The sequence below is a fragment of the Archocentrus centrarchus genome, chromosome 17, assembly GCF_007364275.1.
Source record: "Archocentrus centrarchus isolate MPI-CPG fArcCen1 chromosome 17, fArcCen1, whole genome shotgun sequence".
Lineage (NCBI taxonomy): Eukaryota > Metazoa > Chordata > Actinopteri > Cichliformes > Cichlidae > Archocentrus > Archocentrus centrarchus.
In genome coordinates, this window is record NC_044362.1 from 28,806,238 (window position 1) to 28,928,133 (window position 121,896).

General features: G+C 39.1%; 2 protein-coding genes across 5 annotated transcripts; both read left to right on the top strand.

Annotated features, from left to right (window-relative positions):
- Positions 1–4,404: 4,404 nt before the first annotated feature.
- Positions 4,405–27,305, top strand: LOC115795388 (kinesin-1 heavy chain). The gene is made up of 26 exons (XM_030751273.1): positions 4,405–4,800; positions 9,974–10,061; positions 10,201–10,274; positions 10,372–10,476; positions 10,972–11,020; positions 13,169–13,224; positions 13,315–13,402; positions 13,517–13,641; positions 14,904–15,008; positions 18,258–18,403; positions 18,683–18,831; positions 18,963–19,150; positions 19,545–19,613; positions 19,829–20,035; positions 22,178–22,321; positions 22,434–22,625; positions 22,716–22,833; positions 23,129–23,184; positions 23,520–23,629; positions 23,852–23,953; positions 24,098–24,158; positions 24,876–24,947; positions 25,125–25,229; positions 25,388–25,604; positions 26,230–26,365; positions 26,596–27,305. Exons 1-26 carry the CDS (start codon positions 4,675–4,677, stop codon positions 26,597–26,599), a joined length of 2,892 nt encoding a protein of 963 aa, XP_030607133.1. The 5' UTR covers positions 4,405–4,674; the 3' UTR covers positions 26,600–27,305.
- Positions 27,306–51,475: 24,170 nt separating this feature from the next.
- On the top strand, positions 51,476–114,567 carry LOC115795499 (rho GTPase-activating protein 12-like). 4 transcript variants are annotated; one of them, XM_030751448.1, is made up of 20 exons: positions 51,476–51,687; positions 61,346–62,114; positions 96,816–97,085; positions 99,179–99,385; positions 99,760–99,840; positions 100,756–100,884; positions 101,042–101,104; positions 101,589–101,663; positions 103,150–103,211; positions 105,362–105,443; positions 106,119–106,241; positions 107,322–107,423; positions 109,363–109,461; positions 110,009–110,111; positions 110,494–110,613; positions 110,977–111,075; positions 111,275–111,352; positions 112,533–112,667; positions 113,036–113,141; positions 113,292–114,567. In XM_030751448.1, the coding sequence occupies exons 2-20, from the start codon at positions 61,419–61,421 to the stop codon at positions 113,464–113,466; spliced, it is 2,805 nt and encodes a 934-aa protein (XP_030607308.1). In that variant the 5' UTR covers positions 51,476–51,687; positions 61,346–61,418; the 3' UTR covers positions 113,467–114,567. The 4 variants fall into 4 exon arrangements, with proteins under 4 accessions (XP_030607308.1, XP_030607309.1, XP_030607310.1 ...); XM_030751449.1 differs by lacking the exon at positions 106,119–106,241 and having other exon boundaries at positions 51,476–51,677; XM_030751450.1 differs by lacking the exons at positions 101,042–101,104; positions 106,119–106,241 and having other exon boundaries at positions 51,476–51,677.
- The last annotated feature ends 7,329 nt before the right edge of the window (positions 114,568–121,896 follow it).

Sequence of the window (121,896 nt, forward strand, 5' to 3'; positions counted from 1 at the left end):
TATTCTAAAGTCTTTCTCAAATCTATTTAAATTAGTCACTAAACCAGCCAACTATGTGGGTCTTCTGATTTCAGATTCTCTTCCAAATTTTACTGCAAATCAAACCACCATTACCAACACCACCTCTGCTGCTACTGCGCTGTGAGAATAAGCCCAAACTTCTTGAACTTAACTGCAAATTTCTCCTCAGAAAACATGTACTGGCCATGCACTGAGGAGCTGTGATGTGTGACTCTGTTACTTCAATATCTAGAAAGGTGTAAAGTCCTCTGGAAAGCTTATGTGGATGCATAACAAAATTACAGTTATAATACATAGCAGTGATTTCAACTAAAGAATATGTCACTAAAATATTGTCTAAATGTTTTTCTGTGAAGGTAACATATTTCCCTGTGTGATGCTCCTGATATTATTCATTGGGGGGCTTGGCTCTACCTGGAGTTTGGCAAGGGATTTACTTGTACCTGTATCCAGATTTGAACCACCTGGCTAAGCTTCAGGTAGTTCAAACCTGCAACAAGAGTTTTTATCTCCCTCCTCTGGCGGTGGGAGTAATTTACATGAACACTGTTGACAGGAAAAAAAATCACTGTAATGGTAATCTGTGCCTGTAGTCTAACTTATTATGTATCATCTGGTTTTATAGATAGGCATAACTGTATCAACGGAATGGTATTGGAAATGTATGCAGTGCTTTCTAATTATATTGCCTGAGTGAAGCAGTTACAGTATTAGAAGTATTTGTAATATGAAATGAATAATAACTTTAGATAAATTAACACAGCACACATGCAATTTGGTTTATTTTTCAACTAATGCAAACTTTCAAACCTTTTTCATCCTGTACCCAGTCAGTTACCAACACCTCAACATAAAACAACCCCTGTACACGCTAGGGTGGACCATGACCCTGTCCTCTGTTCTTATGGTGTCACCGTTGGCAGCTGGACAGGCAGGTTAGTGTTACAATAAAATAATTAATCATTTACTGAGAAAACTGTGTGTTCTTAACCAGTTGCAGATCTTTTGAAGTGTTTAGATAGTCTTACTCGCTTATTACTTTTTCTGATTTAGCAGTGATCCACCCTTTGTCATTCTGCTGATGACCCCAGGTGGGAGGAGCAGGGAAGCTGGAGGAGGGGGAACCAGTGTTGAAATGACAGAAAATGCTTCATGATTTTATTTTGACAGCTACCTGATGACAGAGTATCTAGGCATGACAGCATGAAATATGTAAACTGTAAATCAATGCATTTTTTCTTATTTTTGGTTTATCATTTCATGTGTCCGTAAGTTCACAGTGGCTTTAGGGTTTAGTTCTCCCTGTGTTTTCCTTTAGTGTTCCTCCCTGTGTGGTGTCAAGTTTGAATTTCTGTTTCCCCGTCTTCTCACTTCCTGTCTTATTTTGCCAGTCTTGTGTTCTGTGCGTCTTGTGTCCTGCTTTGCTTCCCCTTGTCTCGTTTGCATGATCCTGATCACCTGTTCTTCCCAGCTATTTCCTCTTGTCTCATTTTGCTACTCTAAGTACAGTTTGATGATAACTCTTATATAATTAAGTAAAATGTTTAATGTGTTTACCTGCAAATGTAATTTCTACACTGCCATATGTCTTATTTCAGCTGAATAAAGAGCTGAGAAATTCTTCCACCACAACTTTATATTTCCCATTTTGAATTAACGTGTTTCCCCTAAAATGAATGAATGTAAAAGTGGAGATTAAATGACAGTGTCATTGTTTTCTACTTTGTAAACACTCATAAACACATTTATGCCTGCAGCCTAATGCATTTACAGTGAAACTAAACCTACAACGCTACATGACTATAATAATTCAAACACAGATGTCAACTAATAGGCTTAGCTGGATGCTGAGCCCTTCAGTACACATGCGATGTGAGAGGAGGGGGGCTCAAATAAATATGTAGTACAGTCCCACCCTGAAAAGCATTTGGCAGCACGGTGGTTCAGTGTTACCTCAGAGCTTCTGTGTGGAGTTTGCATGTTTCCTCCATGCTTCTGTGGGATGTGTGCAGGAGCTCTGGTTTCTCCCACTTTTGAGGGAAAAAAATGCCTGTGGGTCTTTGTGAGCCCAGGACACTCACAAAAGAGATTGCTGATTTCAAGAGCATCACTTCCTGGTTAGCTAATGTGATATGTGAAAGAGTATCAGGTCATTGAAAAGATGTCTAGAAAATTATCCTAAATTTAATTTGAAACGTGAAAGGACATCTCTTCCTCATGAACACTTCAGGAAACGTCTCTAATAGCAGGTAAAAACTCAGTGCTAACCTATGCACCACCTTAATATATGGGAACAATACATTTTACTGTAGAAAAGCTAATAAATTAGCCTCCCCATGCAGCTCTCATGATGGTATGCATGTACGTCGATGCTTATAAATGGAATAAACATGGTTTCCATATGTTAAAAAATGCCATCTGGTAATATTAGTCTGTGTACCTGGAGTCAGAGTAGGGAGGCTGTTGGATAACTTGGATACCATTACAATGAGATTAAATGCCAACCAAATTTCACATAGTTTCTGAAACAATGGCTAGCTGTGATTTTCAATATCTACTAAACTTGCAGTTTTAAGTCAAATTTATCCTGATTTTAGCATTAATGGCTATGGACTATTTATACCTCGTCAACAGAAGGATAGTCAACAGTGGGTAAACATGAATTCATTTTGACATTCCACGGAATTTAAGTCTTTTTAATAGCATCAAAAGATGACTGTTGACCTTTCACTTTTCAATCAAATCTAGATGTAAAGGGATGTCTTTATAAAGGCCATAAAAGGCCAGACTTTGCTGAGATTTAGCTGAATAAAGAGGAACATAATAAGAGCTCATATGACTGAATAACCCTTCCTGTTATTATTACCAGTCCAGTAGACAGTAGACAATGTGGTCTTTGGGGACTTGTTGCTCAGTTATACCCAGACTACCCTGTTAGCTCACACAGCAGCACCACACCCTTTCACTTTGTGAACACACAAGTGGGCCAGTAGAACTGGTATTTGGATTAGCTAAGCACTCTAACAGGAAAAAGGATCTCACTCAGTGTTTCAGGGAGGGGCCTGAAAATGTGTCCAGCCACTAGCAGTCTACCATGGCTTTTGCTCCATTATATGGCATCTGCTGAATGAAGTCAGGCGTGATGAATTTTTAGTTTCAAGGAGGTCTCACAGCTGCAGCCTCCACAGCATGCCATAGTTCTGTCCTCTTTCAGGAGTAACAATAGCACTACTGTTCCTAATATTTCCCTGGCAGATTAGACAAACAAGTCTCCCACACTGTGGAATATAAAATAAATTTAGTCTGTTTTATTCAAGTGGATATATATTCAGTGAAACATTCAGATCTAAGAATGGAGAATGTTATGGTGCTTAATTTCTCACATTTTCAAATAAGTCGGCACAACATATTTGGTATTCCAAAAGGCCTGCAAGCTTTAGGAGCTTTAAAGTTTTTAGTCTTTAGTCCGCATGCATTTGTATTTATAGCTTATGTAAATAGGTTACAGAGGTTTAAATGCATGACAGATAATTACATAGGCACATTTTCAGCATCCTTTTTTAATCCTTCAGAGGCGTAAGGTAAATTTTAGGCAGTGTTATTAGTGCATAAGAGAATCTGCTTTATGGAAGCAGAAGACTAAATGCTTTTTTGGATCATTATGATACAAGTAACCTACTTTGAATTATCAAGTATTTAATTTGCTTAAACTCAAAACACAAATATAACTGGTCTTTTAGATAATTTACTATATATATTTATAGTGATGCCTCAACATAAACAAAAAACTCAGGAGGTACAGTGGGTTGCCTACCAATCAGAAGGTCAATGGCTCGCTCCCTGGCTCCTCCAGTTCACATGCTGAAGCATTCTTGGGCAAGATACTGAACACCGAGTTGCCCTATATGCATCCACTGGAGTGTGAATGTTAGATTAAAACCAATTAAGCATAGAAAAAGGTGCTTGTATGAATGGGTGAATAAGGCCTGTTATAAGAAAGTGTTTTGAATGTGCAAATAGAGTAGAAAAGCACTATACAAGTACCAATCCATTTACCTTGAACTGGTGCTAATAATTACTGTTTATTTTACACATTGGTTGTTTGTGTTTGTGCATCAGGTAATGCTAAGTCACCAAATAACATGCAAGTGTTTGGACTGCACGAGGAAGCCAGAGCACCTGGAGAGAACCGCATTTTGACAATAAAAAATATTTGTCTAATAACTACAAGTAGTTATTTGAAATGATGAAGTACAAGTAAAAAGTAACAGCACAGTACAAAAATACTTTAAATGCTTTCGGGTGCTGCTGAGTGAGTTTTCGTGTGTTTGCTGAGGATTTCATTACATTGACACAGTGAGGAGGGGAGCGCCTGTTGAGGTGACGTCATTGTGATCCACATCCACGGCAGCAGGAGGGGTGAGGTGGCCAGCCGCTGATCCACCGGTATCATGGCTTCCTAACAGGACGGGGGGAAGTGACTGAGAGGAAAAACAAGGATTTTTGTTGAATGCCCGACTGACCATCGCCCTTTCTAGAACCTGAGATTGGGACAGAGGGGCTCGGCCTCCCTTTTCGCCTCCCACGGCCGCCCCTGAGATCCAGGATATACTTTAATTCTTGTCGTGAATTTCCATTCGTGAACCGTGGAAGATGGCCGACCCGGCGGAGTGCACCATCAAAGTGATGTGCCGTTTTAGGCCCCTGAACAGCTCCGAGGTGGTCAGGGGCGACAAGTACATTCCCAAGTTTCAAGGGGAAGATACTGTTGTTATCGCGGTGAGTTGATTTGTGTTGACCGTTGGTAGCTACCTGTTTGACAGAGCCCTCCGGCTGGTATCCGTACGCCATTTTTGATTGTCTTTTAGTTACAGTAGCTAGCACCTTAGCTTGTTAGCTAGCAGAGCTAACCTGCTCACGGGTGCGTTGTTCCACTGGCCCTTGGCTGGCGCCACCATTCAGTGGCATACATTTAACGTGTAACTTATTCGGCTTTCAGTTCGTAAACAAACTCCGGCAGCATTTAATTCTACATTTCTGAAACACAGCGCAGTTGCTGTTGTCATAAAAATGTCACCATTCGCGGTTGTCCTGTCATTGCTAGAGAGCTGTCATTCAACAAAGCCACAAACACATCGGCAGGTTAAAATGTCGCCGGCGCCCGCCGGCCTGCCTGCCGGTCCCATTCCTAACACACTGCAATATTATCACGATGTTAATTATTCAGTGGCTATGCATCTGTAACTATAAATCTATTAATTATGAACAGTTTGCGTCAGCATAAAGCGTAAGCCAGCTTTTATATGGTAGTGGCTAGCAGGCTAGGCCAACTGGTAGTTGACAGATTAGCTGGCCTTGGCTAGCTGGCTAGTTTTAATGCTGTAGCTTAATTAAAGCTAGCATCAGCTAGTCGACCAGCTGGCTGTTGAACCAACCATTCTGCAGACCATTCTGAAGTTAATCAGAGGATTGGATATGAGGTGGAGGGTGGGAATGGGGAGAGGAAACGTGGACTACATAATAACTGGGAGTGGAAATGTCAGACTTCATGCAGGCCAGTTGTAATCTGTTGGCCTTCAGTGACTGGACACTTTGCAGAGCTACCTTATAAATAATTTAGAGGAAATTCATGTGTTTTCTTTTCAGGATGTTTAAACCAGCATTGTCTTTAGTTTAATTAGCCCTCCTGCCTCAGATAAGGATAAAAGCTTTGTAACAGTTTCCATCACGACAAAAGAAGGAAATGCTTTGTAGTACCATGTTACCTCCATTTTACTGAGCCAACAGAGAAATTGGCTTGAGGATCATTTCCAAATGGTTTGCAGTTGATGCTTTGTCATCATAGGCCTATAAAAGCATGTCTAGAGCAAGCACTGTTCATACAACTTGGGGTTGTGCCATTGCATGCCTCTGCACCTTTCACTATGGCAGGACAGACAAAAGGAAAGTGCCTGGTCTTTATATATTGCTGTTACATTTAATTAAGAAGCAAACAGCCTAAAACCTAAGCTGATATCTAAATTTTACAGTGCATGCTCATCATGTGAAAGGGAGTGGTATATTACTTGGAAGAAAACATGGTTAAATATTAGTTTTTCTTGACAACAAACTACCTTGGTCTTTGTGGACTTTGATATCTTCATAATATGCTCACCAATGGAAATACAGCTTTAAGAGCGTTTACAAGGCAATACGAACTTATCATGAATTTGAATCATGTCTTCTCGAATAAGACTGTTAGTTTAGGTGGCGATTTTAGAGTACAACAGGGCTATTCATTTTCTGTCATGCAAAGCAGAGATGGTCGTTAGAACTGTGCTGAGTTCTTGAATGGTTTTGCTGACAATGACTTCAGGCCTCTGGCTAATAGCAGGCACAGTCTGTGCAGCTAAGGCGTGATGTGGCCCTGCCCAGTTCAGAGTGCCAGTCATAGTGGTAAAATACCAGTGCAGACTGTGAGGCATGCGAGTGCATCTGTTCCGAGAAGTACAGCAGCAGCAGCAGCAGCTCAGGGATCCTGTGTTAATCCCCTTGTGTTTTCTCTCCTGGTTACCAGCTGTTGAACCAATCAGAGTAAGTGGGTGCTAGGCAATCGCTCCGGGTGGGGATAGTAATTATTATGGTGATGTATTTTGTTTTGCAGATGCTCTTAGCTCATACTATATATCCGTTTTGAAACAATTTAGGGCGTGGACCCTGAGCTGGGACTGATGCCTCAGCATCAGTGCCCACACTTCGGTAAAGACAAGCAGTTAGACCAGTGCAGACCATGTTGATAGTGCTTCATGCTCTTTTCTATTTTTGCTATTTGCTGATTCTCCACACACACTTTGTCTTCTGGACAAAATTCATGCAGTACATCCTAAATCTGCTATAGCTCACTTTTAGGTCCTCCCAGTCGCGTTTTGCCAGAAAGCGAGAGGCACAAATGAAGTTTCCAGATGAGGTGGTATGGGTAACTAGGATGGCCATCCTAGTTACCCATACCACCTCATCTGGAAACTAGTGTGAGCTTGCAGCAGGTGAATTATTCATGCTTTCTTTCCTCTGTCAGTGGTACACAAAAAGATGGAGTCATCCCTCCTTTCTTTGCTGTCACATTTGCTATTTTCATACATTAGCCTGGGATGTCCCACAAGAACAGCTTTGAGCTACTTTTACATAATGTTAGTGTTGCAAGTACATGACGGATAAATGGAAAGAAAAGGATATAAAAGAGTAATAACAGCATTGTATGCACTTAGATATTCGTGCATACACGCTCTCCTTCAAATCTTTTATTTTCCAATTACTTTGTGACAAACGAATCATTATAATAAACCGATACTCAAATGAGTCTCCACATTCAGTTTCTTGGACTTTAACTTGCGGGTAGTTCTGCTTTGCGGATGTAGTGAGCTCGCCATGTCCACACCTGGTCCTTCATCTGCTGCAGGTTCTGGTTAGAGTGACTTTCTAGCTCACAGAGAATTTCCAAGGACCAACGCCAACTATAGGCCAAGATGGTAGGGCTGAAATAGGTCCTATATCCTACCACATGGCAAGATCGTCTCTGAGGAAGGAGCTGAATGATATTCAGAACTGCCACAAAAGCAACCTGGCCAGCAAGCGAGCCAGTAGGGAAAACACAATCTCTAAAGGATGTGGACTAGCTGGTTAGTAGCAATTAAACTTTCTAAATCAGAACCTCTGCAGTCTGCCCAAATAACAATGATGTCTGGGGAAGCATTTGTATTTATCCCAAACATTAGGAAGTTATTGTTACAGCAGCCAAAACATTAACCATGGCCCATAACAAAAAAGCCTTAAATAACATAAATAGCTCAGTCAAATAAAATATGGTATATGTAAAGACAATAAAAAAATCAGTGGGTGTTGGCAGAATAAACTTACAGTAACTGTGTTACTGTCTGCAATATATAACTTACCATGTGTCATAACAAAGCCATCAGGAAGCAAGGGGTGTGACAGAGCACTTTAATAATACATTTCACGGCATTTACAGTTTCACCCAGTAATCCCATTAGGCAGAAGTGTAGGTAACAAGACCAGTAACAATGAGGACTTTAAAGTCAAGCTCTATTGTTTGCAGATGGTGTCTGGCAGTCCTGATAGTGGCTTGGCACTCTTGTTCTGGGCATGGTCAGTTGCTGGGATGTGGCTAGCTGGAGTGAATTACAAATGTCTTAAGGTGCTGTCGTTGGGTATATTGCACAGAGCTGTGCTTTAGATGTGACTGTCTGTCAGGAGGGATTATGAGCTGGTGTGCAAATTGAGGACATCACAGCATAGTTGCAGTTGTCTGAATAATTCTTGCACTGGTAAATGGGCTTCTGCTGCCAGGCTGTGATGTATTTGTGGTTTCACCTTGAGTGGTGAATGTTTTTCCTTTTATTTCTGGCCTCAAACTAGTAAGCCCTAATCAGTGGAGCCTTCAAGGTGACACCAGCTGCTTGTCAACAATTTCTTCTGCCTAAACAGGTGTTAACACTGAACCTGACAGTAATTTACCTACTGCCTTGTCTGTTTTGTAACCTGTGCTGTCACCAATGGGGCTTTCTTGTACTCAAACTCGACTCTTACCACATCACAGCTAGTACCTTTACTGTAAGGCTGAAGATAGGATGAGTCAACTAGGACTGCGAAGCTTCAGAGAGAGCATGCTATCTCAGCTGAACTTTAGATTTGCTTGTAGCATTAGATTTATTGCCCTGTAGTTGCCATCTTCCTCATCTTGTGATTGGTCATCTTGCCAGCTATTGATTGCTATCTCACTGGAACTCTGCTTTGAAGTTTTCACTAGCCTTTGGGTAATCAGAGTGAGATATGTTGGTGTTTTTGAAGCAGGATCTTAAATCTGGAGCTTAAATTAATGCTAAAAGCTCAGGGCATGATGGGGAGAGATTTAGGATGAGAAAAGCCATATTAGGTGGGAGATGCAAGCTTTTCAAGGTGAGCTAAAGTGCAGCTGGTAGAGGAAGTAGGTGGAAAATATCAAATTGACAGACAATGGTGAGACAGACAATGCAAGGCAATGCCTTCAGGCTTCTTTTTTTTTTATGTCAGGTGTCATCTCTTCTATATACACAAATTCTCTGCCATCTTTCTATTTTCTCTCTGTGCAAAAAAGGAAAATGTGTTTGAAAAGATGCTTTTGCCAACTGGTGAAACTCAAGTGCAATGAATGGTGTTTACCCACACACAGACTTTACAACCATGATTGATTTGCTGGTGAATAATACTCTCACTCTTAGCTTACCAGCTACCCCTAGCCCTTTCAGTCTTGTTTCCATATTGACAGGCTGACCTGGTCAGTGTTCTGGCAAGTCTTGTGTATCACAGTTAGATGGACCTCCAACTCTACCATACTGGACTGCACCTGGTGATGGTAGCCCTTATGGTGTGAGCTGGAATGCCACACAAACCGAAACTTGCAGTAGGTAGAGAGCTCGTTAGTGGGCAAAGGCTCAATAAACTAAGGCTGCAGAACAAGATGATTTAGTTGGAGTGTATCTGTAGCACAAGAAACTGACTGGAGAAGCAGGTAATTAACTGCTCAGTTATTTGTGACAAAACATTATTTAGTAATTCCAGTAAGTAAATATTGTGTGGTGGGTCCACGTGTCTGTCTTTAAGTTACTATTGGTAAATCTCTTCAGCTATAGTGGCTGTTCCTGCTTCCTGTATAGAGATTTTGCATAGCACATCAAACTGCACTTGCTGCTGGACATGGTTGTGTAACTTAGTCTGCTGGACAGTTTCCATCAGGAAACACCTATCGAATTCTGGGTGTGAACATGGACCGAATATCTACTGTGCCTGTTTAGTGAAAGAAAGTATTATACATACATCTGTTTGAAAAATAAACTGCGATGTGTTTTGTAGAGGTTTCAGGTTACTAGGTTTCATTTTGTCTATTATGTCGCTAATACTCCTATTCTTTCTTTCCCAGGGTAAACCTTACATGTTTGACAGAGTTTTTCAGTCAAGTACAACACAAGAACAAGTGTACAATGCCTGCGCCCAAAAGATTGTAAAAGGTGAGGGCTCACTTTTATTTTTGTAATAATTTTATATTTGTTTGTTTACAGGTATTTGCACAGTAGATGGGTTTTCTATCTTGAAACATACAGCTCATTTGAATCTTAGCTTTACTAAGTTCTAAATTTTGTCTTATAGATGTTCTCGAGGGTTATAATGGAACAATTTTTGCATACGGGCAGACATCATCTGGCAAAACACATACCATGGAGGTAATGATGGCCTTTAGAGTAATATTTATTTGTAATTAAATTTCAAGAAATTCTTAATTTGACTTTGTGACATTATATGAAATTACTCTATTTGCAGGGGAATCTCCATGACACAGATTCAATGGGAATCATCCCCAGGATAGTGCAAGACATCTTCAACTACATCTATTCCATGGATGAAAACCTGGAGTTTCATATCAAAGTAAGCAGAGGGGATACACTGTACAGTGGTTATAGAGGCATCATCCTACAGATAAAAAGTTCAGTTTTTAATCTTTAAAACTTAAGTTATATGCTCAAATAGAAGTGCAAGAAACAAGCTGCTTAGTTCCTTTTTTGTAGTCTGCTGCTATTCTGCATTTTTTGCTTGAGACAACATAAGAGATGGAGGAGGATGATATGCTTTGAACTGCACCTTCTTTGGGCTCTGCTCTTATGTCAAAGCCCTTGGCGTTAAATTATTGAAATTTTGCCCACTATTATATTTGCATGAAACTGTACAAAATACCAGATTTCAACTGTCTGCTGCTGCTGTATATGAAACCCATGTGAAGAAATAAACTCAATCAAAATTCCCAAAAGAATTACAAACTACAACCTAAAGATTTTTATACAAACCCCTGAGTGTGTATCTTGAGCGACTAGATTGTTCCTTCTGCTTGATCGTGACATAATGAGGTCATTTGTCTGTTTACAGGTTTCATATTTTGAAATCTACTTAGACAAGATCCGGGACCTTTTGGACGGTAAGTGTCACACACTGAGGCCCTGTTTACACGAGAACAGAGTGAAAACGATACTTTTTGAAAACAGGCTCTAGAGTGGAGCATTTCGAAACGCTCTGGTCTTTATTTTTGTGTAAACACACGAAAACACTGCTTTTTGAAAACGGGGACACTTGCACATGCACACTATGGTTGCAGCTCCTATATCCACACTGCTAACTTGTGGCCTGGCAATGGGAACTACAGCATCAGTCAGTCAGCGTCCTAGTCAGATACCCGAACCACCGCACCTGGCTACTTCTGATGTAGAGGAGTAGCGACTACTTTGAGCCCCTCTTGAATGACTGCACTCTTCACCCTCTCTCTAAGGGACTTAGGCTTCTGCTAGGCACCCCCAGCATACTCTTACTATATTTATATGTTTAGGTACGCCAGGTCTGTCCAGCATCCTCTCCTGCCACCTGATCCAACTCACCACCAGGTGGTAATCAGTTGACGGCTCAGCTCCTGTCTTCACCCAAGTTTTCAGAACTTACGGCTGCAAATCTGATGATACGATTACAAATTCAGTCATCAACTTGTGACCTAGGGTGTCTTGGTGCTACCTGCACTTATGGACATCCTTATGTTCAAACATAGTGTTCGTTATGGACAAACTGTGGTTTGCACAGAAGTCCAATAACAGAACACCACTTGGGTTCAGGTCAGGCAGGCCATTCCTTCCAGTCATGGCATGTCGTTGCCCATGGCAGTGTTGAAGCCTCCCAGTAGGACAACAGAGTCACCAGATGAAGCACTGTGGAGCACCCCACCCAGCGACTTTGACAAGGCTGGGTACTCTGAACTGTAATTTGATGCGTAAGATCAAACAACAGTCAGGACCTGTTCCCCAACCCAAAGGTGCTGGGAAGCGACCCTCTCGTCCACTGGTGAATACCCCAATACAGGCAGCAAGCAGAGGGGAAACAAGGAATACCCATCACAGAACGTCACCTATCACAGAGGGCAACTCTGGACTGGAACTCTGGAGTCCAGCTCCTCTCCAGGAGACAGGAGACTGGTTCCAGAGCCCAGGCCATGCATTGAGGTGAGCTTGACTATGTCTCACTGGTATTTCTCAATTGCAAGCACTAGCTCAGGCTCCTTCCCCACCATGTGATGTTCCATGTCCAAGTAGCCAGCCTTGATCGCTGGGGATCCATTTGCCAAGGCCTCTGCCCTTGGCCGCCACCCAACATGCATTGCATCAGACCCCTGCGGCGCCTCCTGCGGGTGGTGGGCCTACAGGAGACCAGCCATGTTTCCTGTTCAGGCTGCAGGCGGCTAGTTCCCACTGGCTGAGGCCCAGCCACCAGGCGCTCTTCTTCAAGCGCCTATTCCAGGCAGGGTAAACTATACCCTTGAGCTTTCTTTCATAGGGGTCACTTTGTTTTTGTCTGGCCCCTAACCCAGGACCAGTTTGCCTTAGGAGACCCTACAGTCCCTGGCATCATTGGGACACATAAGCGCCTCCACTATGATAAAGTGGTGATTCACAAAGGGGATCTCACTGTACCCAGTTCTTATATTTGCTCTGTTACATACATTTTTTTTTTAATATGAACTAGATGTTTTACTATTAATCATGTAAAAGTTAGAGCTCATTATTTTGCCTTCCTTTTTTATTTGCTGCAAAATCATCTAAAAGGAAATGGTTTAGATGTCCAAGACAATGACGAGAGATGTAGAAATGGAAGAAGACTAAACACCCAGAAGGATATAAATAATATAACTTTCTGGTCACATAAAGGGCCTTTGTGTGGCCAGGGCGAGAACGGCAAGAACGACCCATAAATCAGAATACTTCTACAGCATTGTGAAATGCCACTGGGCACTTATTTGAACAGTAATTTTAAAACATTATCTAACTTTAAATCACAATGGTTACTGGACCGTACATGTACAGAATCACCAGCCAAATATTAGCATATGACACTTAAAGTGTTTGCTGACAAGATAAGGTTTTTAAAACTTTCTCCTTCATTGCTTCTGTAGATTTCAGTTCAGGATTCTTTGAACTCCATGTCTTTCTGTCTCTTTTATAATAATTTTGAATTAAATGTTTACATGTTAAAGTGTTTGTAGTGCAAAGTTTGTTTCTCTGACTTATGTATTCCAATTTTATTCCAGTGTCAAAGACCAATTTGTCAGTGCATGAAGACAAAAACAGAGTACCCTATGTCAAGGTGAGACCTACCCCTTTGTCACATTTCAAAACTAGTAAAACCTGCTGGAGAAGACCAAGAACGTAACCTCATGTTTTTTGTTTTTAAAAGGGCTGCACTGAGAGATTTGTCTGCAGCCCAGACGAGGTCATGGATACAATTGATGAGGGCAAAGCTAACAGACATGTAGCAGTTACAAGTAAGATGCCATCCTTCTGCCTATGAGACTCTTGTCATAAATTCATTCACTGTAGGTTTTTAAAAATATTTTATAGGCTGATGATGTCTAACCCAAGTGTCACTTATCCCTCAGACATGAACGAGCACAGCTCCAGGAGTCACAGTATCTTCCTGATCAACGTTAAACAGGAGAATACGCAGACAGAGCAGAAACTCAGTGGAAAACTCTACTTGGTAGATCTGGCTGGTAGTGAAAAGGTAAGCTAGAATGTCTCTTACATATTGGTATCAGTGCTATTCATTGTCCTTCATCAGTAATTTAGTGATAAATTATTGTAATCTGCATTTTCCCCCTTTTATTATCCTCCTGCCTGATATAAAGCGGGTGGGTATTGTTGGAATTCTGTCTGTGTGGGTTTATTTTTCTGGTCTATAGACTCCAAAACCACAAGGAGTTTAGCCGTGAAATTCAGCATGTCTGTTCTTTAAACTTAAAAGATGTGCAACACAGTATTCATATTCCTGGATGTTTAGTATCCTTTGTACACTTTGGCAGTATTTCTCTGAAGTGGAGAGTAAACATGGATGAGTTCAGGCTGCTAATGTTATGAGAATTTATGCTAATAATATGCAGCCTCTTTCTCATGCCTGATTGGCTTAGCCTAATCATGTGATCACATTGTGCTGTGTGATTGGCTAAAGAGGCAGTCTGTTTATAGTAAAATCAGTTCTAGGATGCAACTTGATTGATTAGCCTGTGATGCCAACTTCTGATTGTCTCTCATGTTGGTCAGGGATGATTCATGGCCATAAATAGTACAGACTTTCACTCATTATTGGGCAGTATTAAAGCTATACCTACTGTTCAGCAATATTGCTCATACATAATGAGCAATATGAGCAAACAATGCAACATGGTTGCATTATGTTTTGTACATGGCTGCCTTATGATTATAGTGATGTTGTACATAATGCATTGTTATCAGATTATGAAGTATGGGTGCATTATTTAGTCATTCCTGTACACATATGAGTATAATATGATGTGAATACCTTGTAAGTATGCATTAAATCTGACTTACTGTTATAGATTATATAATTAGAAAGACATTATATATAATACACTCTTGTACAAGAGTGCAGTATGTACTTTCTCTAATTTGTTTACCATGAAACTTTTATAATATGAATCACAATATCATTCTCTTACAGCCTGCTTAAAATTGATTTGATTTAATGAGTATTGGTAATATTGAAAATATTTTTGCTGGATTGTGTGTTATATCATTAACTAACCCAGGGATGACTAAAAATATTTGGATAAAAGTTTAGGGCAAGGCCTCCAAATGAGGACAATAATTTTGCAGAAGGTAATAAGATGTCTGCTGAAGGGTTTTCTGCTATGAAATGGGGCTGTAATGTTATCCAGACTTCTAAATTTATTTTATATTTTCATAAATGGTGGGAGGCTAGCCCCATCGGTGATGGGTCTAACTTAAGTTATTCTCTGTGATTCTCAGGTCAGTAAAACAGGTGCTGAGGGAGCTGTGCTGGATGAAGCCAAGAACATCAACAAGTCCTTGTCATCCCTGGGAAATGTCATCTCTGCACTGGCTGAAGGAACGGTCAGTAACTCTTTGTTATAGAGTTCAGACTGTTATGACAAAGTGTGGTCAGTGGTAGGCCTTGGTGCAACTATATGCATGTCAAAATTCAGGGGCTGCATCTTTCGAAGGATGCAGTCTATGTAAGCTGAGTCATTCGGAGACCACAAAGACTTCATATTTGCTTTACCCGCGATTCCCGCCCTTTCCTCACCGTAGCTCCTGTCACCTAGCAACCGTGACAGTGCAAAGCGCAGCAGCCTATTAAAATGGAGCCTGAACTTTTGCTCTTGTTTGTTTAATACTTTAGGAACTGTATCCTCGCTGCCTGTAGATCAAGGAATAAAGATGCACAAATTGTTTATTTCCAAATATACTGACAGCTCTCCAGTTAGATATTCAAGTTAAATAAAACTATCCAGTTATGAAGCTTAACTTTAATTTCAGCCAAACTGATTTGCACAGGAACAAATGAAACACTAAAATACACCAGACATCAACAGTTAGATATTAACTAAGTGAATTACATCTGTGTTATCCACATAGTGGCGAAAACCAGCAGGAGTTTTGAAAACAATGCACCGAGAGTCAGGCGTTCTCTCTGGGAATAGTGAGCCTAAACCATGTGGTCAGACGACAGCTGGCGAGGCGAGCTGGCTGTTAGACCACCGGGAACGGACATCTCCAAAAACATTGGCGCACGTTTGCAATTAAGCAGTATCTTGATAAATCACGCCGATATTTGAGGTTTACACATCTACATTCCCCGCGACAGATTCGGCCCGCAAGGAATCTTGGAATAGGGTAGCCCATGAAGGATACACCCAACGTGTCCTTTAAATCCAGGCAGAAGGACACATTTGGAGGAGCCTTTGAATTTGTACAGCCTTTGACGTCTTGCTGTGACATAATCAACCTTCAAATGCAATCTTTGAAGGATGCAGCCCCTGAATTTGGACACACCTAGCTCAGGAGGTAGAGCAGGTGACCAACTGCTTGGAAGGTCAGCGGTTCGATTCCTGGCTACTCCAGGCTGCATTCCAATGTGTCCTTGGGCAAGAAACTTAACCCCAAGTTGCTCTCCGACGCAAGCTTTGGAGTGTGAATGTGTGTGAATGTTAGATAATAAAAAAGCACTTAGCTTAGTTAATCATGGAAGTGCTTGTATGAATGGGTGTGAATGGGGTAAACGTAAATGTGCTGTATAAGCGCTTTGAGTGCACTATATAAAGCGCTATATAAGAACTAGTCATTTACTGTTGTGCAGTTTGTTCATGTCTTACTGTGATACAGTGCAGAACAAAACAAGGGAGCATTTTTCTTCAATTTAAACTTGGAACTAAATCGTCCTAACACTTACAGACACAGTTGATATCAAACAATGTAATAGCTACCTCACTAATGGCTGGAAAACTATAAACCTGCACAAAACTCACTAATGCAAACCATTTTAGACAGTAAAAGTTCCTAATGGACCCTCAATCATATATTGGCTCCCTAAATACTTTGAGAATCCAGTATTTTTTGGTGCTGGTCTTTGGATTTTTGGCATTTAATTTGCAGTGCAAGTTGTGCATTTGATGAGTTAAAGGTGTTTCATTTCTGAAGTCTTTGGTGCAAAAACATAATCTTTTCAGATCACAATGTGGCATATTCAGCATAATAAGCATTAAATCTGTTATAACTTCAGGCTATGATCTTTTGCCTCATACTTTTGTTGCATCTTGAAACAGACAGGCATTACTGTTATTGTAGCAGACAGAAGCATAGTTGGAACTGTTGACCAGCTGCACAGCCCAAAGCTTGGTGTGCACGTGGAAAAAAACGATCATCCTTTTCTGTGATTTTAATGTGAAAGTAGCATTTTCAGCCATCTACGGGTCCTTTGTGTGGCAGAAATAACTTAGGCAGATAAAAAAAAATTTTTTTTCTTCCAGCAGTGTTTTGCTTCAGCCGTTTCATCCTGATTTCACCCTTTTCACTTTGATCAACGATTGGTTTGATGTTGAGACTGTTCGCTCTGTAAACAACCTGAGGCGAACAGCTGCTGATATATTTGTGGTGGTGTAAAACAAATGAGCTATTGTCCAGAGATGTCTTGCTTACCACTACTGTGTGTAGCGGTGTGAAGTATAAGAGGCTGCTTCAGCCAAGGCCGTTTGGTTGAATGCTAATCATAAATCAAGTTATCATTTAAATGCAGTCTGATTTTACTAAACTTGTGAGACCTGTGATATAAACAGAAGAGGTCATTCGGTTCATCGGTGCAGGTGAAACCAAAGATCCCTCCTCTTTGGCATTTCAGACTCTCACAGCTTAGTAAATACCAAACCTCGTTTTGTTTTCTGTTCTCCTTTCCATCCTATGTGTTTTAAACAATTGCATAAGACTGTATAACAGTAATACACAACTTACTGCCCACAGAGGAGATTTATTGGAAGAGGTTCGAGTTGCCCTAGTGTTGTAATTTTTCAGATGTAATCTATAGATGTATACAGATGGACTTGTGCACCTTGATGTCAAACGCTGGCCTCTGCAGTCCAGTTTTGAAGGCTTTCAATGAGTGTTTTCATTATTTCTATCTTTGTGTGTGATGAGCTGGGGCAGATCTGACTGAAGCTTGCTCACTGGCTAATGATTTGTGATTGACAAGTTGTTAGCTGTTGAGTATATTTCTGATCCTCCTCTCTAACTCCTAGAATGACCAAAATTTACCAACAGGACTTAATGCTGTATTCAGTATGACTTGAAATGAGTGAGCCCAGCTCATAGGACTGGAAGCCTTTCTGCTGTCAGGTGGCTATTAAAAAGAATGCAGGGATAAGGCGCCTATCTGAAAGCTACTGTGTCCATTTTTTATACTCTGTAATGTAACCAAAGCATTTAAAGCTAAAATGCAGGTTTGGAATGCAGTAAAATATGAAGTTTATCTGTGAAATAGGCCAAGCTTTGGCTAGTAGTAGTTTGGAGACGGTGGCACTGGTTTAAAAAAAAAAAAAAAAAGACGGGGTGGAGCTAGAGGTAGTTTTTTTGGGAGATTTTTTTTTGGGGGGGAGTGATCAGGATGGACAAGATTAGAAATGAGTATATCAGAGGGACTGCTCAGGTCAAGTCTTTTGGAGACAAAGTTAAAGAGGCAAGGCTGATGGTTTGGGCATGTACAGGAGAGGGATTGTAGCTATAATAGGGATAATCACAGAGCCGGTTACTTTTATTTTAATATGTGTGTTTTCTGTCATTTAACTTTATTTTTGTGTTATATATTTCAAGGCCTACATCCCTTACCGAGACAGCAAGATGACCCGTATCCTGCAGGACTCGCTGGGTGGTAACTGTCGAACCACCATTGTCATCTGCTGCTCACCTTCCTCCTTTAATGAGGCCGAAACCAAATCCACCCTAATGTTCGGGCAGAGGTTAGTAGACTGCTGGAAATTCTTCAGCTGTGTTGGTTTTGTAGCATTTCTTTAGTTTACAGACAGCTTTTTTTCATGCGTGTCACTGACTACATTAGAAAACTAAATTATAAAAATCAGGAAGAGACAAGAGAAAGCAGAACGTGATTATATTAAAAAAAAATACATCCCAGATGGTATATTTATGTGCCTTTTTCTTTTTAAGGAATAATGATTCATAAAATGTAATTAATAGTTTTTTTCTGTTGGGAAAAACATTTTTATTTCTTCATAATTCAGAGCAAAGACCATCAAGAACACAGTGACAGTGAATATTGAACTGACAGCAGAACAGTGGAAACAGAAGTATGAGAGGGAGAAGGAGAAGAACAAGACCCTGAGGAACACCGTCACGTGGTTGGAGAATGAGCTGAACCGCTGGAGAAATGGTAAGGCTGTCCTTCCCAGTGCTGTTTAAGTGCAAGCTGAAGATTTTTTTCTTGCAGTGCAGTGTATTAGAATAACAACTCTTCATCCCTCCGCACCTACTGAACATGCGTGTTTTCCTGCCCCTTCTCAGGTGAGAGCGTGCCAGTGGAGGAGCAGTTTGATAAGGAGAAGGCTAATGCTGAGGTGCTGGCCCTGGACAACATAATAAATGACAAGGCGGCCTCCACGCCGAACGTGCCTGGCGTTCGCCTCACTGATGTCGAGAAGGACAAGTGTGAAGCTGAGCTGGCCAAGCTCTACAAACAGCTGGATGATAAGGTGTGTTTGTTGACATGGCAGATTGTGTATTACAGGTTTTAAACAGTACTTAGTAAATGAAACAATAGTAAAGTTACCCAAAAGTATTTGATAAGTATACAGTCTAACACTGTGTAATAATGAAGACTAAAAAAATTTACATTGTAAGGGTTTAGTGAAATAATCCTGTCTTCTTTTGGAAACTTTCAGTTTTTATTTACAGTATAAAGCCCCTTAAGGGAACTGTTGTTGTGATTTGGTGCAATATAAAAAAATTTGAAATTGAATAAGGAAAGTGTTTCTTTATTCATCCAGGCCATTCGTTGTTTAATCAGTGGTCTTCCACCTTGTAACTGTCTGCCTGTGGTGCCTGGCGTGAATGCTGATGCTGCCGTCTGTCTTTGCCCTTTTACAGGACGAGGAAATCAACCAGCAGAGCCAGCTGGCAGAGAAGCTGAAGCAGCAGATGCTGGACCAGGAGGAGGTGAGTACTGGAGGTTTAACAGGTGGAGCGGAGGCACAGGTGCAGAGTGAACTTTTGATCTTTTTAGTTTCAGAGGGGTGAGGAAACACATGACGCTGTCACATTACTCTGAAAAATGTTTTTAGTGGACTTAAAATGCAGATAGTTGTCCTAATTGTTACACTGACACATATGAGAAAAAGAAAATAAAGTTAAGTCTTTCTCCCTTAATGCAGCTTTTAGCCTCTTCTCGCCGTGATCACGAGAACCTCCAGGCAGAGCTGAACCGCCTGCAGGCTGAAAATGAAGCCTCAAAGGAGGAGGTGAAGGAGGTGCTACAGGCTCTGGAGGAGCTGGCTGTCAATTATGACCAGAAGAGCCAAGAGGTGGAGGATAAAACCAAGGAGTTTGAGACCATCAGTGAGGAGCTCAGCCAGAAATCGGTGAGCCTGGGACAGATATCATCATGCTCATGGACTCTTGTGATGCTTTAATTTCAGTCGGGTGCCTTTTATTTGTCCTTTATTTTGACCACGTTAATATGCAACACACAGTGACACAGCACTATAATTAGAACCGTAAAAACCTGCAGGGATAAAAAGTGGAACTGACACATCCACCCAGGCAAATATGCACACATTAATTGGTGCTGCAGACCATTTATTTCTGTAACTAACTGAACCGTGTTCCATAAAGTGAAAAAGGAACCTGGCAGATTGACTAAATGCCTTCATTCTTAATATGTGCCTCAAGGAAATTTATGATTTTTAAAAATGTAATTACACCCTCAAATTCAACTCAGCGCCTCGCTACAAGAGCATAAGCAGCAGAGGAGTGAGGGAGCGGTGCCTGCAGTAGTTGCCTTTTGGCCACACAAGTTGTGATGTGCAGAGTCAGAAGACACAGAGGAAACTTTTTAATAGAGATGCACTGATCCAGCTTTTTCCAGTTCCAACACAGATAAAGATACCTTTACTTCAGGTATCTGCGGATCCTAATTACCAATCCCATACCTACAGAGCTGTAAGAAGGTGAGATTGGGAATCATTATTTTATCTGTTTAGCAACATCAGTCTTGGCTTAAATATTGTTTTCATAGCTTTTTATAAAAAAATAAAATCTCACAAACAAATGCATATAGAAAAACAATAGAAATGTATGACATTGTTTTATCAGTATCACAATCAAAATGCACAGAATTAAAAAAATATATATATATAAAGATGCATTTGCATTATTCACACAGTCTTTTGTACTTCTCTCATTAAAAGCGTGAGAGACAGAAGGCTACTATATACTGTTGTCATTTACAGGTATACTAGTTTATGCTTTTCTCGCTGTCAGTGCACCTGCACACACACTGAAATATTGAGTTGACAGTGGTGTGTAATTTTACGTATTTTACTTGTGCAATAAAATCTTCCCAGCGTGTGCTACACTCAACGGGATGAGAGCGAACCTGACAGGGAAACATGGTCAAACTTTTGCAAACATACAAAGCAAAGCTGAAACGCGCCCAAACTGCTGACCCTGCTGCTGTTAGCCTCCTCCATACTATGTTAGCTCTCCTCCCAGTGCGCTGGTGCGTTGCTGCAGACACATGGCCTAGTAAACAACACTGAATTGAATCCAAATATTGGATCAGATGTAAGTGCCTCCTAAAGCTTAGGGACAACCACGAGGAGCTGCTTTCAGTCTTTTTGCCTGCTGGAAATACAAAAAGTCTGGTGAAGCTTGGACAGTTTGTTCCTTCTGAGGTTAGCCATGTGGGTGTTTGCATTGTAGCTGAGCTGGCAAAAAGTGGGGCAGTGTCTCCTCACATATGTAGCTGTACTCTTACATTGGTTTACTGGCATTGGTGGGCTTATGTTTTACTGTTAAATATTTTGGTATTTTGGCACACCTGAGAAGATGCAAGGAGGAGAGGTAGTGAAGGTGGACATATTTATATACCTGGGGTCAACCATTCAAAGCAATAAATAGTGCACAAAAGAGGTGAAGAAGAGTGAACAAAATGGTGGAGTGGGTGGAGATGAGTGTCAAGGGTGATTTGTGGCAGAAGGATTACAAGAGTGAAAGGGATGGTTTACATGATGGTAGTGAGACCATGTATCGTTTAGAAATGGTGGAACTGAAAAAAAGAGCAGAGGCAGCATTGGAGGTCGCAGAGTTAAAGATGCTGAAATTTTCATTAGGATGGATCCAATTACAAATAGGTGTATCAGAGGGGGACCTCAGGTTGAGCCATTTGGGGACAAAGAGAGGCAAGGCTGAGATGGTTTGGACACGTGCAGAAGAGGAATATTTTATGTTGAATATGGAGCTGCCAGGCAGGAGGAAAAGAGGAAAACCAGAGAAAATTCATGGATGTTGTGAAAGCGGACATGCAGAGGGTTGGTGTGAGAGGAGAGGATGCGAGGAATAGGGTGAGATGGAGGCAGCTGATCCGCTGTGGTGACCCCTAAAGGGATCATCTGAAAGAAGTAGAGGACCAGAGAGATCATCTTATATACACCAATGACAGCTTTATTGCTGGATAATTCTAAAGCGGTTACTTGATATTAAAACTTTCTCTTTTCTTGCAGTCCATCCTGTCGTCTCTGGACTCTGAGCTCCAGAAGCTGAAGGAGATGTCCAACCACCAGAAGAAGAGGGTGACTGAGATGATGTCGTCACTGCTCAAAGACTTGGCTGAGATTGGCATCGCTGTAGGCAGCAATGATATCAAGGTACTGAGATGGTTTCTCTGGTTCAGCTTCTGTGCATCTTTTTTTCTGTTTTTGTAGCTGTTTTTCCTTTTCCTCTTTCCTCTACATGGTCTTACCTCGTTTATCGTTTCAGCAACATGAGGGTGGCAGCGGTTTGATTGATGAGGAGTTTACAGTGGCCCGTCTCTACATCAGCAAGATGAAGTCAGAAGTGAAGACAATGGTGAAACGCTGCAAGCAGTTAGAGAGCACCCAGGCAGAAAGCAACAAGAAGATGGATGAGAACGAGAAGGAGCTGGCCGCCTGCCAGCTGCGCATCTCCCAGGTATGTGGGAACAAACCACAAACGACACAGTGAATCGTGCTTTTCATTGACATTTGTGTATTTACAAGTGGCTCTTTCCTCTGTCCACAGCACGAGGCTAAAATCAAGTCCCTGACTGAGTATCTGCAAAATGTGGAGCAGAAGAAGAGGCAGCTGGAGGAGAATGTGGACGCTCTTAATGAGGAACTTGTCAAGCTCAGTGCTCAGGGTACGTCACTCTGCAAGGGAAGGGCAGGAATTAAAGCACTGGCACTCACTCAAAGTGCACTTAAAGACTACGTGCAGTCTAGCAGAAATAAACAAGCTTTCACGGTTGGTTAATCTTGAGGTGGTTACCTACAGAAAATGAGTTTGCTTTGAATATCTTTTATCTTCTCAAATAATGTGCTAATAAACCTAATCCTAACCACTTTTTAGAATCTCGTACTAATATCATGGTGCATTCAGTAATTTATCCCTTTGATCTCAGTGAATAATGGGGAATTACTTGTTTGTTTTTACAGAGAAAGTCCATGCTATGGAGAAAGAGAACGAGATCCAGACTGCCAATGAAGTCAAGGTATGTTTCTCATTCCCATTAAACAGAATACAAATGCACACTACTCTTCTGCACAATCTATTAAGTGAAAATTGCTTTTTTTGAGCAGAATTTTCAAAGTTTTAATGACTAAGTTTCAATTTAGGGGGCTTGTTTATTGTTGAGGGCTGCACAGGAAAATCGCACACTTTTACATGTGGTATTTTATACATTTCTTAGATTTACTCCCATGCTAATACAAAATATTATCCTGGGATCTTTTGTATTACGTTATAAGTTGCTTGGTGTTGGTCAGTGAAACTGTCCATTATATTTTAATCTGATTTTTATAACTATCTGTTTATGTGTGTGTTCAGGAAGCAGTGGAGAAGCAGATTCACTCCCATCGCGAAGCTCATCAGAAACAGATCAGCAGCCTGAGAGATGAGCTGGACAACAAGGAGAAGCTCATCACTGAACTGCAGGAGTAAGGCTTTAAAATGCGCTTCTGCTGCTGTCTTTGTCAGCCATTGTGTTTACATAGAGGGACTAATGGGACATGTGAAATCTCAATGGAACAAATATTTTTTGATAGTTTCATTTAAACTGCAGGTGGGGTCAGAGCAGCTGTGACAAACAAGGTGCACTCAGGACTTGGATATGTTGACTGAGACATAACCTGATTAGGATTGTATTTTGTTTCTTCTAGTCTGAACCAGAAGATCATGCTGGAGCAGGAGAGGCTCAGAGTGGAGCACGAGAAACTCAAATCCACCGACCAGGACAAGAGCCGCAAGCTGCACGAGCTCACGTATGTTTCATGCTCACCTTCTTGTTATTCTTTTTACTTGCACAATATAACAAAAATAAAACTTTGTCAACATGCAGTATGTTTTAACTTCTTTTCATTTTATTTCATGTACCATCTATTCATTGTTCTTTTGTTGTTGTTCAGGGTGATGCAGGATAGAAGGGAACAGGCCAGACAGGACCTGAAGGGTCTGGAAGAAACAGTGGTGAGTTCATTGATAAATAAAACACTGATATGTATGTGTGTTTCCCACAAACTTGGACAGTCTGCCCAGGTGAAGTCTTATCAGTGCCTGCCCAGGTATATTTGGGAACTCATTTTACCAATTCCGCATCCAAGAGACAGATCCATCTGCTTTATACTCAGTTCCCTTGCTCTTATTCTGAAAGTTTAGTCACGAGTAACAACCTGGTCCCGGTCCTTCCTGTCTTCCTGTTCCTGTTCTGCTGGTTTAATGTAGTGTCATCGGTGTCATTCGGCTTTTCCAGCATTTTACCCCATAGCTGGACTGAGTCCAGCTCACAGTCTTGGACTGCAGCTGGCACAGGTAGTTCTTGGTCTGCTCTAGAAGTCCTCTGAATGCTACAGAGCCACTCTAACCAGAACCTAAAGCAGATGGAGAACTGTGCAGAGCTCTCTAAGACTGAGGAGCAGAGCTCTGCAGTCCAGCACTGTGGAGTCGAAGATCATTTGTGGGGCGAAAGACTCACTGGACAGCTTAATTATTCAGGGATTAATTTGTCACACAATGCTTGACAGTTAAAATATTTTCAGAGAAGCATGTTATAAACTGCATAATGTGGCATGCAAGTACCTCACTTTGCATACAAACACACTACTGTTAAAAATGTGTGGGAAACACCGCAGTTGTTTCATGCTTTTCTACATGAGTTTAAAATATGCCTGTCTGTTTTTATTTCAGGCTAAGGAGCTGCAGACTCTGCACAACCTGAGGAAACTCTTTGTCCAGGATCTGGCCACCAGAGTCAAAAAGGTAAACTTTCAGAAGTTGATAGTCGGATGGCAAAGAGACTTTTTTTTTTTTTTTCTGTAAAGAGGAATTGTATTTTTTTTTTAAGACACAGCACATCAGCAGTAAATGAGAATGTGGTAACAGATAGGAGGTGTGTTTAACAAATGTCGGAGATGAATAATGTTTTATTTTGTGCAGAGCGCTGAGATGGACTCAGATGATACAGGTGGGAGTGCAGCACAGAAACAGAAAATTTCCTTTCTTGAGAACAATCTTGAACAGCTCACCAAGGTTCACAAACAGGTAGGAGACAGATGTGCACATCAGCTGGTGTACTTTATTTTCATGTCATATTTTTGTTGGCCTGCTGATGCTTAGTCTATTTTCCTTTATTGGTAGACTTATGTATGAAGCCTAAATTACTAAATGATTTGAACATTATCATGCAAATTGTCCCATAGCTGGTGCGTGATAATGCAGACCTGCGCTGTGAGCTTCCTAAACTGGAAAAGCGTCTTCGAGCTACGGCTGAGCGGGTCAAGGCCTTGGAGTCTGCTTTGAAGGAAGCCAAGGAGAACGCTGCCCGCGACCGCAAGCGCTACCAGCAGGAGGTGGACCGCATCAAGGAGGCCGTCAGGGCCAAGAACATGGCCAGGAGGGGACACTCAGCCCAGATTGGTTAGTAGGGATGAACAGGATTAGAACCCCTCAATACCACCTTTTATGTAAGGCAGAAAGTTAACATTATGTTATGGTGGCTGACAGGCTTATATAATACTGTCCTGTTATTTTGCTAATATATGAATATTATTTAAACAGACCTTTTTAGGTACATTCAGAACTGATTACAACACTTGTAATCTACCAACCAAAAGTTTTGGAAGAGCTCAAGTTAATTTCAACCTGCAAATAGCTGAGTTTGTGTAATTTATGCAATTTTTTTATCTAATGTTAAATATGAGTTTTTGTGGGGGTTTTTTTTTTTATTTGTTTGTTTTTTCGTCTTTAGATTTTATGGGTTTAAAAGCATTTTAATGGGGACCTGTTATGCTCATGTCTCTCCTTTTTTCCCTCATTCTTGGACTTCCTAAGATTAACTTTGTATGATCGACAGTTCAAAATAATCAAAATTGATCTTATACTGGGCCTCGGTGCAGCCCCTTAGTTTATCTTCTGTCTAGAAACAGCAGTTTTAGTTCCACTTCACTCCGACTTTCTGCTGATTGGTTGCTTGTCATAATGCAGGTCATGCTGGCAAAGCTAATAGTCTTCTAAAGGTAACTTGTCTTCCTTTTGTCCCCAGCCAAACCCATCAGGCCTGGGCAGCAGCCAGTGGCATCACCCACCCACCCCAACATCAACCGCAGTGGAGGCGGCTTCTACCAGAACAGCCAGACGGTGTCTATCAGGGGAGGGGGCAGCAGCAAACCTGACAAGAAGTGAGTGGAGAAAGGGGGGCACGAGAGAGAAAAACGAGTCCGTTTTTTAAGGGAGGCAACAGTCCTAAAAACGATACACGATAATGCTTCTAAAAGCAGACATGTTAGACTTTAATCAGTATCCAGGAAAACTGAATCAGTCTGTTAAAGAAACAACTGACAACTTCTTCCCAATTTGAATGGAAGTAGTCGTCACTAATGCACTTGGCAATTTTTTTTTCTCCCTATAGTTGAAGAGCAGCAGAACAGAAGGACGACACCACAGAAGAAGCCAATATCACCCCCCCGCCCACCCCGACAACCTGTCATTCCATTACAGTGAACGGGCTCCTCGTCACAGCTTTGGAACCACGAAGGAGTTCCTGAATTATAAATATATATATATAAATATTCCCAGCCTGTACAGCTCCAGCCCCCACCACACCTCCACCTACCCACCCTCCCCCCAAGTTCTAATCTTGACTTATCTCTTTTTCTCTTACTGGACATAATAAAAGAAAGAAGACAACAGTTTTCATTTACGACAGGCGAGATAATATTCTTATTCACTCAACCAAACGCAGTCTTGAGCACAGCCTTGGCGAGCAAGACCGCACGCGACTTGAATGTGTAGCTTTGGGGGTTTTTTGTTTTTGTTTTGGTTTTTTTTGTTTGTTTGTTTTGCTCAGTCTGTCGTCATCTGTCGTCGTCGTGCGAGTAGTTCTGCACTGTGCCAAGCTGAATGTAACGGTCGCAAGATCCAAAAAAAAAAAAGAGAGAGAAAAATAAACACCTAAAATTAAAAAAAGACCAAAAAAATGAAGAGGAGACCTACAGTGAGAAACAGCTTGACCCTATAGGCTAACCTCTGTACATTTCATTGTGATTATGATTATTATTATTATTGGCTGTTAACCACATTTTTCTCTGGGTCGATTTTACATGCTTCTTTAAGGGAAATACAAAAAAAAAACCTACAAAAAAAGTTTTGAATTGACTTGATGGCGTTGAGCACTACTGTTTGTCCAGTCTTGTTGTACAGATGTAAAATTGGCACTACTGCACATGCTTCCCTGGAGAGACGAGGCTAAACGGAAGGATTCAAATAAAAGCCCAGAAGATGTGCGATGGTGTACTGTAGATGTATTTACCTAAATACCTGTGGAGGCCAACTGTTTTTAATATTAAGTTAAAATAAAACCTATACTCGTCAATGGTGGCTTCATGAGAAGGATGCAAAGAATGTAGAATGAAGGGAAAAGAGAGGAGGATGATCCGGTTAACACAGCAGACTTCCACCTTTTAGCATAGCCTGTGCTACGTAGCTAAATGTACTGTTTATACTTCCCTCAGTGGTTAATAATGACGTGTTAATGGACGCTGTTTATATCTCTCTGCACATTGGAGCACATAGATTGATTGCAGGTGTATAGATGGAAATAGCACATGATGCATGTCCTGTCCTTGCTGGGTCCCTATCAGTAACTTGTCTCCTTTCACTCGGATATTCAGGACCTCTTCTTTTTTTCTTGTTTGTAGTTTAAACTCTTGAATCCCTGCAGTGTCATGTTTTCTTTTCAAGCGTGCCTCGCTGCTTCTTCCGTATTCCCTCCCACACCTTTGTTTTTTTTTTTCTTCTTCTTCTTTTTGTTCTTTCTTATAGATTAAAGACCCGTAACTGTACGCGCCCCTTTCAGTTGTAAATTTTCAGAATGTCATGCTGGGTTTTATGTACTGTATCTCTTTCTTTGTTCCATAGATGGTGTAGATTTCTATTTGAAAGTGGGGGTTAACCATGGGCGGTTGGGGTGGGAGTGTTCGGTCAGTGGGTTAGACCCTTGCTGCTGATCAGCCAGTCAGGGAGGGCGGGGTCTAAAATTGCACAATGATCTTCTGTCATCATCTGGAGGAAGGGTTTATTTAACTAAATTTATCCCAGGGGTGTAGAATTTATTTTGTTTTTTCTTCTCCTTGATGTATTTTTAATTTAATTTTTTTTTTAAATTTCCCATCACTTTTTTTTTTTTTTTTTTTAACCCTGTGAAGCCCCGGGGCATTTGGCAAAGAGCTTGTTGCGATTGTAACCCCAGCATGAGAACACTAACATCTTGTGTAAGTGCAATATACTGTAAAATACACTGTATACGGTCGACCGGCAGGTGTGGTCATGGTGTGTTTGCAGAGGTAGGACCTGCCACTCCTCCTCTGTGTTGCATTTTGTTTCACTGGTGTCAAGTAATTCATGTGTTTTATTCTTTCATCACTCTTTCTGAAAAGCTGAGACATGATGCCGAGTTTTCTTCTTTTTTTAATTGTCATATTAAATACTAAAATCTTCTGCAGCTGCTATAAACAGACAGCTGACAAGGTGCGCAAACTGTATAAAAATTCAAATATGACCCAAAGTTTTGAGCATGAAGCTTTTTGGGAAGACTGATTAAAGAAACTTCTACTGAAAAATGATACATTTTTGAGACTAGTGGAACAAATGTAGCTGGAAAAAGGAGGGATAGGATTTCAGCTTTCTCTAAGAGTTGTCATACTAAAACCTGTCATCATGGAACAGGGAAGTTGGGTTAAAATAGCACTTCTTTACAATAGCTGCACTCAGATAAAAACACTCCACGTAAGGCTATTTTTTGAATGGAGCTTAAAAAAAAAAAAAAAGGTTTCGACAGCTGCTTGTTGTCGTTGAAGTGTATTCAGTTGTAACAGTTACGCTCTGCAAGCTGCAGGGAGGAGTAGCTCCCTCGCATCTATGACAGGACAGTGTTTGGTGTCTTATCGAGATGGTTTATACCCTCTGTGTAACCTTCTAGATTTAGTTAAGACTTTGCAGCATGGACCTCAAAATGTTTATCCTTTGACCTCCCACCAAAACTGGATATAAAATGGGGAATAAATACAGGAAAAATGACTTGTGTTTACCTAAATTAAATTTTGCATTAATTCTAAATTAAAAGTGTAGCCACTTTTTTTTATTACTGTGTAATAGTTGGTCAATTTTTAAAGGACAGTTTTGGGGCTCCATCAGTGGACAAGGTACTGGATCATTCCTGGAGAACTGGGGCACAAATAGCTGGGCTCTGATATGGACGGAGACGGGACATTAATGAGATCACAGTTTTGGATTGACTGCATGATGTAAATGTATGTGTGATTAAATAATTATGAGGAAAAAATCACGTCCTCTCTGTTTGGTTATTGGACTCCTGTGGATGTGGAGATGGGTTCCACGTGACTGTTCATCTGTTAAATACAGACACTGCTTGGCCATTTTTATACATTTAATTTGGGATTTTATTCTGAGAACTTTAATATGAATATGAAGCCTCTTTCATGGTTTAAGACAGTGGCCCCTGTAGTGTGTTTTCCCAGTCTTAAGTGGAAGAACTGGGCTGCCTATACCAGTGTTGTCAAACATGCAGACTGGGAGCCAAAATTAGCCCACCAGATGGTTTTTTTAAAGTGTGAAAGTTACCAAAAATGCAGAAGCAGTGTGAGGAAAAACTAAGAACACCCTTCCTTCTTCCATACAACTTAAGAGGGAAAGTAGCTTTATTATTTGATCATCTGGAAGTGTGACCATCTCTATAAAAGTTTTGGTAAATATTCTGGTTTGGAGCATTCAGGTGTGTGTAACCAAAATGCCGAAAGAAGGAGGACAAGCAATGATCTTAAAGAAGCAACTGTTGCACCTGTCAGTCTGGGAATGGTTAAAAGGCTATTTCCAATCAATTTGAAGTCCATCATTCTACAGCGAGAAAGACCGTTCACAAGTCGAAAACATTCAAGACAGTCGCCAGTCTTCCCAGAAGGGAACATCCCAGTAAATTCTCCCTAAACTCAGACCATGCAGTAGTCAGTCAAACTGCAAAAATCCAAGAGCTACGTCTCAGACTCATGTTAAATGTTAAAATCCGCGACACTACAGTTAGAAAAAGACAAATGTGACTTGTTTGGAAGTGTTACCAGGAGAAAAAGATCATGGCAGCACAGTTTGTTTACAAAACTGCATCTGAGCAAGCCACAAGAGTGGAGATGCTTGGCCATAATGCACAGCACCATGCTTTGTGAAAACCAAACACAGAATCATATCACCTCATACCAGCTGTCAAGCACAGTGCTGGAGGGATGACAATTTGGGCTTGTTCTGCAGTCACTGAGTTGGCCATGTGCCCCGGTCCTTCCATCTGTAGAGTTAAATGTGAGGAGATCCATCTGACAACTAAAGCTTGGCTCAAGTTTATTCATGTGACAGGACACTGATCCCAATCACACCAGCAGATCTATAACACAATGGCCCAGCCAGAGTCCAGACCTCAACCTGACTGAAATGCTGAGAGCTGCGCATGAATGACGGCCTGCAAACCTCAATGAACTGAAGCAACGTTGTACAGAAGAGTCGACCAAAATTCCTCCACAATGATTTAAGAGACTGATGAATTCATACAGAAAATGATTATTTCAACTTATTTCTGTTAAGTGTTTTTATGATCTACTGAATCATGGGATATACTTAACAATGCAGCACTATGCCACCCACTGTCACAGCTAAAACCAACTGTGTACTCAAAACAACTGAGTTAGAACTTCAACAATTCATTTTTAATTGCATTTAATTTATGGGAATGAGTGGTTCCAACTTTTTCAGCAGGTTAAGTTAAATGAACTTACTTCTTTTATTAAGATACACTGTTTGGTTTTACAGAGTACAACTTCAGTCTGCTTTTGGTAGAGTAGAAATTCTGTTAGCCAAACACACAACAGCCAGACATTTTGATGCTGATATCACTTTTAAATCACGTTTTATGGCTGCACAGTTTCATTGTCCTTATTGATTTGAATGGAGTGCGAGCCAGAGTGTGTGCGCAACCTGGCATCCATCCCACTTTGGATGGAGCAGCTCTCATTTCTAGAAATCTGGCCAAATTTATTAACCCTCCTAAAAACTGACTACCCAGGGTTGATACCAGGAAGCAGAGTTGCAGTCTTATACGCCTCTCTGCAGCTTCTCTCCTCCTGCCATCCCCCCAAAACCCCATCCCCATAGAGTCGGTGCCTGCTCCCAGACCACCAAAAACCAAAGCTAAAATCAGCAAAAAGCTATTTAAGCATAAAAATTCAAAAACAATAAATAATACAGCTTCATCAACTGCACCAAAAAATAAAACAATTAAATGTGGATTGTTAAACATTAGGTCTCTCTCTTCCAAGTCCCTATTAGTAAATGATTTAATAATTGATCAACGTATTGATTTATTCTGCCTTACAGAAACCTGGTTACAGCAGGATGAATATGTTAGTTTAAATGAATCAACACCCCCGAGTCACAGTAACTGTCAGAATGCTCGAAGCACAGGTCGAGGAGGAGGATTAGCTGCAATCTTCAATTCCAGCTTATTAATTAATCAAAGACCCAGACAAAGTTTTCATTCTTTTGAAAGCCTGACTCTTAGTCTTGTCCATCCTAATTGGGAAAATCAAAAACCTGTTTTATTTGTTATTATCTATCGTCCACCTGGTCCTTACTCAGAGTTTCTGTCTGATTTCTCAGACTTTTTATCTGATTTAGTGCTCAGTTCAGATAAAATAATTATAGTGGGTGATTTTAACATCCATGTAGATGCTGAGAATGACAGCCTCAACACTGCATTCAAGCTATTATTAGATTCAATTGGCTTCTCTCAAAATGTAAAGGAGCCCACCCACCACTTTAATCATGTCCTGACATATGGCATAGAAACTGAAGACTTAACAGTATTCCCTGAAAGCCCCCTCCTGTCTGATCATTTCTTAGTAGAAGTCTTTCTGAAAGTGCTGTAACTAAGTTTAAGGAACTAATTCCTTCATTGTTATGCTCTTCAGTGCCAACACAGTACAGAGCAGCTACCTAAACTCTGCTCCCAGTGCGTACGACTTTGGATACTGTGGCTCCTCTGAAAAGGAAAGCTTCAAATCAGAAGTGCCTGACTCCGTGGTATAATTCGCAAATGCACAACTTAAAGAAGATAACCTGTAACCTGGAGAGGGAATGGCGTCTCACTAAATCAGACGATGCTCATTTAGCCTGGAAAAAGAGTTTGTTGCTCTATAAAAAAGCCCTCCGTAAAGCTAGGACATCTTACTATTCATCATTAATTGAAAAAAATAAGAACCCCAGGTTTGTTTTCAGCACCGTAGCCAGGCTGACAAAGAGTCAGAGCTCTGTAGAGCCGAGTATTCCTTTCACTTAACTAGTAGTGACTTCATGGATTTCTTTACAAATAAAATTTTAGTTAACTTCAATAGTTACTTCCTCCAAACCAGCAACATGTTTATTAGATCCCATTCCTACTAGACTGTTCAAAGAAGTCTTTCCAATTATTGATGCTTCAATCTTAAAAATGATCAATCAGTCTTTATTAGTTGGCTATGTACCACAGACCTTCAAGGTGGCTGTAATTAAACCTCTACTTAAAAAGCCATCACTTGACCCAGCTGTCTTAGCTAATTATAGGCCAATCTCCAACCTTCCTTTTCTCTCAAAGATTCTTGAAAGAGTAGTTGTAAAACAGCTAACTGATCATCTGCAGAGGAACGGTTTATTTGAAGAGTTTCAGTCAGGTTTCAGAATTCATCACAGTACAGAAACAGCATTAGTGAAGGTTACCAATGATCTTCTTACAGCCTCTGACAGTGGACTCATCTCTGTGCTTGTCCTGTTGGACCTCAGTGCAGCTTTTGATACTGTTGACCATAACATTTTATTACAGAGATTAGAGCTTGCTATAGGTATTAAAGGTACTGCACTGCAGTGGTTTGAATCATATTTATCTCATAGACTCCAATTTGTTCATGTAAATGGGGAGTCTTCTTCACACACTAAGGTTAATTATGGAGTTCCACAGGGTTCTGTGCTAGGACCAATTTTATTTACATTATACATGCTTCCCTTAGGCAGTATTATTAGAAAGCACTGCATCAGTTTTCATTGATATGCAGATGATACTCAGCTTTACCTATCAATGAAGCCAGATGACACACATCAATTAGTTAAACTGCAGGAATGTCTTAAAGACATTAAGGCCTGGATGACCTCTAATTTCCTGCTTCTAAATTCAGATAAAACTGAAATTCTTGTTCTCGGCCCCACAAATCTTAGAAACATGGTGTCTAACCAGATACTTACTCTGGATGGCATTACTTTGGCCTCCAGTAACACTGAGAAATCTTGGAGTCATTTTTGACCAGGATATGTCCTTCAATGCACATATTAAACAAATATGTAGGACCGCTTTTTTGCATTTGCGCAATATTTCTAAAATTAGAAACATCCTTTCTCAGAGTGATGCTGAAAAGCTAATTCATGCATTTATTACTTCTAAGGTGGACTATTGTAATTCATTATTATCAGGCTGTCCTAAAAGCTTCCTGAAAAGCCTTCAGCTGATCCAAAATGCTGCAGCTAGAGTACTGACAGGGACTAGAAAGAGAGAGCAGATTTCTCTCATATTGGCTTCTCTTCATTGGCTCCCTGTTAAATCTAGAATAGAATTTAAAATTCTTCTCCTCACATACAAGGTCTTGAATAATCAGGCCCCATCTTATCTCAAAGACCTCATAGTACCATATCACCCCAACAGAGCACTTCATTCTCAGACTGCTGGCTTACTTGTGGTTCCTAGGATACTTAAGAGTAGAATGGGAGGCAGAGCCTTCAGCTTTCAGGCCCCTCTTCTGTGGAACCAACTCCCAGCTTGGATTCGGGAGACAGACACCCTCTCTATTTTTAAGATTAGGCTTAAAACTTTCCTTTTTGATCAAGCTTGTAGTTAGGGCTGGATCAGGTGACCCTGAACCATCCCTTAGTTATGCTGCTATAGGCCTAGGCTGCTGGGGGGGTTCCCATAATGGACTGTTTCATTTCATTCATCTTATTTACTTTGTTTATACTCCACTCTGCATTTAATCATTAATTGTTATTAATTTCTGGCTCTCTTCCACAGCATGTCTTTCTCTCCCCTCAGCCCAACCATCACAGCAGATGACCCCCCCTCCCTGAGCCTGGTTCTGCTGGAGGTTTGTTCCTACTAAAAGGGAGTTTTTCCTTCCCACTGTCGCCAAGTGCTGCTCATAGGGGGTCGTTTTGACTGTTGGGTTTTCTCTGTATTATTGTAGGGTCTTTACCCACAATACAAAGCAGCTTGAGGCGACAGTTTGTTGTGATTTGCCGCTATATAAATAAAATAGAATTGAATTGAATTGAATATGCAAACAAAGTGGTATCAAACACTCTCATTTTAAAGCTCTTTAAGCACACATTTAATCAATGACTGTATTAGAACTCTGATCAATTATTCTTTTTCCTTTTTTGGAGTTTTTGATGAAGTTATTAACTGTTATTATCCTTTATGATTTTGAATTTCAGAGAAGGGAGGAGACAGGATGCACTGTAACTCTCATTTTACAAAAGGAAGTTGTGTTTACTTTTGTTACTGTAACAATTTCTCCTCAAATAAACAGTTCTTCTAGCTGCTGATATCATTTATTATAAATTTTCTTCTTGTTTTTGTGTTATTTTTAATTTTCACAGAAAACAGAAGAGAGAAAATGAGAAACAGGTAAAATGTGCAAACAGCGTGGTATCAAACACTGTCATTTTGAAACTCTTTAAGCACACATTTAATCACTGTGTTTATGCATATGTACATATATTTACATATACAACAGTTGCAAAGCAAACATCAATAAATAAAATGACCAGCAATGTATTTTATAAATAAATCTCAAGGTGTTCAAAAGGGAGCAGGAAGAAGCAAGAGGTTATCTAGTCCTGTCCCCATGTCATTTTGCAAGTTCATAATTAAACTAGTTATAATATTACCCAACCATGCCTATGCACATGCATCCACAGACACATACATGCATGGCTACACACACCTACCCACACCAAAGTACCCGAAGATACAATCTACCCAAACCTCTTTGGTGACGTCTACTTCACTGCAGACTGGCTTTTGAAAGAATCAGTCAGCCTTTTTTTCTCTGTATCTCTTCTGTTTACATTTTAATAGCACGGCTACGAGTCTTTTGTTATGGAGGAAAATAGCATTAATATATTTGAGGAGCATTATTATTTAAATATGCCAGTGGTTTATTTTTGAGCAATTTCTCACGTACATTTACAGCTGAATGTTAATAAAAGTTTCTGTGTGACATTTGGGACATGTAACTTTGACTCAGAAGTGCTTTTTGGTTTATACCTTTTGGGAAGAAAAAAATATCAAGATATATTTTGTATTTCACCATTAAGGTAAAACAAATATTGAGATATTATTTTGGTCCATATTCCCCAGCCCTAGTATTTCTAAACATATTTAGGGTGGGGTTTTTTTTGTCTCTTCAAAAATGTTATTCCTCTCTCCTACAGCCTCGATTGCAACAACATGCAAATAACCAAGTATGCAAATTCGGTGATGACGTCACACAGCGACTTTTAGGACAGCCAATAGCTACTTTCCTTACCGAGGAGTCGGCAACAGTGGACACGGGAGCAGAGATTTCTAAAAAAGAGGTGAAATTTGAAAAAAACAACTGCTCAAGTATCGAAAAACGACCTCGGTATTTTTCGGTGAGCTATCAGCCCTCAATTACCTTCACCCTTGAGTGACCGCGATGGTAAATTGTAGCAATAAAATATATTTCAAGTCACAAAGAGTCAAGTGCACATTAGAATGACCTTTAATCGCTTACAGTGATTAGGATTGGGATTAGGACTTCATGAGTGTGAAAATGTCATGTGAAATATTTATGCCAGACCTGAGAAACAATTTTAGGAGCCGCAAAAGGCTGTTTACTGTCTCAGGCAATCAGATGTTTACTTTAAAGACCGGCATCATGGTGTGTTATTCTTTGATTCTTGATTGTGTTACATTCCATTCTAGTCTGTTTATGTGTCACTAAGAGCGAATGATAATGGAAACATAAGCAATGAAACACAAGAATTCAGTTTATCCGCCATCTTCTGTCTAAACAGCTGTTTAATGTTCATCTTTTTTCATCTGCTGTTTGCCTTATAGAGAGCAGAGATCGGTAATTCTTTTAATTTAGACAGTTTGTGATGAAGTTACCCAGATAGCAAAAAACAGCGGCCACCGTAAACGCCTTTTCCCCCCACTTTTTTTTGTCCCTGCTGGAGGGCACCGCTTCTCAAAGGTAATCGCTGTATTTGTTTCTGTTAAATATGCTTCATTCATGCCGTTACCAGTTAAGTAACATTATTCTGGTATAATATAATGAAGGTAATTCTTTATTTGTAGTTTTTATTCAGAAATGTGAGATTGTGGCGGTGGAGTTAGCTTATAGAACATTAGCTACCTGCATATTAGCTAACATAGAGGCAAGTCTTGAGGTTAAAAGTTGAAAAAGCCCCTCGGATTTATTTCGGTGGGGCAGATGAGGTGATCTGGTTACCTGTCCTCGTAGTTAATGTTACTCCGGGCTGATTTTATGGACCCTGTCAAGAACTGACTGCAGATAAAGTGAAACAGGTGGCTCTCAGCTGTTCAGTTGTTGTGTTTTCCATGTCTGAGTCCAAGTTTTGGCATACAGTTGATTGTATTTTGGCCATGAAATCATCCTGAATGAGTTATTAACAGCTTATTTTGAAAGACATCCTTCATTTACTGCTGATATCAATTATTAATTGTTTTCTTCCCTTTTTTTCTTGGTTTCACCTGTCATAGAAAACAGGAGAGAAAACGAGAAACAGGTAAAATATACAAACATCGTGGCATCAAACTCTCATTTTAAAGCTCTTTAAGCACACATTTAATCAATGACTGTATTAGAACGCTGATCAATGATTGTTTTTTCCTTTTTTGGAGTTTTTGAGGATGTTATTAACTGTTATTATCCTTTATGCTTTTGAATTTCAGAGAAGGGAGGAGACAGGATGCACTGTAACTCTCATTTTACAAAAGGAAGTTGTGTTTACTTTTGTTATTGTAACAATTCCTCCTCAAATAAACAGTTCTTCTAGCTGCTGATATCATTTATTAATTGTTTTTTTCCCTTTTTTTCTTGTTTTTTACTTTCACAGAAAACAGAGAGAAAACGACAAACAGGTAAAATATACAAACATCGTGGCATCAAACACTCTCATTTTAAAGGTCTTTAAGTACACATTTAATCAATGACTGTATTAGAACGCTGATCAATGATTGTTTTTTCCTTTTTTGGAGTTTTTGAGGATGTTATTAACTGTTATTATCCTTTATGCTTTTGAATTTCAGAGAAGGGAGGAGACAGGATGCACTGTAACTCTCATTTTACAAAAGGAAGTTGTGTTTACTTTTGTTATTGTAACAATTCCTCCTCAAATAAACAGTTCTTCTAGCTGCTGATATCATTTATTAATTGTTTTTTTCCCTTTTTTTCTTGTTTTTTACTTTCACAGAAAATAGAGGAGAGAAAACGACAAACAGGTAAAATATACAAACATCGTGGCATCAAACACTCTCATTTTAAAGCTCTTTAAGTACACATTTAATCAATGACTGTATTAGAACTCTGATCAATGATTGTTTTTTTCCTTTTTTGGAGTTTTTGAGGATGTTATTAACTGTTATTATCCTTTATGCTTTTGAATTTCAGAGAAGGGAGGAGACAGGATGCACTGTAACTCTCATTTTACAAAAGGAAGTTGTGTTTACTTTTGTTATTGTAACAATTCCTCCTCAAATAAACAGTTCTTCTAGCTGCTGATATCAATTATTAATTGTTTTCTTCCCTTTTTTTCTTGTTTTCACCTGTCATAGAAAACAGAGGAGAGAAAACGACAAACAGGTAAAATATACAAACATCGTGATATCAAACACTCATTTTAAAGCTCTTTAAGCACACATTTAATCAATGACTGTATTAGAACTCTGATCAATGATTGTTTTTTCCTTATTTGGAGTTTTTGAGGATGTTATTAACTGTTATTATCCTTTATGCTTTTGAATTTCAGAGAAGGGAGGAGACAGGATGCACTGTAACTCTCATTTTACAAAAGGAAGTTGTGTTTACTTTTGTTATTGTAACAATTCCTCCTCAAATAAACAGTTCTTCTAGCTGCTGATATCAATTATTAATTGTTTTTTCCCTTTTTTTCTTGTTTTCACCTGTCATAGAAAACAGAGGAGAGAAAACAAGAAACAGGTAAAATATACAAACATCGTGATATCAAACACTCATTTTAAAGCTCTTTAAGTACACATTTAATCAATGACTGTATTAGAACTCTGATCAATGATTGTTTTTACTTTGTTCAGTTTTGATGAAGTTATTAACTGTTATTATCCTTTATGCTTTTGAATTTCAGAGAAGGGAGGAGACAGGATGCACTGTAACTCTCATTTTACAAAAGGAAGTTGTGTTTTTTTTTGTTATTGTAACAATTCCTCCTCAAATAAACAGTTCTTCTAGCTGCTGATATCATTTATTAATTGTTTTCTTCCCTTTTTTTCTTGTTTTCACCTGTCATAGAAAACAGAGGAGAGAAAACGACAAACAGGTAAAATATACAAACATCGTGGCATCAAACACTCTCATTTTAAAGCTCTTTAAGTACACATTTAATCAATGACTGTATTAGAACTCTGATCAATGATTCTTTTGACTTTGTTCAGTTTTGATGAAGTTATTAACTGTTATTATCCTTTATGCTTTTGAATTTCAGAGAAGGGAGGAGACAGGATGCACTGTAACTCTCATTTTACAAAAGGAAGTTGTGTTTACTTTTGTTATTGTAACAATTCCTCCTCAAATAAACAGTTCTTCTAGCTGCTGATATCATTTATTAATTGTTTTTTTCCCTTTTTTTCTTGTTTTTTACTTTCACAGAAAATAGAGGAGAGAAAACGACAAACAGGTAAAATATACAAACATCGTGGCATCAAACACTCATTTTAAAGCTCTTTAAGTACACATTTAATCAATGACTGTATTAGAACTCTGATCAATGATTGTTTTTTCCTTTTTTGGAGTTTTTGAGGATGTTATTAACTGTTATTATCCTTTATGCTTTTGAATTTCAGAGAAGGGAGGAGACAGGATGCACTGTAACTCTCATTTTACAAAAGGAAGTTGTGTTTACTTTTGTTATTGTAACAATTCCTCCTCAAATAAACAGTTCTTCTAGCTGCTGATATCAATTATTAATTGTTTTCTTCCCTTTTTTTCTTGTTTTTTACTTTCACAGAAAATAGAGGAGAGAAAACGACAAACAGGTAAAATATACAAACATCGTGGCATCAAACACTCTCATTTTAAAGCTCTTTAAGTACACATTTAATCAATGACTGTATTAGAACGCTGATCAATGATTGTTTTTTCCTTATTTGGAGTTTTTGAGGATGTTATTAACTGTTATTATCCTTTATGCTTTTGAATTTCAGAGAAGGGAGGAGACAGGATGCACTGTAACTCTCATTTTACAAAAGGAAGTTGTGTTTACTTTTGTTATTGTAACAATTCCTCCTCAAATAAACAGTTCTTTTACCTGCTGATATCAATTATTAATTGTTTTTTTCCCTTTTTTTCTTGTTTTCACCTGTCATAGAAAACAGAGGAGAGAAAACAAGAAACAGGTAAAATATACAAACAACGTGGCATCAAACACTCATTTTAAAGCTCTTTAAGCACACATTTAATCAATGACTGTATTAGAACGCTGATCAATGATTGTTTTTTCCTTTTTTGGAGTTTTTGAGGATGTTATTAACTGTTATTATCCTTTATGCTTTTGAATTTCAGAGAAGGGAGGAGACAGGATGCACTGTAACTCTCATTTTACAAAAGGAAGTTGTGTTTACTTTTGTTATTGTAACAATTCCTCCTCAAATAAACAGTTCTTCTAGCTGCTGATATCAATTATTAATTGTTTTTTTCCCTTTTTTTCTTGTTTTCACCTGTCATAGAAAACAGAGGAGAGAAAACAAGAAACAGGTAAAATATACAAACAACGTGGCATCAAACACTCATTTTAAAGCTCTTTAAGCACACATTTAATCAATGACTGTATTAGAACGCTGATCAATGATTGTTTTTTCCTTTTTTGGAGTTTTTGAGGATGTTATTAACTGTTATTATCCTTTATGCTTTTGAATTTCAGAGAAGGGAGGAGACAGGATGCACTGTAACTCTCATTTTACAAAAGGAAGTTGTGTTTACTTTTGTTATTCTAACAATTCCTCCTCAAATAAACAGTTCTTCTAGCTGCTGATATCAATTATTAATTGTTTTCTTCCCTTTTTTTCTTGTTTTCACCTGTCATAGAAAACAGAGGAGAGAAAACGACAAACAGGTAAAATATACAAACATCGTGGCATCAAACACTCATTTTAAAGCTCTTTAAGTACACATTTAATCAATGACTGTATTAGAACTCTGATCAATGATTGTTTTTTCCTTTTTTGGAGTTTTTGAGGATGTTATTAACTGTTATTATTCTTTATGCTTTTGAATTTCAGAGAAGGGAGGAGACAGGATGCACTGTAACTCTCATTTTACAAAAGGAAGTTGTGTTTACTTTTGTTATTGTAACAATTCCTCCTCAAATAAACAGTTCTTCTAGCTGCTGATATCAATTATTAATTGTTTTCTTCCCTTTTTTTCTTGTTTTCACCTGTCATAGAAAACAGGAGAGAAAACGACAAACAGGTAAAATATACAAACATCGTGGTATCAAACACTCATTTTAAAGCTCTTTAAGTACACATTTAATCAATGACTGTATTAGAACGCTGATCAATGATTGTTTTTTCCTTATTTGGAGTTTTTGAGGATGTTATTAACTGTTATTATCCTTTATGCTTTTGAATTTCAGAGAAGGGAGGAGACAGGATGCACTGTAACTCTCATTTTACAAAAGGAAGTTGTGTTTACTTTTGTTATTGTAACAATTCCTCCTCAAATAAACAGTTCTTTTACCTGCTGATATCAATTATTAATTGTTTTTTTCCCTTTTTTTCTTGTTTTCACCTGTCATAGAAAACAGAGGAGAGAAAACGAGAAACAGGTAAAATATACAAACATCGTGGCATCAAACACTCATTTTAAAGGTCTTTAAGCACACATTTAATCAATGACTGTATTAGAACTCTGATCAATGATTGTTTTTTCCTTTTTTGGAGTTTTTGAGGATGTTATTAACTGTTATTATCCTTTATGCTTTTGAATTTCAGAGAAGGGAGGAGACAGGATGCACTGTAACTCTCATTTTACAAAAGGAAGTTGTGTTTACTTTTGTTATTGTAACAATTCCTCCTCAAATAAACAGTTCTTCTAGCTGCTGATATCATTTATTAATTGTTTTTTTCCCTTTTTTTCTTGTTTTTTACTTTCACAGAAAATAGAGGAGAGAAAACGACAAACAGGTAAAATATACAAACATCGTGGCATCAAACACTCTCATTTTAAAGCTCTTTAAGTACACATTTAATCAATGACTGTATTAGAACGCTGATCAATGATTGTTTTTTCCTTATTTGGAGTTTTTGAGGATGTTATTAACTGTTATTATCCTTTATGCTTTTGAATTTCAGAGAAGGGAGGAGACAGGATGCACTGTAACTCTCATTTTACAAAAGGAAGTTGTGTTTACTTTTGTTATTGTAACAATTCCTCCTCAAATAAACAGTTCTTCTAGCTGCTGATATCAATTATTAATTGTTTTCTTCCCTTTTTTTCTTGTTTTCACCTGTCATAGAAAACAGAGGAGAGAAAACAAGAAACAGGTAAAATATACAAACATCGTGGCATCAAACACTCATTTTAAAGCTCTTTAAGTACACATTTAATCAATGACTGTATTAGAACTCTGATCAATGATTGTTTTTTCCTTTTTTGGAGTTTTTGAGGATGTTATTAACTGTTATTATCCTTTATGCTTTTGAATTTCAGAGAAGGGAGGAGACAGGATGCACTGTAACTCTCATTTTACAAAAGGAAGTTGTGTTTACTTTTGTTATTGTAACAATTCCTCCTCAAATAAACAGTTCTTCTAGCTGCTGATATCAATTATTAATTGTTTTCTTCCCTTTTTTTCTTGTTTTCACCTGTCATAGAAAACAGAGGAGAGAAAACGACAAACAGGTAAAATATACAAACATCGTGGCATCAAACACTCATTTTAAAGGTCTTTAAGCACACATTTAATCAATGACTGTATTAGAACTCTGATCAATGATTGTTTTTTCCTTATTTGGAGTTTTTGATGAAGTTATTAACTGTTATTATCCTTTGTGCTTTTGAATTTCAGAGAAGGGAGGAGACAGGATGCTCTGTAACTCTCATTTTACAAAAGGAAGTTGTGTTTACTTTTGTTATTGTAACAATTCCTCCTCAAATAAACAGTTCTTCTAGCTGCTGATATCATTTATTAATTGTTTTTTTCCCTTTTTTTCTTGTTTTCACCTGTCATAGAAAACAGAGGAGAGAAAACGACAAACAGGTAAAATATACAAACATCGTGGCATCAAACACTCATTTTAAAGGTCTTTAAGCACACATTTAATCAATGACTGTATTAGAACGCTGATCAATGATTGTTTTTTCCTTTTTTGGAGTTTTTGAGGATGTTATTAACTGTTATTATCCTTTATGCTTTTGAATTTCAGAGAAGGGAGGAGACAGGATGCACTGTAACTCTCATTTTACAAAAGGAAGTTGTGTTTACTTTTGTTATTGTAACAATTCCTCCTCAAATAAACAGTTCTTCTAGCTGCTGATATCATTTATTAATTGTTTTCTTCCCTTTTTTTCTTGTTTTCACCTGTCATAGAAAACAGAGGAGAGAAAACAAGAAACAGGTAAAATATACAAACATCGTGGCATCAAACTCTCATTTTAAAGCTCTTTAAGCACACATTTAATCAATGACTGTATTAGAACTCTGATCAATGATTGTTTTTACTTTGTTCAGTTTTGATGAAGTTATTAACTGTTATTATCCTTTATGCTTTTGAATTTCAGAGAAGGGAGGAGACAGGATGCACTGTAACTCTCATTTTACAAAAGAAAGTTGTGTTTTTTTTTGTTATTGTAACAATTCCTCCTCAAATAAACAGTTCTTCTAGCTGCTGATATCATTTATTAATTGTTTTCTTCCCTTTTTTTCTTGTTTTCACCTGTCATAGAAAACAGAGGAGAGAAAACGACAAACAGGTAAAATATACAAACATCGTGGCATCAAACACTCTCATTTTAAAGCTCTTTAAGTACACATTTAATCAATGACTGTATTAGAACTCTGATCAATGATTCTTTTGACTTTGTTCAGTTTTGATGAAGTTATTAACTGTTATTATCCTTTATGCTTTTGAATTTCAGAGAAGGGAGGAGACAGGATGCACTGTAACTCTCATTTTACAAAAGGAAGTTGTGTTTACTTTTGTTATTGTAACAATTCCTCCTCAAATAAACAGTTCTTCTAGCTGCTGATATCATTTATTAATTGTTTTTTTCCCTTTTTTTCTTGTTTTTTACTTTCACAGAAAATAGAGGAGAGAAAACGACAAACAGGTAAAATATACAAACATCGTGGCATCAAACACTCATTTTAAAGCTCTTTAAGTACACATTTAATCAATGACTGTATTAGAACGCTGATCAATGATTGTTTTTTCCTTATTTGGAGTTTTTGAGGATGTTATTAACTGTTATTATCCTTTATGCTTTTGAATTTCAGAGAAGGGAGGAGACAGGATGCACTGTAACTCTCATTTTACAAAAGGAAGTTGTGTTTACTTTTGTTATTGTAACAATTCCTCCTCAAATAAACAGTTCTTCTAGCTGCTGATATCATTTATTAATTGTTTTCTTCCCTTTTTTTCTTGTTTTCACCTGTCATAGAAAACAGAGGAGAGAAAACGACAAACAGGTAAAATATACAAACATCGTGGCATCAAACACTCATTTTAAAGGTCTTTAAGCACACATTTAATCAATGACTGTATTAGAACTCTGATCAATGATTGTTTTTTTCCTTTTTTGGAGTTTTTGAGGATGTTATTAACTGTTATTATCCTTTATGCTTTTGAATTTCAGAGAAGGGAGGAGACAGGATGCACTGTAACTCTCATTTTACAAAAGGAAGTTGTGTTTACTTTTGTTATTGTAACAATTCCTCCTCAAATAAACAGTTCTTCTAGCTGCTGATATCAATTATTAATTGTTTTCTTCCCTTTTTTTCTTGTTTTTTACTTTCACAGAAAATAGAGGAGAGAAAACGACAAACAGGTAAAATATACAAACATCGTGGCATCAAACACTCTCATTTTAAAGCTCTTTAAGTACACATTTAATCAATGACTGTATTAGAACTCTGATCAATGATTGTTTTTTCCTTATTTGGAGTTTTTGAGGATGTTATTAACTGTTATTATCCTTTATGCTTTTGAATTTCAGAGAAGGGAGGAGACAGGATGCACTGTAACTCTCATTTTACAAAAGGAAGTTGTGTTTACTTTTGTTATTGTAACAATTCCTCCTCAAATAAACAGTTCTTCTAGCTGCTGATATCAATTATTAATTGTTTTTTTCCCTTTTTTTCTTGTTTTCACCTGTCATAGAAAACAGAGGAGAGAAAACGACAAACAGGTAAAATATACAAACATCGTGGCATCAAACACTCATTTTAAAGCTCTTTAAGTACACATTTAATCAATGACTGTATTAGAACTCTGATCAATGATTGTTTTTTCCTTTTTTGGAGTTTTTGAGGATGTTATTAACTGTTATTATTCTTTATGCTTTTGAATTTCAGAGAAGGGAGGAGACAGGATGCACTGTAACTCTCATTTTACAAAAGGAAGTTGTGTTTACTTTTGTTATTGTAACAATTCCTCCTCAAATAAACAGTTATTTTACCTGCTGATATCAATTATTAATTGTTTTTTTCCCTTTTTTTCTTGTTTTCACCTGTCATAGAAAACAGAGGAGAGAAAACGAGAAACAGGTAAAATATACAAACATCGTGGCATCAAACACTCATTTTAAAGGTCTTTAAGCACACATTTAATCAATGACTGTATTAGAACGCTGATCAATGATTGTTTTTTCCTTTTTTGGAGTTTTTGAGGATGTTATTAACTGTTATTATCCTTTATGCTTTTGAATTTCAGAGAAGGGAGGAGACAGGATGCACTGTAACTCTCATTTTACAAAAGGAAGTTGTGTTTACTTTTGTTATTGTAACAATTCCTCCTCAAATAAACAGTTCTTCTAGCTGCTGATATCATTTATTAATTGTTTTCTTCCCTTTTTTTCTTGTTTTCACCTGTCATAGAAAACAGAGGAGAGAAAACAAGAAACAGGTAAAATATACAAACATTGTGGCATCAAACACTCTCATTTTAAAGCTCTTTAAGCACACATTTAATCAATGACTGTATTAGAACTCTGATCAATGATTGTTTTTTCCTTTTTTGGAGTTTTTGAGGATGTTATTAACTGTTATTATCCTTTATGCTTTTGAATTTCAGAGAAGGGAGGAGACAGGATGCACTGTAACTCTCATTTTACAAAAGGAAGTTGTGTTTACTTTTGTTATTGTAACAATTCCTCCTCAAATAAACAGTTCTTCTAGCTGCTGATATCAATTATTAATTGTTTTCTTCCCTTTTTTTCTTGTTTTTTACTTTCACAGAAAATAGAGGAGAGAAAACGACAAACAGGTAAAATATACAAACATCGTGGCATCAAACACTCTCATTTTAAAGCTCTTTAAGTACACATTTAATCAATGACTGTATTAGAACTCTGATCAATGATTGTTTTTTCCTTATTTGGAGTTTTTGAGGATGTTATTAACTGTTATTATCCTTTATGCTTTTGAATTTCAGAGAAGGGAGGAGACAGGATGCACTGTAACTCTCATTTTACAAAAGGAAGTTGTGTTTACTTTTGTTATTGTAACAATTCCTCCTCAAATAAACAGTTCTTCTAGCTGCTGATATCAATTATTAATTGTTTTTTTCCCTTTTTTTCTTGTTTTCACCTGTCATAGAAAACAGAGGAGAGAAAACGACAAACAGGTAAAATATACAAACATCGTGGCATCAAACACTCATTTTAAAGCTCTTTAAGTACACATTTAATCAATGACTGTATTAGAACTCTGATCAATGATTGTTTTTTCCTTTTTTGGAGTTTTTGAGGATGTTATTAACTGTTATTATTCTTTATGCTTTTGAATTTCAGAGAAGGGAGGAGACAGGATGCACTGTAACTCTCATTTTACAAAAGGAAGTTGTGTTTACTTTTGTTATTGTAACAATTCCTCCTCAAATAAACAGTTATTTTACCTGCTGATATCAATTATTAATTGTTTTTTTCCCTTTTTTTCTTGTTTTCACCTGTCATAGAAAACAGAGGAGAGAAAACGACAAACAGGTAAAATATACAAACATTGTGGCATCAAACACTCTCATTTTAAAGCTCTTTAAGCACACATTTAATCAATGACTGTATTAGAACTCTGATCAATGATTGTTTTTTCCTTTTTTGGAGTTTTTGAGGATGTTATTAACTGTTATTATCCTTTATGCTTTTGAATTTCAGAGAAGGGAGGAGACAGGATGCACTGTAACTCTCATTTTACAAAAGGAAGTTGTGTTTACTTTTGTTATTGTAACAATTCCTCCTCAAATAAACAGTTCTTCTAGCTGCTGATATCAATTATTAATTGTTTTCTTCCCTTTTTTTCTTGTTTTCACCTGTCATAGAAAACAGAGGAGAGAAAACAAGAAACAGGTAAAATATACAAACAACGTGGCATCAAACACTCATTTTAAAGCTCTTTAATTACACATTTCATTTTTTTGCAATTCTTTTTTTACAAAGTTTTTGTTATTACAAAAATAAAAGGAAAAGAAAAAAAAACTACAAAAGGACAACATATAACACATGGGGTGTGTCATTGCTATACATCCGTATATATACAAAAATGAAAGTGTAACGCAATCACCATTTGCATTGGATTTAAATAAAATCAATCCATCTACTCTATTTGTCCCCAAATTTGTCTTGTTGTAGCCTGATATTAAATGTTTTTCTCTCTAACTTGAAAATGCCATATATGATATCAAACCACTCATTTAGCGTTGGTGTTTGGGGGCTGAGCCATTTCCTAGTAATGGCTTTCGTGGCTGCTACAGTCAAAATTTGAAACAAATATTTAATTTTATATGTCACATTAGCCCCAAGCAGTAAACCTAGATGCACTGATTTCAGCTGAAATTGTATGTCCATGTGGAACACCTTTTTAAAAAATTTTATGGACTTCTCTCCAAAATGGAGGGGCATGTCCAAAATATGGTGTAGTGGTTTGCTTCTTGTCCTCCGCATTTCCTCCAGCAGCTTGCCGATTTAGTAAAATGTCTTCCTTGGATTGGAGTTTTTAAAAACCTGACCACATCCTTCCAGCAAAATTCCCTCCATATCATAGAGTTGGAAGTTTTCCATTGTGCCTCACAGATTGTCCATTCCAGTTCAGATATTGATAAATTGGCTTCTTTTTCCCATTTTTGTTTCACGTGGCACAATGTTCCTTTTGATTGACAGAGACCTTTGTAAAGTCTTGAAATTGTTTTATGATTGTTATATGATTATTATTTGCAATATAGGCATCCAAAAATAGTTTAATCAAATGATTATTTTTGATACATTTCTTTTGTATTCTTCAACAATTTTTCAATATAGTTTCAGATTTGGAGAAATCTAAAGAAGTCACTATTATTTAACCCATAATTTGTTTTCAATGTTTGAAAGTTGTTCATTTTCCCTTGACTTAGCAGGGTACAGTATACAGTCAAACCTCGCAAAGCCCACTCTCTGAACCTTACTTCCAACCTGTTGGGGATGAAGTCTTTGTCATATCCACACTATCTTAGCAGTCCTACCACATCCTTTAAATTGTTATATTGTATTGTCTTGTTCCATAATTTAAGAGATAAAATTATAAATGGATTTTTCAAATTTTCTATTCTGTCTGATCTAATCTTTTCACCAATTAATTCTTGAATTGGATATTCATTTGTTGTTGCTTCTTCAATTTCTTTCCATTTGGCAAAATAATTTGAGTTACATAGACACACAAGTGGTCTCAATTGTGCGGCTACATAGTAGTCTTTACTGTAAGTGATGGGAATGCCATTCCTCCCTTATTCTTGGATAATTGTAGATTTTGATATTTAATTCTCAGCTTTTTACCCTGCCAGATATAACGTGAAATTAATCTATCCCACTCCCGAAATTGTTGGTCTGGCATTTCTATAGGGAGCAATTGAAATAGGTAAAGTAGCCGAGGTAATATACAGTGGCTTGCAAAAGTATTCATACCCCTTGAACTTTTCCATATTTTGTCACATTACAACCACAAACATAGATATATGTCACTGGAATTTAATGTGAAAGACCAACACAAAGTAGTACACAATTGTGAAGTGGAACAAAAATTATACATGATTCAAAACATTTTTTACAAATAAAAACTGAAAAGTGCGGTGTGCAAAAGTATTCAGCCCCCTTTTCTCTGAGTGCAACCAGTTGCATTCAGAAGTTGCCTGATGACTGCTAATGACTAAAAAGAGTCCACCTGTGTGTAACCTAATCTCAGTACAAATACAGCTGCTCCGTGACGGCCTCAGAGGTTGTTTAAGAGAATATTGGGGAGTAAACAGCATCATGAAGTCCAAAGAACACAGCAGACAGGTCAGGAAGAAGGTTGTGGAGAAGTTTAAAGCAGGCTTAGGCTATAAAAAGATTTCCCAAGCTTTGAACATCTCACGGAGCACTGTTCAATCCATTATCTGGAAATGGAAAGCGTACGGCACAACTGTAAACCTACCAAGACAAGGCCGTCCACCTAAACTTACAGGCCCAACAAGGAGAGCACTGATCAGAGATGTAGCCAAGAGGGCCACGGTGACTCTGGACCAAATGCAGAGATCCACAGCTCAGGTGGGGGAATCCGTCCACAGGACAACTATTAGTCGTGCGCTGCACAAATGTGGTCCTTATGGAAGAGTGGCAAGCAGCGTCAGGCTCTGGGGCTGCTTCTCTTCAGCAGGGACAGGGAAGTTGGTCAGAGTTCATGGGAAGATGGATGGAGCCAAATACAGGGCAATCTTGGAGGAAAACCTGTTGGAGTCTGCAAAAGACTTGAGACTGAGGCGGAGGTTCACCTTCCAGCAGGACAACGACCCTAAACATAAATCTACAATGGAATGGTTTCAAACCAAACATATTCATGTGTTAGAACGGCCCAGTCAAAGTCCAGACCTAAACCCAATCAAGAAGTGCAAAGCTGGTGGAGACATACCCTAAAAGACTTGCAGCTGTAATTGCAGCAAAAGGTGGTTCCACAAAGTATTGACTCAGGGGGGCTGAATACTTTTGCACACTTCACTTTTCAGTTTTTATTTGTAAAAAATGTTTTGAATCATTTATAATTTTCATTCCACTTCACAATTGTATACCACTTTGTGTTGGTCTTTCACATTAAATTCCAGTGAAATATATTCAGGTTTGTGGTTGTAATGTGACAAAATATGGAAAAGTTCAAGGGGTATAAATACTTTTGCAAGCCACTGTATTCATTTGAACTGACTGGATTCTGGATCCAAAGCCAAGAAGAGGAATGGCACTCCATCGTTGTACATCTCTTTAATAGTTTTGTTTAATGATACGTAGTTATCAGAGTGCAGATTTTTAAAAATCTTTAGATATTGTAACTCCAAGAGATTTCATCTTAGTAGCTCCCCAATTTAGTGGGTATCTTATCACCAATTTGTCATCAAATCCAAAACTATCTAAGGTTTTATACAGAAAAGACCAGCACACGCAATCAAATGCTTTTTCTCCATCTAAACTTACTAAAATTGATTAATTATTATATGATTTACTACATGTAACGCACGCCGAATATTATCTTGTGTTTGGCGATCACGGATAAACCCTGTCTGGTCTAGGCTGATGATCTGTGGGAGAACTGTCTCCATTTGACTAGTATATAGGTAAAAATTTTGTAGTCCTGATTTAATACGCTTATTGGTCTAAAATTGTAACATTCAAGTTTGTCAACAGTTTTTGTGCTTTTGTAGAGCCTCCTATTAAAAAACATGTAGCAACTCCTGAGTGAAAATAGAAAAATTAAATCAAACTTATTTTTCAGTCAAGCTTTTTTTTTTTTTTTTTTTTTTTTTTTTTTTAAATGGATGGTTCATTAAAGGCTCACTTGAAATTGGGCCCTATGTGGCCCATGAACTGTGGCCTAAAACATGGTTGACAAACATACGGCCCAAGGCCCAGAACTGGCTCACTAAAGGGTCCAATCTGGCCCACTGAACTGGTTTGCAAAGTTTTAAAATGGCAGGGAAGTCATTAAGAAAATCTTTATTTCCTTCAGTAAAATAAAGGATAAAAAATGTAAAACAAAGTTAAAAATATTGTTCAGATTGTGGAGTAAAACGCTACAGTGTTGACTCTCAAAACTCTTCATTAAGGTTTTGTGCTTTTATAAATAGGCTGTGAATTATAATGCACAGGTAATTGAATATGCATTTTGTAAATTGATAATTTGTTAAAATCGAATGCATTGTTTTATTACAAGAACTACTTTGATGGGCCGGCTGATTGGTCCAACCAGATTGGGCTGATTGGTAGATTATATGTGGCCCTTGAACAAAAAGTTGACACACCTACCTTTTTAAAATTTTAGCAGGAGTCACAGTTACGTGCAATGTATTTGTAGTTCATCGTCATCACCGCCAGGTTGCGCTAACTCCCCGTTTTGCGTCCTGAACACCTGAGAGCTCGAACCATGTCGTAGCTCACAAACAAGAGAAGAGTTCTCACTCTGATACGATGTGATTAGACATTAGCTATTCGCATTTAAAGCGTTTTCATTGCCAGATAAAGTAGTTTAATTAGTTTTGTTAAGTGGGTACAAGGCCGGTAACTATGGCATCTTACTACTCGTGAAACCGAAAAGTGGTCTGTTTTTTTTTTTTACCCCCGGAAAATTCATCGACTAAAACCTCTCGTCTGTATAGACGATCTTGGCTCGAAGGTAGTTGCCGAAGTTGTCGGGGTAAGCGAGAGTCCACGGGAGCGAGCACGGCTGTAGATTACACACCGGCCGGGGAAGAGCAGGACAGACGGGAGCGGCGCTCTCTGACAAACCTGACGAGTAGGGAAATAGTTTCACACGGCGGCCGGTCGGCAGGAAAGTTTACGGGGAGTTTAACTTCACCCGGGCGAACCGCGGCGTGCCTGTTTGTCCCCCGGGGAGCAAGCGGAGGAGGTAGGTGAAGGTGCGGATCTCTTGCCTCAGTGTGGGACACTGAGGAATGTTGTAGCTATGAAAGCTAATGAGCTAGCTAACGTTAGCGACAGATTAATGTAAGACCGAGGAGACCTGCGAGCTGAAACTACGAGTTAAGACCACAAAACGTGACTTTAAGATAAAGGTAAAAAGCTTTGAACCCCCCCAAAATGGGCTCAAAGCTGTTCCTAGATCTAATAAGGTTTACACAAACTAGAATCCCTTTAGGAATACCTGCTAAATTAGTCTCATGAAAGCGCAGAAATCAGTGTTTACTTTTATAAGGAGTGTCCTAAGCAGATGTGTTACAGTACTTTTTCATTGGGGGTTAACTTTAGTACCTGAGAGCGATAGAACAGACCTGCCATGGTGCAGAAATCCTCCTGCTCACAGTAAACAGAGAGATTAGACATTTAAATGGCTTTTTAAAGTTAAGTTGATCTTTGTGGTTTGAAAGCTGCAGTTTAAATCACGGTAGAGCCTACAATCATAACCACAATGACACATTTGCATCATTAATTATAATGAAGAACCTTTAATTGTTTAAAAATGTTCACCTTATAAGTATTCAGGTGATTTAGAAGCAGACATTTCTTTGCCAATAATGAAACTCTCAGTGACCTTAAAATTAAAATTATAGTTTTAAAAAGCATGGGTGATTGTCAGCAGATCAAGTAATCATTTAAGAGTTTGGATAATATCCTAATAATCTGACTCTGATGAAAGTAAAGGGCAAATATTTGTTTTTGAGGGATTTTCTGTTTTTAAGATTTTTCCAATGAAGGATGAGAGAAAACCACATTTGTGATGAGTGAAAGAGATTTTTGACAAAACCTCCTGGTCTTAATTGTGATCAATGTGCTTCTAAGCTTGTTATAATTTATTTGTGTTTTATTCAAAAAGTGTATTCTCATTGCTTTATTTCCCAATTGAGAGAGCTACAGCTGGCTGTGGTTGGTTGAAGTGTGACAGGTTGGGGGGGCTAAGTGGGACAGCCTGTGCTGGATTCAAGCTGTTTGAGGCAGCGGCGGACCTATATTTGGTGGCTTGTGCATATGAAGGGTACACTGCACTGGTACTGTGCTGGTTCTGCTTGTTACAAATAGTTCATCAGATTTCCACATTAAAGGGTCTGTTTTATATCCTCCCCTTTCTGAAGTGAAAAGCAAAATATGGATGGGGGCAGTGTAAACATTGACGCATAACTCTAGACACAAATGCTTGCTTATTTACACGTTTGACAGAATTATAATTAATTTGGACATGTGGTTGTGGTCCTCTGGTGAATGTAAATCCAATATTTTTGGTCTCTACCAACTCCTGAGCTGCTTTACGTTCGACTGATTAGATGAGTCGTTTTTATTTATTTATTTATTTAGAGTTTTTGAGGGGAGGCGGGCGTTGCTGCTGATCAGGTAATATGTTTGAGTTTTAGATATTTTTAAGCTGTTTGCTGGGGTCAGTGGCTTGAAATAGAAATATTTAAAAGCCAAACAAAGAGCTTGACAGGTAAGAGGAACTGCATACATTATTTAGATCATTTAAAAACAGCAACAACAAAGAAACGTGAACGCAGTGATGCTTTACCAGCAAGTGTCAAACTGAACTAGCAATCCTCTAGGTTCTACCATTTAGAGTCTCTCTGACTGAAAATAATCAGACACACACGGAGAGAGAAGCCATGAGATCATCTTCAGAGTTTTTCAGTCATGTCAACTCAACTGGCCACAATTTGCAGTGAAATATGACGCTTTTGCAAACATACTTTTTCAAAGAAAAGTTGGTGCTGACAAAGTAAAGTATCTCCAAACTGCTGAACCTTTGTGTTTAGCTTCCTCCATCCTAAGATACCTCGCCCTTTAGCAGCCAATGCATTGCAGCTAACAACACAGAATTTACTGAATAGATGGGCCCCATAAAGCAGCTTGTTGTTACCAATCTAGCTTTTTGACTCGGGATCAGTCTGATCTAAATATCCGACTGGTGCATCCCTAATTTTTCAGATGTTGAGGTGCCGTATTTTTAAAAGCAGCAGCTTCGTGTCTCTTCTGCTCATGAAGTTGGTCTTGCTGCTACATAAATATAAATGCCCACATCCTATTTTCACAAATTGTGCCTGTAAACAGGCAACAAGGACTTCTGTAAGGTTGCAGTGTCACAGATATGAAGTCACTGCCCTCAGCCATCCGCTTGGTGCAGCCAAACAAGACTCGCCATCCAACCTTGAGCAGCTTCCTCTCTCCATTTTTTTTTTTACCCATCATTGCAGCTGGCTGCAGTTTGGCTGCAAGAGCAAACACAAGCTTAGTTTGGACATCTGAACAACAGAAGACCCAGTTGAAATAATTAGTGCATTGCATGACTAATTCTGCTAATGTTATATTACATTTAATCACAGGCCAGAGTGACGTGTGTGTTACAAAGGTGTGTAGTCATAATAGTCATGGCCAGAGTTTCTAATAATGAGGTCAGACTGGTTGAAGTACCAGCTAAGAGCCAAAATCTCAGACTTCACACGCCTCTAGACACTTGAGTTTTTGACAATTTTTTCTACTCTTGGCTCTATATGATGCCAGTAAGAGCAGATATCCATAATCTGGTATCCCACACACCTGCTGTTTATACCTTCTGTAAAGAGGGGCAGCCAGTCAGTTGTAATAAAAATATCAATCAAGACAAAGCTGATAAGATCCCAGCAAACTAAATTCAGTTCAATTCAATTTTATTTATATAGCGCCAAATCACAACAAACAGTCTCCTCAAGCCGCTTTGTATTGTGGGTAAAGACCCTACAATAATATAGAGAAAACCCAATAGTCAAAACGACCCCCTATGAGCAGCACTTGGCGACAGCGGGAAGGAAAAACTCCCTTTTAACAGGAAGAAACCTCCAGCAGAACCAGGCTCAGGGAGGGACCAGTTGGGGTTGAGGGGGAGAGACAGGACAGAAGACATGCTGTGGAAGAGAGCCAGAGATTAATAATAACAATGATTAAATGCAGAGTGGTATATAAACAGAGTAAAAAAAGAGGTGAATCAAAAGAAATACTCAGTGTATCATAGGAACCCTCCCAGTGGCCTAGGCCTGTAGCAGCATAACTAAGTGGTTCAGGGTCACCTGATAACTGTGGCTTAGTGAGTATAATAACTAATAACAAGTAACTAATATTGAGAGATAGTCAGCTATATATATATATATATATATATCTCTTTGGGTAGAACGCATCCATAGATTAGCACATCTTTTTGAGCCACACGCTGCTTGTGAGACTTAGAGGAGAATGCCCATAAAAATAAATAACCAACAGTAAAGAAAAGACATTATTTAGCAAAAAGCTGTGAGCTGAAGCTTTGGCTTATTACACTTACTCATTTTATATACAGCACACTCTAAATGGGATCTCTTTTTTAACAAGATTTCAACAACACAAAGACCAAAGAAAGGATTAAAATTAAAAATAAATGTGTTGACTTTTGTTTAAATATGCAAGGGGAGGGTTCTGATCGTGGCCATTTTTAAAGGCACTGTAGCTTTCTAGAAGCACATTATCACACATAGCTTGTTGTCAAGAGTTTAGACCGTGGTGTGGAATAAATTGAGTAACTTATGTTTTTGAAAACTTCACATTCTTACCATAATGGCCATACCGTTCCCTGTATGAGCGCTTAAATGAGCAAAGCGAGGCTGATTGCCATCTCTCTCCAACCCCATTCCCTTCTCTTTAAATACCTCCATAATGAGAATGAGATTTGCTCTCTCTGATGAAAATAACTCAAAGTAATCACCAGCGGCCCGGCTCTGAATCGACACAGTCTGAACTCGGCTAACGAGTCATGTGAGACTCGATGCAGAGGAATTTCGCTGCTGCGGCTTCATTTGTCCCTGTTTCAGTAGAAATGTTTAATGTTCTCACAGTGGGAAAGTATTTCCAGGGTGCTGCTTTCTGTTTTGCTGAGGCGGGCGAAAATGTGAGGGTGTGTTTCCTGCATGTGCTGACAGCGGCAGATTTTTAAACATACATATCAGTTCAAACACTTCCACACACATCCCCTCGCAACACTTCAGCCGAGGCCCTGCTTTCACATGTTATACCTCTGCGTGCATTTGCTCTTGGGATCCACCCAACCACCTTGTCTCCCACTGCAAATCTTATTGAATCCATCACTCTGAATTAAGGGTCTTCTTCTGATTTTGCTGATTGGACTCTGAGAAGATTTGTTGACTAAATAGCAGCACTGAAGCCGTAGCTTAATCTTGGTGGGGATAAATGAAAGAGACAACAACCCCCAGGTACTTAATCTTCCAAAGGCCTTTCAGTATGAAGAATAGGAGCATTAAGCTGATTACTGTTTGTTTTTGTTTGTAGTCTTCTCCATTTTAATTCAAAAGGTATTTTCAGAACCACCATGCCAGACGCCCTCCCATAAGGAGATTGCCTTTTAGTCACTTTTTCCAACCTTGATTTTCACAGTTTTTTTGTTAACACAGCCACATCATAAGAAGGCCCCATAAACTTCAGCTTAATTGGTGCTTTTACATGTTGCATGTTGTATTACTTAAAGTGTTTTAACCTTAGTAATTACTCAATAGCTGTGCACTAGTTTGAAATATAACTTAGAACTTAAAAACAGTGAGAAGGAAGCATCTGAGGGCATGGTTTTTCCTGACTCGGCCTGTGTGACTGCATAGTGACCCCTTTCAGGGGTCGATTAATGAACTCCTCGCAGTCTCCGGTTGCTGAGGAATTGCTGCGTTCATCTCTAGTTTCCATGGAAGATGCCGGCTTGTCAACTACTCATCAAGCAGTAGTGAAACTTGAAAAGGTGTAATGATGCGAAGTGGAAACAGAAAAGGTTTGCCCTCAAAGTAAAATTTGTGCCTTATAGCTGCAGCCAGCGCATTTCAAATGGCACAACTTTTACTCTGAAGGTGAATAATCTCTGTTTGTGGTTTGTTTTGTGCTTTTTACGGTTTCAGTTAGTGAATGCAGACAAGTCGGCGTCTTCTGTGCAAACTATGAGCATCTGCAGCAGTCCAAAGCAATCGCAAGGAGGTTTTCAGTATAGCACCGTATACCTCTTTGAGACCAGTTTGACCTCACAGCTGCCAGAAACTATTCGCCAATTGATCGGTTAATACACTTTTTCCCTCGTGACCAGTGGTTGCCAGATGGTTGCCAACTGCTCTTTAGGACTGTGCAACCGGGGCATAAGTATGATTAGTCCACATAGGTACATAAAACAAAGAGTCCGCTGTCTGAATTTATTTCCTGTTATTTCTGGCTGATGGTGAACAAAAATGTTTCATGCTTCAGTAAATTAAACCTCAAAAAAAAAAAAAAAAAAAAAAAAAAAAAGGCCTATGTGGTTTTTCTTTGGGGAAAGACCAAAATCCTCCAAGGGGTGGAAGGATGGCAGGAAATGAAATCTCATCTCACTGTCTCAATTACTTAAGTCCTCAGACTTTCAGCCACTTTGTTTAACTGGACAAGCAATGCTTGTAGAGTCTCTGAATAATGAACAGGTTAGATGTGATGTTTGCTCCAAATTATTATTCCCAGAAAGAAGGCAGTGGTGAACCTGAACTCTGTGCAGACCACAGAGGTTTTATCTGACTCATGCTTAGTGTTTACTGTTTATTGCTTTTTTTTTTTTTCTCTCCACTCTCTCCTCACCATAACTGGTTGTACCAGGTGAGCCACTCACCCTGAGTCTGGTTCTGAGGTTTCTGTGTTTTTCCTCACCACTGTCAGCAAATTATTGCTCATTGAGGAATTCTTAGGTACAGTAAGTACCGAGTAGGTACTCGGGGGTTTTTCCCAGGAAATTTTGACTTTCCCCAAAGAGTTTTTGGCTTTCACCCAAGGAAAAATCCCCAGGATTGTAATAAAAATATTTAGTTCACCATTATTTTAAGTGGGTTTGATTTCAAGCATAAATACATGTTTTTGGACAGAAATTAGGAAACTACATAGACTTATGATAAGGATGTTAACACAGACTCACTTAACTCACTTAAATGTCTGAGGACCAGCCATGCTTCCATGTGTAGTCACCCTCCAAAGGCCCATTTTGAGCCAGGAAAACCCCTCGTGCTTTATATGTATTTTAATAAAATTAATGGAAAATAAATGCAAATTCTGATTGTTTTAACAGAAATTTGATCAGTGTTACAGCAGTAGGCTTGAATTACATCCTTTTTTATATTTTTATTAGTGCTCTACCACATTTTATTTCTGTTCAGTTTGTATTTGACTTGACTGTAAGCACTGTCTTCTAACTCCAAGTATTACTAGCCATTTGACTCCACGTGTCTTCTGCAGGGGAATCAAGGATGCTAATAAGGAAAGCTACAGCTTCTAGTCGTGATATGCCATCTCACAGCGTAATGTCTCACCACTCTGCTGTTATTCTGAGAATAGCTGTGAATTAGCACCATATGCAGTATTTTGTTTCATTTAGCTAATGGACTTTGCGTTCAGCTGATCGATTTGGTGAGATTCCCCTCAGTGCTCGTTAGCCTGAATCATCGAGTTAATCTGTGGTGATATTATCCCTCCGGTCACCGCATCAGTGGTAATCCAGGCGCTGCTTGCCTAATCGCAGATATTTATTAAGCTAATGCACAACTGGAGGTAAACAGAAGTGCAATACTATTATTAGGTAATAGCTGCCGGCCGCACATTTAATGTTCAGCTGCAGCTTTAATGCTGACACCGAGTGGAAACAACTTCTTGATTAATCAAGTGGTTATAAAAGAGCGTAGGTCGTGTTGGCTAATGTGTGTGGGATATTCTCATTAAGCATTCTCAGGACACTTCTAGAACCACAACACAGTCTTTACAGTGACCAGTATTTGTTGTGTGCTTTGTCTGGGGCCCGCTCCAGCATATCCACAGAATTAAATTCTATTTGTAGCCGTGGTCGCGCAAAACTAGACCCACGTCAATAATACTATATATATTTGGTCCTAATAATGGAGCAATAATCAGGTGATATCCCTGGTCCGGTGAGTGGACTCCACCTCTACCATTTTGGACTGCAGCTGATGACTGTAGTCTTTGTTGTGCTCTGTAGTCCCATTGAGATCATAGCAGCACTCCAGCTCACAGCAGATCTCCAGAGCAGAAGAAGGACTTACATTGCAAGCTGCAGATGGTAGAGCTGGAGTGAACTCTGATTAGAAAAACCCAAATGATGAAGGGCTGGGTGTCTGTCTGCATCGTGCACATAAAGTCAGAACTGATTGTCCTTGGAGGCATAATCTTGGTTTGGTCAGGATGTGACTCGCTGATAATTTAGTAGGATTGCAGTTATGACTGTCATTGTAATATCCTGCTGCTCATTCTGTAATATCCTGTATCTTCATCAGATGAGCTTTCTTGACGAAGGCACTTTCTTTGAAACCGTTTCCCAGCTGAGATTACAGGTCCTCTTACCAGCAAATTGTTTTGAATGCCTGGGGACAGTAGACTGATTTGATTAGGAACATTACATTAATCAGGAAGGAGTTTTGTTGTTTTCATCTCTCCCCGCTGTCATGGGGCAGCGGGGAGAAGTTTAATGTTTAAAGGTCTTTAAATATATTTCTTTCTTTTGCTAAGTTTGCAAACTTTTGAGAAATATTATAGCTTGTTAAATATTTGGGCGCAAGTAACTGTCTGCAGTTGGCAACAATTCTTTTTTGTAGGTATTGCATTTTCCGTTTTTACATTGTACATTAGAGGCATTCAGCTGACACTTTCTCCTGGAGTGATTAGTCGGAACTTTAGAAGACATTTTTGTCATGTACCTGAAGCAAGAAAGGATTTGAGACTAAATCTCCTTTTGAAGTGAGACCTGTCCGTGAGGGTAGCCTAAGACCGTAGTTTCTTTGAACTGTTAAACTTGTTTGATCATAATATATTTATTTCCCTGTTAATTTAAAATCCAGTCAGCAGAGGTACCAATTTGGCCTCTTTCTATCAAAATAGGCCATGCACAGATTTCCCCTGAAGCTGTAAGATCCAGCCCGGAAACACCTAATTTAATTTAATTTAATCTAATCGTTTTTGGTGTATTATTGTTTAATTCTAGTTTGTTCTCGAAGTTCACTCCTGATGAGAAGATGACCCTTTCAATCTAAGGCTTCACTCTATTACACGAATCTTGATGTTGTTGGTGCTTTTTGTTTGTTTAAAGGTGTCGTCACCCGATGTTATAAGATGGTGCGCGTGCACAAATGTGAGTTCATTAGGAAACTATCTGTGACTTGCTGAGATTCCTTTGTAGCTGCTGGACAGGCTGTCCTTAGTAAGGAGGAAGAAACCGAGTAAGACAGAAAAACACAAAGTAGGTGGAAGAAGACGATGTGACTCACGTTACTGTCTCCACTCCTTCCATCTAATCTTATGTGTGGTTTGAAGCTCTGAGCTGGACGGTACATTCAGCCTTCAAGAGGATTAAATCTTCTCAGTTTATATCTCATTTGTTTGTTCTGATTTCTTTAGCAGAGAGCGGCTTTGAAAGGCACTGTTGTTTCTTTTGGTTTGCGTTTTGATGTGTCTTGCATAAGAGAGAGGAAAAAGGAAAGAAATATTTTCTGACTTATCTATACCTCAAGATTTTTTTTAATGCTTTTAATGTCCCCCCTTTAATGTCCACTCCCAAAGCTTGATTGGCAACTTATTCTTTACTGTGGATTTAAATTTTATATTGTTGTTTTTTTTTATTGTCTCCAACACATAAAAAGCACAACTTTCTTCACGCATAGTTTTTGTTAAGAAACTTATGTTAGAGTAAAACTGTTTTTAATAGCAACATCTTTTAAAATTACAGATCACTTTAGTTCTAATGCCATTTAGAGGTTTATTTCATTATTTCAAAAGCCACTAATATTCTTCATAGAATATGATAGCATATGATGGAAAGACAAAAAAAGTAATAAGAACAATGTTTTTCTATACCTGGTGGGCACAATCAGGTATATTTAGATATGCCAAAGTATATTTGGTGACTGATTTTTGTCTTCTTTTTTTTAATCCAAGCAAACATACCATCTATAAATGATTGATTATTTAGAGAGTTCAATTACCAGTACACAGCTATCCCAGACTTCCTGTCTTGTCTCCCTGCAGGCTTGCAGGCCAGGTCTCTGTAGTGGTGGTCCCAGAAATTCACCTCCCTCTTCAGAAAGACTCTAGTCCACTTCCACCACTTCGGACTGCAGCTGGCGAATGTATTCCTTGTTCAGCTGCAATCCAAGACAATAGACTTGCACTTGCTGACTCACTAGTGAGACAGCTGATATTATGTCTCTCTGATATTATGATTATATTACAGTTAAATTACAATTACTTATTTAGGGGTCATAAAGTACTTTGCGATATTTGCAGAGAAGCTCCTTATAAATGTTATTTAATACTCATTTTCAATTTCAGATATTCAGTGCAGTCTGTGGGAAAATTGATTCAAACGTCTGCTGTTGGATTTCAGCAGGCGATATCTTAGATGATATACATAGTAGAACATTAGACCATAATGAAACCCAAGGTACATCTATAATACATACAGAGTATAAAAAGACAATAAAAAATAGCAAAATAGCATATTTATTTCCATTGAAATTAAATATATATTTACTGTTATCCCTCTTTGTATTTCCCCAGGTCTATTCATGAAGTCATGGTACTAAATATTTTCCTTTTGGGGTGAACAATCTGGTGGACAGTAAGAGGCATCATGGCTGATCTGCCTATTGCCCCAGGCCAGATCTACATTGAGGTTGAGTACGACTATGAGTACAAGTCTAAAGACCGCCTTATTAAGATCCACCAAGGGGAATGCTATATGCTAGTCAAGAAAACCAATGAGGACTGGTGGCAGGTAAAGAAAGAGGAGGGGTCTAAAGCTTTTTATGTACCCGCTCAGTATGTCCGAGAAGTCCGCAAAGCCCTCATGCCACCTCCTAAACCGATCCCACATCCTCCTACTGCTACCAGTAATGCATCTTCACAAAGTGCAGGTGCACGCTGGGTAAAACCAACCTATCTGGATCTGGGACTCAACAATTATCCTGCTGAGAACCTTAACAGAAACGAGTCCAACTATCAGCGCTCTCCTTCTGCACAAACTGGCAACTCAGCTCACTTCACTCCCCCCAGTCAGCGTAGGGACAATGACTACCATCATGCCCCCACCACTCCCACTGACCATGACAAAGCTCTGCCTGAAATTCTTCTCCATGGAGCTCCCCCACCCCCTTACAAAGGGGGATCAAGTACCTTGCCTCGTACTCAAGCCAGATCTCCAGAACTTGTTAGGGTGCCGCTGGATGTGGACTGCACCCAGCACTGTGACTCTGCAGGGGAAGACAGACGTACCAATGACTCTGAGTCTGGGGATGAACTGAGCAGCTCTTCTACTGAACATCTCCAGGTAAAGGCAAAGTTGTTTCTGTGATTTTTTTTTTTTTTTTTTAATTAATTAATTTCTTTATTTTTGATGTCTTGAATGTTGCCTGTAATTTTGGCTCCGGGTCCCTAATTCACTGTCTTTCCCATTTTGTGATCACTTGAAGCAGGTGATTGTTCTGTAGCTTTAAAGGGAGCCAATTATGTTCTTTTCCAGCTCCATATTTTTATTCTTGGACTCTACTAGAGTTGCACTGAATCATTCACAGCTCAAAATAATAATTATTTATCAATTACTTGGTTGAAGAAGAAGAAGTAGATGAAAATGTGTAGGAGGAATCAGTGGTTCTGAGGAGGCTCACTTCAGGTGTTGTGGGACATTTTTGTGGTGTTGTTGCCTTCATTGATAGGAATGAGGCGGAAAACGAGTCCCTCTCTCTCCTATGACAAGCACCCTTTTCTCTCATTAGGTGATTCACTGGGCCACACTGAATTCATCACTTACAGTGTTTACTGTATTTGTCATTCCTATAAATGTGATGACAGGTTGCACGGATCTCAGCTCTGTGATTTTGTTTAATAGAGGAGTCAAATCTAAACATGACCTTGAAACAGCCACTGCAGCTACAGACTGAATGAGAGGAGGCAGCTGGCTACTAATGAACTTGGTCTGTGGGGGTGTTTCTTCCAAAAGTTGTTAGCTCAGTCTGCTGCAGAACAAAGGCAGGTGAGAAAATAGAAACCAGGTCTCAGTGGTGCTGCTGCTCCTGGCTTTAGACCTCCTTTATTGCATACAAAGGAATGGATTGGCAGTCCAAGCTGTGTTCATGTTATATGTGTGTAATGTTTTGGTTTTGTTGTTATGAAATTGTGACCTGAATGCCAATATTCACATGTCAGAGATATCAAATCCACCGCAATACAGTACAGTAGCAGCTATTTTAGTTTGTCGTTTTGGGTGTTTGTGAATCTTATCACGAAAATTGCTGTATAATATATGCAGACTATGTATAGAGCAGGTGCTATTCAGCTTGCTTATGTATCAATTATCCTGCTGCCTTCATCGACTTGTGAAGAAGTTGAAAAGGGAACCTGATCTGGTCGCACCCTTCTTGAAGGCAGTATGTTTATACTCTGTTGCGGACATGGACACGGACAGCTGGAGACACAATGGTCGAGTAGTCATTCCTGTTATTTTCCACTTCAAGCACGAAAACCAGATAACATGTATTGCTCTGCAATGCAAAGTATTCACTGAGTCACATGATGGCAAAAAATTGGCAGGCATTCAGATGTTGACACGGACCTCCATGGTCGCCATCCGATGACAAAATTTACGTCTCTGACCCAAGCACGCTCTAGCGGACTCGTGGATGTGTTAAATGGAAATGGGTTATGAACTGTTTTTTTTTTTTTTTTTAAACTCCTGGTATGCAGGAAAAGACTGTGACACCAACATTAAATTGTCCAGTACCAATTTTACCTTACATCGTCTAATAGTTTGTAGATTTTAACTTTCCTATATTACTTAAAACTTGCACTGCAGGTATAGTGAGTTAAGATACACATCTCCACAAGCAGAGTTCGACTCAACTTCCTTTCCTGTCCTTATTTTTTAATTTCTAAGTTATTTAATTGCGTTATATACATAAATAAAAGTTAGCTCCTTCATTAGCACCATTATTAAAGTGCAATAAAAACACTGAAACTCACATGTTCTGGTTTAAACCCATCAACAACCCATTTGATCACGTTTAAAAAAAAAAAACCCAACTTAATTGAGCTTTCCTGTGATAATAAAATGACCCTAACAATTTTAGGATTTCTTGTCATCGACACTTCACATCTTCTAAATTACATATTTGTTTTGCAACAGGCTGACTAGTTAATCTGTCAACTTTGGTTTGGATATAAGTATGATGCATCATACACTGATGTAAGCACTGAGTGAGTATGTTGTGTGTAAAAAGGTTATCTGAAAGAAAGTCCTATTTTACAAGCCTATATAGTCCCTGAGGACAGCCCAGTTCTCAATAGAGCACCTTCCTTCCTTGGTTATTGTGTCTGTTGTATTTAAATGGCAGCACAAAGGTCAAAGCAGTCAAGCTTGGTTTGGGTATGTATACTACCAGTTCAGCTTTGTGTGCCAGTAAACTGTGATTTTTCTCATTCTTTGGGCAAATAACAGAACAAATACCTGCCTTTGTTCACATGGCTGAGTCTTCCATCTTCCATCCCTGAGTCTCTCTGGCTTCCTCTGTTAATTACGTCAACTCAGTCCCATTCAGGTTTATTAGTAAAAAGGCCAGTTCACAGCATCTGAAAGGTTGAAGAAGAGTTTTTACCCACAAGCCATCCGTCTGCTCAACTCTGAGCCCTAACTGGACCATTATTGCACAATGTAAATATTATAATTTATAAAAGTGTGTATAGGTATAGTATATAGAGTATAGTGTATAGTGTGAATTACTTTTTTTTATTTTTTTTTATTCTTCTTATTTATATGTGTGTGTATATAAGGTTGCAGGTACAAAATACATTTCACTGTGCATTGTACTGTGTATAACTGTGCATGTGACAAATAAACACTATCTTATCTTATCTTATCAGTCATCTCAGGGTGCTTTAGGTTGTAATGTAAAGATTCTACAGTTTTGAGAGGAAAGCCCAACACTCTGCCAATCCCATATGAGCAAGTAGTCAGTGATGACAGGGAGGAAGGAGGCCTTATGGTGTGAGTATCAGGATTAAAAAGTATATCCACTGTTGTGTAAATTGCAGCAGCATCATTCCTGAAATATCTTTCTTGTGAGAACAGACTTTTGCACAACATAAATAGAAACTGACACTTGAGGAGGATACAATATGGTGCATGTTGCAATCAAAACAGCAATGGCAGCTTTACAGTTGGTTTCTCAACACTGTGAGTTTCTCCTCAGAACTTGCAGTGATCAAAATCTATGACCTTACACCCCCGATGTGTAACTGTTATCATTGGATTCACTCTGTGGTTTTAGCCTTTCCATGATGGTCTGGCAACCGTTTCTTCAAGATGATTTATAAACCATAAATCCAGTGATGATACAGTGATTGGTTATTCTTCAGTCAGCCCTACAACGCTCATGTGAGCCAGAAGGTGGGCGTTTCCTACATAAATCCAGTGACATGAAACTGCTCCAGTTGCCTGTTTGTTTTTCCTCAGGCCTGGCAGCATGGTGCTGGTGACAAAAACTCAGGGTTGAGTCAGGACTTACTAAAACAAGCAGTGCTCTCGTGTACTGCCTTAAGGGCCCATTATACTCAGCGTGCATCTCCTTTTGTATAATCTGTGACTCTCTGAGCTTCTGTAATGATATATCATTAAAGTGGCGATAAAATTTAAACCGACAGTCGTACACTCCTATTATCAGCCCGACTGTGGCGCCCACGTGAGGTTACAAAAATCAAGAAGTGCTGCAACGATACCATCTCTTTTGGTGTGCAGTTCTGTTCATGAGGGTGAAAACAGCAAGTGTCATGGGTCCATAACCATTTTTTTTTTTTTAAAGTGTAAGGAAAGAAGTAAGGAATATAAAACCAAGGCAGTAGTCTGTGTTTTTGCGTCCAGCTGCCAGGTCCTGTTTCTTATTCCCAGTTCATCCAGCTTTTGACAAGCTACTTGAGTAGGCTGCAGTGACTGTGCCAAACACTTATCTGCTGCACTCGACCTGACACCAAGACCCACTTTGTCTCTACTTTTGTCACTTGCCCTCTTTTCAGCTACCGCCACAGTTTCATTGTTCATTACTTCATCTGTTCGTTATTATCTCAGACAGCAGAGCTGGTTTTTAATGAAGTTTGGTAATGCTGTCTGTCCAAAATATGACATGTATTTATAGAGGGATTTAGCTTTCTTTCTTTTTTTTTTTTTTTTTTAAAGCAATCTTCTCTCCATTTACTGCAAAAAAAAACAAGAGTTTATCCCTCTAGGTGTTATTTTGAGTGTTAGTAACAGTGAAAAGTTGCTCCATAACTAGTTCATTTCAATGAAGTTTTGCAAGCCTGAGAAATTCAGTAGTGAGAGAGAAATCCAGGGAAATTTTCATGACATGAATGATGTTGTGCAAAAGCAAGTTGCCTTGGCTGTGCAGATGTTTGTTGTAATAGCTCTTTAGCTGTGTTACACCATCCACTTTTAATTACACTTCTCTCTAATGTACTAAGTGCTCTACAGAAAAAGCATGCTTTCGGGACAGTAGATGAAGTTGCATGTCTTTTTTTTTGTGTGTGTAACATTTTCCAAAGCCACAGTCTGCTTACTGAAAGCTCAACACTTCTTACAGTTTAGGTCATTTGTTAGCAGAGGTTAGAAGATTGGGTGTTAGTTTGGTTAAAAAGTAACTTTTCACTTTTCAGCAGAGAACCAAAGTTAAACAATAGTTTTCTCATTTTATACTAGTCACTGCATCCATAACAGAAACTCATAGTTTAGTGGTGACATGCTGCAATACCATTAGAGCAATAAAGGAAACAAGGTGTGTTTGCCAAACCTCACAGACCTGTCACTGCATTAATGTTGAGTTTTCTTAACTCTGTAAAGTCTGAACCATGAAATGATTGCCAGAATTCATTTTATTTTGAAAATGGAGTGTTGATTGAACCTTCTGATTAAAAAAGAAACAAAACAAAAAAAGAGAAATTAAAAATTAATTTGCATATGAGTTTTAATTTTTACCATATTTGCCACATCTGGCTTTTTATTTTGCAGTTTTTTTTTAAATTGTGTTGTTCAGTGAATATTTGGTTTAAAAAAAAAAACTGATGTAGAAGTCTCAAACTCACTAAAATTCGTATATTAGATATGATACACTTGGCATTAATCAGCCTCCAACCCTTAGCTGGTTCCTTGCTGGAATTTCCAGTTGAGATATCTCTTGGTACTTCCATGCATACGATAAAAGCCTCTGACCACAGTGGACTGGGCACTGTATTCGCTGAAGCAAATGCTTCCCTCTGGCCACTGAATATAATGGCTGTCAGATCTCAGTGTGTTTTTAATTTGCTGCTTTACTGCACTGTCTCATCCATTGCCTTTCATCATCATCCCCCTTCCTTCAGGATCTTGATCATTCATCAGCACATGGGAGAAAAAACTGAAATTGCTGCACTGTGTATTGTATGTAATAATGTATTGTATGTATTTTTTAGTTCAGTGTGGTCGCTGCACCTTGCCGTTTTCTCTAGTGAGAAGCAGGGTGTGTTAATATGTATTCTGTTAGCAGAGAGAGTCACTACTAGGGGTCCTCATTATTCCAGTTATTTTGCTCAATATTGAAGTTGTAATTACTTGACACGATTGCTCAGAGTAACAACTCAACTCAATAAATGAAATAAATGTGTACCGAACTAAAACTGCCATAGCATGGAAGAGAGAAGTAAAGGAAAGGGATGTGCTAAAAGGCTAAATGGAGTGCGGCTCAATGATAATTTCATCTTGATAATCTTGTTTTTAGCATCAGTGGAAGCCAAAATTGTAATCGATATTAAAATTCAGTTAATTGCTCAAGGCTAGCCCTAATTTAACTGTAAAAATATACATTAACTAGACAGTAGCTTTTAAAACCCAGCCCATGCCACAGGCAAAGAAGACATGAATTAACACAACACAACACACAAACACTACCCAAAGCTGCTAATTAGTTTCCTGAGCTACAGCCACCAGATTACAGGGTCAGAGTAAAGGGTGTGAAGAGAGTGTGGTAATCTGTCCCACAGTTTTTGAGCTAAGGTTCTGAAGGCAGAATCCATTTAAGATTTCAGACTGGTATGTGGAATCACAAGAACGCCCCTGTCCGAGGATCTGAGAACCCAACTTGGCGAATAGGGGTGAAGTGGTTCCACAATCTAGGCAAAGGATGTGCTGAAAGGCAAAATGACGTATTGTCGTTGGCCATTAGGCGCTTGTGGTATAGTTTTCTGAATTTCTTGTATGACAGAAATAGTATTTGTGAAGTTAAGCATTGTCTGCTCAGTTATTGCCTGTTGGTTTCTATTTAATTGCATTCTTCAATAATTATATAACAATTTGAAATACCACTGTAATGTGTGGCACTTGGCACCGTGCATTAGTTTGGATATTACTAAACTAAAGTGATTTTTTTGCCAGTTTACTCTGACACAGCTACAGTCAAGTATTTAATAACCGCGGATGTTAGTGGTGTTGTCATCAGTCTTATTTACCATCTTGCTTCTTTACAGTTTTCCAGCAGAGGAATGGGGGAGGGGGGGGTGCTGCTGCTGCAGACCTTGCTGTTGGTGTGTGACTGTGTAACATCTTAAGACCAACAGTTAACCGCTGTTGCACATTAATAAGATATGAATAATTAGTTTGATGTAACAGACTAGCAAGGGCAGCAACATTTAATCATCAAGTCAAATAGTAATAATTTGTCAAAAGTTATAATTTTTGACAGCAGCTAATAGTTGTATTATAAAGTGCATTTTGCAAGAAATATTGTGAATGGTTTGTAAGAATGACCAGAAGTTTTGCCCACATTAAGTGATGAACCAGAATCATTTATATATTTAACAACAAAACATTAATTGGTGTTTGAATTGTTGAACAAAACTGTACCTCACATAAAATATGAGGAACTTCAGAGTTGACCTTTGGCTTTGTCTTGGAGCCCTGGGTTTTGTTTCCATCAGCCCTTCTTAATTTTTGTTTCTCTTTATGTGAACTGGGGTCTTTTTCTTATTCTTAGTAACCCTTCGTTGTGTCTTTAATCTAGAAACTCTGCTAAAGGCCTAAAAATGTGAATCAGTTGTTTTTTTTTTTCTCCGCTGTCTTACTTGTAAAAGTAGCACTTAAAAGTTACCACCACTCTGGACCCCCTCCTTTGATTGTCACAGTCAATTACACCCACTCAACCCTGCAGACTCCCATCGTTCTTAAATGGCAGCTGTAATCAACTAAAAACCTCTAATGACTCTCAGCGGGATGATTGATTGGAGGACTTCCTCATTTCTTTGATTACTTAGTGTGGCAGGAAGTGCAGTTGGCATGTGTGTGTCTTTACATTGTCACACCTTATTCTACATAAAGTGGTTGAATGTTGATGTCATTTTAGCCATTCTTTGCACACTTATTCAAACACAGACACACACACACACACACGGTGTCTATGTGGGCTCATTAGCATGGACAACCGTTTCTGTTCAGCTATGCAAAGACACACAAGAAGAGAAATTTGTGTATACACACACACACACAGACACACACTGAGGGATCTGTTAATAGGAGCCAAGCCATCTGCACTACTGTTTAATTCTCTTTCTCTGTCTTATTAAAAAACCTTATTATACTGCATGTTGGCGGGAGGATCCAAAGTCTTTCAGATCCCAAATGTTCTCAGGGTGAGGACCCCAGATGGAAACGTAATAAAAAATGGGCTCCAATTTGTAAAGAATTTAAATAAAGCATGAATTAGTTGCTCGAGAGTGCATTTTTCCATTAATAGAGAATATGAGAAAAAGTCTTCTTTGCTTTTTCCATGTGTGGCTGCTGAATTACCTTTACTAATGGGCACTGTGATGTTTACTGTTGAGGGAAATAAAAAAACTTGCTATTTTCACTAACTTTTCCAACATTTTTTTCCTGACCTCTGCTGTATGTGCCTGTTTTTTTTTTTGGTTTTTTTTTTACACCTTATCATACCCTGTCATGTTTCCTGCCAGATTGTTAGTGGATCACAGTTGACCTTCTGTCACAAACCTACTTCTCTTACATGTAGGTCACCATACAGCCACCCACATGACTGCTAGCACAATGGCAGGTTGTGTTTAATATGACTGCAACCAATAATGTAATGCTTATTTTTAACTCTTTTTACAGTGAACTATATCTTGAATAGTCCTATGCTTCTCACAGTTAGTGAGGTAAAAAAAAAAAAAAGAAACTACAAAATAATAAGGTGGCATTTACTTTTCTTTAAAACAAAGAAAATCTTATTTTGAAAATCAACACATTTGAGAATCTGGAGCATACAAATTTGGTATATATATTTTTTTAAAATCTTTAAACTTGTATCATCTTAAAGACGATGTCTTTGGTACAGTTATTCCCCTGTGTCTGTTGAGGATACTAATTTCTGATGGGAGTCAAACCTCAGTATGACTTCACAGAGGTGTCCTTTCAGGAAAGTTTGCAGCAGCCAGTAAACAGCAGATCATTTGGAGGAAAAAGTAAATTTCTTTGGAGTACTGCAGATAGCAGTGGTGTCAGTTTGGATGCTCATCACTGATGTTATGAAGCAGCCCTGAGGATTTCATAGTACTCTTCTCAACCTGGGACACACACACACACACACACACACACACACACACACACACACACACACACACACACACACACACACAAACCCACAGAGCTTCAGGCAGTCTGGCAGCTGACCCTTTGCAGTGTGTTTGGTTGTTGTGTAACAGAGCAGTGGTGAGGCCAGGTTTGACACCCTTTGTTAAACATTCTTCCTTCCTTTTTCCTTTGCCTTCAGTTAAATTCGCCTGCTTCTCTTCCACCTCTGATTCAGCTGCTTCGACTTACCTCTTTATGTTGATTCACTGCTGTCTCCTTCACATGTTAAAACATTAAGAAGTAGTAACATCAACAAGCACCTTAAAACATAAAAGGCTTCCTATAAGGCAGTTTAATAATTTTAATAAACACACTTCCAGTATTATAATTTTTTTCTTTATAAAAATCCCTATAGACAGTGAAATGGAAAGCACAGTAATTAATTCATTACTGACAAACTAAATGCCTTAAATACAACATTGCTAAAAGGTGCTTTAAAGTTGTCCAGCTTATTGATTTAGATTAATTTGTAAAGTGATCTTAAACAAACCACTTTGCTTTAAACAGAGACTTCATGTGTATCTTCTTGTGTAAAACATTAAGGGTGCTTCCAGATTGAGTATGTTTAAATTACAAATGATTTTTCCATGCAAAGACTTGTCTGGCGTATGAGATTAAAATCAGTGTAATGTGACTGTTTGTCACCTTCTCAGACATAAATGGTTCTGAGGACTGTTTGTCCCTTCAGCAATCAGTGCATGCTTGCAGATCTAGAAACTTGCTTCCACTCCATTGCATCAATAAGACAGATGAGACTGTGTTCAGGAGCCTCCTTATATATGCTTTCAGAGCATAGAGGAGGTTTTTTGCAGCCATATTTTGACCATATTTGTAGGAGAAGCCATAGTGATGAGTCTGCATTCATAGATTTTATGGGTGCAGTGCATCTCTGAGATATAGATAACTAATATTTAGTGCTAAGTAACAAACAAATAACATAATGATTGGATTGTACCACACATTATGTCCTGGTATTTGTACGATAATTCCATTAAAATACTCCAAAAGGCACCAAAAAGAGGTCCAGTTCAGTGACTCAGTGACTTAGCTGCAGTCAGCACTATTGGCCTGTGTCAGGCCCCTCTCAATCAAGGAGGTGGTGCCCCTTATTTTAAACCTCAACAGTACCCAATTGGATCCTATAGAAACCTTCACCTATTGTAAAGTTTTATGAATGAGTAAGTAAAATTAGGTCCCTTTGAACTGGGAAAAAAAAAAAAAAAACCTGTCTTCTATGTGATTGTGTGAAGTCATGGCCAAAGTTAATACTGGTTTAGCATTAAAGATTGGTGAATCAAAGTGCTCACAAATTCAGATGTCTAGTTTGAGATAGTTGTGTGACCAGTTTGATCAAGACTGTAGGAGCTGTCAAAAATCACAGCCAAGATGTGAATATTTGCAACTTTCACACTGATGTAAAATCAGGCTTTCATTAATACAAGAGCTGCTCTTTGCCACATCATGATGTATTATAAGCAGTGAATGACTGAAGTCACACACTGTAGACACATGACTCCCTCAGAAGTAATAAATACTCCTTTGTACTGATTGTCAGGGATAATCCAGTGTAAACCGTTGCTATTCTCTGTATGACTTCTTTGATTAGAGACACAGATGATACAGAACTAAGTGTGTGTGCGTGCACACACTTCATGGAGCTTTTCTTAATCCCTCTGGGAGCTTCAATTGGATATCTATTTGTGTGTTTGGTTATTATGTCAGCTGCAATGTCCTGTGTTGTGCAGAGCAGCATTATGGGAGGGCAGGTCAAGCAGCGTGTGTCATGGAAGCACAGGGAGAGCGAGCATCACTATATCACTAAGCTGTGTGTGCTCTCTCTCTCTCTCCCCTCCCTCTCTTTTTATGTAAGGATGTGTGAGTGAATTCGAGTTTGTGTATGTGCTCACAGAGTGACATTATCTGGTTTGCCACAGTGACATGTCACTCAAAGAGTTAGTGAATAGGCAGGAGCTGCTGTGTTTCTCTGCACCATCATTGTTCTCGTCAGCAACGCCGGCTACAACACTTATTCTTCTGCAGCGACAACTCAGCTACAGGACAGCATGTACCCAGATGAGAATGAGACGGTAAGACAGCTGCTTTATTTGGGCACGTACCAGCAGTGGGGGGTGCTCGTAAATACAGAATTTCTGTACAACTGCACATTTTTGCAAAGTCAGCACAGCCTGCAGTATTTTGTACTTTATTGTATCAAGGTAATGTGCTGCACTGTGATTAATGCTTGCAAATAAGACTAGCACAATGCAACTCTTTATAAAGCATCAAGCTGTTTTGGGTTGCAGGAAGCACACAGATGCAAACATGCCAGCTGGCACTGTTGCATTTACTGAGTTTTTTTTTTTTTTGCATTCAGAGAGAATTATCTTTAAATGAAGTGCTGTCTGTTTTGAATGTCATCAGTCATGCTGCTGTGTACAGGGACTGGTTTCTATTTCTTTTCTTTTTTAGCTGTGCAAGGAGAGTGCAAATTGCTAAAGTTATGTACAAAACTATACATACACTTAGAGCTCTGTATTTCATCCCATTCATTGTATTTGTCTCTCTTTTTAACACAAAGTAGCTGATCTTGCTGCTTTTGCTAACAAGCTTCAGGCAGATTTGTGTTTATCATCCATTCTCTCAGTGTGAGTGTTCACAGGAATCCATAATATTGATTAGTGAAAATCCAGCTACTCCTTTTTTCTCCACTGATCCTGTAAACTGAGTAGCCAGAAGGGACACAGGGGAGGTTCAGTCTTATCTTATGTTGGAACTGATGGTGCCATGGGACAGGATTGCTAAGAGGATGCGCTAAGCACTTGGTATGCTTCATTACATAAGCGCCGGCTACGTAACATTTGTTTGGACAGCTGGCTTGTGAGACGAGCTTGGGGCAGCATTGATGATGGCAGAGAGGACAGGGAGGAGAGAGAGTGGCAGACAGGGCAGAATATCCTGTGACATTTAATTTGATTTTTAGATGTACTATATTTTATTTTATACTCCTAGCCTGACTAATATTTGACTAAACAATGCTTCCTTAGACATTACTGGAAAATTACTCTTTAGTGTCTTTAAATATTAATTAATTGGCAACATTTTATGAGTAGTGTTTGTTTTAATTTTTTTTTTTTTGTCTCAGTCTCTTTGTACTTGCATTGCATATAGTATTATCGACGACAAAGATTTCTTTGTTTTGTTCCTTTGTAACATGCTGGTCAGGGATTTCATCTGTTTCTATTTTAACAGACTCGTTTTAGTTCATGGGCCATATGCAGCCCAATCCCAAGAGGCCCAGACCACAAATATTGACATATTTAATAAACACCCCTCTAACATTTCTCCTTTGTTCCATTTAAAAACAAATATTCAAAAAATATTTTTCACATTTAATGTAGCATCCATTTATTAAAAACAAACAAGCAAAGTGGAAAGTAAGATTGAACACAGCTGTGCAAACCAGTACTCTGATTTTCCTTGTCCTGTTTAATTGTAAGTAAATTAGTCGTCAGGAATATCCCTATTGCTAATCTATGAAAAGAGAATACAATTCACTGAAAACTCCCATTCCTTATAGCAGAGATTAGTCCTCTCCAAACCGCCATGTATACCTGAGGAGCCACTGAACCACAGTGAGCTGCTGCAGTATGTAATCTCCTGGTCCAATATAAATAAAGGTTTGCTGTTGGCCCTGCCCATATGTGTTTGGCTAAGAACTGCATGCACTATTATTTCTCCCGTTTCAAGAGAAAGGATTGTCTTTGTGTGCACTTTGCCCTCTGTGAAGCTCAGCGTTAGAGATGATTAACTTGCAGCATGGGAACATGATTTTATAGTTCTGTATATTCAGTCTAGCTTCAGTGTGATCAATACAGGATGCGTCTGCAAGGAAAGTGCAGTCAATGCATGCGGTGTTTGTGGCAGAGTCCTAGAAACTAATGTGACTATAAGACTTTTAAACACAAATTTAGATAAACCAGTTAGATTGCTACTGAAATACTAAGTTTAGAATTTCATTTATTTTAATTATTCATTCAGACTTTGTGTTTGTTAAAGGATTTGTTGAAAGGACTAGATATTACAATCCTTAGTGTTTGCACCGCTATTGATTTCACTGGGAGTTCTTGAAGATGGCTGCCATAAGGGTTTACCACCAGGACACATCATCAGTTGTGTACCTCAGCATCACTGGGTGCTTCTGCCATTTATCACAAGACATCCTCCAGTGAGACAGGCCAACCACAGGTTGATCAAGCCTGGGTGTGAGTCCTGTGGTTAGTTGTTTGCCTTGGCAGCCCAGCTAGTATCACGCCTTTTCATCCACAGCCAGTGACTGGTCCTCTCGGTGGTGTTGGCAAGTTCTTTGATTGCTCATCTATGAGCCTGATCTGTGACTCCAATCCCCCTAAGGATCTTTGTTACTGAACTAGCTACAAAGCCCCTACACCCCACCTCCACCGGGCGCACCTTTATCTTCTAGTCTCTATCCTCTGCTTCAGCTGCTAAATTGGCGTAACGCAGCTTCTTACAAGCAAGCTTCCTTGCAAGCTTCCTCAACCGGATCCTCCCCGGGGTACTGTCAGCTCGATGGTGCTGATGATGATGGCAGGAATTAGACCAGAGTACAAGGTTTGGTCACAGGGTGGGCATTGTGATCTCCTGGGGAAAAATAAGCTTCTGATCCAGGTCATCTGGCACTCTGCCAATCCTGGCCTGCAGTCATTAGGCCCAAATCAGGGCTGGTGAATGTCAGCGCGTATCCTCATTGTTGAAGGGTTGGGCAGTGATGGAAAGCCTCTTGCACTCAGTGTTATTGGCTAAACAGTCACCTGGACATAAAAACTGCATGTATAGGATCACCACTCAAATCTAATTAGAGGCAACTTAAGGGCCTTATTAACTTTGCTTCAGAAGCACAACTTCATATTGGCTCAACCCAACGTCCCTGTCCATTATCATATCTTACCCACCGCATATTTGGTGGCCAATTCAAAGCTCTGGAATTAAATGAACTTTTAGCCAAATTTCAGAGGCGGAGAACATGTACGCATATACTGTAGCTGTACAGTTTGTGTGGATTTCTGTAGCTAAAGCTTAAATGAGGAGAATGCAGTCAGGCTGTAGTCCTTGACTACAAAGACCTACTTTCTCTTCAGAGCCTACAGTGGGTTTCTAATATGTCAGTGGGTCACTGTATCCTCAGCAAATGAGTTTCTTTTTCAGCCCTTTCACAAAGCACCACAGTTGAGTCCCTGCTGGCTGCTAACAGTCTTCTTTCAGGCACATGGGGCAGAACTCATGTGGCAAATGGCTGGTGACACCTTCTGTTCCTTATTTTTCTTTACAAATAACCTTGTAGTTACATATAAACCTGTGACAATGTGCAACATGCACACAGTTGAGATATTGACACAACGGGCATAGGGCACTAAATCAATGTGCTTTTTAAAAAATGTATTTTTACATTTATAGTTTCTACCCCAAAAAGGTTATGCTTGTATTTGTCTTGAGGATGGGCACATATCTTTTAGACAGCGTGAAACACAACTTGATAATGCTCTGTTTTAACCATGTGAGTATGAAGGTTTGATGATAAATTGCTGTTTGAGCAGTTTGCATTTTAAACCTTACATTTAAACTGTATTTCTTCCACAAGATGATTAATTTCAAGAAAGATTTAAGAGTTTGGTACTTTGAGGTTGACAGGTTCAGGCTGGGTTAAACAATAGTAGCTAAATGACAGCTAGAAATCTTTAATAGCTTATCATTTCTTCATAACCTCATTCTGCTGGTAATCTAAATACATTTTTTACTGAGCCTTTTCTTGGTTCTGATGTACTTGAGATGAGACAGGTTCTAACATTTCTTCATAGCTCAAGGCTGCCTTGTTTGGAGTCCAATCATGATTTACCTAAGACAGGTTTAGGCAAGTATTTGCTGAATTGCTTTAGTGTAATGGTAGCAGTTTGGGGTATGGTGTAATTGCTGGACATTTCAACCTTTTAACTGCAGAGCTAGAAATTCAAATCCAGAGCCCTGTTGTTCTGTTCAGGCTTAGCTGCTGTCATCAGGCAGATGTGATTCAGGGAGCTCGATTATTAGACTGCAGTCTGAAGATTGATTTGTTAATCCTGAATGATTTTTTTTTCTTCCACTTTAAAGTTAGGAACAAGTTAGAACTATGATCAGCAACCGCAGGACGGGCTGAGTGCTCAGATGTCTGCAACTAGGTGTGTTGGGAACTTTCCCAGCATTCACAGGGAGCGTTCCAAACGAGCAACAATGCATGGATCGTCAATACTGATGCTCGCTGAGCTCCCAAATGTGTCCACGCTTACATCACTGTTAAATTTACTGACCTGAAAGGTTTATTTTATTGTGATGTTGATGGATCAACAGATCCTGATCATTTTTAAATAATAAAGATTATCAGCAATCTTCCATCACTTCTCTAAATCAGGTTTTACACATGCTGCAGCAATGAACTTTGCTTTAAAAAAAAAAAAATCCAATTGAGGTGTGAAACTTACAACAGTTTGAAAGAAGAAAAATCAAAACACACACTTCCACTATACCAAAAGAAATTCCTTTTATGCTGATTGAATTTGCCGTGATAAAACATAAATGATCTCACATTACAGAATGAGAAGGGTCATTCTGCAGAACTGGCTGCACACTGTCAGCTCTTCTCCTGCAGGATAAAAGCTCCTTAACTTCCTGTTTAGACTCGGCTCCTGCGATAATTCCATTTCAGATTAGATTAGTAGATTATTTTAGGAGACCTGTCTGTGCCTTCCTCCTTCTTTTGCTCTTCCTGTCTTCAGTAATAAGTGCTAAGCAGATGTAATACAGCAAAGCAGTGTTATTATCCCTCAGAGAAAGCCCAGTGAACCCCCTTTGTTTTCATCAAACTGGTTTCGCTTGAGCAGGTTTTGTTCAGCTTAACTGTTTGAGAAGCCAGGAACACGATGCACAGTTTTTGCTCATTTGCATTCAAGACCAGAAATACAGGTTCAGGCCCAGTGTACAGCTGGTATTCTGAGTAAAAAAAAAAAAGAAAACTGTTTTTCAGTAAGGACAACTGGATTTTTGTATTAATACAATGTCAAATTAAACTATCTTTTGTTATCTGTCACTTCACAGAACCTTGTCTGTGTCGACTCTTCAGCTCGCTGTATTTGGGTGATTATTAAAATGCAAGTTCTTGCTCTGCTTCACACTGTAATAGAGTAAGTGCATGAGGGAAGTGTCGAGCAAACCTCTGCAGCTTTTGGCTATCAGTGTGGTTGAAGATAAAATGTGTGCAGACAGAGAGAGTCTGCTAAAAAAAAAAAAAAATATATGATTAATGTTCACTCAGACCTGTAGCTGAGGGACACAGACACAACAAAGATGTATTTTCCATTCTTCCCAGAAAAACAAAATCACCAAAACGTGAGAACGAGGTTTGAACTAGGGATGCACCGATCGGATATTTGGATCAGATAGAAGTTAGTTTAATCATGACTTAAAAAGTTGGATCAGGAATCGATGACAATTCAGTTCAAGTTAGTTCTTGTGTGTTTATTGCCACATGTGCCAGCAGCCGTTCACCATTAGCTGATGGTGGACTAACAGCAAAGATTCAGCTGTTTTGAGATAACTTTTATGAGCCGCGACAGCAAAGTTTTTTCTATGTTTGCAGTAGCTTTTAATTTAACCACAAACTGATCAGTGCCAAGACCAAGGTATCTGTATCGAACTGAAGCAGCTGGATCGGTGTATGCCTAATGATTACCAAAATAAAGTTAAGCTGTTATTCTAGTAGTTCTGGCCACTGCTCCTTTTAAATATCAGTGCATTCTTAAAGCCAAAAGTTGTGATCTGGTAATGTGGCCAATGGTAAACTTCCAATTTAACCCTTTTCTGCTTACTGTAGCTGTAACACCGTTCCACTGCACTGAGAACCTATCAGAGAGATTTCATGTGCAGTATCTGCACATGTGGAAATTTGCATATTTCCCATGCTTAGCAGTAACTTTACATTATCATAACAGATGAAGGATGGTCAAAATGACCAAAACACAACATCAGTTATAATACTTTAAGACTAATGTTGCTAAATGTCTACCTAAGAACTTTGTTATTGAGCTTTGCCGTTCTACAACTTTAAATGATGATTGATTCCTTTATAGACCAAATAAAGTCAAGAGTGCAGGAAGCTGATATTCTTTATCTTTTATGGACAAAACTAACTCTTACCACATTGTTATTAGAATTTCTTTCAGTGTGTGTTGGTGGGAATATAAGTCGGTCAACAAATGTTAAGATTTGTAGTTGCCCTCACATGAAAAATAAAATCTCTGATGGTTTGGAGTCTGCTGTAGGTTTCCGTTACTAATTCTTTTTTTTTTTTTTTTCAGCGCAGAACCACGTCTCACATTTCTTTTTGTGATCTAACATGTTTGAGTGGAATACCAGTATGCTTCTGTGTTTTCTACAAGCTTCCTATAAAATTGTTGATTTCCCCCCTCCTATTGTCTCTCCCTCCCTGCTTGCCTATCACAGTGCCCTTGCAGAATTTGCATGGTCATTGAAGTAATCACTGCCAGCAGGCTGCTTCTCTTTCTCTCCATGTTGATTCACCCCCAGAGTAGATGGAAAATTGCTAGGAGTGATTTTGAAGACAAGCTACAGCAGCTTACATCACCTGTGCAATGCAATTTTCCACTCCATTTTTGTCATTTTCTACCAGATTCGCTATAATACCCTGCATGTTTACTCCAGCAGGGTAGGTTTTGTGAATATAAAATGTTCTTTTTCTGTAGCCTGCTTTGCATTCCCAAACACTAGTTTCACACTGTGACATCTGGTGGACTTATTTGCTGGTTAGCTGTCACTGCTGAGTTTTGCTGCCTTGCTCAGCCTAGTTTTTTACCTAGTTTTAGTAGGAATTTGTTAGGAATCAAAAGAAGTCAGTATGTAAGTAAGGATTTCTGTTGATATTTTAGTTTTGTCCATCCATCCATCCTCTTCCGCTTATGCTGTTCAGGGTCACGGGGGAGTTGGAGCCTATTTAAGCTGACATAGGGTGAGAGGCAGGGCACACCCTGTACAGGTCGCCAGCCTGTCGCAGGGCCAACACAGAGACACAGACAGCCATTCACACTCACATTCACACCTGTGGGGAATTTAGAGTGACCCCAGTAACTGCATGCCTTTGGACTGTGGGAGGAAACCGGAGTACCTGGAGGAAGCCCGCACAGACACGGGGAGAACCTGCAAACTCCACACAGTGAGAGGTCTGGGCCAAGCCAGACCTTTTAGATGTCATTCTAACTGTGAGGCCCGGTTAGCCACAATATTAAACCTAATTTAATTTTTGGTTCCCCCCCCATGTAGCCAGCCTAGCTCTGACCTGTCAGGACAGCAGATCCTTTGGGTCCTATGGATCATATAGACTAGGATCTCAGGAGTTTGAGGCCTAGGTCAGTGTTTTGGTCCATTTGCCACATTCCTTGAGCCGCTCCTGAGCAGTTTCTGCTGTGTATTGGGGCCATTTTTGTGTACAGGGGACCTCAGAAAATGGGGATTTGACATACAAGGGATGTACTTTGTTTGCATCAGTATTCAGCTGGTTGGTAACATCCACATAAATGACTAAGGCCCAAGGTTTGACAGTAACATTGCAAATTGTATTTCCTTATAGTGAGATGCTCAGTGAATAATAAACAGTGTATAAATGATAAGAATAGGACCTTACTTCAGTGATCATTGTTATTACATTAAGTTGGGACTTTGATGAGCTTTGAGAAACCATTGGTATTGTTCTTGTTTTCTTTCCTTAACATCATGCACTTAAGTCTTATTTCACATAAATTCTTATCTCACAGAGGTGTGAATTTTAGATGCACCACAGCTTTCACTGCCATCCTAGATTCTTTTACATTAGTTTCTCTCAGCTCAAGCTCATAAAGTCATTTTTAAAAGGAGAAGTTCTGGCATGCTACAGGCTGACTACAGGATTGTACTTAGCCAGAGGGATTCATCTTCCTGCCTCTGTCTTCCTCATACCTGGCCTTTACTCTCCTCCTCCTCCTCCATAAAAAGGTGTGCTGTTGAGGCATGATTCTGTGAGGAAACTGGGACGCATGGCCTCTTCTCTGTAGCCTCGAGGGGGAGAGAAGAATCTGAGGGCATTTTTTTTTCTTTCTCACTCTTCACCACACCTCTTGAAGGTGTGCAGAAACAGGTTGATACACAACTCTGTGGTAAACAGTCTGAAAAAACAAGCTAGGGAAAATGCACACGAAAGAGGAGTGATGGGAGGATGACAAGACAAAACCTTTGACCACACCAACTTGTGAACCACCTCACCACTTCATTAGATAAGGAAATGAGTTATTACTTCGCTGAAAAGCAACAGCTCTGCCTGTTTTTCCTTTTCGAGAGCAAAGCTGTTGCGTTGGCCTGTTTTACAAAGACAGCTCTCTGTAGTGTCTTATCTGTGATACATGACAATGATGATCAGTGAGGCTCTGGCAGGGACTGCAGCTGGCTAACCTAAACTGCAGTTTCATTGTGTCTTACCGGCAGTTGAATCAGGTTGTTTCTGTTTCTGCCTCTGCATCTGATTTGGGGAGTATGTGTTGTATCCTTGGACTGATTGGTTCTAGTTATACATTATTTTCTCATTACTGTCCACCAATTGCTCTGCACTGTTGTTGACCTTGTAAAAAAGACTTCAGTGGGAGTATTTGGACGCATTGTCGAGCTTAATTGCTCTGAGCTTTTCTAATTGCTCTGTCATTTTGGTGTTGTGTGCTGCTGCTTAACTTTTCTGCCTCGCAATTATTGGCCTCTTTACTGGCTATATTGCAGTGTTTAACGGGCTTGCTGGCCCTAAAGACACGGCGTGCTCTCATGGTGAATTCCTATCAGTTATAGACCATTAATTTCACTTCAGCTCAGGTCAATACAGCTTCATTTTGTGTAAATGGCAATAAAATCAAACCACCTCAGAGGCATAATAAGGTCCAACCCTATATTACAAAGCTAATTACAATCCCAGGCTAAGGGTTTCAATTTTATGCTTGAGCTAGCATTTAAAACTAAACATTATCATCAGTCATTATATAATAATGTACATAAATGTAGAAACTTATATAAATATATATCAGGAAATGCACTTGATTTATATTTGTTGGTGCTGTTAAAAGCTCAGTGGGTTTAAAGTGGACTTCATTTCTACCACCATATTTTTAATCTTAGACTGCACTAGAGTAGCTTTGCATGGTTCAGAGTTCAAAATAATCCTTATTTATTGTATACCGGGCCTTGGAGTTGCCCCTCAGTTTATCCTTGGTCTGAAATAAGCTGTTCCTATTCCTTTAAGCCAACCTTCTTGTGATTGGCTGCACCTTTGTAAACAAAAAGTTTGAGAAGCAGGTGGGTGGGAGTTTGGTACTCAAAGCTGTGTACCTGAGATGATCATATTAGAGTTATCCACTCTCTTTGACAGCAAGATGCCCTGTTTGTGTTCAGAGTGGGCTTTGCTTTTGTTTTTATCGCTGTATTAAACTGCACATTAAGCGCTTTGAGTGCTCATACTGAGTAGAAAAGCGCTATATAAGAACTAGTCCATTTAACATTTACCATTACATTTAAACATGAAGATGTCAAAAGCAAGTAATTAAGACATAATTAAACAATCATAAGAAATTAAAACAGCTAGAAACAAGTTTACAAAAAAAGATAAAACCACACACATTAACAACAATTAAAACTAAACCTACTGTGTGTAGATGAAGAGTAAGTGCTGTTTTATATGTTTAGTTCAAGTTACAGAGAGTTATGTGAGACTCTTGGCTTTCTAAATAAAGCCAGTGTAGGTCCTTCCATAAAAATGTCCTATTTACATGTCAGTCCAGTAACCTAGTTAACCTAATCAGGCCAGAGCTCCAATGACCTCTTTAATGCAAGTTGGTCATTTACCACTAGAGAGCTTTCTGAGAAGTGGAAATCAAAGTTAGCACTTACCTTACATGATTTGGTTCATACTTACTGGTGTTCTTCTATATGTTTTGTGCTAAATGTTTTAGTCGTGGATCACTGTGCCAAAGCGAAACTTTACCGTCTATGCCTTTATTGTGGACATTTGAAAAATGTCACAGAAGATTTTATCAGCTTCTGAACATATTTTTAGCCACCACTGACGGGTGTACTGGTATCAGGTGGTGATGAGAGATTTGTTTTGTGCAAATGTGTCACCAATACAAAGTTTGTGAGGAAGAAGGAAGAGACAAACACTGGTGCTTTCAGGGTTGGTGCTGCTGTAATATAAGGCCCTCCTCCTCTGCAGTATTTTCTTCTCACTTACAGTAATCCTTTAACGTCTGTGTGCTGCCATGCTTTTTTTTTTTTGCTGCCAGTAAAAAGGCCACATTTGTCATGCCTCAGATGTGACTCATTCTTTTTCCAGTGCCCACTCATTAATGAGGTCCACAGTGTTTAGTGGGTCCATTTCTTGTATAGCTCCTTTATATTTCGGAGATTGTTTTTTTAATGCATTAGCTGTCCAGTTCATCTGTCTTAAGAGATTAAATTTTTAAAGTTTTGTTTTCTTTGTGAACAGTTGTCTTCCTGCCAGTTTTGTCCTCTATCTTTTGTCTCAACCCTGAAATGTTTGCATCTGGTTAGTTACTTCCTTCATCCCCTGTTTGCCCATTGAGGGCCTTTTATGTCACTTTGCGTCATCTTTCAGTATGTAGGCAGTCTTTGATGTACCTGCATTCTTTCACACCGCCTCTTTAATCAGCTCTGCTGCTGTTTGATTTCTCACCCACATTTTTGACCTCAGAGACCTTGTTGATGTATCAAGGAAGAAAGTGTTTTTTTTTTGTTTTTTTTTTTTAATGAGTCCTGAGGTAGAAAACAGTTGTTTGTAATGACCTCATGGCTTTAATCTTGGCATGTGTTTGCGATTGCTCTTGACCTCTGCAGTATTGTTCCAGGAAGTCTTTAGGATTATGACCAATGATGGATTTTCATATTTTTATGAAACTGCCAGAATACAAAGCTTTATATTCTGGTAGATGCTGTGCTGAAGCCTTGGGGCATCAAAGGCTGCCAACTGTATTATGGCTCATTCTGATAATGATTGTTTTCAGGAATCATTTAGTCTACAAACTGTCATCAGATGATGAACCAGTGGTAGAAAAGTCTAAATAGTATTTCATTCATGTGAGGCAGTGGCTTTTATCTGTTTCTGACTTTCAGTTAGTTAATATTCACATTTTTTGTTATGAAATAACTCATATTTGATTAAATTGTAAATATTAAAGCTCCATGTTCTCCATCAGATGGCATGATTTTTATAACATCATTGTAGAAGGCTGTAGACTAAAACGGCAACACTATGAGGCTATTCTAAGCATTGTAATGTAAAAGGTGACATAACTGTAAGAAAATTGGGGACTCCATTTGTGAGTGAGTTCTTCTTTCAGAGTTATACTAGTTTTTATTTTTTTATTCTTTTTTTTATTGTTATTTTTCTGTTTTTAACAATTAATATTAGTTTTACGTGTTTTTCATGATTTTAATATGAAGACATGTTCTTCAGGAGAAAATTTAAGAAGTTCAGAATAGATATGTATATGTAGGTAATTGCAGCTCCACTCTGAGCCCCTTTTATCTTCAGTCTTACTGAATCCAGTGCTTCATGGCTGTGTTCTGTCTGGGTTAATGGATATATAGCTTCATTCATGTCCGTGAATGGATACCCAACACATTTGAACTGGTTGCCTTGAAGGACCTCAGTCACTGTGTTTGCACAAGAGGGTGGAATGCTATAAATTAAGCTAGCTTACTTGACTTGGCTTGTGAAAGGCAACCATAGACTGTGTGTCAATGTGTATTACTGCGAACATATAAGTAAAATACTACTAGAATGTAAAGAGAGCCTGAGCACTTCCTGGATTGCCTCCATGGACGTTAGTATATGTAATACACCAAGTCATAAATTTAGTCAGATTATTGCTTTAATAATGATGCATGAAAGGTTTTTGAAACATCTGAACATGTTTCTGGTGTTTCCGGTCAGGTCTTTTTAAACTATGTGTAAATTCAAAATTGGTGTAAAGTAAAACAGATCAGCAGCTCAAAATATTCACTGAGATGAAAAGTCTGACAGCTACACTTTTATCCCACCAGATTTATTAGGATTGATTATAACACTTGTGCTTTCCAGATATTTTAAGTAAAAGAATAATAAGTAAGTTAAGCCTAAAATATGTTCATATTGTTTACATACTAGTTGTGTTATGTTACTGATGCTAGAAAGTTGTTTTGAAGAAGCCACGCCCATCAGTGGACTCCAGCTGATGTTACTCTTTTCTAATGTCCTACTGCTGAATGGAAAATGAACTGAATGTGCCCTGAATGCCACAGAGGGGCTCCCAACAACACACACACGCACACACACCCATGTGCAATCCATTCAGGGGTCTGGTACAGCCACACTGAGGTTAAAGTGGACATGGAAACACTACATATGTAAAGGCTAATTTACATCATGGAGTCCTACTCAAAAAAAAAGCTGGATTTAAAAAATAAGTGTTTTAAAGTTAAAGTTTTAAAGCATGTGTAGCGCCATCTTGTGCCAGTATAAAATGTGATGTCATGGGGGGGGGGGGGGGTCACTTTTGTACTGCACCTGGCTTCAGCAATGAGTTTTTGATTTAAAAGAAAAAAAAGATATGCTGGCCACTTTCACTCTGTCTCTTTAGCAGTAAGTGGTTCTTCATTGTTGGCTAGCTGCACAGAAACAGGAGAATGCAGCTATTAGCCGTAATGTTTATAAATGCGAACTGTGTGGAGTAGAGTCTGAGTCAGGTGCAATGGTGGTTCTTCAGAGCAACAAGCTGAAGTCAGACACTCTTGTTTGATTTTTCCTCATCGGGTCTGGTGTACAGACTGAGTGGTCTGTACACCAGGTCTTAAGCGAGGTGTTTAATGCCCAGCTGTGCTAATATTTTTTTTTTTTCCCAGCAGTAAACTGTAGGAAACTCTTGTTCTTTCAGGTGTGAGAATGTGTTAATTTATAAATGCAAAGCATGCTGCAAAAGTAGATCTTGTGCACTGAAGTGGGAGGATATTGTCATCAAACCATCCATCCATCCTTCTATCCAGGTGTCTGTCTATGAAATTTTACCTTTCTGGTCTATAGACTCAAAAACCACAAGGAGTTGAGCCATGAAATTTGGCAAATGTCTTCTTTATTCTTCAAAGATGTGCAGTGTGATATTCTTATTCCTGCCCCTTGTACACTCAGGATGTATTTATCTGAAGTGGAGAATAAACAACATGCAGGATTTCAGGCCTCCAAATTAGGCTAAAATAGTTTTGCAGAAGGTAATAAAATATGTGCTGAAGGGTTTTATGAAATGGGGCTGTAATCCAGTTATCCAGACTTCTGAATGTATTTTATATTTTCAGTAATGGTGAAAGGATATACCCATTGGTAATGGGTCTTGTCTAGTTTAATTTAGTTTATTTTTACATAGGTACAAGTATGTTACGTGAACCAAGCAACATACCACAGCATTTATAGCCTAAGCTAGCTTGCAATGCCTGGCCTTCCCTGGAGCCCAAAAAGTCTGGTTATATGCCTGAAGTAAGATCTGTGGCTGACACAAGCTATAGAGATTTTTTTGTTTTAAAATGCTGAAAATTAAAACAAATACTAGGTATTTGTCATTACAGCAAACACAGAAGATTAGTGGTCCCAATGCTAAGGTCAGACCTTTGTGGTATAGTTAAATAGCCTAACGCTGACATCAATGTGTGATTATCTTGCAGAATAATGCACATATCAAAAAGTTTTATTTCCCACAGAGCTTATTTTCTGTAATCCCAAATCTTATGGAAATGTCATAACTCCATAAAGACTCTAAGCAAACTGTGTTTGTTCTTAGGAAACCTTCTCAGATACGTGAAGTGCTCTGTTCAGCACACATCGTGTGACTGAGACTCAGATTCAGTGAACTGGTGAATAAGACTGCGGGAGGATGTTGTGGCTGGGATTAGCTGAGCAGCAGGACAGCACAGATATGAAGAGCCTCTGTATCTTTGTTTCCTATCTTCATCCTCCTCAGCTGTGTTGGCTCAACAGAGCTGGATTGAGATAACAGGCGTCAAGATGTCACCATCAGTCAGTGGTGATTTAGATGGTGTCTGAAAGCCTGCTCTGATGTAATCCTCTATTTATTTATTTATTTAAGATACAATGAAATGGCACAGGATAGGATAATCTCAACCATGGATTGCTTTTCTGCTGTGAAAGTGAAAACTTTATCTTTCTAATCTGCTCTTTATTTTTTTTCTGAGGGATTTCTTTTTTTCACGTTGAGTATTTGAGATAAAACTTAACAAATGCACTTTCCAAGCTAAAAATATACTCCTTCTCTTAGCCACTGTTAAAATGCCTCTTTAAATATCTAACGTTTCCTACCTGGCAACAGCATTGTTAGCTTGGTGATGGAGTTAGAAAACAACGTTAAAATCCTCCATTGGAGCCCAGACAGGAGGAGAAAGCTACTCAGGGCATGCATCTTTGTAAGTCACATCCCATTGCATTATGAGCCCTGAGCAGTGACCACACCTGTCCCCCTGCCTGCTACCCTCTTACATAATCAGTCTCACTCACACACACACACACACACACACACACACACACACACACACACACACACACACACACACACACCCACACCTTTCTTTATAATATTTATACACACCAGCTGTCCTTAATGGACCCCTCCACCCCCCAGCCAACCGCTGTGCTGGATTATTAGCATCATCAGCTGTGACCAGTCAGGTATATGGAATTAGAGGATTAATCGGCCTCTGTAAAATCTAAAAACAACAATATCAATCTCCTTTATGCTAAGTTGCCTCTACAAATATCACGCATGTATTTTTAGACTTCACTAAATGAACACGTGTCTCTGTGGCCACAGCTGCGAGCCCAGAGAGTGAAACGATGACCCTGAGTAACACCAAGCCTCTTTTTGCTCACTTCTGTCTCAGTTTATGAATCTCATTAATGTGTCTGAGAACTTTAAATGAAAACCAAACTTTCCTGCATTTAAAAAAAAAAAAAAAAGTTCAGGCGTAGTTTCTCAGCTTGTAGAAAATATCCAATGTTTGCTTTGGAAAAGATTGGCATCAGTATTTGGACAATGTTTAACCTTGTCCATTTGACTGCTTAGTTAGTGATGAGGAATGAATGATTGGCATATTTTTGGTTAATTATACAAGCCCATTTTTCCACTTATTTCCCTACACTTTTTACGTCCTGCATTTGACCTATTTGCAGCTCGTGTATTAAAAAAAATTTGAGAACAAGACTCTTGTGTGGACTGACTTCTCTCGCAGACTCTCACAGAGATGTTATACTCAGCTGAGATCATGTAAAAATGATCTCTGAGAAAGATTTCCAAATTCAGTTTATTACCTGTTTAGGCCACACTGTTACTGAAAGGCTAGACTTGATTTTATCCAGAGAAATATCCAGACAGCTCAGATGTCCTAAAGGTATTTACTATCAAGTTCACAAGTTAACACTAATCTTAGTACTAAACTGAAGGGAGCAATGGATTCATAATGTTGATATCCTTTTAGTAATGAATCATACCACTGAAAACTACACAGGTTCACTGGTTTCAGTTATGCAAATGTAGGGATTATGTTTTTCCTCGTCTTATTATCATGTTAAATGAAATCCCTTACATGGTTGGTTAATTGAAATGAGTAATTTAAAGACGTTACCTCAGGATAAAAGAACCTGTGGTGAGCATTTTTCACATCTTTTAAAGCCTACATTATTAATCTAACAGCTAGTGAGACCTGCTATGATGAATAGTTTGGAGAGGGTGGCACTGACAAGAAGACAGGAGGCTGAGCTGGAGGTGGCAGACTTGATGCTAAGATATTCATTGGGAGAGGCCAGGAGGGACAGGATTAGAAATGTGTATATGAGAGGGACACCTAAGATTGAGCAGTTTGAATACTGTGTGTGTGTGTGTGTGTGTGTGTGTGTGTGTGTGTGTGTGTGTGTGTGTGTGTGTGTGTGTGTTTGTTTTAATGAGCATCCTGTGGCATGCTGGGTAAAGTACAGGTAGCCTTTTTCAGTTTCAGAGGATAGATGGGGAGAGAAAGAGAGAGATCTATTTCATAGATCCTGCAAGGGAAATTACTGGGTTACAGGAGCAGCATAAAGAATAAAACAAATAATCTACAATAAAAACAACATTGTTAAAAGTTACACCACATTGTTATACCACAGGCACATCGTGAAGGCCCATCTGAATTCACTCAGGTCTTGAACCCTCCTGGGGCTGTTCTCTTTGCTGTCCCTCCATTGTGTGCTCTTTTCTCCTGTTGAATGTAATTTCTTTGGGGCTGCACAACTACCTTGGGTGGTGCCCGTGTTTCAAGGTCTCAAAGTGTTTGTCTGTGGTTTGCTGTTCTTCTTTATTATTCAGTTGAGTCTGATTTGGTAAGATTACCTCAGCCCAGACTGAAATAGGCAACAAGCTGTAATGAGCATATGTTCTACAATCTTGGGGTTTCTCTGAGTCTCATTTTAACTTTTTTGGACACATTAAAGTTTATTTCTCACTGCAAGTTTCTCTCCTCCCTCTGTGTTATGCACTCACTCCTTCCCACAGAAGGAAAATTGAAAAGTTTAGCTCACCTCTCATGCTGTAAAGTTTGTAATGCGTTGCAGTGTCTGTGATGCAATCAGCTCACCTCTAACACAGCCTCCATTCTTCCTGATTTGATCAGGTGCTGTCGTGCTTCCTAGCTGGTTTCACCTGTCTCATGTAGCAGTTAATGTTGGACCAGTATACCAGTAACTACAAAGTGCGCCTTAAGCTGAAATACAAACAAAGCATGAGGGCTGTTTTTGGAACTGCATTTCTCTCACTTTACATCTCTTCAGATTTCTTGCTGTGGTGTTTCTTGTTGTCCATTTTTAAGCTGCTGTTATTATTATCTGGTATGTACATACAGCCTTAAGATACAATTTAATACTTTATGGCAATGTTGTCTGGCTAAACGGAGAATTAAGTGTATTTTTTTGCACATTCTAAGATGCAACCTGGAAAAAATGCTGTTTTTCTGCTTCTGTCAGCTACATAAGTGTGTAAAATAAATGTTTAGCACTTCCTGCTATGTTATGCAATATACTGTAACTGCAGTCTGTGAACATGTAAAGCACTGCAGTGATAACTTTACTCCAGTGAAACTAAAAAAAACTAAATGGATAAGGAAGTAGAAGAGAGAAAGAGGCGTCCTCTCTGCGTTTGTTTGTTTTTTGTTTGCTTTTTTTTTGTGGGCATGTTTGTGCATGTGCATACCTGCACGTGTACATATTAGTCAAGCGCGCACACTTACAGCTTCACATCAAATGACCTGTGTGTTTGTGTTTGCATGGCCCACATCCCTGCAGGTATGCAGGAGAGCAGGTTTATCTGTCAGACAGAAAAGGTGAGGCGCACACCTCTGCCTTCTCTTCCTCCTGCAGCACCGCTGTGGCCCTTTAAGACTTGAGCAAACTTTGTTGCCAGGCTGCCACCTAAAGGACACTGCCGCCTTGACCTGTGATTGAATGGTGCATATTAATGTATTGTATTATTATTTTTTTATCATTATAACTAGTAGAGCAGTTGTATCTGTTCAGCTGTCCAACCAACTGCATTAATCATGCATTTTAATTTTGCAATATATATATTTTTTTAAGTTACAATATTCCTGGTTTGTTTGTATGTGCATGCAGTGATGCTAAGTTCACTGTCAAAATTTTGGAGCTAGTATATAATGATGCAGTGTAATCAGTTTGTAGTCATGTTCACAATATTGCACATTGATCCGTTTTCAGAATTGTGCTAAAATGATTCATCTATAAACAGCCTGCTGACTGAGCAGTAAACCACATACTGTGTCTCCAATGTAAAGAAACATGATTTTTTTTTCTGTCTTATTGTCATCATTTCAGTATCTTTTTGTATCTTAACCACTGGTCAGAGAAAACAAGCAGTCTAGAGCCAAACAAGCAAAACGTATGAGCAAACATAACTGAAAGAATCACTGAAAACACAACTGAAACAAACACTGAAAGGACTCAGCTGACTTCACCAGGCATTTGTTTTTGAAAAGCAGCTGAGCAGTTTTACAGTTGACCCCATCTTTATGAGAACCAGGACAACTTTGCATAAAATGAACACTCTGCTCTGAATCTCTCACCAGATGAGTCTAAATATAAACTGTGATGCCAAAGCTTCTGCAACCATTTCTCTCCAGTGTTTGCTCAGATGTGTTCACTGCCTGAAGCAGAGTTGTGTCTCTCTGTTTTTTTCCCTGGTTCTGATGCAGTTTATCTCTGAGCTGAATAACTCTGGTTATTATTCAGACTGCAGGCTGTGCTGATAAGACTGTAAATTTAGAACTGGCAGCATCACTCAGTGTCCTCTCCCTTTCTCCACCCATTAAGCACTGCGCTGGCCTGAAATAGGAAATTAAGATGCTGAGCTGCAATCAGAACTGTTAATTTGCTGCTGCTGCTGTGTAGTGAACCCTCAGGCTCAGGCTGTGGTCTGTACACTGGGTGCTGTGGTTGTACGTAACATCTAGTGTGATTGTTGGCTTTCCGGTCAGTGCCATAGTTGGTCAACCTGTGTAATCATCAGCTCTGCATAACCATTTTTGCTCCCGCAGTTTGGTTTTTTAATCATCTCTGTTCATGTCTCTGGAGCTTGAAAAAGGCGACTGGACTATGACCTGGATGACTGAGAATCTACACAGACACATCTCTGTTCATGCTGTGTGTGAAAATGTCCACCATCATATTCGGAAGTATTTGTATATTTATGATATCCTCAATTTTCAAGGAAACACTTGAAACATCTTTATGTGAGATACTCTACAATTAGACACACACTAAACTGAGTACGTTCTTCTTTATGATTTAATTTGCTTACTTGATTTGTTTTGATTCCCATTTTCATTTCAGAGAGAATTCCAAATTTTAACGTTAAAAATTTTTATAATCTGTTGTAAAACCACCCTGTCTAGGTTACACTTACAGCCCGCCTGCAGTAACTTCAAGGCCGACATTTGTTTCCTCTTTTACCAGCTTGTAAACTCAGGAGGTTTTCTGTGTTCCTGACATTGACCCTCAATGGTTCAGATTTAATGCTGCAAGCAAACTTAATCAGTTGTTCACCCACTCAGCCGCATCAGATGCATTATTCAGGCTCTCCTCTTATTGTCAGTATTATAAATGACACTTTAAACTCTAGGCTTACTCATAAATGCACAGACTTCTAATTTTATACTTCATAAAGATTTCACATGTTTTTAAGACGTTAGCAGTAGTGCTCTTTATTTTAGATGAGGTAATTCACTGCAGAAAATATACAGTTGGTGACACCTCACTGCTTTGTAACCTGTACTTAAAGCACAGTGTACTGTCAAAGAGAGCAGCTTCTTCACACCGAGAGGTCAACCTCTTAATGTTCAGTGGCTTCAGAGCTCCGTATTGATTAGCTGGTCAGTCTGTTAACACCAGATGTCCAGCACCAGCTGCTTGTGGATATACTGCTGCTGTAACGCAGTTAAGAGAGACTCTGTGTATTTTTTTTAATGAGCCAACTTGGCAGTAGAGACTTGAGTTGCATAAGATGGGCGGTCTTCATTTGAAAGAGCATCTACAGCTTTAGTGATAATTATAATGTTCTCTTTTTTCTATAATTCTGAGCTGCTCAGATTGGTTCAGACACGAAAAGGATTTTCATCCTGAACTGCATCCTTGTGTATTTACAAAATATGTGCCTAAAATTGTCTTTTCTGTTTCATGTGTAACTTCTCATCCCTTAAAAATCCAACCATTTGGTCTGACATTAATACAGATAAAGTGCCGACTTGTCCTGCACAGGTTTGAAATGGAAACGTGTTGCACATGTGCAGTAAACTGCAATAAAAGAATATGAGCCCGTATAAACGGAAAACAAAAATCAGCATCATCTCAACATCCCCTCTCCTTTGAATACTAAACTCCACGATCAGGAAGAAGGTTCAGGGCTTCCTTAGTGCCTGAAGCTATTGTTTGATCCAGCCTCGATTAAACCACTGAACTCCAGTGTTAGCAAATGAATAGAGCAATGTGAAATACATGCCCATAGATTTTTTTTTTATCACCTTAGTACTTGTTAGAGACTTTTTTATATATTTTGTGTTGTTTCTTTGTGCATTCATGTTGTTTCCTTTATGTGTAGATGGTTTTATGTAGTTAGATGCCTCTTTGTTTTATGATTTCGTTTTTAGACATGTTTTTATCTCATGATTTTATGTGCCTTTTTTTTTTTCATCATGTAAAACAACAATCTGTTTAGTTTTCTTTACTTATATTACATATGTGGATCACTTAAGACTTAAAGCTGTACTCCTAATAGAGAGAGAAAGAGGAAAAAAACCCTCTTTTTAGAGTTTCTGGAGCTGTTTTATTTTTTTTCCACTTAAGCTTAAATTTCCAAGTAACCTGTAAAAGAGGAAAATGTGGTTTTGTGGCCAGCCGTGAAGTGGGCGACCACCTCTGTGGCATTTTAACGGTAGGTTGACTGCCAGGACTTCCCCTTTGACAGATCCGTGCATCACATGTTTATGCAGCATTAGGCAGGAAGACCACAGAACAGTCACCAGTGTTGCACGCTGCATGCACTAAATCTGACCGACAGCTTCAATCAAAATACTAAACAGGGGCAATGGCAGTGATCCGTTTGATGAAACGTTTTTCGCGAGCATTCTCAGTGCGTGAAGATGATGATGTGTTTACTAGTTGCCCACGACTCGAGGTAATTTGTCATGTATTTTTAATTAATTGGTGTGAATTTGCTCAACAGCATTGCAGAGGGTTTCTGCTAAAAGTTGGCTGTAACTTTGAAAATCTAGAGCTTTGCTTGACGGCCCAGTGGTCAGAAACTTTTAAAGAAAGTTTGGGCTTCTTTGAAATGTTATCTCAAGTCTTTTCACAAACAGGGAGAAGAAAATGCTTAAATTATGTAATAGGACACATATACAGCATGCATATTTTGGTGCTGTGATACTGTATTGAACAGAACTCATCTGAGACTTCCACTGAATATCGAGTTCTCCAGGGTACCTCCAGCAGTTTGCTTGGGTCCTGCATATTTCATCCCCATTGATTCCAGTGCAATAAAAACATCACAGAGCCAGCGTTCGCAGGCCTCAGGGCACTGGCATTATTCATGTCTCTCTCTGCCCTGTCGCTCTGCAGCCACACTCCTTCTTTGTAATGCCAGCATGAAATAATCACGACAAGAAGCCCATTGACTGGATCAGTGGTTCATCAGGGTTTTAAAGGATGCTCTGTCATTACAGCAGAGCTGTACTAGAGCAGTGGAGGTGTTCTGCTTTGACTGAACAGGAGCTCTCTTGTTCACTGGGCTCTTGAATATCATCATCTTTTCAGTTTTTAGTAGGTTACTGTTTTATGCATATTTGCCACTGGTTAAAGTGACAGTTACAGAAGCTCCCTTAAAAATCTTTGTGTCATGGATGGTTATGTTTTCCATGTTGTTATACGGGAACATTTCTGTAATTGGATTAGAAAGTTGACCCGAGTTGCTGCATGTTCAAATTAAAACAGGATGTGAAACGTAACTCATATTTTGCTTGTGATCTTGGATAGGTCAGCCAGTATCATTTCACTGTCTGGAGACACTTCTTCTTCTTAGTAAAATGTGCATGGGGAGAAGGCAAGTTAAAAAAAAGAAGTTATTTTTATTAGAAGCTGTCTGGTTAGTTTTCAAGTAAAAATGTCAAACGTCACATTAGGGTTTCATGATCTTCTCCTTTTGGCCACTTTAGAGATGGACACGCACACACACACACACACATGCTCATTTCCAGCATGTAGAGAAAACATTCAGGCTATACCAGCACGGGAACCACATTTACATACATGAACCATAATTACTGACCATGAGTGGACGGATATCAGCTGAACAGCTCAACAGTGAGGCCTTTTAAGACCCGTAGTTCTATTAATTTATTCAGTTTGTTTTATATGCATAGAATGGCTCACCTCTCTGCAGGGTGCAGTTTTTTTGGGGAAAACCCTGAGGTGGGATTGGTTTAGTTAATGTAGTTTTCTCTCTGAAATAGGGATGTTAGTGGTTTAATGAGAAGTTGGAACTGAACCAGTCAGGATCACCTCCATCTGCTCAGTGTCATCTCTACTGTTTCAGGATTGTGAGGGCTGAAAGTGAAAGTTTCCGATATGACTGATGTTTGTGCTGTTGACTGGTTCAAGATGCAGCACTAAAAATTTGGGGAGGGGTAAAATTGTATTTTTTTATTTTTTTATAGCAGAGGCAGTGACCTTAACCTTGCTCCACCTGACACACACAGTGGAGTCTTGAACTAGTAAATACACAAGCACAGGGGAACAGCAAGCTGAGGAGAAGAGAGGAACTAGCATCTGACACGTCTGTACGTATGTGGCTGGCATGTGTCTGTATATGCAGTGATGCCGATATCATATATCCCAGATCACTGTCCATCAGCACAATCCTACACGGCGAGGTTTTCAAAATGGGCAATATTTTGCTTTTTCTTGTCTTAATATATAATGATATATATAATATAATAGTGGGGTTTTGGGTTGACACGGCTGCGATCTTTGCAACTGTCTGGAAAGCACCAAAAAGTTAACTTTGTTCACATACAGCCATGAATGGGTTCCCTAATGCAGTTAGTGACATAAGTGGATGGATTTCAGCAGAGCTGTCTTTAAATCTGGCTGTTTTTATGTTTTGTTTTTTTTTACTTTTGTTGTGATTTGGCACTACATAAATAAAACTGAATTGAATTGAATATGTCTAATGGTGCTTTTACACCTGCTCTGCTTTGTCCTTTTAAATCAAACTCAGGGTTAATTTTCCCCTTTGGTTGTGCAGATGTGAACATGGTAATTACACTCAGGTTCAGACCAAAACAATCACACTGAGAACCTTTGGAGGATCACGATCCAGTTCCAAATGAGCTCCAGAGTGTGTGATTGTGGTGAGGACGTGAGCCGACCTCCATCCGTCCCAACTACCAGGTGTATGCTGAAAGTTTGAGCTGAACACCTTCTCGTAGATCGGTACACTTTGCATTCTGAGTGCAGCGGAGCACACGGACTGTAAAAATAATAAATATGTAATCCACTAGTCCAGAACACAGCACCTTCTTCTTGTATTTACTTTCGTTGCGCCCGCCTCAGACATACCTGGCCAGTAAGCGGACTGAATGTTTTTTCTGTTTAAGTTTTTCTGCGTGAAGAAAGACCAAACCTCAGGAAAAACCTGCAAGTTTACAAACTCATCAACCAGTTTGGACCAGAGTAAACAAACTGCAGGCGTGATAATGTCCTAAAACTGTTAATGTTAGATAGATAGAAACATTAGCTATCTTATTGATTAAATGTCTTAAAAACATTTTGAAAGTACACAAATCTCCCGTGCCCTGGTCCACAGGTCGCTGCGACAGTAGCATAACTTTTTTTTAACAATTTTTTTTTTCTTCTCAACACATTTGGACATTGTTCCTAAACTCAGCTGAATACTGTCACTTACCTTAAGTTATAAACTTAATTTAAAGTTGTTAAAAAGTGTTACATTTTAGCATGTTTATGCCTGCTTACTTCTCTGGGAAGATTTTTGCAGTTCTTTTCTATGTTCAGCGCTGCACAGATTAGGCTGGACAAACTGTCATCCCAATGTTTAGGACGTGTATTGAGTCAGTTTAACTTCCTTTTTTCTGCCTGACGTGAGTCGCTGCCACTCTGTTATATAACAGCAGCAACTTCCTCCCCCTGTCCTTCTCTGAGTTCATTCAATAATCTGCTCCTCTGTGGCCCACAAAGCCTTGATATAGAGCTTTCAAATTCTCTCATGACTTTTTAGTCAGTTCCAGTGTGCAGCTGAGAAAGTTGAGTAAACCTCAAACACACAGTGAAGATTAAATGATTGACTCCATGTGCAGCTCAGTTGGAACATGCCGTTCGTGGCATGTGGGGGTGAGGTATTTGACGTACGCTCTGTTCTAAAATGCTTTAAATGAAAATGTCCACCAGCTTGCGTGTGCAGCTGGTGATGTACAGTCTGAAAGCTGTGAATATTTTACATCATACCCCTTTGCCTGCTTTCCAGGAACTTTTATATAACAGATTTAAATCTGGTCACAGATGACTCACAGTTCCAACTTTCTTTTTTCCCCCTTCCTCAGACACTGTCTTCCTCCGGCCAGGGCCGCCCTGAGTCACCCGTCTACAGCAACCTCCAGGAACTGAAGATCTCCCAGTCTAACCAGCCACCTCTGCCCTCCGGCTCCCCCCTCCACGTGATTGGAGACTGGGAGACTTACAAGGACCAGAACGGCAGGCACTTCTACTACAACCGCTCCACCCACGAAAGGACCTGGAAGCCACCTCGAACCAGGGACACTAGCACCAGGAACTTCCAAGGAGAGAGCCACAGCACTGGAGAAAGCTCAGAGGTATAGACCATGTACTGTAATCAAGGTTCATTACATTTTATACCCATCTTTTTTGCTTTTCAGTGAACACATTAATTCTAAATGAACAAGTAACGCGAGCATTGCTGACGCTTTTGGATGCCTTTTACTGGGGTGTGTGTCCTAGTATTGAGATGCCCTGCCCCAGTATTTTGAGTGGTAACAAGCTGATATATTGGGCGGTGAATTAATCTTCATGAAAAAATGGAAAGCATTAGATCATTTTTATTTACAATGTCAAAGCAAACATTTTATGGTGCACATCTCACATTATGGGTCCAATCACAGAGCAAACACCTCAGCGCACATCAGTGTCACTGCATTTCCACAGTGTTTGCACAGCAATCTGAGGATCAGCTCTCTGTGCAAAACAAGAATCTGACGCATGATAACATGGAGTGACTGTAAGCTGAGTCACAGTCAAGTCATCAAGTCAGAATGAAAAGTAGCTGGTAAGAAATAAATCAATGCAGTTTGTGCTGGACATGGAGACACTGTCAAACTAACGGTCAATAACTTGTGTGCTTTAAATAGATAAAGTATATTTATCTGCGTTATTTTAAAGGGTTCATTTGTCAAGTGACTGATAACAGATTTTAATTACTTATTGAGACTTTGTTAGCTATATATATTTCATTAAACAATAATACGGGAAATGCAAAGTTTTTGGCTCTCTTGGAGCAAGTTGAGATTATTTGACATCCAGCAAGAGCAGATGCACTTAAAATGTGACATGAAACTGCCCATCACATCGTTTGTAGGGTCATAATGCTTTAGGTAGCTGTTACAAACACTACAAAATTGAAATCATTATATTAATTTCATCCACTTGTGTGTTGAAAAACAGCAGTGTGTGTGTGTGTGTTGAAGGCTGGTGCAGTCTGCAGTCCAGATATAAATGCAGGATGTAGGAATCTGAGAAATGCAAAGTTAAGTTTGCACAGGGCTCGGTCCTTGGTCCTTTCACACATGTAAACACCTGATGAATCACTGCAGAAAGCAGGTGTAACTGCCCATTAATTCATGTGACAAAACTCTCTCGCCTCCGACAACCTTGGAGATTTATAACGAGCATTGCATTCTACAAAAACTCTTCTGACAGTTTACGTTTGCCTAAACCCTTTAATCTATATTAAATCCCAATTGTTATTGCATTAATTTTTGCAACATAAGCTGAAAGTGTTAAGCTAAACTGTTGAGCAGGTCAGGGTTAGCCAGAAACCACATGATGCTGCAAAAAATGTTGAGAAACTCAACCTGGTTCTCACAAGCATAGAATTACAAGAAGTCGTTCCCACACAGAAGTTGTTCGTATATACTCAAGTGTCAAAGCGTGAGTCAGAGACAAATATTAAACTCAAAACAAACACGCCATGGCAGTACTTCATCACATATTGTGACCGTCTTCTCACTCAGAATGTTATATGTGCAGACGGACGGAGGCAACTGCAAAATTGCTCTTTCAGCCCCGCCAGATTGTTTTGTGAGATTTGGATTATCAAACAGAATACAGCTCAGAGATAATGAAAGTTCTTGTTTCCTTTGTGACGCAACAACAGAATGATTTGTCCCCGAAAAACTATGAATAAAAACCACATGCAGTTTATTTCAGTTCTAATGAGATGACTACAGCTGATCAACACTGAATAACTATTATGATACACACACACACACACACACACACACACACACACACACACACACACACTCTTAGTGACAAACCACATAAGCCTGAGTCATCTCTGATTTTGACTCAGCCTCCATTTCATTAAATGGCTGCACCACACTGCCACCTACAGGCCATAAGCACGCACTGTCACCTCATCTGTTTTGTGCCACAGTGCAAGAGTTGCCTTCATCACTGTCCAAAATCAAGTATGAACATTTTTAGCCCTCTAGTGGGTTTTCTGGGTCTCTGTACTGAATTAAACTGGTGTTGGGTATTTTGTGATGATTTATTGGTTCTGGGTGCATGACTGTCTTTTCTTCTCTGAAACTCTGTGGTGAAAATTGCCCTCTCCTTTCTCTCCCTTTTTTTCTCTTTTTTTTTTTCCCTCTTTTAACTCTAATGGTAGACCACCCCTCTTTCGCTCTCGCCGTCTTTCCTTCCCTTCCTCTCGCTTTCTATTGGTCGACTGCAGCCTCTGTCATCGGAGGACACCTGCTTCAGTACCTACTCTAGCCAGTCAGACAGTCAGTATGGCTCGCCGCCACGTGGTTGGTCGGAGGAGATGGATGAGTACGGCCACACACTTTACGTCAGCGACTATACTAATGAGAAGGTACCAGCAGCACTGGTTCAATCTGTCTTTACTTCAGGGGGTTTCTGGGACTGCATTTGGGAGCAGATTTCAATGTGAATCATGGGAAATTTGTTCTTGGAGTGCATGGCACAAATGTTTCCCGTTAACAAGGAAACTGTGATCATACCAAACCATACACACTCGTATCTGTTATTCTCTTAGTCTCATAATTTGTTTTAACTGCTTTTATGTGTAAATAAAATGAAACCCAATTCTGTTGAATCTAGTCAGGAAATAAATTCGTAATCTCTCAATCAAGACAACATAACAGAAGGCTGGAAAGTATTGTGCAAATACAACAAATCGTCAGGATTTAAAGCACTCAATAACTTTTCTCCGGTGTGTCTGCTCAGTGGTTAAAGCACGTTGATGACCAGGGAAGACCTTATTACTACAGTGCAGACGGCTCCAGGTCAGAATGGGAGCTGCCAAAGGTGAGATGCTAAAACCGTCCTCAAGCGTACCGACCGGACCGGTGAGCACAGTGTGCGTGCAGCAAAAACACACGGGATGGCACCAGAATTACTAAACCCCAAAATAAAGCTTCATATTCCAGTGACAATCCTGTTCCACCTAATAATTTAATATATTATTGCACAACTGTACGTGGACCGATCTCACACAGCAACCCCCTAAAAGCTCATTTTGAACTGGGAAAAAAACTCATTACTCACTACTCATTAAATATTTTGTTGAGCTTTTTTTGTTTGTTTGTGTTTGTGTGAGAGGCAGATAGACAATTGAAAATGGTGTAAAATGAGATCATAGTGGAAAAACTCTTTCACCATAGAAGCTTAAATCTGTCACTAATCGAGTTGTGAACAATATTTTTTGTCTAAAACAGTTTAAAGGCGACCTCATTTTCAGGTTCATATTTTATCCTTGGATTCTGCTTTGCATGCTTCAGAATAAAGTTCAAAATAATCTCTGTTTGTTTTATGGTGGGCTTTAGTGCAGACCCTTAATTATCCACTATCTGAAACAGGCTGTTTTAGCTCACTCTCCCTTCAAGTGCACTCTATTCTTTCTTTAGAGCAGTGAGCTGTTGGCTTATTTGTACATACTCTGATTTCAAAATGTGTAAGCTTTAGTTTAAAATGAACACTACAATTTTAGCACTACATTATTAGACATTTAAATCCCCTTCATTTAAATAGTTTTATTACCGATATTTTAATAATCTGGAGATTAAGAGCTTTGTTTTTGCATGTCAGCGATTTGTTGATGACTATGAATAACTGGGAATATTTGGTGTTTGTTACAATTCCACTTTGTGATTAAGTTCGAACTTTGTGTAAAGTTTTGAGATAATAATCTTATATGTACCATTTATTGTTTCTTTCTTGAAGTACAACCATTCCCCTCCCCAACCCTCTGGAGATGCTTCAAAGACCCGCAGTCTAGACAGGAAAAACGTGGATCCCATCGTCCTGACCAAGTGGAGACACAGCGCCTACGTCCAGGATCCCACCGATAAGGTCTGACGCCCCTAATCAACAAACTGCACTGTTTGTATATAAGTATACTTGCTACTTGTCCTTAAGGTTTCTTGTTGCACCTGTGTATGGACTTAAAAATCGACCGGGATATTTGTTGAGTCAAGATTTTCAGTTGTAGACTGATTTGCTTTTGCAGCGGCTGTTAAAAACCAGACGTTTCCGATCAGGCTCCGCCCGTCTACATCCGTACAAAAACCAAGTCAGTAGCCTGTCTCACTGATCAATCAGTGGCTTGTTTCCAATTACTAATATACAATCAGTCTGCATGAATCGCACAAAAGGAGTGATTGTTAAATTCCTTTTTTCCACTCTCAGTTGATTTTTAGTTGATCAAAGGTTTTCTGTTAAACATTAAATCATAAACTGGAGAAATTTCAGGATTTTAAGACTTCTGTTGCAGTGATGGCTGAATTATCTTAAAATACATTGAATTCCCTGAACTCGGCTATAGTTGCATGAGACCTCTGAGAAGCACTGTACCTGCATCCACATCTTAATTAATAATCCATTTGTGCCTCCTGGAAAACACACAGGTACTCAACACACATTATAATCTCACTGCTAATTACCATCACCCTCTTTCAGCTGTCTGTGTCTCCTTAACCTTGCATCGTTTTCTCATTAACCTTCTTTTGTTAGCCCATTTGACATTGTTACTTTTTTCATCCCTGTCTCCTCACCAGGATGCTCCTTTGGGTCTCAAGCCCCCCTCTCCTGACACTGACTCCTGCCCTTCGTCTCCCAAGCCCCCTGCCTCTGTTAGTACTCGCCACTAACCTCACCTTACTCACCTCCTGCAGGGATTTAATGTGCTCCCAGATCATTGGATGGTGATATACGTTTTATGGCAGGGCTCCTACACAGGTCCGGAAAGGACTTTGTCCCAGTTAAACAAAAGATGCTCACAAGAAAACTTAGACAGCAAAAATAAAATTGAAGAAATACTTGAAACCTGTGTAGGAAATCTGTTAATAGGCAGAACTGTGGAATATAAAAGCATTTTTTTGACCTTGTTTAGTAACACAAAAGTTGTTTATTATTTGTAAAAAATAATGTTCCTGATTGAGTTAATTCACAAAAACATCACCCAATTTGTCTGAATGCTGCACAAGAAGCTGGAACTTGAGTTTATTCTGATTAATTTACATTTTTGTGCACATTTGAGATTTTCTGTTAAGTTTTTAAGCCTTTCTAGAGTGGGAAAAGTGGTACAGTAGCAGTTTGTTTTTTCCCTCCAAGCTGAAGGCTGTTATTGTTCTGGTGGTGGGATAGTTGGTGGTGGGAATGGTGTTTAGCTCCGCTGTTGATGATAAACAGTCAGCAGAGCTGATCAGATACAGAGCCGTCCATCGTCTGTCAACTTGTTGCTAAATTTGCTACTCCGCAGTTATTTGTATCGGAAATATTCTGAAACTTGCCACAAATACTCTTTAGGTAAGGCTCTACAAAATAGGGGAGATGGATTTTTGATTTTTTTTTTTTCTTTATGATTTTTTTTGTAAATTTCTGGAAATGCTGTACATTGATGTTTGCCTTTAGGCCCCACTCCTCCCTTATTCTTAGGCCGACTTTTAGTCAATGTGCAAAGCTGTGCAAATAAATGTTAAAATTTTTTTTAAATCAATTTTTGAAATTTTGAAGATAAGCTGTACATTCATGATTAACTTCAGTGACTATTTCTCCTTTATTTATTGGCTGAATTTTTGAAACTTGCTACAAGGATTCATTGGGCAAACTTTACAAAATGCTGCAGATGAATTTCACATTTTTCATTTTTTAAATTTTTTATGGATTTTTGAAATTTTAGAGAAATACTGTAGATTGATTTTTAACTTAATTCTCTACACCTCCCTTATTTTGTTGGTCAATTCTTCTGAAAAACAGTATGAGTATTCATGAGCTAAAGGTGTGCAGAATGCTCCAGACAGATTTTCAATTTTGGACTTTAAAAAAAAAAAATTTTTAATTTTTGACAGTTGTTAAAAAAAAAAGTCTCCGCTCAGTGATGGTTTACCTACAGCCAAATTACTGTCTGTGAAACATTTGACAGCGGAGCTCTATAGGCCAACAGGTCTCTTGTTTTATACTGCATAACATGCTGTTAACCAAGATTAAATGGTATCTCTCTCTTTCTGTTATGTGATCCAGCTGCAGTTGTCAGTCAACAGTTTGTGTGAATCATGGTCTGCAAAACGAATTCCTGTTTAAAGACGTGTACTAATGATTTTTTTCCCCCCTCTACAGCCATCTGAAAAGTGTGGAGTTCTGAATGTGACAAAGATCACTGAGAATGGCAAGAAAGTACGGTGAGTAGTAGGGTTATACCGATGGATGATGATGCCAGGGATCAACCGTGGTCAAAGTAAAGTAATGGTCTGCTATGTGTGGGAATGGCGCAATGAAGAGCGTAGGAGAGATGTGAAATATTTTACATGGGAAAAGATGAACTGGACGATGTGGTAGAACTAAAGGTCTGAGGTTAGTCAGTAAATGTTAGGACTTAATACTGTTTTAGTTCACATTGGCACACAGCTAAATCAGGCAGCACTGTACTGTATGCCAATGTGTACACTTTTCTTAAAGCTGCAAGTGAAAAGCACTTTGTGCATTATAGAGGGTGGATATTGCGACCCTAATAGTTGCGTGTTAACTTCCTCTGCCACCATTGCAGCAGTGCCACAGGGGGATGATAAGAAAATTGAACTATGGAGCAAAGCCAACCCTAGTGAGTAGTACTGAGTCAGCATTATTATCAAACTTATAGTCTGAGGGCCATAAACCGGCACAGCAGAGGGGCTGCTCCGCCTTTGCAAAGTTGGAAAACTGAAGGAGGAAAGGATGCGGCTACTAAGTAGCCATTGCTCCATGTCCACAGACATTCCCTGTGGCTTCCTTTAATATGTAAATCTCTTATTGGGCTGGTCCCTCATGTCTCATTCTAAAATTCATTAAAAATTGAACCTATTTTGACCTTGATATTTTACTGCATATTATCTGGATAGTGGATGCACTCTTTATTGTATGCAACAGTTGTATTTTTGCATTTGCCAGGTCACTCTTGAAAAAGACATTTTTAATCTCATTTGAATTTTCACTCGGTTTTGCACCAGGAATCATTGTGGTGTTAAGAATAGATCGCATCACGAAATTAATCTGCCTTCTTAAGGAACATCCACGCTGGAAACAATTAACTTGTCGCACGTCACTTTGTAGCTGAGAGTTGATCACACTCCAGTTGCCTAGGCAACCCTCTAATGTGTTTGCCAACTTTGTAATGTGCCAATCAACGGTGTCCTTTGCTCTCACTGGTACTCATTTCAGTTGCTCGCCGTGAGGCTGAAAAAAGGACTCACCTATTGTCACTGAATGTTTGCCATCCTAGGGTCTCTGGACACCACAGTGTTGCTAGAACGCCCCTTTACTGTCAAATATATGATGCACAGCCTGCTGCTGAAGTAATGTAGTAGACCAAGGAGATGTGCTTTTTTGTTTTATTTTATTTATTTTATTTTTACCACAGTTGCATTTCTTTGTAATGACTGATTCATGTTATCATTACTTTTATTAATTTTCCTTTCATCAATTCTCTTTCTGTCTGTGAATATGATGCAGTATGATACAAAATACTCTAGTTTTCCCATATTTGGGAGATTCTTTTGTTTACAGTAGTTGAAATACAGCCCATAGACAGCATTAAAAATAGACATGCTAATTTATGGGTCTGAAAAGTGAAGCCAAAGTGGAAGTGCCTTGAACCTGCACTCTTTTTTTTTTTTTTTTTTTTTTATTAGTCACAAGGGTGACAAAAAGACTAGAAGTCTATGAGAAAACAACCCTCAGACTTCACCTCAGTAAACACCTTCCTGATGAGTTTATGGGCTCAGGCACACATTTCAGGTCATACTGAAGTTCATTTGGTACATTCTGGTCATTGGTCAGTTGCAGAAAGGCCATATCCAGGTTGTACTCTTTGACTTACTGTATGACTTGTGATAAGCAAGTTGTTAGCCAGTGTTTCACAGTTAGACCTACCAAGATGGCGAAGGCGAAAATGCTTCATAAACCTGTGGGTGATCTATGTTCATCTTTTACACTGTCAGAATAGAGCAAAAAAGAGGCGCAGCAATTATCGATAATATCAACAAAGTCCTACAGAATACAAGTGATACACCTTTGCTTTATTTTGTTCTTATTAAATACTAACACTGAAAATTACCTGGCAAAAAAGCAGAATGTTAAATACTCTTAATACATTAACAATAGAAACGATCGAGTGTATGTTTATCCAGTTCAAACCGTTAAAGAGTCTCAGGAGGAAGTGCAGTACTTGTAATTCTTTTCTGTCTTTTTCTCTCTTGTGTTGAAGTAATACTGTGAAATTGCATTTACATGCTACACTTGGCTGTAATCTCAGTACTTGCTTTAAGTACTTGAAGTGTTTTTACATCCATTGCAGGAAGAACTGGACTTCTTCCTGGACCGTCCTCCAAGGTTCAACACTCCTGTTTGCCAAAGGGCAGGGAGGTGGAACCAGCTGGGTGAGTGATAGGAAGCTGCTCCTGATAAAAGCTGTGGTTTCTCATCAAGACAGAGCCACACTCTGTTTCTTGACCATTAAAAGCCATTGAAGAGAGGTATTTCTGCTGCTCTTTTGCATTAAAAGACCTCCTTCAGTGACTTCTTCACCTGAGTCCACTCTCTTTCACTCCTCTGAAACAGCCTGTATCGAACACTGACTCTCATGATTACACATGTCCACAGCAGTACCTTTTTCATTATATACAGTTCAATTTTGTTTCCAACTTTTTTTTAGTACAGTCCATAGCTTCATACAATCTACAGCATTTTGGCAATAACCTCATTAATTGGTGAGGTCTCACTAACTCAGGGAGGCCTGAAAAAGGTCAGTCTAAATTGAATGGCCATGCCTCATGCTAACATCTAGGTTCATCTCTTCTGCTTGATAACAGTTGTGGTTTCATAGAATATATATTTCGTACTGTTCCCCCACATCTTGTGACATATTTTAAAAACGTCATGTCGTCAAAATCTGCCCAACATTTTTCAGGCTGTTTGTCAGGTCACTGAAGGGGAGTTGAATATTCTCTCTTCTTTATGTGTCCTTTTCCTTCCATGCCTCCATTTCTCTACCTTTGGCCTCATCCTCCCATTATCCTTTTCTTCATTCCTCCCTCCTTCCATCCTCCATTCAGTCATACTATCAGAGTGGCCACTTCCCTGAATTGCTCCTGTCACTGTTGAGTAACTGGAGGCCGTCAGCTAAGAAACAACCTGATGTCTCCTTTGGCTGCTCAAGGCACACCCGAGCCTCCTCTGTATGTTCTTTCTCCTTCCTTATGCGTGCTTCCTACTCTTCCTATTTCTCTGCATGGGCATGGGTAAAAAAAAAATAGGGACAATATCACTGTCATTATTTGCTAATTTGGTAAGTCTGTGGCTTCACTTGATGCTTAATCATATTTTTTTAGTATTCGATTTGACGGGCAGGATGTCGATTTATTTTAATCATAGAGTCGCTAGATTAGAACTGAGTAACTTGGATGGAGATCTGTAAGGGCACCATGATTAGTGATTTCAGTGCAACACACACGAGTAGGATTATGCTCTGTTTCTAGATGTTCTTGTGCAAGCAAATCTTCTCCAGAGTCTCTTCTGTTAATGAGCTCCTGATGTGAAATAATCAGTAAAGAAGTTGCTTTTTTTTTTTTTTATCTTTACTGTTCTGTTGGAAATGTCCATTCCTTCAGCTGATTGGCTGCTTTTGGGAGGCACCTGGTCTGTGATGCTGGCAAGAAAAAACTATTACAGTGAAGTGGGTGCATTTTTGCACATGCATAGAGCAAATTGTGTTTCTGGTCCTGATTAGGTGGTGATATGCATACAGTTTTTTTTTTTTTAATTTATTCATTCTTTTATTTATTTATTTTTTGTGTGCAGCTTTGCACTCTGTAGCGATGGCAGTCGGAGAGTTTTATGTGTTACTCCTCGTCTACCTTTGAAATGAAGTGCATATTAAAGCCTTTGTTTGCCGAGTTTTTCAGCAGTAGTATCCAACTAAAACAACACCACCTAAGAGCTTGGTGGGGAAAAAGCTAAAAATACAAGTAATACAACTGTCCCATAACTGTCTGGCTTGCACTCAAGCTAGTGGAAATCCTACTTTCCTTTTCTGCCTCTCATTGTTGCAAGCTAAGCAAAGTTGGACAGAAACTTGACTGACATGTGCACCATTATTATTTTACCTGTTGTTTGTTTATTTATTTGGGAGGGGGGTGTCTCCTCTTTGGCACAAGCTGTTGCATGGTTCAGTGGTCAATAAGAAGGCATACCCTGTGTGAGCAGGTCTTCTGTTTGTTAATCTGCTTTCCTGTGATTCTTTTTCTGTCCCTGTCCAGTTTGGAGGCGGTCAATCCAAACCAGAGTTCACGGTGGATCTGAAGGGCGGCTCTGTGGAATGGGCTTCCAAAGACAAGTCCAGCAAGAAGCACGTTTTAGAGGTGAGGGAGAGCTTAAATAAGATCTTTTGCATTTATTGCCTTTGTAAGGTTTTACTGTTTATTAAATGCAGACAAAAAAATGTGTTTGCCTTCAGTCATATTAACACAAAAAATACACCTGTGGAAACTTGGAGGCTTGAATTCAGAGCTGCAGGATCTTTGCAGTAAACATGAGAAAATTAGCAGTTAAACCTTTCACACCAGATCTAAACAGACTTAATAAACACATTTTTCTACTTGATGAACACACAAAAAAAATCACCACAGACTGTGTAGAAACACAAAGTGAAGGCACGGTAGACTCGAAATCCAGCACTTCCTGCCAAACTTATATTTGTATTTACTGCACTGACAAAGGGACGGTCCATGTTGATTAACATTCGTGCTTTTATGTCCATGTAAATGTGCAAGATTTGGGCATACTGGCAGATTTTCACCTGCTGTCCCCAGTAAGTTTCAAAAGTTGCAAAATGACCAAACAGTTACATTAGAGACCACTAACACAGCTCATTAGTACACACAAAAACACACTGAACTCATTCACTTTGTTTTCTTTTGTCTTTTGAAACTTACTTTAAGAATTTTGTAGTTCAGTAAAAATCAGTTAGCATGACAGATGTTTACTTTGATTACACAAACATGTAGAATTAAGTAATGGATAATAGGTAATGATTTGTAAATGACGACACGAATAACTTGAGCTTATTATGTAATATTATACTTTAGTATATTTCTAAATAAATAGACAGCTAATTTTCTTTCTCTTGACAATGCTTTCTTTAACCCTTTATTTACCACCAGCCTGCCGGCGGGATCATGAACTTCAAAAGTGCCGCCGTTCGTGGACTTCCAGCAACAATTACCCTAATAACCCTATGTTGGTGTGAAGCGCAATTTCTCAGCTTTCAGAAACCATTTGAATTTTGCTGATAGGACAAATGGTTGCGTAATTACGATAATTCAAAGTGCGTTTGATCGGACGTCTCAGCGGTGATACGTTCGTCGTTAACCAGCTGTTCACTACAAGTAAGGGCAGGTAACGAGTGCATCAGTGGCGATCGCCCGCTGTTAAAGGGTTAAAGATAGAACCCATTTTGGAGTCAACTTGAAAGAAAGGCAGATATGAAATGTAAAAGTGAGGTCAGAGGTCAAATGTGACATATATGGCTGCAAACTGTAGTGTGATATTTAGAATCCCCATATGCAGCATCATTTCCTGAATGTTGCCAATCCAAAACAAAGGCAGGAGAATTTTAAGAATAGTTTTAAAGATAAAAGGCATTCTATGGAAATTTGACCCTATTTGACCTTGAAGAAGAGGTCAGAGGTCCAAAGTAATGTGATTTTTAGAATCCCCATATATCATTCCCTCTATGCCTACAGGTTGCCAATACAAACAGAGGCAGTAAGAAACAGTTTAAATAGCTCTGTATAGCATTATTATCGCTTTTAAAACTCAGATCAATCTAATGCACTTGAAGGAGAGGCCAGAGGTCAAATGTGACATGATATTTTAAATATTTATATGGTACTTTTTATATGTTGACAATTCACACCACATTGGTAGCAATCATAGTTTCCTAGTTATAAGGGTTTTTGTCAGTTTATGACCAATAAATCATGAAGTTGACCTTGAAGACCTTGGTGGGTGGAAGCCAGATTTTAATGGATTGTTGACAGGACCCCTCAACAACTACAGTGTTTTATCAGAATTCATTCAAAACTTTTTGTGTTTACAGACACACATGTAAGTGCTACCAAAGCATGACCTCTTTGTTGGCGGAGGTAATAAAAGCAGTTACTCTAAAAAGTTTTTATAACCACCTATAGAAATCACTCTGGTGGGTGTGGATGTGTTTTGATTTAGTTAGTAGTCAGTGTGGCATTCACGAACTCAAAATATTTATGAGAAATGTTTTGTTGCCTCTCCTGACTGCAGCTGAAGACTCGTCAGGGCACCGAGCTGCTGATCCAGTCCGAAAACGACAGCGTCATCAACGAATGGTTCAAGGCGCTGCAGGAAACCATCAGCAACCATGTGAGGAGCAACACCTTCACCCTGTCACTAAAGTTTCCATCTGTTTCACCCACAATAAAGACAACTTTAAATCATCTGCAGTGTGAAGATTTGTTGTTCAGCATGAAGGGATATGTCAGGCTTTGACATTGTGCGGGTGGCTGATAAGAGAAACAAAGAGGAGTGCTGTGTCACAGTTACCTTTCTGCCCTGAGCACCAACTATACAGCAGCTGCTCGCTTTATCCACTGAGGGAAAACGAAGAAGTTAACCAACAATAGGCTTCATGCTCTGAATGAAACACTATTTCATATTTATGGAAAGCCTAAAACGACCAACTTTAACAGAAATGAGCTCTACAGAGCTACATAAAAACAGAGTGGGATGAAAATTAAACCTAGAAGATATTGTTTACTTTAAGGTTGACTCATCTGATTCACTTTGTTACTCATTACATGTGAGGCGAGTTTATTGTTTTCTTTCCAGAGGCCAAAGAGTGCCTGTAGAGACTTTTACAACCAGCCGTATCTTATTTCCTTGTGTGTTTCTTTCTCTGTGTGTGTGTTAGGCCAGTGAGTCTGACGACCCCATAGAAGCGGACTTGCCCGAGTCGCCTGGTGTGGAGAAACGTGACAAAGAGAAAGAACACAGAGACTCCAAGAAAGTCAGAGGTCTGTGTGCCGTTAGATGGTGTTAAACAGAAAAGTATAGACCATACAAACTAGATTTTATGTTCGGGGTGGGATTCAAAAGATAAAAATGATACTGAAAAGGATTGGAAGTAATCATAAATCATCACGTGCGAAAGATTTATGATAGCACTAAATTAATAATGTGTGTAAATTATTCCTCTAACAAAGAATGGAAGGAATCCATGAGTAGAAGCACAAAGTACAAAAACAAGTTAAGGAGGCGATGCCCCAGCAACCACATCTGCCCTGCTTGCTCTATAAAACAATAACTTATCAGTTTCGGTCATCCAAAACATCATGGCGATCAGCGTACTGAGGCGAGTGGTGGATAACGCTGTCCTGTCTCGTGTCTCCTTGACAGCTATGAAGTCCTCGACCAGCATGGACTCCTCTGACCACAAGAAGACCAGGCACAAACTGAAGAAGCTCCTCACCGGCCGTCCAACCCTTCAGACCGTCAAGGACAAGGGATACATTAAAGGTGCCACAGAAAGAAACAACAATCCTTCAGACACTTGGTTTCAATTCTGCTCTATAATGGTGAAAAGATACTACAAGCAGCAAGGCTTTAGAAATGTAGCTGAGCAATGAGAGAGCACGCATCAGTGTGATAAATTCATGGTGTGTTTTTTCTTTTAGGTATTTTAACCTCCAAAAAGTGCACTGATGAGGACACAGACTAGTTAAAATTATTTTGTTCCTTTTTATGTTAAATTGTAGTTGTACGTTTGGATGTAGCAGTTGTGATTTGGTGTGTTGTCATTTGTCTCACTGTTAAGACTTTTAACAAACCAGTGTGTTCGGACAGTTTTGTGACTGCGGTCTTTACGTTGTGTATCTCCAGATCAGGTGTTTGGCTGTAGTCTTTCTAATCTGTGTCAAAGAGAGAACACCACGGTGCCCAAGTTTGTCAAAATGTGTGTCGACCACGTGGAGAACAACGGTGAGTAACTTTGCTGGCGTTAAGAGAAAATTGTTGTTTCCGTTCGCCTGCCCGTCATAAAAGAAAGGTGAGGTTTACTGACTGTTGATAGCACAAATAATGTGCGACTGTGGTCTCATTTTAGCCGATTCAGCTTTACTGCTGCTCAGACTTCAAGTTTGCTTTACAGATATTGATAAACTGGTTTTGATCCCTGCAGGTCTGTTGATAGATGGGCTGTACAGAGTTAGCGGGAACCTGGCTGTTATACAGAAACTACGCTTTGCTGTCAATCACGGTAAGTGCCCTGAGTCTGCCTCTGCCGTTGATTGCAGCAAGAATAATAAAATGAATAATGGGGAAAAAATTTAAAGTTAAAGTCAAATAATAATCAGAAGATACAATTTTTTTTTATATCTGTAATTTATTTTTAAGTCCTTTTAACATGATTTTTAAAAGTAATCAGCAGATTTTTTATTATTATTATAATACATCAGGTATTTATGGCACAGCACTGGTCATAAAACTCTCTGTTTCCCCTTGTGTTACAACAAACTAGGTGAGAGCAATTTGTATTCATAAACCCATTAAAAAAAACCATAAATATTCCAATGTATTTATTTATAATGAATGTATTTATTAAAAATTTTGAATAATGAGGTCAGCAGGTCATACAGATAGGGCTCAGGCTTCAGCAGATTGCTCTAAAAGCTCATTTTCACTTTTTTTTTTTTTTTCTCTCTTTTCTACTCCTCATGATGTCACTAAGAGTAGATATGGATATGGTCATTTCACACACACACACACACACACACACACACACACACACACACACACACACCTCTGACTATAAGTATAGAAGCCCCATTCATCTGTTGTTGGAGAAAGCTGAAGGGAGGTAATATACAGATAATATAGAGTAGACATTTCAAAGATAATGATTATTTTAACAGGTAATGATTTAAAGCTAATCAGGAACGGTCCAAGGAGCTACAAAGCAGCTGGAAATGGGCACAGTTGTTCCACTTTAAGAACACAGTTCAATCTTTAATATTGTATTTGTAACTGTGATGGGCATAATGCAAATTCCAGCATAAAAATGATTCACTATAGCAACTGAGAGATGTACAAAAAACTAGCTCTTAGAAACCCCTTTTTTAATCTGATTTTATACACATATTTGAACATAATTTTACTATAACAAACAGTATGAAATATGAAGTACTAAAAATCCAAATATTAGTACCAATATGAAATGTATTCATTCGTTTAATTTTTTAAAAGGTTTCCCTGGCAAGAATTTGTGATTACATAAGGGTGATCATTTTGGATGTGGTATTTAAAGGTTACTGATCATACTGGTCATAGAAAAACTATAAAAATAATATACAAACGTATACAAAATACTTGGACTTGAATGTCTGTCAGTTTCTTTTATTCTAATAAGATTCAAATTGTCTTTGCATGTGTTTGTCCAGACGAGAAGGTGAATCTGTCAGATGGGAAGTGGGAGGACATCCACGTGACCACGGGAGCTCTGAAGATGTTCTTCAGAGAGCTGCCTGAGCCCCTCTTCACCTACACGCACTTCCATGACTTTGTCAGCGCCATCAGTACGTGTATAAACTATATGTATGCAGCACATGTATAAATGAATGAAGCGTCACTGTAGTGTCACTTTAGTGTATTGTTAGTGGAATCCTGTTAACAAGTTCACTGAAACTTTGACAGCAATTTCCAAACTAGGAAAAATCCCAGTTTGGAATTTTGGACTTCAGCTCCTGGACTTTTTTATCCAGTAACTTGAATGCAGGATTGTCTGTAAAGGCAGGCAGGGTTCAAACCTCTGCTTTAAAAAGTACCACCAGTGAACTTAAGTGCACTTTTCCCATCGTTGTCTCACTTTAAAGTAAGGATAAAGTTGGTCGTTGTACTCTTAAGCTGGTATAGTTTTTTTTAGATTTTGCCTTTTGTTCTGCAGAAATAACCGACTACAAGCAGCGAGTTCAGTCGATCAAAGAGCTGGTCAGACAGCTGCCCAAACCCAACCACGACACCATGCAGGCTCTCTTCAAACACCTCAGGAAGTAAGCGCAACGCACCATTTTTTTCCCCCCTCTTTTCCTCTTGTTTGGGTTCTTTTAAGTTCTAACTCCTGTCAGGGTTTTCACCATTTAAAAAACCTTTACATGGTAAACACCTCTCCCTTCCTTTCTACCTTTCTATTGTTCCTCCAGAGTGATTGACCATGGCGAGGAGAACCGTATGACGACCCAGAGCGTAGCCATCGTGTTCGGCCCCACGCTGCTGCGGCCTGAAACAGAAACCTGGAACATGGCGGTCCACATGATCTATCAGAACCAGATTGTGGAGCTTATACTGCTAGAGTATGAGAACATCTTTGGCAGGTAGATGCCACAGGATGAGCTCCTCCTTTTTTTTTTTTTTTTTTTCTTCTCTCTCCCAGCTCTTCCTAACCCAGCGTGCCGGGCTCAGGTTGACCCGGCCCACCCTAGCCCATCCTCGCTCTGGGCAGCTTATCTTCATCTCAAACCATGAACCAAAACGTAGATTACTAGCGACCAAAAACTTTGGACTCTTTGCACTTTTCAGAGTCTCATTTTCTCCTGCAGCTGTATTTGTGCCACTTTACTGCAAAGGCGACGTCCTTCTGTCCTAACACTGGGTTCCTAAAACTAATATTAAATGGGCCAAGAAGGCCTGAACTACTGCACAGACTGAGACCAAAGGAGCGGCAGAGGAGCGTAGGTTCAGTAGGCTGTACTACAGACGAGGCAGCGGTTGTGGAGGTTCACGATGCTGAATGCAGGCTCTATGTACCGTGCTGTAAATCTCATTATCTGTATAGTCATTCCTGTATGTACCAAACCAAACTGCTGGACTCTCTTTACCTTCAGCTTGGCTGTAGACATGAGACATGTTGAAGCTGGAACAAGAAGAAGAGGGAAGAATGGTTTTTTGGCCCTTCGTTTAAATGGATCGTTCGCCCTTCTCTTTGAATCTGCTTCTTTCTTTTCTTGCTGAAGAACAGGACCAAGGTCTTCTGAACACGTTAGAGGTTATCACCTCTCTGTATTGCATCTGCACGCCACCTTCTTACTTTGAGAACAAATCAGTTAGCAGTGGTCAGAACATCAACTTAGTGGGAAAACAGTACCGAGCTGTTTCTTTAATGACTAACAGATATCAAATATTAAGGCAAACGGCCTTTGAATATCTCCACTGATAAATCTGTACAGTGTTTATGTGTGCATGTGAATAGGGAGGTGGATGGATTCATGAATGAATGAATTTAATAACAATATATTGTATAAATAGTAAATATACGTATGCCTGGAGTGTTAAAAAATATGACGTGAGGGAGAAATCACTATTTTGTGATCATTGTGTGACTTGAGGAATAAAATAATGAACTGGGGACGTGAAGGTTTACCTTTGAGTCAATACTGTTGGCTTTCTCAAACTGGATTAAAGACCTCAGATAAGAGATAATCTGGTGCTTCATTCTTTGTTGTTTTTGCACTTGTGCGTGACCACTGCCATTTCTGCATCACAACACAGAACACTGGGCAGGATCACTTTAAATCAGCAGATGATGGGCATGGTGATTGTGACAGGATCTTCAGCATTGCTACACTTGTGTTTGGATCTGATTGAGAAGATGGAAACATTGCATGCTCATAGAGTAGCTGCTTATCAACTACAACCCCAATTCCAAGAGTTGGGACGCAGTGTTAAATGTGAATAAAAACAGATCACAATGATTTGTAAATCTTATATTTTATTGACAATAGAACATCTCAGACGTTTGAACTGAGAAAATATATCTCTTTAATAAAATAATTCAGTCATTTTGAATCTGAATTTTAGCAACACGTCTCGACAAAGTTGGGACCGAGTTTATCACTGCAGCGTTCTCTCTTCTTTTAACAGCCTGATTCTGGTATAGAACTGTCTCGATGAAATATTCAAGCCCTTCCTTGACAAAGAGGTATATGCCTGCATATGCCTTTCAGCGTTGATGCTGCCTCTCCAGATGTGAGAGCTGCCAATTCCATAGGCACTGATGCACCCCCGTACTATCAGAAATGCAGGCGTTTGAACTAAGAGCTTCCTCAGTCCAGGGGACATTCAGTTAGTCTGACCACAGGACAGATTTCCACTTTGTCTCAGTCTGTTTTACAGGAGATTTGGCTCAGAGGAGATGATGTTTCCGGATCATGTTCACATATGGCTGCTTCTTTTTGTAATAGAGCTTTAACCTGCATTTGTAGGTGGCACAGCAAACTGTGTTCACAGTGATTTCTGGAAGTGTTCCTGAGCCTGAATCATGCCTGTTTTTTTAATGCAGTGCTGCCTGAGGGCCCAAAGATCCAATATTGAATCTTTGGACAATATTATGTACTGTAGGTGACGAGATATTCAAAGTCTTCACAATTTTATGTTGAGGAAAATTATTCCGAGTGTTCCGCAATTTGTAGATGCAGTTTTTGTGGATTGGTGAACCTCTGCCCATCTTTACTTCTGACAAACTCTCTAAGATGCTCTTTTTATATCCAGTCATGTTACTGACCTGTTGCCAGTTAACCTCATTAGCTGCAAAATGTTCCTCCAACAGTATCTTATTTTTGTACCATTTACTTTTTCAGCTTTTTAAAAAATATTTTAACCACAGGATAAGTGGAAGAGGATGGATGGAAGGTCAAGGGTCGTTTTTCCAGTAGACTTCTATAAACTCAGCCTTCTTTTTGCCTTCTCCCCTGCTGGCCATTAGAAACATGCATCTTTTAGGAACGGTCCATGGGTCAAACAGTGGCAGGTCTTCATATTTAACATCACAAATGTGACAATTTTAAGACTTCTTTTGTTCTCAAAGGTTCTGATATTTTATCCATCGTAGTTTTTAATTTCTCCACAGTGTCAAGAATGTGACATTTAAACTTGATTACTTTCTGTGTATAAAAACATCAGAAAAGGCTACAGCAGGGCTTTTTCATAGGAGACATTTTGACTTTCTGTTGCAGCAAAACAATGGCTCTAACTAATAACTTCAACAATGGCTGCTTTTTGATCATGGAGCCAGCGGGCTGCATGCACAGTGGGGTAGTGGAAGTGGAGCACTGTACTGCAACAAAGCCTTAATTAAGGTGATGAATCACACCTGTGAATTTCCTGCTAATGAGCCACACCTGGGGAGAGGAGCGGAGAGCCCTAGACCCGTTTTAATTTCCTTTTTATTTCAGATGGTTTGGGTTGTCTTAGTTTTTTTTTTTGCACTTCGACAGGCTTCAGGATTTCATGCTGATTAGTTTTATAATTTAAACCCCCTGAATGACAGTAACCCTGAGGGGAAGTTATCTGCCAGAAGCCAGAGGTGTAGTCACACCTCCCATCGCAGGACTCAGGGGAGCAGACACGTGTGAAATGATGTGGAGATCAGACAGATCCATGCAGCTCAGAAACTGTGACGCTGCCGATATGATGTGCAGGCTTGTACTGTACAGACATCCAGCTCACAACCTGCGAAAGCATTTCATGTCAGAAACTGTGCTCCAGTCCACACACGAACACTTGATAAGATGTTTTCCACAGAAACTGAGCAGATATTTTTATATATGCTACTTTACTGTCGACAGGAATTATTTCAGGAGTAGACGGTGTACAGCCTCCGTGAGCTACTCACCAGGGAAATGAACATAAGAAGTTTTAATGAGAATTATATCGAGGTTGACATCTCCGCTTTGTAGTCACTGGTTGGGTGATTTCTGTTCACAGTAATCAGCGTTAGAAAAGTGGCCAGTAGATGCAGTCTTCTTGCTCTTCTGTTTGTTGGCATTTGAAGCTTCGTGTTCAACTAAAAAGAAATACTGTCCACACAAGCACATACAGTACAAATAAATAAGGTCTAAAAATGAAACAAATTTGGCAGGTCATTGGATGAAAGCAGATCAGGTCACATTCCAACAAAACATATTTATGTTCACATGCAACGCTTACATCCAGACTCCTGTTTGTGGTTGGGGAATAAAAGACCTTTGGCTAAGGTGAGGGAGAGATCATAATTTTGGTAAAAAATTAAAAAAAACATGACAGGTCTCCAGGTACTCTGAACTACAGTACCAGTCAAAAGTTTGCTGCTAATTCAGTGGTTTTTCATTATCTAAAAATGGTGTGCATTGTAGATTAATATAAAGTCATCCAAACTCTGAAGAAATACATAAGAAATGATTTACTAAACAAAAAAGTGTTGAACCAGAATATGTTTTACATTTTAGATTCTTCAAAGTAGGGACCTCTTGGTTAGATGACAGCTTTGCATATGTTGGCATTTTTATGAGGTAATCACCTGGAATGGCTTTCAGTTATAAGCTGTGTTAATTTCTTGCCCTCTTAATGTGTTTGAGACCGTCAGCTGTGTTGTGAAGCGGTAGAGTTGGTATACAGTGAATAGCCCCATTTGAGTAATGCTCTAATCCATATTACTGCAAGAACTACTCAGCTAAGTAAAGAAAAACAACAGTCCACCATTACTTTAAGAAATGAAGGTCAATCAATCCAAAAAAATTTCAGAAACTTTCAAAGTATCCCACAAAGACCATCAAACGTTATGATGAAACTGGCCCTCATCAGGACCGCCCCAGGAAAGGAAGACCTAAAGTTACCTCTGCTGTAGAGGATCAGTTCATCAGAGTTACCAGCATCAGAAACCACAAGTTAACAGCACCCCAGATAAGAGCCCACCTAAATGCTTCACAGAGTTCAAGTAGCACACACATCTCAACATCAACTGTTCAGAGAAGACTGCATGAATCTGGACTTTATGGTCAAAGAAGCCACTTCTAATGAAGAACAACAAGAAGAAGAGAATGGGCTGTGCCAAGGAACACAAGAAATGGACATTCGACCAGTGGAAATCTGTTCTTTGGTCTGATGAGTCCAAATTTGAGATTTGTGGTTCCAAACACCATCATGTCTTTGTAAGACACAGAAAAGGTGAGCGGATGGTTCCTACATGTGTAGTTCCCACCGTGAAGTATGGAGGAGGAAGTGTGATGGTATGGGGGTGCTTTGCTGGTGACGCTGTTGGTGATTTATTCAAAATCCAAGGCACACTTAACCAGCACGGCTACCCCAGCATTCTGCAGTGACATGCCATCCCATCCGGTTTACACTTAGTGGGACCCAATTGAGATGGTTTGGAATGAGTTGGACCGCAGAGTGAAGGCAAAGCAGCCAACAAGTGCTCAGCACCTCTGGGAACTCCTTAAAGACTGTTGGAAAACCATTTCTGGTGATGACCTCATGAAGCTGATTAAGAGAATGCCAAGAGTGAGCAAAGCTGTGATCAAAGCAAAAGGTGCTGACTTTGAAGAATCTAAACTCTAAAACATATTTTGGTTTGTTTAACACGTTTAAGTTTACTACATGATTCCTTATGTGTTCCTTCACAGTCTGGATGACTTCAGTGTTAATTTACAATGTAGAAAAAAAAAACCATTGAATGAGATGGTGTGTCCAATCTTTTGAGTGGTACTGTAATTCTGACTTATAAAGATGGACGTAGTCATTTTGGTGTCAACAATTTCTTAGTTAACCCTTGACCTTTTTTTTTTCTTTCTTTTTTTTTTTTTAACTGGCTCTGAAACTACACTAACTTGGCTAAAAACTTGACAGTCACCAGTTGTAATATTCTGGAAGAAACCTGAACCAGGCTCAGGGAGGGGCAGCCATCTGCTGTGACTGGCTTGTGTGTGTGTGCGTGTGTGTCGCATTAAGTCCCACAGCAGCCTGAGCAGCATAAAGGATGGTTTGGCGTTACCTGATCCAGCCCTAGATATAAACTTTATCAAAAGCAAAGTTTTGAGCCTAATCTTAAAAGTGGAGAGGATGTATGGCTCTTGAATCCAAACTGAGAGCTAGTTCCACAGAGGGACCTGATAGCTGAAGGCTCTGCCTCCCATTCCCACTTTTAGAAATTCTAGGAACCACAAGTAAGCCAGCCACATGAGAGTAAAGTTCCACAAGAGTTCACTGTTGTAGTCATTGGGAAGAACTAAAGTTTAAGGTACTTCCACACTGGCTTCACTTTAATTCAATTCAATTCAATTTTATTTATATAGCGCCAAATCACAACAAACAGTTGCCTCAAGGCACATTATACTGTAAGGTAAAGATCCTACAATAATTACAGGAAAAACCCAACAGTCAAAACGACCTCATATGAGAATCTGGTGACAGTGGGGAGGAAAAACTCCCTTTCAACAGGAGGAAACCTCCAGCAGAACCAGGCTCAGGGAGGGGCGGCCATCTGCTGCGACCGGTTGGGGCTGAGGAGAGAGACGGGACTCAAGACATGCTGTGGAAGAGAGACAGAGATTAATAACTAATGATTAAATGCGGAATAGTGTATAAAGAGGTGAATGAAAAGAAACGTACTACTCCTGTTTTCGTTGCCGAGAAATTCAGTGTTATAAGGTTTTCATAGTCCTTTGCTGCCATCTGTTGGAGTATATTGGTAGTGTTTCACGGTTAGGGCATTGACTGATGATGTCACGAGCAGTGGACATTATTGTAGCGGGAAACAAGCTTGTTGTCTCCAATGCATACTAATTTGCATTATGGATTCAATAAAAAAAAGTTAAATATACTTAAAAACATCTTCACTATTATAATAAGTAGATATTTTTCCACCACAAAACACCTTCACTGTGTGTATGACTAAGTGCAACAACATATACTGCTCAAAGAAAAAGAAATAATTTTTGAAAACACACATTAGATCTCTATGGCTAAAAAAAAATTATGCTGGATATCTCTACTGTCATGGACTGAGTAATGTGTTCAGAATGAAAAGATGCTACACTGTTGGCAATGAAAATTATCAACCTACAGAAGGCTGAAATTAAGACACCCTGAAAATGAAAGTGAAAAAAATTATGCAATTAGCTATTTTGCTGAAATTTAATTGCAGCAACTCAGAATGGTACTCAATACTTTGGATGGCCCCCACATGCTTGCATGCATGCCTGACAATGTTGGGACACGTTCCTAATGAGACGATGAATGGTGTCCTGGGGAACCTCCTCCCAGATCTGGACCAGGGCATCACTGATCTCCTGGCAGCATCAGATGCACTGAAACATAAACAGTGTTAATTTTGTCATAGTTTTCATCAACGTCCCTTTGTTTCATGACGAAAACGAGACGATAACTAAATAAAAACTACCTAAAATTATAAAAACGATGATGAAATTAATCGACACTTTCGTCAACGAATGAAAACGAGACGAAAATGCTTGGCGGGGACGACATCCAATCAGAACTGATTTAATTTTGTGACAGGGCGGGACAAGTTAGGAAAACATCCAATCAAACGCACAGTAGCTTAAATTTGCTCTAAACCCGGGAAGACCAAACTAGCTGTGATTTGTCTAAGTTATGTAAACATGATTTCATCTCGAAATCATAAAGTCTGTTCCTGATTGTTTGGTCAGAGACATTCATACCAGAGGCCTGGTGGAGGTCATTTTGTAGGGCTCCGACGATGTTCATCCTCTTCTTCCTTGCACAAAGAAGCACGTGCCTATCCCGCTGATGTGCTAAGGAACTTCTACATCCCTGTCCCGCTCTGCCTGTCTGCTGGAATCTCCTCCATGCTCTTGAGACTGTGCTGGGAGATACAGCAAACCTGGCAGTGGCACGTATTGATGTGCCATCCTGGAGGAGTTGGACTACCTGTCCAACCTCTGTCCAGGAATCCCCTCACGCTACCAGTAATGACACTAACCCCAGCCAAATGCAAAACTAGTGAAAAAACAGTCAGAAAAGATGAGGAGGGGAAAAAGTCAGTGGCCTCCACCTCATAGTTCTCATGATCAGTTGTACATTTATTTGAGGCTGTTATTTGACAGAAATGTATACGCTTTCCTCCATTTCTGGCTATTCAATAAACAGAAATGAATTTTATGCATGAGTAAATAATAATCCCCATTTTGAAAAATATCAACTATTTTTTTTTTTTATTACACGCCTAGTAGGTTTTCCTTTGGAGGAAAATGAAAATCTCTTTACGCACATTTTCTTATATGTAGGAAACACTGCTGTGAGCAGACTCAATGATGACATAGTGGCCATGAAATCTTTTTTTATTCCCATCATTGCTGTTATTATTATCAGCAATAATTGATGTGAATCTACCCCACAGTTTATACACATGTGTTTTTAAATCAAGATTACATAAAACAATGAATGTTTGAAGAACATGTCCACATTTAATTTGGATGCTCTATAATAGCTCTTATCTCAAGCCCCACATTAATGCACTTTCATTTTCCAGGAAAAACATTTTGCTGAGCTTGCACGCTCTTTCGAAGGACTGTCCTACTTTAAATTGCTCCAGTTACACATTTAAGCCCAAGAGATGGTTAGAGCTGTAGTCACTGATTCAATACAAGCAGCTCTTGAAAGATGACTTTGACCCAAATTATGACAAAAAACGAAAAGGAGACACAAATCCAACCTCAGGGGGTCACAAGTTAGTTCACATAATGCTGCCCGACATTAATTGAGAGGGTTGCATCAGGAAGGACATCTGGTGTAAAATCTGTGACAGATCAACATGCGGATCCATCCGCTGTGGTGACCCTTGGGAAATAATTGAAAAGTCTAAAGTACCATAATCAAGCTATATGGAGTTTTCCTGCTTCTTATCTGTTGTACAGAGAGTAAAGCCACTGAAGCAAACATGCGATTTATAGTTAGCAGTAAATAATTGATCTGCTTTGAGCACAGCAGAGTCTACAGTTAGTGGTTTTAGGTTGC

Excerpts from the sequence above, each read along its gene's own strand:
- LOC115795388 (XM_030751273.1), top strand. The coding sequence starts at position 4,675 with ATGGCCGACCCGGCGGAGTGCACCATCAAAGTGATGTGCCGTTTTAGG. Across the intron at positions 4,801-9,973 it reads AAGATACTGTTGTTATCGCG|GGTAAACCTTACATGTTTGA; the intron begins GTGAGTTGATTT and ends TTTCTTTCCCAG. Across the intron at positions 18,832-18,962 it reads GCTGAACCGCTGGAGAAATG|GTGAGAGCGTGCCAGTGGAG; the intron begins GTAAGGCTGTCC and ends GCCCCTTCTCAG.
- LOC115795499 (XM_030751448.1), top strand. The coding sequence starts at position 61,419 with ATGGCTGATCTGCCTATTGCCCCAGGCCAGATCTACATTGAGGTTGAG. Across the intron at positions 100,885-101,041 it reads TCCAGGATCCCACCGATAAG|CGGCTGTTAAAAACCAGACG; the intron begins GTCTGACGCCCC and ends TTGCTTTTGCAG. Across the intron at positions 111,076-111,274 it reads CGACCACGTGGAGAACAACG|GTCTGTTGATAGATGGGCTG; the intron begins GTGAGTAACTTT and ends TGATCCCTGCAG.